Raw genomic sequence first — 144,179 nt, forward strand, 5'->3', positions numbered from 1 at the left:
AACAAGTAATATGTCCCTTGGAGGAGTAAATGGAAAATAAAACTTAATTATGTTTCTTAATTTAAAAGAAAGGACACTAATCTGCACTTACAGCCAAACATTGTTTTTTCTCTTTAACATTTTGGGGTTTATGTTTTACCCAAGAAGAGTAATCAGCTGAAGGTCAGGTGGATTGCATAGTTATCACATGGGAGAGAGGGAATGTGAGTTACCAGCGTGCTGAGATGTAAAGCAGCTCATACAAGTGCAGACAGAGTTTAGCACGTGACTGAACAGACTTTTTCCAGTGACCTCCTGGATACCAGTCAACACCAGGCTCTTCCCTGCAAGTGCAGTCGTATACTCTTACCAACAGTGCCACCTATGGGTCATCACCGTAAAGACATCTTGATGATATCCGATTCCTGGCCAGATTTCTAGAACTAGGGAATTACCAGGCTGAAGAGATTCAGCCAGCAAATGGCTGGGTAGGTGTAGTATCCGTGTTTCTATTTTCAAACCTAATATGCCTTGGGAAAGTAAATGGCCTCTTACACAGAAAGAGAGGGAAATCCCATGTCATTACCAAAAATCATAAAATACATAGAAATAAACGTGAAAGTTAAGACACTACAGGAAATAAACTACAGAATTTTGCAAGAAATTATAAATATGTGAACAAATGAACAAACATACCATATAACTAGATTAAAAAAAATCTTAGTATTATAAATTAGTTCTTTCCTTCCTTATTTATAAATTTAAGGTGATTCCAATAAAAAGTCCAAAGAATTTTCCTTTGCAAAAACCTGAAAAATGCTTCTAAATTTCATTTAATATGAAAAACACCCTAAAATGATGAGTCAGTACTAACTGAGCCCTTACCATGTGCTAAGCTCTGTTACTTTAATAATTTTTTTCTGTAATCTTTATAATTGTGTGGAAGAAATATTATTACCATCCCATAGAGTGGCCATGCACGGTTGTAGCTGACCAGCATCTATATTTCTTTCCTATGTCTCTCGGATTTCCCAATCAGGGGAGTTCTCCTCCCTTGATTTCAGCATCTGGACTATTAATCCAGCTGTCCTACTCTCCCCAGCCAAGGGACAGGTAAATAACCTCACAAGTAAATGACCCACCCATCCTAGGCCAAATGCCTGCTGTTTCAAAATTGTATTTTTGAGTAAAGAAACAAAAAGCCTAAAAATGGTGGAAGTTCACTCATTCCATCAGTGGTTACTGACAAGGTAGTTGATAACTACCTCGTATCTGGTTAGACTCCTGGAGGTACGGAATCCAGGCGGGAAGGTGATGAACCCAGGAGGACCAACAGAATGCCATTTGCACCTGCTGGCTGAAGGACAGGAAAAGGGAATGGTGTTGGCAGAATCCTGTCGCCACAGCAGAGGAGACACCTGGCAAGGTCTGTCATGGTAGAAAAGAAAGAAAACCTTTGACAATAACTACGTAGGGCTGGCAGGGAGGGGATGGGGAAATGAATATCCTGACCTTTGTCTACTCTGATTTTCTACCACTGGTCAAACAATTGAAAGCCAGAACCCGGAGAAAGCCCAGGTGAAGTGGTCCATAGAGGTCAGCCCCAAAGGACACAGCAAGGGAGCATGTTAGAGAACAGATGCGGAGGTGAGAAATGAGTCTGACCAGCATGCTTTCCAATGTTTGCTGAAGGCAGCTTACAACAAGGCCATCAAACTGACTTACCCCCACATTACAGAGAGAAAATGAAGTTCAAAGAAGTTAGGTTACCTCCTGAAGGTCACATAGGTAATATATGTCGTACTCTAAAATAACTCAACTTTAATAAAGGAAATGTAAAAGGTAACAAGAGTGGGAGCAGGGAGGAGGGGGGCCAATGGGGGGGAAGGGAGGGACATCTGTAAAACTTTCAACAATAAAGATTTTTTAAAAATAATTTTAAAAATAGGCCACAAGAATTGAATCAATCCAATATGTGTCTGTATGTATACATACACACACACAGAATACACAACCCCCAAATAGATCCTGGTATCCATTAAGTATGCAGTGTGTTGTAAGAGGCATCAGTAGGGAAAGGAAAAGTCCCTTGTCAAATTTGGAATGGGGAGAATTATTAAATATTTGAAGGGGAAATTAATTTAGATCAAATCATAACATATGCCCAAATTCCAATGGATTAAAGACCAAATGTTCCTACCACAAAACATTTATGGGCCCTTCCAATGCATATAAAACAACAAAACATGATATATTTTAAATGCGGATCTTATAGCCAATCTTCCAGTCAATGTGGGGATAAAGTACTTTCCTTTAGAAGACTTTTCAAAGATTAGCTACAAAATAACCATTCTCAGAAAGCTTCTGTAGGATATGCTCCAACCAAATAAGAGTGTAAGGAGTAAAGAGGAAAGCACAGGATCCAGGAAACATGAGACTAACACAGAAAGCCAGCAAAGAGAAGTCTATGATGATACTTGTGCAATAGCCCTTGATAGCAGTCAGTCTAATTGAAGCAAATAAGACAAAGGGCACTTGATTCCAGGAAAAAGAAAATAAAAACCAAAACTGATACAAGTAATTGGAAAATATTAATAGGCATGTTACTGAGATGATTTAGGGACTTGGAAATTAGTAATATTCAATTTATATAAAATATCCAGAATAGGTAAATCCATAGTGACAGAAAGCAGACTGGTGGTTGCCAGGGACAGAGGGGTTAAGAAGAATGGGGAATGACTGCTTAATGGGGATGCGGTTTCCTTTTGAGATGATAAAAATCGAGAACTAAATAGTGGTGATGGTTGCAAAATTTGTGAATGTATTAAATGACACTAAACTTCACACTTTATTTTTTAAATATGTTTTTATTAAATTTTTTAGAGAGATCGGCCCCTCCTGCATACCCACCACTGGGGATTGAGCCAGAAACCTGGGTATGTGCCTAAAAGGTCTGAGCCGGCGGGAGATCACATCCACAACACAAGGCCAATGTAGAGCAAAACGGCTTTATTGCACGCACCTGGGTGCAGGCGGGCTGAGCCGAGATGCGTTCAGCATTGAAAAACTGTTGGGGTGTAGGTCATATACTCCACTTTCAGCTTCCGGCAGTTCCTGCTGATGTACTCTGCCTGGCCCAATGTCCATTTTACACTAGGACCGGTCTGGTATTTTATTTGGGCATCTGCTGGGTTATCCATTGCCTTGTGGCCAATCCAGATAATCCTTATCCGTACTCAACAAAAGGCTGAGCAAAGGTCATGCAAGCAACACAATTTCCAGTTTCCACCTTTTGCAAACTTCTACCTTTACCTTTTAAAACATTACTCACCTTTACTGTGCCCTGACCGGGAATCGAACCAGGACCTCTGAATCCATGAGACTAACGTTCAGTCCACTGAGTCATACCAGCCAGGCTAAACTTCACACTTTAAAATGATAAACCTTGCCCTCGCCGGTTTGACTCAGCAGTTGGAGCATTGGCCTGTGGTCTGGAAGAGACCCGGGTTCGGTTCCCGCTAAGGGCATGTACCTAGGTTGCAATTTGTCCCTGGCCCTGGTTGAGTCATGTGGGTGGCAACCACTTGATGTGTCCCTTTCATATCGACATGGATATTTCTCTCTCTCTCTCTCTCCCTCCAACTCTATCTGAACAAAATATCAAAAAATGTCCTTGGGTGAGGATAAAAATAAATAAATAAATAAAATGATAAAACTTGCTTGGCCAATGTGGCTCAGTGGTTGAGCATCGACCCATGCACCAAGAGGTCTCTGGTTTTATTCCTGGTCAGGGCACATGCCCAGGTTGAGGGTCCAGTTCCCAGTGGGAGTCCTGCAGGAGGCGGTCAATCAATGTTCTCTCATTGATGTTTCTCTCCCTCTCTCTCTAAAACCAATAAAGAAAAAAATATTTTAAAAAGTTAAAAAGAATAAAATAAAATGATAAACTTTATGTTCTATTTTACTACAATAAAAAGATACAGAGCAGCCCTGGCCAGTTTTGCTCAGCGGTTAGAGCGTTGGCCTGCGGTCCGGAGAGACCCGGGTTCGGTTCCCGCTAAGGGCACGTACTTCGGTTGCAGTTTGTCCCCAGCCCTGGTCAGTCGTGCGGGTGGCAGCCACTCGATGTGTCCCTTCACATCGATGTTTCTCTCTCTCTCTCCCTTCCTCTCTCTCCCTCCCACTCTATCTGTACAAAAAATGGAAAAATATTCTCGGGTGAGGATAAAAAAAAAAGATACAGAGCAAATGAAGCAATAAGGGCAATTACTAATTTTGGGAAAAGTAAAAGATTAGACACGAAAGTAGCTGTGATTTTAAGACATGACAAGGCATGGTTCTTTTTGCATATTTACAAAAACTAAATTAGTATAGATTTAACCAAAAGCTGAGATATTAAGAGAGTAGAGGACAGAGGTTTCTTTGGGGAGTTGTAATAAGAACATTCTTCCTCACCTACCACAAGCCAACAGACAATATCTAAACTGACAAACAGAAAAATAGAAATATAAGCTTATTATTTAGAAATATGGAGATTAGTAACAGGATGGTTTCTCTGGTGAGGGGAACTGTGGGAGGGACAGAACGGGGGGAACAGGAATTGCGAGTGTTTGTTAAACGCATTCCGGCCCCATTTGAATTTTTAACTGCATATGTACAAGTATTTCTCTAAAAATATACTTAGACAAAAATGGAAGCAGAGGGAAATGTTTGTAACTTAGCCTTTTAACTGAAATTGGAAAAACAATCCAAGGTCAATAGATTTCATTATATGAAAAGTCCAAAAACTGGGTACATCAAAATATATCTTCAGTTTCTGGAACTGAAAATAATGGCTTGTCACCTGCTAATGTCCACACATCTCTTAAAAAACTTTAAGACCAACAAACGGGGATGTGGAAAGGGTGCTAGGTATGAAAGGGTAGAAACTGCAGAAATGGTTACTGGTGCAAGTGTCTACAGCAATCGGGAGATCAAATAAATCAGGGAAACAGGATAAACAAGTGACCACGCCAGGTGTAAGACCATGGGGTATTGGCGACCACAGGAAGTGAGATGTACATGTCCCTGTCTGGCAATATTGAAATAGGAAACAATTTAAAACATTCCAAACCAGCTTCCCCGTTGGCAACCTTGAGTGAAGGCAACAGAAAAAGGTTTGAAAGTGGCCGGGTTAGAGAAGAGCAAGGTCACTGACTCCTCGGGTCCCTTCAGCGTTCCCAGGGACAGAGAACGCCACCGAGGATGTTCTGTGGTTGCAGGAGTGCAAGATGCCACAGCATCCCACCCTGGCCGGTTTGGCTCAGGGTTAGAGCGTCAGCCCATGGATCAATGAGTCACAGGTTCGATTCCGGTCAAGGGCATGTACCTGGGTTGCGGTTTGTTCTTGGTTCTGGTCTGGGTCATGCGGGAGGCAGCCATTTGATGTGTCCCTCTCACATCGCTGTTTTTCTCTCTCCCTCCCACTCTATCTGAAGAAAAATGGAAAAATATCCTTGGATGAGGATAAAAAAAAGACACAAGATGTGACAGCATCCCGGTTTGCTTTCAGAAAACTGCCTTATTCCCACTGTGTGACGTCTTCATCAGGAGTATCTTCCTCCCAAAAACGAAGCCAAAATGACCAAGTCTTCCAGCCCCTTCCTGTGGAACCACGAGTCAGGATCCTAGGATCCGCTGACTGGATGCTCTCTCCAGGGGCTGGAACCCTACAGCAAGATCCTAAGAAACACAGGTCCTCATGTACAGTGCGCTGTACCAGTGACAGACGCTGGCATGCTAACCACAAGGTCCTCATGTACAGTGCGCTGTACCAGTGACAGACGCTGGCATGCTAACCACAAGGTCCTCATGTACAGTGCGCTGTACCAGTGACAGACGCTGGCACGCTAACTACAAGGTCCTCATGTACAGTGCTCTGGGAACTGGCAGTAGGGCTGGGACACGATGCGGGCGGGGCGGGGCGGGGCAGCACAGCCAGCAGGGGCTCCCTATAACTAGTAACCAGCACAGGACTCCACACCTCAAAACACATGGCCGGGAATCACACACCCGACTGCACATTTTGACGTTTGTGGTTGAAGATACTAATGAACAACTTTCATTTGTTAGGTCAAAGAACAAAGAGAACCAATTTAGAAGTAAAAATTTTTAATAAATATTATGACAAGAAATGTCCTTGTTGCTAGAAATATGTAGAAAAATTATGAATTAGGTTCAAAGAAAGCTTCCAGAATCAGTTTAACTCAACTTCCACACCCAAGATTAGAGCTGCCAGTCACCCCTCTAACCAGTGCCCTGGAAACCCACCCACATTGGCCACGGTGCCATGGCCACGGTGCCATGGCCACGGGAGGAAGGAGAGCCTCCCTAAATACCTAATTGCAGAGAAATTATAAATGTAATAAATTTTAATTAAAACTAACACTGATAACAGCTTGTTGTTTGGAATGCTTGTTTAAAAATAATATGCTGGGGGGGAAACAAAATATAAAAAGTATTTTAATTCAAAATAATTTCTCACTTTTACAAAACAAAAATGGTCTATTATTATGTGGTTCCTAAAAATGTTTTAAACAGTTCTTTACTTTCTCAAACAGTATTATAGTCAGTAAATAAGACAGAGCTAGACTACTTAACACTGTGACACAAAGAAAAACCGTACAAGATTTAAGGCCCAAATTGCATAATCTTCATAAGCAACCACTTATATTAAAAAATATATGTGTATCAATGCAGAATAATCTAGTCTATTTTAAACTTTTTTAAAAAATGGAAGAAAATTGGGCTTTTGGTAGGATCATTTTATGAGACATTTCAAACAGCGCCCAGTTCAGTACCGGAGCGGACGAGGGTGCAGGTGTGCGTGCCGGGGAGCGGGGTGGGGAGCGGGGGGCTGCAGATGCAGGATTCCAACGACCCGATTCTCCAACATCGCTTTGTTGTTGTTGCTGGTTTTAATTTTTATTTAAAGCTATACACTGTCTTGATTTAAGAGTGAAGTAGCGCCCTGGCTGGTTTGGCTCAGTGGTTGGAGCGCCGGCCTATGGACCAGAGTCCCGGGTTCAGTTCCCGCCAGGGGCACGTACCAGAGAAAAAAAACAACAACAACAAAAAAAAAAACAGTGAAGTAGCTCTACAAGACTAGTTTTGAAAAATAGCGATCCATCCTGTCCCCATTTTCCCAGGTGCCCTCCCCACAGCAATGACTCTTTCGGAATTCACCTCTGTATCTTTATAAGCCCTTGTTGCCATTTCTTTCTTTTGTAATTTTAGGCATGATTGATTTTCCACTACAGAGCACAGAACTGTCCACCTTTCTAACCTTCTCACCCCTAACTTCTTCCTGCCAACATGTTCTCAAAAGGCCTATCACCCATGTTTGGCTTGATCATATAGTCAAGGCCAACAACCTACCTACGTGAACACTGGTCACAGACCGTTCCTTCCCAAGGACATTTAAAATCGCTTTGTTTTTCCATTTGCTTGCTTCTTTGTCACAACCACCTCAAACTCTTTGCCAGCTGTGAAAATCTCTCCATACATCCTGATGCATCAGGTGATCTACAAAGGTCATCGTCAAAGGCTTCTGCCCCAGCCAGTCTGGGCTCCGCAGGAAGCCAGGAGAGTGTAGCCACCAGGAGAGAACGCAGCTCGCACTCCGCGGGGGCCCTGGGCTGACCCCTCCCTGGGCTCCGGGGCAGCTTCTCCGGAAAAGGAAGCCCACTCGAGACAAAGAGCAAGTGCACTGTGCTGGGTTCACGCTACTCTCACTGCCACACAAGGTCGTTCTCTGAAAACAAGCCCAAGGGCAACTGCAGAAGTCTAACAACTAAAGAAGACGGCCCAAAGCTGCAGGAGAAACCCAGACAAGCTTCCCACAGGTTTCTGCACAGGCAGAGTCCACGTCCTCCTCACAAATGTCCCCTGCGCTGACACAAGCGACTGTGAGCAAGAGCAGTCACAATGGTGATGAACACCTTAGTCATTTTTAACAGAGCAAGTCATTCCCCTGTACATAAGGGATACGCTCCCTTTGCAGCACCCCCTTCCCAGTGCAGGCTGGAAGGGTAATGTGAGTTGACACCATAGAGCTCTCTACTTGCTCAGATGTTCCTGCCTCTACTGAGAAGCTTTCTGTTTTCTTCTCTGTTACGGTCTGCGATTCCCCAAATTGCAATACTACTATTGTTTCTAAATTATAATCATAAACTTTTAAAAAACTAGTAACTACTAGTAACATAAAAATCCATTTTTCTATCTTATATTTAACATGGCTATGACATGACAATTTTAATTTTTTTTTTAAATGAGTCTTTTGCCCTGGCCAGTGTGGCTCAGTTGGTTGAGCATCATCCCGTGCACCGAAAGGTTACCAGTTCAATTCCCATTCAGGGCACATGTCCAGGAGGTGGGTTCGGTCCTTGGTTGGGATGCATATGGGAGGCAACTGATCGATATTTCTCTCTCACATCAATGTTTCCCCCACCCAACCCTTCCTCTCTCATAAATCATTTTCTTTTAAAAATGAGTCTCTTGATTTAGTCAGGACCTCAAGGGCATAAAGGATTAGCCACTGTCATACTCAAAATGATGCATTTATTCAAGGCAAATCTTAATTTCCTTTGTCTTCTTCAGAAGAAAGAGCTGCAAGAATACCAAGATGACGAAGTAATGTCGATCTAAAGCACCTTTACTGGAACTTGATTCCTTGGGCCAGAGGAAGGTCCTTACTGTAGTTGATGGTACTAAGGAGGAAAAAAAAGCAAACACAATTAAATGAAAGATAGTATATACATAATATAGACTATTTCTGTCTTTAAAAATGTAGCAGATCTGTATATGTTAACAATGTGAAATGTCCAAGTTACAAGTTGGTGAAGAAAAAAACCAGGATACAAAACAATACTAGGCACGGATCCAGTTTCATAAAGAAAGAAAAGGAGAAACAGAAAAGTCTGGAAAGACACACAACATACATGCTATTCCTAGTTTTCAGGGCACAGGAATATGGGGACTGTAACAATCTTCTTCATCTCTCTTAATAACTTGTACTGAATTAGCAGATATTCCCATTATGATTTTAAAAAATAAGAACTATAACACTGGAGAAAAGAAAAGCTTCCCCGTTAGTCAGTGGTGATCATCTCATTTCTCCTGAGAGGAAAAGTGTCCCATGAAATGGCCATATTAAAAGTGTCCCAAAAGGCCACAGCTAAATGTTTTCCACTCTAGGTCTCCAGTGCACAAGGGAAGTAAAAGGAACACAGTGACTTCAAAGAACGGGAATCAGGTGAACAGTGCGTGTGTCTGAGACTTAGCGAGCCACAGCCAAAAACACCTCCGAAATCCCTGACGGGTGTAAGTCTCTAAGGCTGCAAAGAGCTGAGGCTGAGAAACCCAGCTAAGGTCGCAGAACTAGTGAGCAGCACAGAATGGGACGAGGATGGGTGTCCGGGGTCCCTCCCTCACCTTGGGTTCTTTCTACAATGTAATACACGAGCCTGACCCCACATACTTTGTATGGCACTTGGGTAAAGCTAGTTCTACCCAAGAGGGAGGAAAAACAGAATACATTTAAAAGAAAAAACTAGCCAAAATCTCCCAGAAGCCAGCGCCCTCGCCAGCTCCCGACGCCGGGTGAATGAACGAATCCCACTCTCAAGGGCCACGCTCACTACTCTGAGAGCTGGGATCTCCCAGCTTGCTGGCCTGGCCCCGGCCCCTGCCCGCCTCCTCTCCTCTGCTTCTCCAGTCCCCCAGGACGGTAACTACGCCCCAGGAGGAAACCCGAAAAGGACAGCTTCTTCCACTTTCCCCTGGTGGCAGACACCTCCCCCAGGTGTCCTGTTCCGCCGCTGTCTCCAGACAGAAACCACCACGGAGATGGTTTCAGTCGGGTGCTGGGCACTAGCTGAAGCTGGACAAGAAGGGTAGAAAAACAATAGTGCAAAGTGGATGCTCTGGGAGCGGAGAGCTCGGAACATCAGGAAAACAAGACGAAAGAGAAATGCATAAAGACAGAGCAGAGAGCGGGAGGGTGTACCAGCACGCCGCCACGGCGTCCAGCCCGAGCCCGCCTCCCCAAGCCCTTCTCACCAAGTGGACCTCCTCATGTACTGCTTCCAGGCATCGCTGCCGGACTCCCGGCCGCCGCCAGTGTGCTTTTCTCCCCCTGGAAGAGAACACAGGCGGCTCACCCGTCGGGGCCGGGCTGCTCCCTCGGTGTGCGCCTCTCGGCATCACCGAGGGAAGAGACCGAAAGGACACCAGAGCCACCTGAGCGGTCCCGTACACTTACCCACCGCTTCCTCCGCACACAACTAAATAAGAGAGACCAAATAACCATGAAAATCAGAGGGAAAGTAAAAGGAATTAAGAGGAAACAAAAATGTGTCCGGCAGCCCAATAAAACCTTAAAAAAAAAAAATTAAAAAAAAACCTTACAATTAGACTAAGGTGTTAAGAATAGAACTTCTGGACAGTGAAAATGTTTTTATTTTCTCATTTATGCTTGTCTGTATGTAATTTTCTATAATGCACACGAACTGCTTTTAAAATAAAACATTTTAAATGTTAAATTAACATCCTTAGAGAGGTTATAAGGAGATAATATTCCATGGAAACAAGAAAAGGATACTATTTAAAAGTGTGCCATCAAAGCACAAGAAATGTCTTGGTGTTGCTTTTAATATTTGCAGAGAAGAAAAAACTTAATAGAAGGATTAGAAGCAAAACGTAAGGAAATTTCCCATATAAACAACAAAAAGACTGCCTTGGACGGTTTGGCTCAGCAGTTAGAGCATCGGCTGCCGACCAGAGAGTCCCAAGCTCGGTTCCTACTAAGGGCATGTACCTGGGTTGCAGTTTGTTCTTGGCCCCGGTTGGGGCACATGCCTGGGTTATGGTCTCGATCCCCAGCAGGCAAAGGCAGCTGCTTAGTGTTTCTCATGAGATTAGTATTTCGTTTCTTGGTCAAACTTTTCTAAAAGCTGCTATTGCTTTTCCTTTACTGCCTGTTATGAACAGAATTGTCTCCCCCTCCGGGCGCCCCCACCCCAAGAATATGTTGAAGCCCTAACCTCCAATAACTCTGAATGTGTCTGTATTTGGCAATAGGGTCCTTAAGTAGGTAATTAAGGTTAAGTGAAGTCATAAAGTTAGGGCCCTAAGCCAGGAGGACTGGTGACTTTATAAGGAAGAGATGCCAGGGATGAGCATACAGAATAAAAGGCCCCTTGAGGACACAGGAGAGAGGTGGCTGACCACAAGCCAGGAAGAGAGGCCGCAGGAGAAATGCAACCTGCCAACACCTTGATCTTAGACCTCCAGCCTCCAGAACTGTGAGAAAATTGATGTCTGTTGTTGAAGCCACCCGATCTGTGGTATTCCGTTACGACCGCAGACTAACACACTGGGCCAACATGGGAGAGGAGAAACAATCCTCTACGTACCAAAGGCACCTCCAATCTCAGCACCGCTTGTTGGAATATTGACGTTTACAATGCCGCAGTCTGATCCTTTTGGTCTGTGTGCAAAAAGGGAGGCATGGTGAGAGCAATGTATAGGGAAGTACAAAACCAAACCAACAAAAAGTCCAAACAAAACTCTAAGCCCCAGTGCCAAAAAGTGGATTTTCAGCTATGATGGTTTTGTTTTCTTTTTTTAAAGTCCATCACCACACAAATCAGAGTTACAGAGGTTTTTTAAATAAACAAAGTTATACCCAAGCCAGCGGAAGATTCTGCCCAAATCCTTGGTAAAGATGCTACTTGAAAGTCCCTGTTTTACTTCATTATTCCACGTAAAGACTTCGTCTTCATTCTAAAAGGATAGATGTGAGCTGTTAGATGATACAGGATTCAGGTCAAAGTTACTAATGTTAAACTCATTTCATGAGATATGCCAGAATAATTTTAGTGCAAAAAAAGGAAACAACAAGTCAACATCAGACTCATTCTGTTTCTCTTGCACAGCCTTTGTGGGGTTTTCTCCCGAACTACTTTAAGAAACAAAGATCTTTCTACCATTCTTCCACTTAAGCTATTCCATATAATAGCTAATATTTATTGAGCTCTTTATGTGCAACATACTGACCTAAGCACTTAGCACATATTTAGTTAGGCAATCCTCACCCTATGACATAGGTTTTCTATTAACCCAATTTACAGATTAGGCGGAGAAGGCCCAGAGAGGCTAAGTTATTTGCTCAAAAGCTCACAGTCACACACATACACACACGACAAAACATGAAATTATACCCTCTAGTCACCACAGGTGGGACAATAATAGACAATTTAAAGCAAGATTTTAAAGAATGCAATCAGGTAGCCCTGCTGGTGTGGCTCAGTGGATTGAGCATCATTCCATGGACTGAGGGGTCCCGGGTCAGGGCACATGCCCAGGTTTTGGGCTCAATCCCCAGTAGGGGGTGTGCAGGAGGCAGCCAATCAATGTTTTTCTCTCCCACAGATGTTGCTATCTCTCTCTCCCTTCCTCTTTATCTAAAAAATCAATATAAACATTTTTTTAAATAAAATCATGTAATTGCAGCAAGGTGCAATTCTCATTATTCTTCAACTGTTAATCATGGCACATTCAAACCTTGATTCAATCTCTAAGTATTTGCTGGCATGGGTAGGCCCTGTCCCATGCTGGGGAAGGAGAACTTCTAGTTTTCTTTATCTGTTAAAACCTCTACAGCCTATCCTCGGGTACAGATTGTAACTGTACATCTTTAGGTTGTCCTATATATTCTCACTTTGTCTGCTGACACTTATTTCTCAGACTATCAAACTATCTAGTCCTTCTGCATAGAAGCCAAATGTTTGGCCCACGTGGCTCAGAATCAGTTGATACAGGAAGTGGGAGCCACAGTCTCCATAAAATGCAGGCTAGGTTCTCTGCTGGTATTGGTTTCCCTGGCAGCCTGACATGCTCTATAGCTTGAAGTGTTCATCCCATCATATTTTATCCATAATCGTCAAATTTATACCAATCAGAATGATTTTCTAACACCTCCCTAAAGGCAAATGAAATGAAATTTAGCACGTCTTCATTTTCTCCTAGTCTTCTCCTGATGTTTGTTTCAACATTAGACGAGAGAAAAGGGACAGAACCCATTGTTACCTTGAATTTAAAGACATAAAGAATCGGAGCAAAAGTCTCTGTGTGTGCAATGGACGCGTTGTGGGCAAGACCTGTCACAATCGTTGGTTCCACGTAATTCCCAGGGCGGTCCATGACCTTCAGCAGAGAAATGAAAGAAAACAATGAAAGCACTTTGTTTTCTAGTCCTGGTGGTCAGAGGACACGATCTTTGCTTATACTTATGAGGGGGAAAAAAACCCACCATTTTAGATGAATTATTTCAACTCCCCATCATGAATGAAAATTTTCTCCGTCTCCTATTGGCTTTAACTTGGTCAGAGAAAAATAGGGAAAAAAGAACCATGGATAGAGAGCTGTGTCATGTCACAAAGTTGTATTAAAAAACAAAAAAAACAACAACAAAAAAACCCCAGCCCTGGCCAGTTTGGCTCAGCAGTTGCAGCAGTTCTCAACCTGTGGGTCGCGACCCTTTGGGGGTTGAACAACCCTTTCACAGGGGTTGCCTAAGACCATCGGAAAACACATATTTCCGATGCTGATTCATAACAATAGCAAAATTACAGTTATGAAGTAGCAACAAAAATAACTTTATGGTTGGGGGTCATCACAACATGAGGAACTATATTAAAGGGTTGTGGCACTAGGAAGGCTGAGAATCACTGGGAGCATCAGCCCGCGGATCAGAGAGACCCGGCTTCAGTTCCTGCTAAGGGCATGTACCTCGGTTGCAGTTTGTCCCCAGCCCTGGTTGGGGTCGTGTGGGTGGCAACGGGCAGGTGGCTGTGAAATCCGCCCCCAGACTCAGGGCTGCCTGTTTACTAAGAGTCAACTGGATTCGCTCCCAACCCGGGGCAGGGCAGCTGTCTCTGTTCCTCTAGTGCTATATTGCGTAACTTAAATAAATATTACACAAAGGGAAAAACAGCTATTTCTATAAAAATTAACTTGAATGTTTCAGGAAAAAAACTCAACAAAAGTAACAAAAAAATACATAATTTCATACACTGCTGTCCGATGAGATACGGGTGTGTCAGGGGTAAGATGACTAGGGAGGAGCCTCCTCTCAGGCAGCTTTGCAAGAGACTCAGTTCTCAGTGAATTTTAAAGACAATGAAACTAAATTGTAGATAATAAATTATTGGTATAGCTTATGCAAGGATGAAGACAAATTCCTCTCACACATGAAGAAAATGCTTTGACTGTATCTAAAGACTCAATCAAATATAGTTATATGTGTTAAATCAAAATGTTTTTGTTGTGTAGCCCTGGCTGGTTTGGCTCAGTGGTTAGAGGGTCAGCCTGAGAACCAAAGGGTTGCACATTCGATCCCCCACCCTAGTCGGGGCTGTGCAGGAGGCGACTAATTGATGTGTCTTTCTCACATCAATGTTTCTTTCTCTCTCTCTCTCTCCTCTCTCCCTGCCTCCCTTCAACTCTATCTTAAAAAAAAAAAAAAATTCGCCCTCGCTGGTTTGGCTCAGCGGTTAGAGTGTTGGTCTGTGGTCCAGAGAGACCTGGGTTCGGTTCCCACTAAGAGTATGTACCTCAGTTGCAGCTTGTCCCCGGCCCTGGTTGGGTCGTGCGGGTGGCAACCACTTGATGTGTCCCTTTCACATCGATGTTTCTCTCTCTCTCTCTCTCCCTTCCACTCTATCTGAACAAAAAATGGAAAAATATCCTCAAGTGAGGATAAAAAAAAAAATTCAATGGAAAAATATCCTCAAGTGAGGACTAAACAAATAATAAAAAGGAAATGTTTTTGGTGGTGTTTTTTTTTATTCCCTGTCTTACTTGACCTTTTACAATCACCATTAAGCCCTGGCTGGTGCAGCTCAGCTGGTTGAGCACTGTCCCATGCACTGGGAGGTCACCAGTTGATTACCAGTGAGGGCACGTGCCAGGGTTGTGGGCTCCATCCCCAGTAGGGGGCGTGCAGGATGCAGCAGGTTGATGTTTCTCTCTTTCCCTCTCCTTTCCTCTCTCTCTAAAAAATCAATAAAAACACATTATTTTTTTAAAAATAGGATAACCTCTTCAAAAAGTAATAAAATAGTCAATAAATACGAATTCTAATTACTCTGAAAAAGTCTCCCTCCGTACAAATGCCTAGAGACTCAATTCAAAGGCAACCATGGCTCTGAGATTCTTGTGTGTCCTTCCAGAAACGTTCCATTCAGTTTATGTTGTCGTTCTTTAAAACACCTACTCTGCCCCCTACAAAAGGGAGAAGATAAACAGCAGTTGGGGACCCTTCACCAGCGTGCCCAGAGCCTTGCCTTACCCAGGGGAAAGGAAGTGAAATCTGTCACCACGGAGCTCCGGGCTCTCCTTACCTTGCCGCCATAGACCACGGTGCCTCCTTCTTTCTTCGCTGCCTCCACCGCTCCGAGAAACATGCTCACTGCCTGTTTGGTGTGCAGTGGCCCGTACAGAACATTAGCTGGCGAGAAAAAGAAATGTTCTTCAGTTTACCCTAAATGGCATTGTTTTATTATTTTAACAGCTTTCCCAAGGAACAGACCAATCCCTTTGTATAGCCTCTCAGTTTAGAACAGCGTTTTCAACCTTTCTCTGTAAAGGCCAGACAGGAAATATTTAATGTTTTGCATGACATCCGCAGTCTCCACGTGTGAAAGCAGCCACAAAAGACACATACGCGAGTGGGTGGGGCCGTGCCCTGAGAAGCTTTCTTTACAGAAACAAGTGTCAGGCCAGCTCTGTTTGTCAACCCCTGGTTCAGATCAGTTCATCAGAGAGCATCTGTTTATTCACTGCAGCGGGACCGCTCTCCAAGAACTTCACGGGCTCAGGAGCTCACACGCAACTCCGGGGGGTTGACGCCGCCCTACGTGTGGCTGCGGGAGAGCGGAGCACGAGAGGTGGCCCTGGGCAGCAGGAAGAAGACTTAGCCAGGCCTCAGGGAGGAGGGGGCCCGGTAGCAGAAGGCCAGCTGTGGGAAGAGCTGGGCGAAGAGCATTTCCTGCAGGGAGAGCAGCAGGATGGAGCCTGGACCCCTGCCGCTGAAAGGAGGTTGGAGAAGCCGGAGCTCTGGGGGCACAGGGTACAGAGGGCAGGTGGCAGAGGTCAGATCACACAGACTGTGAGCCTGCTAAAGAGGGAGAAGGGCTCGGCCGGTGTAGCTCAGTGGACTGAGTGCCATCCCATGGACTGAGAAGTCCTGGTTCGATTCTCGGTCGGGGCACATGCCGGGGTTGCGAGTTTGATCCCCAGCAGAGGGCGTGCAGGAGGCAGCCAACTGATGCTTCTCACACTGATGCTTCTCTCTCCCTTCCTCTCTCTGAAAAATCAATAAAAACATATTAAAAAAAAAAAAGGGAGTAGGAAAAAAATATCTAGGTTTTAGTCAAAGAGCAAAGAAAAGTTACTGGAATATTTAAAGTAGGAGAGTGAATTATCTAATCTAATCTAATCACATTTAAAAAAATCACTCTGGTCACTGTGAAGGCAGAAGTAAAAGCAATAAAGTAAGTCTAGTGACTCTTGCCGCCTCCCATGAGAGAGGGGGTGGCTTAGATGAGGGTAGTAGCAGTGAAGAGAAAAGTTCATCAAACTCATCCCATTGGAACACCATCCCCCAGGCCACCCCACCCCACATCAAACACTCAGAATCCTAACGTAGGAGCAGACGCATCAGGCTAAATGCCCCACAACCTGCTGTATATGCTCTTAGTCCTCTCAGGAAGGGGCGGGGGTGGGGGGGGCATCAGTAACACTTGTAACACTAGCTGTCCAAAGGAACACCTCTGAAACCAACCAGATACTCACAGTCCCATGGGTTCCCGACCCGGATCTGTGCATAGGCCTTTTTAAGCCTATTTACAACTTCATCATGGACGCTTTCATGCAAAAACTAAGTAATAAAAGAAATATGCAAGGGAATCGTCAAATAACTGTACAAATTTGTTAACAATGCACAACTTTTCTTAATATCGCTGATTTATAGTTCCTAATAAATTTTGAAAATCTGTGATCTCTAAAAGCATATGCAAATAGAAGTATGTTTATTTTTGTAATTATATAATTTCTAATTTTAATGTTAACTACATGAAGATACTAATTTCCTCTAGGTGGCTGTTAGAATGAAATCATAAGACAAATCTTTGTCAAGTCTCTAAGGACCTATCTGACGAAGCTTTACAAATCAGTTAGACCTGTTTCTGTTCTAGAGCATCAGACATCTTAAGAAGCAGAAAACCTCCAGTAGCCCTGCCTGCACTCTGCCTGTGAGTCACGGTGAATACACACCACAGCCATCTGCCAGCCAACCTCTGCCGTGTAGCCACATGCTCTGAAGCTCAGGCCGAGAACGCCAAGGAGGCCCCACAGGTGAGGACATGCCCTGGACTCACTCTGGGTAGGATGTGAGCTCCATGCTATGATCCCAGCGGTGCAGGTGAACTTGTCAAGCCACCATCCCCTGTGGTCTCCATGTGGCAAATGCACTGACATTAGAGAACTAGTTTTGGAGAGGTCTATAGTACTGCGATGGATTTTTCTACATATCACTTAACTGTTTCCATGCAAATCGATTTGGGCGATAACTAATAATATCCTCTGATTTTTAACACTAAACATAAAGCATGGATATGGATATTTGCTCTAAGACACAAAGAAAAAGTAAAAATTGGCTGAATAGATAAATCTTCTTTAATGTCATTTCCTACTTTGCTATGTAATTAACATTATAATCTTTTTAAAGAACCCATTTTCTTACTGGTATCCATGAAATAAATGTTTAAGGTGAATAAATTTAATAAATTATAAGTACTTTATGAATATTGTATGTTGGCTTTGTTTTTGTTTTTTGAGAACTTCAACTGAGTAATGTAAAAACAAAGGAAAGATATTCTTTTGTTGTAAAATACAGGAAAAAATAAATATAAAGTGTTATGGGGAAAGTAAAGACTTAATCTTCATAAATCTTTCATATTTTTATTCATTTAGACTGTCAACCTCATGAAGTATTTGTTCATACTCACTGTGGGTGAAAGTAAAAACCCAAAGCCAATTCCTTTGTAATTCAACTATAAACTGTTTTGTTGTTTTTATTCCAGAAGGAGACTCAACAGTATTCATTTAAAAATGGTCGATATAGTAGTTCAGCCGGTGTGGCTCAGTGGTTGAGCATCGACCCATGCACCAAGAGGTCACCGGTTCGTGACCTGGTCAGGGCACATGCCCAGATTGTGGATCCGATCCCCAGTGGGGAGCATGCAGGAGGTGGCTGGTTGATGTTCTCTCTCATCAGTATTTCTCTCTCTCCTTCTCCCTTCCTCTCTCTCTAAAATCAATAAAAAAATAAATAAAACATTCTAAAAAAAAGGATCCAGAGATAGTAAAAAGATTAGTTTAAATAGGTAAATAAAAAAAATTTTTTTTTAAATTAAAAAAGAATAAAGAAATAAATTAAAATGGTAGATGTAGCCAAATGTTGTGCCTAAGCAAACTTGTCTGGCCATAGTACACACAGGTTTTGACCATGAGAGTCATGAAAACCAAGATTGTATCTGACATAAAACTGAAAACCAGCCCAAATCTAAGTACAGAGATTAACATCCCAAACTCTATCCGTGCTGAAGCTAGACCACATCTCCTTATATGCACTCTATATTGATGTCTTATTTATGTATTTATAAACAGAGAAAACAGAGTCATTTGCTTTTCAATAAACCACATCACATCAAGTCCAATCTGAGACTTTATTCATAGGCCAAAAATTAAAATCTTTAATGTTCTTATAAATAAGAGCCAAGGCTGTCTATATCTCAGCTAACAGTTTTAGAATTTTTCAAATATTTAGCTTTTTTGTTGTAAGTCTCTAAGTGACACTGAACTTTGTCCATATTGTTCTGGGCGTGGGACTGAAAACAGTCTCATCTCCCAGTCCACGTCCAGCTAATTAGAGTGAGGCCACTGTTAACTTGGGGTGGAGGGTAAGAGTCCTTGGCTGACTGGCAACATCTGCCATGAGCTGAGAAGACAGAATAAGGCCACGTATTAGCTAACCCCATCTAGGAAGTACATGTTTCTAACAGTGCTTCTACACCTAACAGCACAATTCGTTAAAAAGTGGTATTTGAAGAGCAGGACAAACTCCCGTGTCCACACAGACACACTCACCAGGCGCCTCGCAGTGGTACACCTCTGGCCGGCTGTCCCCACGGCGGCAAAGAGAGCTGATGGAACGACTAAGCTGAGGTCCGCATCCTCAAACGCTTAGAGAAGCACACACACGCGTCAGTGTCGTGAGCAGGCAGACAAGGTACTTGCTAACTGGTATAAAGTGATCCTTGATTACTTGCACTAAAAGATCAGAACGATCCCCGGGAAATAAGTGGGTTCACATGGCAGAGGCCACTTTTCTTCCAGAGAAGATTATATGAGAATAGTGTGATGAGCCCTATGGTCTTTTTTAAAATATTTTATTTATTTATTTATTTATTTATTTATTATTCTGCTGTTTTGAAAATTTATTTTTGTTACAGATGTTTTTCCTCTCGAGCCCTGTGGTCTTTACCAACCAAGTACAGATGTGCACGGAGGCTCTCACCCTCTGACCGCTTCATCTTTCATTTCTCCAAGTTTCTGATACTAAGCCTGCTCTGTAGCCCCTGTGGTCTCTTCTCTGAGACCACCATCCTTTCTGTCACTTTACTAGCCTCCAATCTCAACCCCACAGCCCACTGTGAGGCCAGCTCCCCTGGGCCCACGGAGCGAGCGACGGGAAGGTCCTGGTTAGCACCGCCACCCGACGGCTCTGTGACGTCTACACCCTCACCTGCACGGTCCGCGCCCTCGAATACCTCTTCTTGCTCCTCTACGGAAGCATTTCCAAATCTCTGAAACCTCTCAAGCCCTTGACTCCTTCACCAGATTACCTTACCCCACTTAGTAAAAAAAATTCAAAGTGATCACACACAGAAGGCCCTTTCCTGCTTCCCTGGCTGCTCTGGAGATCAATGCAAAGTCATTCGCGTTCCTCTACTTCTGTCCCTTCCCCTCTGTCGCCCTCAGAAGGAAAGACGAGCATAGTCTTTAGAGTTAGCCCTTCCACGTATATTACTTGTGACTCCTTCCTTCTCATCCCTTAGAGAAACTTACAGACACGACTCCCTCTTCCACCCTCAGCTGTCCCTTTCCAGACCCACAGACCACTGTGTCCTGTCTCAGACGAGCTTGATGGTGGAGGGGGCGGTTTGTGCGGCCAAACCGACCAGGGTTCCTGTCCATTTCCACCACTTTTTAGTTGTGTTACTTTACCTTTGTAAGCCTCAACTTCCTCATCCACAAAATGGAATAACAATGTCTGAGGTACTAATGGGTGACAGGAAGGAGTTAAGGAAAGAGCGTTGCTCTGGGGTCTGGTTCTGTCACCTGCTGGCCTGTCACTATGGCACATGATCACTTGAAGTCTCCGAGTGTAACCTTCAGATGAGCTTGATGGGGGTATCTGCCTTGTGGGGTTACGGTGGGGATTAAATGAAACAGCTGAGCCGAGTACCCAGCACATATCCAGTGCTCACTAAGTGCTCACTATATTTTACATGAACTCTGTCTTTAACTCCATTAGAAGTTCATCTCGAACAAACCCTTCACCATTGACTTTTTAAACTTCTGGTGTATACCACAAATATACAGGCATTTAAACATGATGATGATGATGGCAAAATACAAATTAGCAAGTTTTGCTTTTTATCACAAAATCCATGCTCTTATTGTCTTAACCTATTGATATTCATTATATGATCCAGTTACACTGGTAGACTATTTCCTTCTGTGCCAAATAACTGAGAAACAGAATTAAGCGATGCCGAAGTCTAGAGGTCAGTGATTAAAATGCTTTAAGGAAGCATTTCTTCTCAGTTATAAAAGCACTAAATATTCCACAAAAGACGAACTTAGGTCTTTTTAAAATCTAATGTAATCAACAATTCACCTAAGAGTTACTTCTTCTGCAGACATGCGTGGCCAGTTTTCAGAAAAGAGAAGGAAAAAGAACAAACAATGTAGCACTGGGAACTCTCATACACAGGTTCTAAGGCCAGGTTACATTTTCCAAACATGAACACCCTCCATTCCTCGTTATTTCTGCCTGCAGACCACTGTGTCCTGTCTCATAAGTAAAATCCACACACATGTGAAGTAGGCCTTAGGCACGTCCGGCACAGAACAGACAAGTTCCTACACAAGTTCTATATATTCAGGACAGCTACTGAAGATATTCTAAATGGAAAACAAAACAAAAACAAAGGGCATTCTTACCAATAATGGCATTATTTCCTCCAAGTTCTAACAAACTTCTCCCTTTAAAAACATATAAACACACATTAATGTCTATTTTAGTATTTAATGAACACAGATGGCCTCGAATCATAACTCATCCCAATTAGATTTTAATTTATTTTCTAATGTGAAACAGAGCAGGAGCATTGAATCAATGTCAAATTTCCTGGTTTTAATAACTGTACTGTGATTGTGACAGAACGTACTTGCTCTTAGGCAGTACACCGAAATATCTAATGGTAAAGGAACACAAGGTCTTCATCTTTCTGCAAGTGGTTCAAAAATAACATGCAACCACAATATACGTGAGTGTGTGTGTGTGACTGAGAGAGAGAAAATGATAAAGCAAATGGGGCAAAATGTAAGCGATTGGTGAATCTGGTTAAGGGTACACAGAAATTACTTGTGTCTCTTATAACTTTTTCTCTAAGTCTGACGTTATGTCCAAAAAAAAAACTCCCAGTTATGTAAATGGTACAGCCACTATGGAAAACTATCGGGCAATTTCCCAAGAAATTAAACACAGAATTGCCATATGATTGACCTAGCAATTCAGCTTCTGGGTACACAGCCAAAGCAATGAAAGCAGGGACTCGAACAGAGGTCTGTGCACCCATGTTCACGGCAGCATTTTCACGGAAGCTACACGGTAGAGGCAACCAAGTGTCCACTGAAGTGTGGATCAAAATGTATTTCATAGTATGTATATATAAAATGAAATAGCCTGGCCAGAGTGGCTCAGTGGTTGAGCATCAACCCATGCACCAAAAAGGATCCCAGTTCAATTCCCAGTCAGGGCACACGCCCCGGTGGTCTCGATTCCCAGCAGGGGGCACACAAGAGCCGGCGATTGATGTTGATGTCTCTCTCCCATCAGTGTTTCTCTCTCTCCCCCTTACTCTCGCTCTAAAATCAATTAAAAATGCTTAAAATTTTTAAAAAATAAAATGCTATTTAACCTTAAAAAGAATTGAAATTCTGACACATGCCACAACATGGATGAACCTTGAAGACATGATGTTAAGTAACATGAACCAGTCACAAAAGGACAAATATTGTGTGATTCCAGTCATACGAGCTTCCTAGAACAGTCAAATCCATAGAGACCGAAAGCAGAATAGTAATCGCCAAGGGGCTAGTAAAAGGCAGAAATGGAGAGTTTTAATGGGGACAGAGTTTCAGTTGGGAAGACAAAAAAAAATTCTGGAGTTGGATGGTGGTGATGGTTGCACAACAGTGTGATGTACTTAATGCCAGAGAACTGCACATCTAAAAATGGTTAAAATGGTTAATTTTTATATATTTTATCATGATAAAAAAACATTTTAAAGTTATGTGCTCGTTATAGAAAATTATTTTTCAAAAACAGTAAAATGTATCAAGCAAAAAGCTATGGCCCATAGGTCACCATGAACTCTATCCTTATACTTAGGTATAATGCCTTCCAATGTGTTTCCTATGCATGTATATTTAGTTGAGATCATACTAGCTAATTATCTTTGCTTTATTTTCTGATTAATCTTATACCTTCTCCTGAAGTTATTAGCAGCTGTTAAAATACACACACACACACACACATATATATATATATATATACACACATGTATATATATCACTGCATACTATCCATCATGCTAATGTACCAAATTTTGTCTACTGAGGTCAGGGCCAAGGGTATGAATGTTAGGGGCAACTATATATAGTATCAAGTTATAGTCCAGGTAATCACACAGCAGGGTATGAAGGCCATTCTGACCTTACACTCCCCAGCATAAAGATCTAAAAAGTATTTGCTTCAATTTTAGAGCTGTGTTTACCACATCTTTTGAACATACGTTTATTTTTCCATACATGTAAAATCAGCTTCTATGCAAACCACGTTTATTTGTGATATTGGAAGCATGTGTGACAGCAGGAGAGGAGATTCTCCCTTCCATGCTCTGAAACAGTCACACACGCAGCAATTGGATGTCAACCGTAAGGGGGAGGGCTGTTACTGCCAAGTCACTGAGCACTACGTCAGCTCTAGTGTCTGCTGCAGCAGTTGATTTAGAACATTTCTTTTTCTCTACTGGCTACAGCAGAGCACTACACTAGATAGCAAGAAAGGTGGAGGAAACAGGAGATTCTACACCTCACATCAGCAACTCCTGTCTGGCTTCACGTTCTGTGCAGAGAAGAGAAGGGACCTACACTGCCTACATCCTTCCAGTTCTCTATCTGCTCCCTAACCACAGTGCTAGAGCCAACCCCTTCCAAGAAAAGCACCTGTAACTTAAGATGACAGGCAGATACATTTATTATAATCCTATTAATAGTGCTACTGAAGAGAGAACAGCAAACTACTGCTTTGAATAAAAAGGGACGGGAGAAGAATAGGAAGTTTGCTAGTGGGAAGAGTGGAATTAATGACCTTGAGCACTTCTGCACATGCTTGATGCCCAGTTGCATATCTTCTTAGAAGTAGTATCTATTCAACCCCTGTGCCCATTTTTAATTGGGTTGTCTTTTACATTGTTGACTTGCTAAGAGTTCTTCATAATTTCTACATATAAATCCCTTATCGTAAGATTTGCAAATGTTTTCTTCCATCCTATAGTTGTCCTTTGAAACAAAAAACGTTTTCATTTTGATGAGCTCTAACTTATCATTTTTTTCTTTTGTTGCTTGTGCTTTAGGTGTCACAGCTAAGAAACCACCGCCTAGTCCAAGGTCACAAAAACGTATTCCCATGTTTTCTTCTAAGAGTTTTATAGTTCTAGCTTTTACATTTAGGTCTTTGATACATTTTGAGTTCGTTTCTGCATACTGGGTGAGGTAGGGGTCCAACTTCACACATATTTATGTGGATGTCTAGTTGTCCTAGCACCATTAATTGAAAAGACCATTCTTTTCCCATTGGAATATCTTGGCACCCTTGTCAAAATCAACTGGCCATAAAGGTAAGGGCTTATTTCTGAACTCTCAATCCTACCCCACTGATCTTTCTGTGTCCTTATGGCAGTACCACGTAGTCCTGATCACTGTAGTTTTGTAGTAAGTTTTGAAATCAGGAAGTACGAGTCCTGCAACTTCAGTTTTCTTTCCCTATTCAGGGTTCTTTGCATTTCCATACGATTTTAGAAAGTTAATTTCTACGGAAGCCAGCTGACATTCTGAAAGGGATTGCATTCTACCTGAAGGTCATTTGGGTAGCATTGATCTTGGGCAGTCACAATATTAAGTTTTCCAAAAAGTGAAAATGGAATGACTTTACTTTTATTTAGGTCTTTAATTTCTTTCAACGATGCTTTATAGCACTCTGTGTGAAAGACTTACACATCTTTTGTTGAACTTACTCCTAAGTATTTTATTCTTTTTGATGCTACACTATTAAATGGAGTTATTTTGTGGGTTTCATTTTTAGGTTGTTCATTGTTAATGTATAGACATGTAATTGATTTTTGTTTATGGATCTTATATCCTTGCTGACCTTGTTTATTAGCTCTAATAGTTTTTTATAAACTTGCTTTTTAAAAGCAATGCCCAAAATGCAAAAGGGCTGGCAAATTACCTAGTCAAGCCTTACCTTGCTAGTCTAAATTCACAATAAACATAAATGACAGTCAATATTATCCTTAAAAACCTCCTTAATCAAAGCTATGTTTATGTAAATGAAGGAACAGATTTAAATCTCCTCGTCCACATTCGCTGCGGTTCTGTATTCAGTGATCCTGTTTAAATTGTCTTCTTTTTTTAATTTGCCAAATAGATGTGACAGAATTTGATAAATATATTTAATATGACTTTATTATAGTCATTTAGAGAGAAAATGACATCCTTTTCCAAATTATGCTACTTAAATTTGTGACTGCCCTAATATTAACCCATTAATGTCTGTACCCTTTTCTTTTACTTGGACATTCAAATAAACATGGTTGGTCTCTCTATGGAAAGGACCAAGAATAAAAAAAAACTTTTAGATTTCACATCCGTACCTCTGAGGGAATTAAAATCCTCATTAGAAAGCCAGTACTTACCAAACCTCTCCTGTACCATAAGGGCCACCTGTTTCCCCACCTGAGTGCTCCCAGTGAAGGACAGCAGGTTCACTCGCTCATCTTTGGCCATTGCAGTGCTGCAGGGGAACAGAAAAGTCACTCAGAGAAACCCAGCAAGGGCGCCACCTAATGGTACTGGCCAGAAAATCCTGACATGGGCTCTTGGAAAGGTACAAGAGAGCCAGGGAAGGTCTTCATGAAAATGAACTAGGTTTTCACAAGTAGAACCATACAACTAAATAGGCTAACCTATTCTGTGAGCTCTCTATAAACAGAAATCACCCTGAAGACATTGTTAAGGAAGAAAGTCCTTCCTGTACTGAGTAGGTGACTGGACAATGTGACCTTAGCATCTCCTTGATGAGCATCCCACTTACTTTGCAGACTCTTAAACTACTAATTCCTTTAAGAATTAAAAATCTGGCCCGGCTGGTTGAGCATCGACCTATGCACCAAGAGGTCGCCGGTTCAATTCCCAGTCAGGGCACATGCCCAAGTTATGGGCCAAATCCCCAGTGGGGGACATGCAAGAGATGGCCAATCGATGTTCTCTTTCATTGATATTTCTCTCTCTCTCTCCCTAAAAGTCAATAAAGAAAAAAAAAAAAGAACTGAAAATCTAGACTGTAGGGAAACGTCCTAAGTATCTCTCATGAAGATGATTTATAAAGGCTTTGCTAGAATTCCCAGTTGCTTCTAAGCAATGTACACCAGACACTATTGATTTGAACCTTTCTGCTCAGTTTGGTGCTTCAAAGGGCTCAGTGTGAGCCAAGCAGGCAGCCACAGCATCAGTCTAATATAGAGCATGAACAGCTTGGTGAATTTACCCATGTAGGCCTCCCCAGGTTCAGCCCAGCAAACACAAGCACTGATACCCAAGACACTGTTCTGTAATGCAGACCTACACACTAATGCAATATCTTCAGCTACTCTAATGCCAAAGCCAAGGAATGGATGCCCAGAGGGCAAGAACAGAGTTGATCAGAGGATAGAATACTCATGTTTTAAATGACATTTAGATAATACACTATGCATATTTTTCACTTACTAAAAAAAAAAAAAAGGAGTAACCTATTGTTCATTTTTTAGATTGCCCAGTAAGTAGAATAGCAGGGTAAAAGTGATAGAGGGAGACTAACATTTTAACCACACCGTAAGGGTTATAAGACCCCTATGAAACCTCTCCTAATCAAAGGCTAAGCTGATAATAACACCTTTCATCACGGTTCTGAGCAATTATAGAGTCATTTCCAGCTTAAAGAGGCTGTGACATTACACTAAGTGAAAGAAGCCAGAAATGAAGGCCACATGCTGCATGATTCAATTTTATGAAATGTCCCAAATAGACAAATTCATGGAAACAGAAGTAGTTTAGTGATTGCTAGGGGAAGGTGGAATGGAAAGTGACTGCTAATAGTCACAAAGTTTCTTTTGAAACCCTCCCCCCCAAATGTTTTGGAATAAGATAATGGTGATGGTTGTACAACACTGTAAATATTCTAAAAACCACTGAATTGTACATTTTTACAGAAAGAATTATATGTGAATTATATGGCAATTTTTAACAAACGATACATTTAAATAAAGAAGCTGTACTTGCAGGGTTCCCCGTTTTGGTCAGCTGAAGAACCCAGACAACAGGCTAGGTTCTCGGGGCCAAGGAGAGTTGAGACACCAGACTACAATTCCACAGCTCTGCATTTTAAGTAAGCACCTTTATAAATCAAGTGTCAACAAGTAATGGACTGCCCACCATGACAGCAGTTTGTTATTTTAGACTATAAACATCTTTCAGTAGTAGCTCTGGGCAATTAAAAAGACAGTTTCTCGCCCTGGCTGGTTTGGCTCAGCGGCTAGAGCATCCATCCGCCTGCGGTCCAGAGAGACCCGGGTTCAGCTCCCGCTAAGGGTGCATACCTCGGTTGCAGTTTGTCCCCGGCCCTGGTTGGATCATGCAGGGGGCAGCCATTCGATGTGTCCCTTTCACATCTATGTTTCTCTCTCTCTCTTCCTCTCTCTCCCTCCCACTCTATCTGAACAAAAAATGGAAAAACGTCCTCGGGTGAGGATCAAAATAATAATAATAAAAAGACAGTTTCTCACTCATCCTCCAACAGAGGCAGAGCCCAGTGGGGTTAATAATAATAATGATTCAAAAACACCACTGTCACTTCAGCTGCACTGGGTTCAGTTATTCTGGGAAAGATGATTCTAGTCAACCAAACTGGGATCTTCCAACAGAAAGATGTTCTCCATCTATCGACCTACCCGATGTCTGCTCCACCACAAGTCAAGGAACAAATTGCACCAGGCAGCTTGTTGTCCTCCAGAACCTTGGCGATTATCCTAGAAAGGAAAAACAATTACTACTCAGGGAGCGATATAATTTCCTAGGGTTTTTGAGAAACTAGGAATAAATTCCAACCACCTAACTTTCCTGTTTTAACTCTCTCCCTCCCCTCAAACATCCAGGCCTGGATTTCTCTTCACATAACAGAAATGAGGTTTTCAAACACTTAAAAGCAGAACTCTTTTTCACCTAAGAGAATCTTAAAAAGATTTTTTTTAAAAAAACATGCAAAATAAATAAAAGACATAAAGCATTGGTCAGGTAGTTCCAGGGATCATTATTTTCAAGTATTTTCTGCCAAACTATGAGGACATATCTGATTCAAGATGGTTGACTGATCACACGACATTTTAAAATTTTTGGTCTCTCACTACCTAGCACTAAAATGATGGTAAAGAAATTTTAAGAAGAAATAATAAGGAATAAAACCTAGAAAGATGAAGAAATGAAAGGGTATCCCCATCAGTAAATGAGAGGTTTCAACACCTCCCTGCAAAGTGGAGCCAGCCAGAGAAGTAATTCAGGATGAAAAGATAAAGGGGTCCCCCAAACTTAGAGCAGGTGGTGAGGAGATACAGCATAGGGAGCTGGATCCGCCTGCAAAACCCTAACGTTTAGGCTGCGCGTCCCCGGGCTCCCCATCACACCTGTCGTGGTCGGGAGGTGCGAGCGCCTCCTGGTGAGCACTGTGGGCAAGCGCGGCTTTTCCTTAATTCATCTCCCACAACTTAACACTGTTAGAGCGAAAATGGTCTAAGTATAGGTTGATGTTGATTTACCCTTATTTTGAGTTATAAAAATGGCTCCAGTGATTCTCTTTTCTCTGAAACAGGGTTCTTCATTTTGAGCTTCCTGAGGGGCATGGGCCTTGATAGAGCAAAAGTTCTTCTCATCAATCATCCCAACTTGCTGGCTACTTTCTAATTGGTTTAATTTAAATTTAATACAAGATTCAAATCCTAAATCCACTTCCATAACAAACATACAAATGTAAGTAAATACTCCATTGCGCCCCCCCCCCCCCCCGTGCAAATGTCCTTTATAGACAAGAACCATGATTTTACTCACATGGGTGATATAAAACAGAAAGCAACAAAACAAACTTACAGACACAGACAACAGAGGGTGGGTACCAGAGGGGAAGGAGGTATGGGGAGGATGAAGACAGTAAAGAGGGTCAAATGTACAGTAATGTAAGGGAGGCTAGACTTTAGGTGGTGAACACACAATGCAATATACAGATAACATATTATAGAATTGTACACTTGAAACTTATATAATTATTAACCAATGTCACCTCAATAAACTTAAAATGTCCTTTACAATCATTTCCTTTTTTCCATCCAACCAAGGATCACACACTACAACTGTCATGTCTGAAACCAGGTGTCTGGTTGTATAATTCTTTCCAGAGTCTTAGGGTGTATGTATATCCTGTCTGCACAGCAAACTGGTTGCCCTTGAAGGGTAAGGATTTTGCTCTGTGCCCATGGGTAAAGGTTAACGAAATCCTTTAACCTAATGAATGAGAATCTAATCTTAGGTTAACTTTAGTTTTGTTCCCAGGTTACCTGATAAATGTCAACAACACTACCCACACAGACATGGCTTATGGTAAAAATGACCCGACTGGACAACTGCATCTGTACTAGAAGAACTACCTGAGAACGATAAATCGGAACCTCATACTTTTTGACCTTCCCTGCGTGCAGTGACTCTTGGGAATAAGTCAGGGCAACCCCCACTGCTGTGCACTGTAGATCTCATCTCTTTACCGCTGTGGAAACTGCTACAAAGACACCACTGAAGAAAAACCTAATGCTATTCTATTGGCGAACTAGTATTTCCTTCTCAACAGAGAGGTACGGTATGTGGCCTATGTTCATCGGGGGAGCCTGAACTCCTGTTGGATATGACAGCACCCTTGCTTAATTATGGCAAAATTTAGCATCATTTTACTCATTGTCGTCCATTACAAAAATAAGATATTCTCAGTTACCTAAAATATCAGCCATGCTCCTATGTGAACATTTCAAACCCTTCAAAATGTTTAAAGCCAATAATAAATATAAAACAGCTCAAAGCAACAATAACTTAGAACATTTGAAGCTAATATAAAAACTGACAGTATTTTAAACCAGTTGTTAAATTGGCAAGCCAGTTCTAAGTTTTTAATTAAAAAAAACTGCCTGAGGAATCTCATCATTTTCATGTGTTTAGTATATCAGAGTTCTATGTAGTATTTCATTTGAACACCCCTACTTTGAAGGCTATATTTTCCTCAATAGCACACTTGCTGTTCAATAAATACTATTCTCTTTTTCAGCTCACTTTTCAATTCCTAAGCCAGTATTCCTACATGATCTTCTAATATTAAGGACCTTCTTACATATGGACTCCACCATGAGTACTCTACAACTCTTTAGAGAATATAAAGCATGAAAATGATACCATTGTAATAATTAACCTAGTTATTAATCATAGAAGGAGCAATGGGAAGACCAATAGGCACGTCATTCACCAGGAAGCTAAAGTTTTGCACTGCCCAGGGAGTCAGTGGTCCATTCCCACAGATCCATGGGGCAAGAGGCTAGACAGGGAGGAACAGACGCATGCCCAGTAAAGTTGCAGTGAGAAACTGGGGTGACATCTACTGGGAGAACACTTGCCTGTCAGTCACACCTGGGAACAGGTAATTGGCCAGGATGGGTGTGGCCGCTGCAAGTTAGCAAAGATTTGAGATATTTAATCCCCTAAGGGTCTAAACAAAGGAGTTGGCTCTGGTTTGACTCCAGCTTGCGGAGCTCTCTCCTGCTTCCCGGCATTCTCCCGTGTGGCCCACGGCCATGTGGACCCCACACCCAATGGACTAATGGACTGTAACTAGCCTGACGCTGAACTGGACCTGGCTGCAACATGGAACCGAAACTCTGGACATGGCTTTGCTTTAGCTTTACTGAAATCCCAGCAACACATCTCCTATGACTGGAACAGGACTTGGGAAACACAGGGATATAATTCCATGCAAATAAAATCACTCATCCTCCCATGTGAATCTCAGAACAAAATTTTTTTTCAAATTTTTCAATTTACCCAACAACAAAATCAATCAAGTATGAAAGATGCATCATCCCCCTACATGGGAAGGCACTCTCTTGTATACGATCTCTAAATTCCAGAATGATAAATTAGTAACACTGATTTTATGATGTAATCAGAGTTGTCAAAGTTTTTAAACATGAGTAAATAAAACAATTTTTTAATCAAAAGATAAAATACATTTTAGATAGCGTGAGAAGAATTCATGGAATAAGAGAGTAACCATTTCTTTCTGCTTTACTAACAGTCTATTAAACAAAAGCAATAAAAGAATTAGCTGGGTAGTAATCAAAACCATTAACAGGATGAATAGTTAAAAAAATATAGCCCCTTGCCCAGCTGGTGTGGCTCAGTGGACTGAGTGTCATCCCATGGACTTGAGGTTCCCGGGCAGGGCACATGCCCAGGTTGCAGACTTGATCCCCAGTAGGGGGTGGGCGGGAGGCAGCTAATCAATGTTTCTCTCTCACATCGATGTTTCTATCTCTCTCTCTCTAAAAGTCAATAAAAACATATTTTTTAAAAATAGCCCCTAAATTGCAAAAAAGTTGCCCCTCCAATGGATTTGCCTTTATTTTGCAAGTGACAATAATGTTTATAAGGGATAAATTTTGTCCTGGCCAGTCTGGCTTAGCGGTTGGAGCATTGGCCTGCGGACCAGAGAGTCCCGGGTTTGGTTCCCACTAGGGGCACATACCAAAAAAAAAAAGTTAAATTTTCAACACTTAAATCAATATCTGGTGTGTTTCTAAACAGTTAAATGATGTGGCTATGAAAGAGCTCTATAAACTATAAAACAATATAAAACGTTACTACAATCAAAAGAGAAAGAGGTTATCCAAATCCCACACTTAAATATAACACTTTTACATTGCATTAAAAATTCAGTGCCATGGCCGGCCAGTGTGCTCAGTTGGTTGGGCATCATCCCCTGCACCAGGAGGTTACCAGTTCAATTCCTGGTCAGGGCACATGCCCAGGTTGAGGGCTTGATCCCCAGTAGGGGGTGTGCAGGAGGCAGCCAATCTGTCTTTCTCATTAATGTTTCTATCTCTCTCCCTCTCCCTTCCTCTCTGAAACCAATAAAACATATCTAAAAAGAAAATAGAAGCAAGCCCCAAAGGGCACTATTTATTAAAAGAAAAAAGAAATTCAGTGCCTATCAATCGCCCTTTTGAGATTATTCCGTATCCAGGAAAAAATGCCATACATACTCACTTTGTGACAGCGACGCTAATGAGGGAAGTCGTCGGAGCTCCTTTCCTTGAGAGGGTTAAAAAAAAACAAGTTAATTTGAAAATCATAAATACCTTTATCATCAAGCAGAAGCAAAAGTCCTCTTAGACAACAGAGCCCAGTAACTGAAATAGGAATCTGTCCTTCAGCATGGAGTCTCTGGGACTCGGCAGACTACAAAACTTTCATAAATATAAAAACGGCACAAAGCCATTTTAAATCTGCTTGCAGCACTGATCAAAGGAACTGTTACATTAATCTCTGCCAGTCGTGGCAAATGAGTGAAACGGAAATCAACATGATTTTTGTTGGAAGGTTCAGAGAGCTGCACGAAAGCATGGGTCCCTTCAGCAACCTGGTGCCAAGTCATTCATCCTCCCAACTCTGCCTTGCTTTTGTAGACAGGCTTTGAGTGCATTCGACTGACTACATTCAGATCAGCATACAACTAGAGGAAAGATGCAAAACCACAAGGAAGAAAAGAGAAATCAAGACTGAGTTCAATCACATGTTCAATTATTTAATCAATAATGTCTATGGAATAAGATCCCAATAAAAACTCTGTGGGTTAATTCTAATGAATTATTGAAGCCAAGGGTTCATGGGAACGTCATATTTGTAGATGGCTGGTCAGAACTGCAGATGTTCTGGGGACCTGGGGATACTTGCAGCTTACATCTAAAGTAGAGCCAGGTGCCCGGCTGGTGTGGCTCAGTGGTTGCGTTGACCCATGCACCAAGAGGTCGCCAGTTCAATTCCCAGTCAGGGCACATGCCCAGGTTGTGGGCCAAATCCCCAGTGGGGGTTATGCAGGAGGCGCCCAATCGATGTTCTCTCTCATCGATGTTTCTATCTCTCTCTCCCTCTCCCTTCCTCGCTCTAAAAATTAATGAAGAAAAAAATTAAAGAAAGAAAAAACATGAGAAGCTTGCCCTGGCTGGTTTGGCTCGGCGGTTAGAGCATCAGCCTGCACACCAAAGGGTCACAGGTTCGATTCCTGGTCAAGGGCACATACCTGGGTTGCAGGTTTGATCCCTGGCCCAGTTGTGGTCGTGCAGAAGGCGACCAATCAATGTGTCTCTCTCACATCGATGTTTCTTTCTCTCTTTTTCCCTCCCTCCCTCTTTCTAAAAAAGCAAAGGAAAAATATCCTCGGGTGATGATTACCTCCCCCCCCCACCACCAAAAAAAACATGAGGAGCTTGACAGTGAATTGAGGAAGTCCATGTCAGAATTTGAGTACAGTACACTCGCTTGGGGTGGAACAACTGGAAGGACAGGGCTGTGTCAAAAAAATAACCAAGTCAAAAAGTAAACTTTACCCATGGTAAAATATGTAATAATTCAAAGACGGAGTTTCACAACTAGCAGATATAACTTAAGATGTTCATAGAAAGAGTAGAGGCCTGGCCAGTGTGGCTCCATTGGTTGGGTGTCATCCCAGGCACCAAAAGGTGCCGGTTCGCCCTGGCCGGTTTGGCTCAGCGGTTAGAGCGTCGGCCTGCAGTCCAGAGAGACCCGGGTTCGGTTCCCGCTAAGGGCACGTACTCGGTTGCAGTTTGTCCCCGGCCCTGGTTGGTCGTGCGGGTGGCAGCCACTCGATGTGTCCCTTTCACATCGATGTTTCTCTCTCTCTCTGTTCTTCTCCCTCCCTCCCACTCTACCTGAACAAAAAATGGAAAAATGTCCTCAGGTGAGGATAAAAAAAAAAAAAAAAAAAAAAAGGTGCCGGTTCAATTCCAGGTCAGGACACAAGCCTGGGTTGCAGGCTCAATCCCTGGTAGAGGGCGTGCAGGAGGCAGCCGACTGACGTTTCCCTCTCTCTCTAAAAATCAATTAAAAATCTTTTTTTAAAAAAGAAAAGAAAGAATAAGTAGTAAAACACATTTCGATGCATTTAAAATTCTTTTCGTATCCCTAACAATGACCACTTTCACCTCCTGACTACGATAAGAAAGGGGGCGGGGCTCACCACAGGCAGACGTTCCCGCAGATCATGGCGATGGCGTTGTTCCAGCCGTACACTGCCACCGGGAAGTTGAACGCAGTGATGATCCCAACCAGGCCTACCGGATTCCACTGCTCAACGAGCGCGTGGCCAGGTCCTGAGGACAGGGGAAGGGGAGGAGCGTGCCTAAGCATGTTCGTTTAATGCATGTCTAGTCAATAAGAGCAAAGTCTACAATAAAACCTCTCATTTGCAGAACCAAGGTGCACAGGACCGAGTGGCAATTCCGGCTGCCTCCTAGTGGATCACTTTACATAGCCGTGGGATATTGGTACATTAATCAGCATACTACAAAACCTAATAACCATAATGAGAGACACTGCCTGACCCTCATGGGAACTGATTGTTTTCATCAAGGGCCACGAGAGCCGTGAATAACCAAAGCTAGGCGTGAATAACCAAAGCTAGGCGTGAATAACCAAAGCTAGGCGTGACGGCTCACAGACCCTGGTGAAACCTGGCCAACTGGCAAGGTGGTCGGTGCTCCCCAGCCATCCTCTTCCTGGCCACGCTCCCACTGCCAGCTAGAAATAGGGGAGTCTCCAGTTGCTGCACCCCTTTGCCAGATGCCCCTTAATCCAAGCATCCTGAGCCCCCTTCGGATGACGTGCTGCCACCACATCTTCCGGGCAGGGCTCCTGCTGCCCTTCCCTCCTCCCTCCTCCTCCTCCCCGAGGAGACCAGTGCAGCTCTGCTAACATCACTTCCTTGTTTCAGACCCTCGGGGGTGTGGATCACTGCTGCTGCCGCCCTGCAGCACAATCCAAACTCCCTATCCGGAGGTCTCTCCCACTTCCTTCCCTCCCCTCATACTTTGCCCTCAGCTGTGCTAAAGCAACAGTTCCCCAAACAAGACAGTCTCCCATCCTAAGCTTTCCCTTTTCTCCCTCCCTGTTTAAGACACCGCCTGCCCCAGCACTCCACCCCTCTCTTCCTTGAGGCCTCAACTTGAATTGCTTTCCCTGGGAGGACTGGGATCCCCTTCCCAGCCTAGCTTAGGGGCTCACTGTCCTACCTGCCACCCCAACACAGTACTTACCATGTCCTGTGATAATTATCCACTTACTTATCTCCCACTTGCTTCTCACTCTTAAATGTAAGGAATCTATAGGCTTATAAATTCCTTGAGGACAAGGACTCTGCCTTATTGATCAAGTATCACCTATTAGATCACCTAGTACCTGGGAAACACTCAATAAGCATTAATCATGTTAATAAGCTTGAAGTTACCCCCAAAGCCTCTGCATAGATGAATAATCTACTCTAAACAATATTTTTTTCACCTGGCCGGTGTGGCTCAGTGGTTGAGCGTCGACCCATGTACCAAGAGGTCGCTGGTTCAATTCCCAGTCAGGGCACATGCCCAAGTTGTGGGCCCGATCCCCAGTGAGGGGCATGCAGGAGGCAGCCAATTGATGTTCTCTCTCATCCATGTCTCTATCTATCTCTCCCTCTCCCTTCCTCTCTCTCTTAAAAATTATAAAGAAAAAAAAATTAAAAGAAAACAAACAAACAAAAAAAAACTGCAAACGTTACAAATCAAATAAGCCCTTGTGGTCATCACTGAAACCTCCCAGAGCACAGGGTTGGTCCTCGCAGCATGGTGTAACAGCAGGAGACTGAAAACAGCCATCGCTTGCGAGCTGGTTAAATAAATCATGCATAGTATCTTTACAGCAAATAGACAACCATAAAAAAAGATGAAGGAAGCACGTTAATGAAAGAATATGAAACAATTTCCAAGACCCATTAAGTAGGAAAAGGTATAGAACAGAATGTATAGTTTGCTAATGTCTGTGCTTCCAAAAGCCACATATTTGCCTGTAAGTGAACAAAAGCTCTAGAAAGATATACAAGAAACCAGAAACATTGACTACTTCCATGGGAATACTTTTCATCCATTACTCTTTTATCCCTTTTTAATTTTGTGATATGAGTATATCATCTCTTTAAAAAAAACCATTAAAATAATTAAAAGTAAGTAAATACAACCTTCCCATAAAAGTGTGAGGTTGGAGGAAGGCAATATCCATAACAGGGCTTTCTATTACCTGATAACAGACTGCCAAAATTAGCTCAACCTTGGCCTTATTACATTTAGGTCGTTCTTAATGTTTCCTATTGATACCACAATGAACATTTTTGCACAGAAACTTTTGTCACATTTCAGACTATTACTTAGATTATTGAAACTGATATTAAATGTAAGCCTCTTTGGGTTATTTCCAAATTGTTGTCCAGTTGGATTGGCAATTCATGTTACCACAAGTCCCTATAAAAGAATGTCTATTTCACTCACGAACTTGCCAACACTGAGTTTTATCTTTTTTTTTTTATCCTCATTCGAGGACATTTTTCCATTTTTTTGCTCAGATAGAGTGGGAGGAAAAGAGAGAGAGAGAAACATCGACATGAAAGGTACACATCGAGTGGCTGCCACCCGCACGACCAACCAGGGCCGGGGACAAACTGCAACCAAGGTACGTGCCCTTAGCGGGAACCAAACCCAGGTCTCCCTGGACCGCAGGCCGACGCTCTAACCGCTGAGCCAAATCAGCGAGGGCTGAGTTTTATTTTTAAAAGTAAAAATATTTGCCCGGCTGGTGTGGCTCAGTGCTTGAGCACTGACCCATGCACCAAGAGGTCACTTGTTTGATTCTTAGTCAGGACACATGCCCAGGTTGTGGGACCGATCCCCATTGAGGGGCATGCAGGAGACGACCAATGGATGTTCTCTCTCATCGATGTTTCTATCTCTCTCTCCCTTCCTCTCTCTCTAAAATCAATAAAGAAAAAAATTAAAATAAATAAAAAATAAAAGTAAAAAAATTTTTCAAATGTCTTAATCTGATGTTTTCATCAGTTTCAATTGACATTTCTGAGGAGAAAGATTAAAGATATTTTCATTCCTTTATATGTAGCTCACAAGTCCTCGTCTGTAAACTGTTCGCAGTCGGCATTTTTCAGAGCTCCCTGTATCAGAGTGCAGCACTCTTAGCCTAGGTGACTTCGTTGCTTACTCTCAGACGGCAGGATGGGTCCCCCGATCATCCGTGATAAGCCAACAGCATAATCACAAATATCCACGTATTCTTGAACTTCTCCCACACCTTCTACTAAGATTTTCCCCATCTCCAAAGACACCTAAAAATACAAAAAGCCAAGCTACATTTTCTCCAACAGAACTCATATTTTACACATTAAAATGACAAAGGGTGGGGGGGACGCAAAACATAGTTTGTGTCTCTTTTGTGAAGGTAATAACGTCAGAAAAATCTGTTCTTATTTTTCTGAAGAATTTTAAAATGCAGTAACAGTCGTCACCTTCTCCTGTCCATCTTGTTCATCTTTCCTCTAGAGAAAAGACTTTTGAAATGTATAAATTGCTTTTCCTAAAAATCACAGTCTTGCCTGGCCAGTGTGGCTCAGTTGGTTGGGCGTAGTCCCATGCACCGAAAGGTTACCAGTTTAATTCCCAGTCAGGACACATACCTGGGTTTCAGGCTCTGTCCCCAGTAGGAGGCATGCAGGAGACAACCAATCGATGTCTTACTCTCACACTGATGTTTCTCTCTCTCTTTCCCCCTCCCCTTTCCTCTGTCTCTAAATAGCAATAAAAGAAAAAAAAATATTTAAAAGAAAATCATAATCTTGGCCTGGCTGGGTGGCTCAGTTGGTGGGAGCATCGCCCCATACACCAAAAGGTTTCAGGTTTAAATCCCAGTCAGGGCACACACCTAGATTGTGGGTTCGATCCCCAGTTGAGGCATGTACAAGATGCAACCAATGTTTCTCACATTGATGTTTCTTTCTCTCTATCTCTAAAATCAATACAAACATATCCTTGGGTAAGGATAAAAAAATAAAAACAAAAATCACAGTCTTATATACAGAAATGTGTGATGGTCTTACTCCTTTTTAAAGGATTATATTTTTATTACATAAATACTTTACCAAGCTTCCTAATACTTGAATCTTCTCCCGCAAGGCATCACCAATTTGTCTCACAACTTCTCCTCGCTTTGGAGCCGGAACCTAAGGAAGGAATGGAATTTTAGTGTCTGATTCGAAGTATAAATTCTAAGGTTTGGCGGGTGGGCTCAGTTGAGTGTCTTGCCATGCATGGATAGGTCACCGGTTCAGTTCCAGGTCAGGGCATGTACCTGGTTTTTGAGCTCAATGCCCTGTAGGGGGCATGCAGGAGGCAACCAGTCAATGTTTTTCTTTCACTGATGTTTCTCTCTGTGTAAAATCAATGAAAACAGATTTTTAAAAAAAGAAAGTAGCCCTGGCCAGTTTGGCTCAGTGGTAGAGCATCGGCCCGCAGACCAGAGTCCTGGGTTCGGTTCCTGCTAAGGGCACGCGCATCAGTTGCACTTTTCCCCGGCCCCGGTTGGGGTCGTGTGGGTGGCAAGCAGTCAATGTGTCTCTCACATCGATGTTTCTCTCACTTTCTTCCTCCCTCTCTCACTCCTGCTCTATCTGAAGATAAATGCAAAAATGTCCTCGGGTGAGGATGAATTAAAAAAAAAGAAAGTAGAAGAAAATTATGGGCGACGGAATAGAGCACTTGAAAGGCCAAAAGGCAAGAAAAAATGTGGTAGTTTTGGGAAAGTGTAGGGAGTTCAAAGAGGCAGGAGAGGACTGCAGGGGTCACACAGCAAAGGGCCATTTTAAGACCAAAAACAGTGAGGCAATTACCAGAGGGTTTTAAATGGTGTGTGTGTGAAGGGGAGGTTGGGGGGTGGGAGTGGATCACAGCGCATTTTAAAATATCACTCTAGTTGTACTATAGAAAATGAACCAGCCCTGGCCGGTTTGGCTCAGCGGTTAGAGTGTCGGCCTGCGGTCCTGAGAGACCCGGGTTCGGTTCCCGCTAAGGGCGCGTACCTCGGTTGCAGTTTGTCCCCGGCCCTGGTCGGTTGTGCGGGTGGCAGCCACTCGATGTGTCCCTTCACATCGATGTTTCTCTCTCTCTCTCTCTGTTCCTCTCTCTCCCTCCCACTCTACCTGAACAAAAAATGGAAAAATGTCCTCGGGTGAGGATAAAAAAAAAAAAAAAGAAAGAAAATGAACCAGAGGAAAATAAGAATTGGGCAAGGAGACCATTAGGCCAAACCAGACATGGTGGCTGTCTAGACGGACTACAAAAATGGCAACAGTGCCCCGCCAGCGTGGCTCAGTGGACTGTCATCCCATGGACCAGGAGGTTACCAGTTCAATGTCTGGTCAGGGCACATGCCTGGGTTTCAGCCTCCATTCTCAGTGGGGGGCATGCAGGAGGCAGACAATCGATGTTCTCTCTCATTGATGTTTCTAGCTCTCTCTCCCTTTCCCTTCCTCTCTCTCTCTCGAAAATCAATAAAGAAAAAAAAATATTTTTTAAATAAATAAAAGCAAAACATTATTAAAAAATGGCAACAGAGAGAAATATAATTTAAGATGTTCAAGACGTGATCATTGAAAACTGGTCATCAGCCCTGGCTGCTTTGGCTCAACGGTTAGATCGCTGGCCTGCCAACCGAGGGGTCTCAGGTTCGACTCCTGGTCAGGGCACATGCCGGATTGTCCGCTGGATCCCTGGTAGGGGGCATGCAAGAGGGAGCTGATCTATATTTCTCTCTCTTTCTCTCTCTCTCTCTCTCTCTCTTTCCCTCCCTTCCACTCTAGGTAAAAAATCAAAAGAAAAATATCCTCAGGTAAGGATTAACTAAAAAAAAAAAGAAAACTGGTCATTGATTCTCAAGCCTGACTATACATTAGAATCACTAGCGATGTAACTTTTATTTTTAAATTTTTTTTATTTTTATTTTTTTAGAGAGAAAAGGAGGGAAAGAGAGAGAAACATCAATGTGAGAGCAAAACATAGATTGGCTGCCTCCTGCACACCCTCTGCCAGGGAGCCAGCTGGCAACCCAGGCACGTGCCCTGACTGGGAATCAAACTGGCAACTTTTCAGTGCACAGGATGACACCCCACCCACGTAACTTGTGAACTAGATTACAGTTTAGACCGCTCAATCTTGCATCCTTTTCCACCCCGATTTCCAGATGATCTGCACGAACGGCAAGAGTAGAGAGCGACAGGATTAGGTTTGGGGAAAGGGAATCGCCGGGGGAGAAGGAAACAAGGAAGAAAGTCACATCTTCCATGCGAGCTTGATCAGTCTGCGCATAATAGGGCATCAATAATCTCAGAACCTCCTGAGGTGGCCAACAAGGGTCCTTGTCCCTGCACACTTCACTCATGAAGTCACACTTAGAATTAGCATCAACGACGGCCACGTGGAGGGGACTGTGAGCCGTTGGGGAATTAATACAATGACACCCATGTTAGAGAGCTACCAGGTATCTGGTATTCCTTTATTCAGTTAAAGATGGCCCAGGGACAGTTCCTATCCTCAAGGGAGGAAAGAGACTCTGGCTCTTCCTGCCCAGAGATGGAGAAAAAGAATGAGGATGCGGAGGGCAGAGAGGTGGCCTTCGGAGCTGGAACTGTTTCATGAAAGAAGGCAGCGCTCAGTATTCCCAACTAGGTTCTCTGTGGTTCCTTCCAGTTAAGAGGAAGAAATCAGTTTTTATAAACTAGTCTTCTGTATTTTTATACTTTGTTCCTTTTCCCTTCAAGAAAAATGCTCCCTTTGAAAAAGTCCTGGCTCAACTAAAAGGAACTAAATGAAACCCTGCTTTGTCCTCGCACAGGCGAGGCCAGCCAAAAGGATCGTGGTTGGCGAGGGGCTCCACACAAGTGAGGACCAAGAGGGAAGGGGCATAGACCAGGAGGGAACCGAGCTCTGGTCTGTTCCTCTTTAGACCCCACCATCCTCCAAGTCACCGCCCCCATTGGCAGAAGCCCCAGGGGCATTTAGGAAAGTCTCTTCTTTAAACTTTGAACTCAATCGCTTCACTCAAATTCTAACAAGTGGATCCCCAACTGACTCTCCCACCACCCAGAAAAGCACCTGTTCCCACTTAGCAGCCCCCACTCCCACCCTACCAGGAGGTCTAGAGAGTATGAGAAAGGATGTACGGCACAGAGTCCGGCACTGTCGAGCAAGAGCAGACTGCCAAAGAGATCCTGAATGCAAACAGCAACCAAGCCCGGCTGGTGTGGCCTGGTGGTTGAGCACCGATCCATGCATAAAGAGGTTGCTGGTTTGATTCCCGGTCAGGGCACATGCTTAGGTTGTGGGCCAAATCCCCAGGGGGGAGCGTGCAGGAGGCGGCCAATCCACGTTCTCTCCCATCGATGCTTCTATCTCTCCCTCCCTCTCCCTTCCTTTCTCTCTAAAAAAAGAAAAACCACCACCAGTACAGCCCAGTATTAAAGATAGAAGTCACAAAGTCAGCCGTCACCCCCTAGAGCAAAGACAGGTTCAGAAGACGACCCTGAATTCACACTGACTCCCTTCTCATGTACGACTATAGTCACCCTGGGTAAATACACACACACAATAGATGTTTCTAGTCAGATGTTTCACTAGCATTCAAAACAGTGTATACAGCCCTGGTCGGTTTGGCTCAGCACTTAGTGCGTCTCGGTCCGCAGACCGAAGAGTCTTGGGTTTGATTCCGGTCAAAGGGCATGTACCTTGGCTGCGGTTTGTCCCCGGCCCTGGTTGGGGTCGTGTGGGAGGCAACCAGTCAATGTTTCTTTCTTTCTCCCTCCCTCCCAGTCTATCTAAAGATCACTGGAAAAATATCCTTGGGTGAAGATTTTTAAAAAACACAGTGTATACAAAAAGTGAAATCCTAATATAAATGACAGACTTTGTATTTTTAATGATAACATATCAATATTGATTGACTAATTTCAAGAAATGTACCACATAAATGCAACATGTTAATAAACTTCCTAAGAGTGATGGGGGAACAAGGAGAGAAAGAACCCTGTACTTTCTGCTCATCTTTCTGTTAAGAAGGCTCAGAACAAGTCAACAGAATGGACCACACTAACATGTGGATTACTCTTTTTTTTTCTTTATTGATTTTTAGAGAGAAAGGAAGGGAGAGAGAGAAATACTGATGAGAGAGAACATCGACCGGCCTTCTCCTATATGCTCCCCACTGGGGATTGGACACCCAACCTGGGCATGTGCCCTGACCAGGAATCGAACCAGTGACCTCTTGACGCATGCATGGGTCGACGCTCAACCACTGAGCCACACCGGCCAGGCCATGTGGATTACTTTGTGCTGAAGGCACTCAAGACCCAGCAGACTCTGGAAAAGCATCTCACCTCCCCCTTAACTTCCTAGAAGAACTTAGAAAGGGGGGCCTGTGTCAGGAAGAGGGCCATTACCAGATATAACTTTCTGTATGTGAGAGATTTATCTTCATAGCAGGGCGAACATTTGTTTAAAGCCCCAGATCCCTATTCATTCCCTTCCCTCAGGAGGCTATAAGTTACCTGGCTGCCTCCACGTTTCACATCTTCGAGGGGCCCTGTATATACAGAACTAAAATCTGTTATTCTGTTAATCTGTCTTTTGACAATTTAATTATTAGACCAGACACAGTACCTAGAATTGAAGAAGGGAAATTTTTTTCCTCCCCTACACTATAAACCTAAAACTGCTCTAAAAAATAAGTCTATTGATTGTTTTGAATTTTTTTATTTATTGATTTCAGAGAGAGGAGAAAGGAGAGAGAAACGTCAATGTGTCGTTCTACTTATTTATGCATTCATTGGTTGTTTTTCTTCTATGTGCCCCGACCCTAGATCGAACACGAAACCTTGGCATGTCCAGACGACGCTCTAACCAACTGAGCTACCCAAGAGGGCTAAGTCTATTAATAAAGCAAAACAAAACAAAAAGGCCTGGCCAGTGAGACTCAGTGGTTGAGCATAGTCCAGACACCAGGAGGTCACTGCTTTGATTCCCATTCAGGGCACATGCCAAGGTTATGGGCTCGATCTCCAGCAGGGGGCGTGCAGGTTCTCCCTTCCATTCTCTGAAATCAATAAAAACATGTATTTAAAAAATAACATAAAGAGGGGGAAAAAATGGCGGCGGAGTGAATGGAGCTACACAGACCATCTCCCAGGACCAAACTAGAATTACAACGAAAATAAAGACAAATCATCAGGAAGGGGCAACCGAAAGGCAGCCTGGAGAACCACATAACCAGGGACACTGATTCAATCTTGGTAGGCTTGCGAGGATGAGAGAGGGGGCCGGGAGCCCACGGTCCGCAGCGGCCTGGGCTGGGACCAGCAGACTCAGCTGGGACCAGAAGACTCGGCTGGAAGCTGCACCCTCAGCTGGGTGCTACGCCCTCGGCTGAGTCCTGCAAACTCAGCTGGGTGCTACGCACTCGGCTGGTGCCGCTTGGCTGGGAGCAGTGCCCTCGGGTTAAAAGTCCCAGGGGGGCCCTGGCCAGTTTGGCTCAGCGGTAGAGCATCAACCTGTGGTCCACAGAGACCGGGTTCGGTTCCTGCTGAGGGCATGTACCTTGGCTGCAGTTTGTCCCTGGTCTTGGTTGGGTCGTGTGGGTGGCGGCCACTCAATGTGTCCCTTTCACATCGATGTTTCTCTCTCTTCCTCTCTCTCCTTCCCACTCTATCTGGATAAAAAATGGAAGAGTGTCCTCAGGTGAGGATAAAAAAAAAAAAAAAAAGTCCCAGGCGGCTCCAAGACGCAGAGTCCGGACAGAGGCTAAATTGGCAGCAGCCACTCACTTTGGGCTCCAGCAGAGGGAGGACAGACTGGACTGGAACTGTGTGGGGACACTCGGGATTTGGAGGGCGCTCAGACCTTTTGCTGAGTGCAGCCACTCAGGACAGTGTTCATCTTATGCCTTCCCAGCTCCCCTGGGGACAGGCGGTGGCCCCTCCCTAGGAGATTCATCCCCACCTGGTGGCCACTGAAATCCTAATTGAGGCCCATTAACAACCAGCATCTGCCCCACCCTTGGGAAATCCTCTTACACTGAGCACCTAAGGGAGTTTTTCAGTCAACTCAGAAACCAAGGTTCTTCAGGTGACTAATAGCCTCCAGGCAAAAAAGCTAGAGGATAACTACCATTCCCTGGGCTAGCAACTCTAACCAGGAAAGTTAAGACTTGACAGTGCTGTTTAAAGTGGGTCCTCCCTGCCTCATCCAAACCCAGGAGAGGAAGCCACAAACAGCAGAACACCAACACCCATTGGGAAAATTTGGCAAACTCCAAAGCCCACTGTGATAGCCAAAATGGTGAAAAACAGAAACAAATGCCAAATGAAAGAACAAGAGACCTCAACCAAAGATGAGATAAATGAGGTGCAGTTAAGCAAGTTAACAGAACTAGAACTCAGAGCCATGATCTTGAGGAAGCTCAACAGCATGTGTAAGGACATAGAGATGCTGAAAACAAGCCAATTGGAAATTAAAAACCACCAAGAAGAGATAAAAAATGACATATCAGAAATGAAAAACACATTGGAAGGTCTAAAAAGCAGAGTAGAGGAAGCTGAGGACTGGATCAGTGAATTTTCAGGAGACAGGGTAGAAAAAAAATCAACCAATCAGAAAACCAAAAGGAAAAAACGATTAAAAAACAGGAAGACAGCTAAGGAGAACTGTGGGACAACTGGAAACGTAATAATATTCTCATCATAGGAGTCCCCGAAGAAGAAAATGAGCAAGGGTTAGAGAATATATTCAAAGAAATAGTGACAGAAAACTTTCCTAATTTGGTGAAGGAAGAAGGCATTCAAGTTCAAGAAGCACAGAGAGCCCCAAGTAAGAAGAACACAAACAGGCCCACACCAAGACACATAGTAATCAAACTGCCAAAAATTAAAGACAAAGAATCTTAAAGCAGCAAGATAAGCAGTAGTTACCTACAAAGAAAACCCCATAAGGCTCTCAGCTGACTTCTCACAATAAACACTACAGGCCAGAAGGGAATGGCATGAAGTAATCAAGGTCATGAAAAACAAGGATCTGAATCCAAGACTACTCTACCCAGCAAGGCTATCAGTCAAAATAGAAGGTCAAATAAAGAGCTTCCCAGACAAAAAAAGGCTAAGGGAATACATTAGCACCAAACCAGCACTGCAAGAAATGTTAAAAGGACTGCTGTAATTAGCAGGAGAAATGGTAAGAAAAATAGAACCACACTAAACAAAAATGGCAATAAATAAGTACATATCAATAATCACCTTAAATGTAAATGGATTGAATGCTCCCATAAAAAGACACAGAGTAGCTGATTGGATAAGAAAGCATGACTCATCTATATGTTGTTTACCAGAAACCCACCTCACAACAAAAGACTCACATAGATTGAAAGTGAAGGGATGAAAAAAAATCTTCCAAGCAAACGGAAAGGGAAAAAAAGCTGGGGTAGCAATACTCATATCTGATAAAATAGATTTCAAAATGAGGGCCATGACTAGAGACAGAGAAGACCACTATATAATATTGAAAGGATCTATCCAACAGGAAGATATAACCTTGATAAACATATGTGCACCCAATATAGGAGCACCAAAATATATTAAAAATCTTCTGGAGGACTTCCAAGGAGAAATCGATAGTAATACAATCATAGCAGGGGACTTCAACACCCTGCTGACATCACTGGATAGATCCTCTAGACAAAAAATTAGCAAGGAAACAGAGGCTCTAGACCAAATGGATTTAATAGATATTTACAGAGAATTACACCCCAAAACTACAGAATTCACATTCTTCTCAAGTGCACATGGGACATTCTCAAAGACAGACCACAAGTTAGGGCACAAACTAAGTCTCTACAAGTTCAAGAAGACTGAAATCATATCAAGCATCTTCTCAGATCACAATGGCATGAAACTAGAAATCAATTGCAAGAAGAACATACAAAGACATTTGAACACATGGAAGCTAAATAGCATGTTATTAAACAATGAATGGGTCACCAAGGAGATCAAGGAAGAAATCAAAAACTTCCTGGAAACCAATGAAAATGAAGACACAACAATACAAAATCTATGGGATGCAGCAAAAGCAGTTCTGAGAGGGAAGTTCATAGCACTACAGGCCTACCTCAAAAAACAAGAAAAATCTCTAATAGACTATCTAACCTCACAACATAAAGAACTACAGAGCAAACAAAAAGAAAACCCCAGAGCAAGTAGAAGGAAGGAAATAGTAAAGATCAGAGCAGAAATAAACGACATAGAGTCCAAAAAAATAATTCCAAGGATCAATGAAACAAAGAGCTGGTTTTTTAAAAGATAAACAAGATTGATGGACCCTTAGCTAGACTCACCAAGAAACAAAGAGAGAGAACCCAAATACACAAAATCAGAAATGAAAGAGGAGAAGTAACAACTGACACCACAGAAATACAAAAGATTGTTAACAACTACTATGAACAATTATATGGCAACAAATTCAACAATCTAAGCGAAATGGACAAATTTCTAGAAACACATAGTCTCCCAAAACTGGACCAGGAAGAGATAGAAACCTTGAACAGACCAATAACAACAGAAGAAATTGAAGATGCAATCAAGACTCTCCCAGCAAACAAAAGCCCAGTCCCGGATGGCTTCAGGGGGAGTTTTACTGAACATTCAAAGAAGAACTAATACCCATTCTCCTCAAACTATTTCAAAAAATTCAAGAAGGAGGAAGACTTCCAAACTCGTTTTATGAAGCCAGTATAATTCTAATTCCAAAACCAGAAAAAAACACTACAAAGAAAGAAAACTACAGGCCAATATCCCTGATGAACATAGATGCCAAAATCCTGAACAAAATACTAGCAAATCGGATCCAGCAATACACCAAAAAAAAAATGATCCACCATGACCAAGTGGGATTCATCCCAGGAATGCAAGGCTGGTACAATATTCACAAATCAATAAACGTGATACACCACATAAATAAAATGAAGAATAAAAAACACACGATCATATCAATAGATGCCAAAAAAGCCTTCGACAAAGGAAGATATAAAAAAGTGAAAGCACATACCCTGTTCATGGATTGGAAGAATTAACATCATTAAAATGTCCATATTACCCAAAGCAATCTATAGATTGAATGCAATCTCCATCAAAATACCAACGGCATACTTCACAGAATTAGAACAAGTACTTCAAAAGTTCATACGGAACCAAAAAAGACCTCGAAAAGCCACAGCAATCTTGAAAAAGAAGAACAAAGTTGAAGGGATCAAATTTCCAGATTTCAGGTTATACTACAAAGCCACTGTAATCAAAACAGCCTGGTACTGGCACAAGAACAGGCATATAAACCAGTGGAACAGAACAGAGAACCCAGAAATGGATCCAAGACAATATGCTCAATTAATATTTGACAAAGGTGGCAAGAGCATACAGTGGAGTAAGGACAGCCTCTTTAATAAATGGTATTGGGAAAATTGGACAGCTACATGCAGAAAAATGAAACTAGACCATCAACTTACACTATACACAAAAATAAACTCAAAATGGATAAAAGACTTAAATGTGACTCATGAATCCATAAAAATCCTAGAAGAAAATGTAGGCAACAAAATTTCAGACATCATACGCAGCAGAATGTTTACTGATACATCACCTAAGACAACAGAAACAAAGGAAAAAATGAACACATGGGACTACATCAAACTCAAAAGCTTCTGCATAGCGAAAGATACAATCATCAAAACAGAAAGGTTACCCACTGTATGGGAGAGCATAATTGCCAATGATATATCAGATAAGGGGTTAATTTCCAATATATATAGAGTGCTCATACAACTCCACAAAAGGAAGACAAAGAACCCAATTAAAAAATGGGCAGAGGAACTAAATAGACACCTCTCCAAACAGGACATACAAATGGCCAAGAGACATATGAAGAAATGTTCATCATCACTAATCATCAGAGAGATGCAAATTAAAACAACAATGAGGTATCACTTCACACCTGTCAGAATGGCCGCCATCAACAAATCATCAAACAAGTGTTGGCGAGGGTGTGGAGAAAAGGGGACTCTAATACACTGCTGGTGGGAATGCAGACTGGTGCAGCCGCTATGGAAAACAATATGGTGTCACCTCAGAAAATTATAAATTGAACTTTCATTTGACCCAGTGATCCCACTTCTAGGAATATACCCTAAGAAGCCTGAAACACCAATCACAAAGAATATATGTACCCCCATGTTTGTAGCAGTGCTATTTACAATAGCTAAGATCTGGAAACAGTCCAAGTGTCCATCAGTAGACGAATGGACAAAAAAGCAGTGGTACATATACACAATGGAGTACTACGCAGCTGTAAGAAAGAAAGATCTCTTATCCTTTGAGACCACATGGAGGGACCTGGAAAGTATCATCCTAAGTGAAACAAGCCAAACAGAGAAAGACAAGTATCATATGATCTCACTTATTTGTGGAATATAATGAACATAACAGTTTGAGGAATGGGGTACTCCCAGAGACGTGGAAGTGGGGTACAGACTGACAATCCCCAGAAGAGGGCGTGGTGGGGGAGAGATAAACCACAGAACTTATATGCATGTATGCATGAACAGTGGACATGGACAACGAAGCTGGGGACAGGGCGGGGAGGGAGGGGGAGGGGGGAATCAGTGGGGGGAAAAGGAGAAACATCTGTAACAAAAATTAATCAAGAGAAAAAGAAAAAAAAAAGAAAAGAAAAATAACAAAAAATATAGTATACATACAAGAAAATAATAATGTTTAAAAATTATGCAGCAATTAAAAAAAAAAAAGCCCTGGCCAGTTTGGCTCAGAGGTTGAGCATTGGCCTGCAGAGCAGAGAGTCCTGGGTTCGGTTCCTGCTAGGAGCATGTATCACCAAAAAAAAAAAAAAAAAAATTATGCAGTGATTTTAGGCTGGTATACACTGCAATCACAGGCCACAAAATTTTAAACACCATATATATATGCATGTATGTATAATAATCACAACTATGAAACAAACACATAAAAGACTGGAAGGAAATGCACCAAAACATAACTCAATATGCATTCTATATTGAGAAAGGAAGGGGATTAAATTTGATTATCCTGTTTACTGCATCATCCAAATTTTTTTTTTTTTTTTTTTTTATCCTCACCAGAGGACATTTTTCCATTTTTTGTTCAGGTAGAGTGGGAGGGAGAGAGAAGAACAGAGAGAGAGGAGAGAAACATCGATGTGAAGGGACACATCGAGTGGCTGCCACCCGCACGACCAACCAGGGCCGGGGACAAACTGCAACTGAGGTACGTGCCCTTAGCGGGAACCGAACCCGGGTCTCTCCAGACCGCAGGCCGACGCTCTAACCGCTGAGCCAAACCGGCCAGGGCCCAAATTTTTTTTAAAGTAGGGAATATGCATTAATTTTATGACCAGAAAGAAAAATGGTAAGTTATTTTTAAAACGTTACAGTAAGTGACAGGGCTCTGGACTCTACTCTCCACCCAGGTGGGGTGAACTTTACTTAGCGCACTACTCACTTTTGGAAGTGGTGTTTTCCTGCATAGGCACATTCTTGATTGTGTACAATGGCGCCCTCAGCCTAATTTACGGCCACAGTTAAAGTAGAGGAAAAATGTTCCTTGTGTTTTGCACAGACAGTCTCTTAGCAAACAACAATGCTGCATCCAACCCAGGGCTCTCCCAGAGCGTCTGCCCCTCCCCAAGACCCCCTAGCAATCATTGGCTCAGCGAAAATGCTTGGCTCAGCAGTCCCAAAACTAGAGGCACGTGGTTTTATCACTGGCAGGTACTGAGATTTGCATGTGCCAAGCTCTCCAGTAAGCATTTTACATGATTAACTCATTTTACCCTCGTGATAACCCAGGAAGTGCGCACACACAGTCTCCCCTTTTAACATGACAAAACACACTGAGGTGAAGTAATATCCCCAGGGGTAGAGCTGGGTTAACCCCAGGTGAGCCCTACAGCCTCAGGCCTAGAATTTTTGGTGGCAGACCAAAAGGGATATTCAGGGTGAGGTGAGGGAGGATTGGGAAATCCAGGCTAACCCTGCCCTTTACTCTCCCCTCCTCCAGAGCCTGACCCTCATCTAGTGACAGCTAAGTGGGGCAAACTCCAATCACAATCCCTACACTTGCTCACATGACCCGATGGAGGCGGAGCCAGAGGAAGCAGAACCCGCCTGGAAGTCTGATGAGATGGTTGAAGAGCCCAGCCCTGCCCTTTGAAAGAGCTGCCAGCACTGCCCTGTGAACCAGAACCGTGGACGTATTTCTGAGATACCCCCCCTCACCCCCATAAAGCTGGTGGGGAGGGAGAAGCAGCAAATGGGTATTTTTAATATAGATATTCCTTGCCCTTCAATACAGTGAATTTATGCTACATCAGTAAGGGTTCTATTTTTTTTATTGATTTTTACAGAGAGAGGAAGGGAGAGGAAGAGAGAGAAACATAGATGTCAGAGCAAGACATCGATCAGCTGCCTCCTGCATGCCCACTACTGGGGATCGCAACCCGGGCACGTGCCCTCACTGGAAATCAAACCTGCAACCTTTCAGTGCATGGGACCAGGCCCACCCAACTGAGTCACACCAGCCAGGGAGGACTATCGGTAAGAGTTTTAATCCATTTAAAAGTACCCATTGGTGCCTTGGCCTGTGTGGCTCAGTTGGTTGGAGCATCATCCCATGCACCAGAAGGTGGCGGGTCCTTGATTCCTGGTCAGGGCACATACCCTGAAGGTTTCGGGTTCGATCCTCAGTGGGGTGTGTGCAGGAGGTAACCGATAGATGTTTCTCTTTCTCTCTTTCTTTGTCTCTCTTTGTCTCTCTCTCCCTTCCTCTAAAAATCAATACAAATATTTTTTTAAATTATCCATTAATACTGAAAGCCTAATATGTAAAAAGCATTATTCTAAAACTATAGCAGAGATTATCACAGCCCACAAAGAGCTCCCGTTTCAGCAAGAAGGCACTGACCTGCTCATCAAATGTTTCCTTCTTTCATTGCAATTACAGTAAATAGCCATGGCCTCCATACTTACATCTGCCCAGATTCTCCATGCTTCTCTTGCTTTCTTTACAGTTTCTTCATAGTCAGCCACACTAGCCTAAATTAAGAATTAAGGGGGGTGTAAATAACAAAAAAAGAATTAGGGTTAGACAAAGGGGAAAGGAAAGGGAAATGCTGATCTCCTAAGAACACACAGATTATTTTGGAAAAGAATTAGAAATCTCTGAGTGACCCTAAGATGGGTGGTTTGGAATGCTTTTCAAAGTCCATGCTTCCAAGAACTCACTGCAGCCCAGTAAGACAGGTAGAATCTAACTGTGCTTTTTAAAATCTTGCTTCTCAAAGCAAGGTCCGTTAGCCTCATCTGGAAACAACACCTGAGGTGTATTAGAATATCAGAGCCTTGGGATCCAACCCCAACTTAAGAGGTGAGTACCTTCATTTTAGAAGTCCCCAGGTGATTCAGAAGTAAGGCCTTAAAGGGATCCCCCTTCTCTTTATAATTCACCTTTTCTAGGGCACACAAACTTCCACTCAAAGAGTGGACAGTCTCTCCCAGAAGTCCTGAAATGTCAATGAAAGAGAAACATTGTTCTTTGACTTTGTAATTTTGTATTGCTCTTGATCACGCCCACTCTTTGTAGGCTGTTTGAATGAAAAAATAAAAGTACTGCCCTGGCAGGTGTGGCTCCACCTTTAGAGCATAGGCCTTCGGACCCAAGGGTCCCAATCAAGGGCACACACCTGGGTTGCATGTTTGATCCCTGACCCTGGTCAGGGTCATGCAGGAGGCAACAAATCAATGTGTCTCTCCCATGTGGATTTTTCTCTCTCTCTTTCTCCCTCTCTGCCTTCCACGCTCTCTAAAAATCAATGGAAAGATATCCTCGGGTGAGGATTTTTTTTTTTTTTTTTAATACTTACCGCCCTGGACAGTTTGGCTCAGCAGTTGAGTGTCAACCTGCAGACCAGAAAGTCCCGGGTTCGGTTCCCGATCCAGTCATGTACCACAAACAAACAAACAAACAAAAAAAGTACTTACCTGTCGGACTCTTGCTATTGGCTCATTGTTAGCAGGACAATAGGTCGTGATAACCTAAAAACAAAAAGATAACCACTGACTACCATATATAGAAAATGTAATCCCATCCAAACTGGGGGAACAGACCAAATTGGAGATGGAGGGTGGGGAAGGCTAAGATACAATATCCAAACTCGGAACCTTAACTTCTGTTACAAATTAGCCACTCTACAGAGCTTTTCATTTTGACCTAAACATTCAGAACCTCCTTTCTGCAAAACCCACCCTTGTCATCTAAGTACAGTATGAGGTACATTAACAAAAGTCTAAATGTAACTGGGCATTTTGTCTCTTTTTCCATTAACAACCGATCCTTGCCCTGCCCACCCTCTGGTCATAAAACTGCCAAGGACAAACAACTGTGTCCACACAAACTGAAAAGGTCAACTAGAAAGAAAAAAAATCAAGGCATTGCCATTTTAAAGGGGGGGGGGGGTCTTCAGGAAAAAATATTTTATCCAAGAACTTAATGATTAGATGTCAGAGGGGAAACAGCAAAACAAAACAGGAAATTACCAATTAAGGGGGACCTTGGGTATTAAAACCACCTGCGTCTCCTACAGTCACCAAAAGAAAGGAGTTTCCTCTGTACAACATGCTGTTTTGTTGCATGTTATGTAACATTTTCTTTCGAAAGCTTTCTCCTGTATGCGACTCTCAAAAAATCTAGGCGATAATTACTTTAGCTTTCCAAAACGTTTTATTGAGCTCTAACTGGGCGCCAGGCATGGTGTTAGGCTCTGGAAACGAAGAAATGCGGAAAGGCGGGTCCTCAAGGAAGCTCAGAGCCCAATGAAAACAGGGCAGGATTTCAGGAAATCCGAGCTTGCAGATTCCACAGGATATGGGAAAAGAAGACAAAGTAAAACTATACACTAGAACATTACCTGTGGCGCATGTTACATCTGAGGAACCACAGTCAGGCACAAAATTAAGGTAATTTCCACCGTTAAGCGGGTTGCATTTCTCACTACAGACTGCAGAACTCTGCCCTAAGGTTTAAAGTATGCATGAAAAGTTTAACTCCAGCCAGCTCCAAAACGACATCGAACCGACTCTCCACAGCACACAAGGACCTAAAATCTAGGGGTATGTTTTAAGGCACCCTACACGAGAAAACTTATACTGCGGAGCGCCGAAACTTCCCACCCGGTAAAACCGCCTACGGCAGCAGCGGGGAGTCGGATGGAGCCGAGCCCGCCGGGCCGCCGGAGGGAACTGAAGCCGCAGAGATTTCCCGGGACGCCCGCATACCTCTCCCCGGCCTCCCCAACTTCCATTATACACGCCCTCGTTTTCCTCACGGAGCCCCAGCTCCTTCAGCCAAGCATACTGGGGCTGATTGATGAGCAGAGTGGACATGAAGGCGGCAGGCCTGTTCCAAGGTCCTAAGAGCTTGCTCCCCCTTGCAGCGCGCACACAAAGGTGGCAAGGTACTCGCCACATACTGAGCCCAGGGCGCGCAGCGCGCCTGCGGCCTGAGGAGTGCCTGAAATACAGCCCCGCCCCGCGCCCGGGAGAGCCCATTGGGCAGACCCGGCCCCGCCCCGGGACACGCCCCCACCCCTCAAGGCCGGCCCCGGTCTTCACCCTGAGCTTAATTTAGGGCTGGAACAAAGGGGTTGCCACAAGGAGGAACCCAAAAGGATGCTGGAGGAAGCCGAAAGGATATTGCCATCTAGTGAAAGACCTCCGGAATCGCGACACCCTAGCTAGAAATTCTTCCCAGCAAAATATTGTCCCTATAAAGTACAGTAGGTTAGAGCAGGCTTCTCAGACTGTAATGTGTATGTAGTCACCTGGGCATCATGTTAAATGCACATTCTGAATCTGTGGTTCTGGCTCGGGGTCTGAGAATCGGCATTTCTAACTAGGTCCCAAGTGATGGCGCTGCTGCTATTCCATGGAATAGCCAAAGGAGGAGTTGTTTTTTGTGGGTTTTTTTTTTGTTGTTGTTGTTGTTGTTGTTTTGTTTTGTTTTGTTTTGGTGGAGGGAGGTAGAGGGTTGTTTGTTTTCACTGCTTTGTCATATTACAAATTAGAGTTTTCTAATTAACAAAAAAAAATGTTAAATTATGGTACTTCCTTCTAAATATCCTGAGAATATTCTTGCTTTTGAAGAACAAAGAGAGTTTTGATCAATTTCTTTCATTCTCAATTTCTTCTATCTTCTTGCATCATCCTTTCCATTCATTCCCTCCTTACCATCCCATTTCCCATTTAATTCCACAATAACTGGGCCTACCCTATATAAGGGAAATACTAATTTCTCAGTCACGGTGATCTGAACATGAGTTAATATACACACTCTCAAATCAATTGAATTAATAAGTGTTTCAGTGAGTCCCAACCTATTTTTCAAAGTATTACTCTTGCTACTTGCCTGTGGACTTTCACATTACAGCCAGATGAAATAAATCATTTTATGTTTCTATATAAAGCCTGTGTAGACCTCCCACAGTGTCTTTGCCCTTACTGTTCTCTCCACTGGTCAAACCCTTCGTCCATTCAAACTTGAGCTTTATCTGTTCCACCCTTATGGCACAAATAATATCAGCAAATATTTGGTATGTATCAAGCACCCACCAAGAAACTGTAGTAAGTACTGAATGATACTTCCATTTATAAATGTTACATTTTTCCCTATTAAGGCAAGTACCATCTTCTGACTTATCTTTGCTCAGCTCCACAATTCCCATCATTGTATTAGGGTAATGTCTACCTATATGAATGAATGAACAAATGAACCTTTGAATACACCTTAGGAGTAATAACTATGGATACCCTGTCCAGCATTGGTTCTCTCTATCAACAACTCACCTATTGTCTTCCATCTTTCCCTAGGATTGAAGCACTCATTTCCTTCATTTTATTTCTCAGACATTTTATTTTATTAATTTTTTTTCAATCCTCACCTGAGGAGGATTGAAAATTTTTTTTTCATTGATTTTTATTTTTTAAGGTCGAGTAGGAGGGAGGGAGGGAGGTAGAGAGAAACATCGATGTGAGAAAAATACATTGATTGGTTGCCTCCTGCACCACCCCAACAGGGTTGGGTATCGAACCCACAACCAAAGTAACTTATGTGCGCTTAACTGGGGATTGAACCTATGACTCTTTGGTCTGTGTGTTGACACTCTAACTGCTGAACCAAACCGGTCAGGGTTATTTCTCTGACATTCTTTTTGCTTTTCTTTTTTTAATCCTCACCCGAGGATATTTTTCCATTGTTTGTGTTCAGATAGAGTGGGAGGGAGAGAAACATTGATGTGAAAGAGACACATCGACTGGTTGTCTCCTGCATGACCCCAACCAGGGCCGGAGATGAACTGCAACCGAGGTACATGCCCTTAACCAAAATCAAACCTGAGACTCTTTGGTTCTCCCGCCGATGCTCTAACTGCTGAACCAAATTGGCCAATTTCAAAGGTATTTTAACTGAGAATTTAATTCTCACTTTCTGGCTGCCAGCAAGATTCTTTGTACAGGTACCTCAACACCACACCCTTCCTTCTCTTGTCTTCATTTGATTAAAAAATGAAAAGACATTTACAAATGTACTAACTTTTAGGAGCAATGCATAACATCCTTAAAAAATGTTAGCTTCTCTTTACTAAGTCAAGAAGAGAGGTTCATGGCTGATAGCCAGATCTGGGAAGATACACACCAGCAAATGCCATCATTGAAAATTAGGATCACGTCTCTCTTCCACCTCCTTTTTTCAAAACTCACTTAGTTCTGCCCAGCAGGAGGTAAGGAAAATATGAATTTTGATGGGGCAGAGCAGAAAGAGATAAAATTAAATGAATCATACAAAAGCACATTTCATATCTGAAAGGGAATTAAATGAATCATATATAAAAGCATATATAAAAACTCCAAAGCACTATAGAAATTTAAATGTAGTGACTGACCTCAGGACACCAATTCTGAATTTAACCAATTCTGTATTAAAATAGGCAGAGTTGCCCTGGCTGATTTTGCTCAGTGGTTAGAGCATCAGCCTGCTGACCAAAGGGTCTCAGGTTCAATTGTGATCAAGGGCACATAGCTGGGTTACAGGTTCGATCCCTGGCCCCTGTCGAAGTTGTGCAGAAGTCAACCAATTGATGTGTCTCTCTCACATCGATATTTCTCTCTCTCACTCTTCCTCCCCTCCCTCCCTCCCTCCTTCCCTCCCTCCCTCCTACTCCCTATAATGAAAAAATATCTTCAGTGAAGATTAACAAAAAATTAAAATAAAAGAGGCAGAGTTTGCAAATGGCCAATTCTGATTTTCAACTGACTTATCAAAGGCATCATAGGTGGTGATTAAAGCAAGGATTCTGGAGTTACAGCACAGGCACAAATGACCTGTGCTTAGGCTATTGTCAGTGAATGTAGTCGGTCTTCATTCCTCAAAGATAGCTGGCCAGGAGGCAGGGGGATGTAACCTGAACATGTGTGCTTTCCCCAAGGCAGCAAAGTTGGAGAAATCATCACAACTCAGGATGCAATTTCATGATTGCAAACTGAGACCCTGATTTATCAGAGCATGGGTGAGTAACACTATTGTTCTAGGCAGACTGATATTAATCCAGTTAACAAAAAATAATGCTATGAGTAGAATTCTGGCTTATTATTTTATAGGAAAATTTATCTTCAGAAAACCAACCACTCAATCTTCTGATCAATGCATTCTCTTCCAGGATACAAACTACCTCTCTGGTTGTATAATGAGCCCAGAATCAGAAGAGTTGTTGATTAATAATAAATGATTCAGCCCTGGCTGGTTTGGCTCAGTGGTTAGAGTGTTGGCCTGCAGTCCAGAGAGACCCGGGTTCGGTGTCCACTAAGGGCATGTACCTCGGTTGCAGTTTGTCTCAGGCCCTGGTTGGGTCAAGCGGGTGGCAACCACTCGATGTGTCCCTTTCATGTCGATGTTTCTCTCTCTTTCCCTCCCACTCAAAAAATGGAAAAATGTTCTTGGGTGAGGATAAATAATAATAATAAATGATTCTGCCCGGCCAGTGTGGCTCAATGGTCGAACATCAACCCATGTACCAAGAGGTCTCCAGTTTGATTCCCAGTCAGAGCACATGCCCAGGTTGTGGGCCCGATCCCCAGCGGGGGGCATGCAGGAGGCGGCCAATCAATGTTCTCTCTCATCGATGTTTCTATTTCTCTCTCCTTCTCCCTTCCTCTCTCTCTAAAAATCAATAAAGAAAAAGAAATAAATAAATAATAAAATAAAATAAATGATTCTAGCAAGGGTAATGGTGTCAGGCTAAGACAGGCTCTCTAATGTGTGAATTAATTTATATATTCAAAGAAATCGCAATCAAAACACCAGAATTGGTAAACAGATTATAACATTTAAATGGAAATGCAAAGGATCTAGAAGAGCACAACAATTTGGGGGGAAAAAAACAAATTTACCTAATTTTAACAATTTTACAATTATTATAAAACTACAGTAATTGAGAAGGTTTCACATTGGTGTCAAGATAGACATAACGATCAATGGAACAGAATAGAGAACCCTGATATAGACCTTTGTATATCTAGTCAATTTTCAGTGAAAGTACAGAATCAAGAAAATTTATTGGGGGAAAAGAGAGTCTTTTCAACAAATGGTGCTATTAATTGGATATTCACATGAAAAAAGGACCTTGACACACACACCCCCACCCCACCCCGTATGTACCACTAGCAGGAACCGAACCTGGGACTCTCTGGTCCGCAGGTCGATGCTCCAACTGCTGAGTCAAACCGGCCAGGGAAAGAGCCTTGACTTTTACTTCACACTATACAATTAACTCAAATGGACCACAGACCTAAAGGTAAGAACTAAAACTCTAAAACTTCTAGAGGAAAACATTGGGCGACATGTTGGGGGTGGGGGGCTATCCCATGCATTACTTGATATTTACTTGTATCCCATACCACAGAGTAAAATAATTATAGCATGAAATTTGACTCCTACCTTACACTACACATAAATCAATTCCAGGGTGACTGCAATTGTATGTAGAAAAAGTAAAACAATAAATTGTCGCCCTAGCTGGTTTGGCTCAGCGGTTGAAGCATTGGTTTGCAGACCAGAGAGTCTTGGATTCGGTTCCCGCTAGGGGCACATACCAAAAATAAATAAATAAACTTGTCTAGGAGTTAGGAGACCTGAAGTCAAGATTCAGCTCTTCAATAGCTGTGTTATCTCACTTCATTTCTCAAAATAAGGAATTAAACTAAGTGATTTCTAAACTTCCTTTATATGTCTTAAATTCACATCTCAAAAATCTATATTCATCTTTTCCATACAATCTAGAAACATATCCTAAGGAAATAATAAAAGAAGTTTGCAAAAATGCATATTAACTGCAAAATTTGCTACAGCCTAAACATACACTATTGGAGACTAAGTAAAGAATGGTACCTATGTGCAATGGAATACTAAGGAATCATTCAAAAGGAGTTAGATCTTTGTATTTTGGTACAGAATAAATTGCTATATTGTGTATTTCTTTTTAAAATATATTTTTATTGACTTTTTAGAGACAGAGGGAGGGAGAGATAGAAACACTGATGTGAGAGAGAAATATCAATCTGCTGCTATTGGGGATCAAGCCCGAAAACCAGGCATGTGCCCTGACCAGGAATCCAACTGGGACCTGACTCAATCCACAGAGCCACACCTGAAGATATTTTTTCATTTTTGTTCAGACAGAGTGGGAGGGAGAGAGAAACATAAACGTGAGAGGGACACATTGCGTGGCTGCCTCCTCCATGATCCCAATCAGAGCCAGGGCCAGGAACCAATCACAACCGGTACTTGCCCTTAACCGTAATCGAACTCATGACTCATTGGTCCCCAGGCCTATGCTCTCTCTAATTGCTGAGCCAAACTGGCCAGGGCTGGGCAAGAGTCTTTTGTTTTGATTTGTTAATCCTCACCTGAGGATTTGGGGGATAGGGAGATGGGTGAATGGGAGGAAGGAAGAGAAAGTGCACTCGAGAGAAACATGGATGTGAAAGAGACAATATCAATTGGTTGCCTCCCACATGACTCCATCTGGGTCAGGAATTGAACCTGCAACCTAGCTACATGCCCTTGGCTGGGAATCTAACCTCAGACCCTTTGGTCTGCAGGCCCATACTCTAACTGCTGAGTCAAACTGGCCAGTGTATTTCTTTTTATAATTTTTTATTAATTATTTTTGTTACAGATGTTTCTCTTTTTTTTTCCCATTGACACCCTCCTCCCCATCTCCCCCACCCCATACCCGGCTTTGTTGTCCATGTCCATTGGTTACGGGTACATGCATATAAGTTCTGTGGTTTATCTCTTCTCTTCCCTCACCATCCCCTCTTCTGAGTGTATTTAAAAAAAATAGATATATATATATTTATTTTATCCTCACCCGAGGACATTTTTCCCGTTTTTGTTCAGATAGAGTGGGAGGAAGAGAGAGAGAAACATCGACATGAAAGGGACACATCAAGTGGCTGCCACCCAAATGACCAACCAGGGCCGGGGACAAACTGCAACTAAGGTACGCGTCCTTAGTGGTAACTGAACCCGGGTCTCTCTGGACCGCAGGCTGATGCTCTAACTGCTGAGCCAAACCGGCCAGGTCCTGAGTGTATTTCTTTAAAGCAGATTACACGATAGTGAAAGGTACAAATCATAAAATCCTCTTGTCCAGCTGGTGTGGCTGAATGGTTTAGCATCGACCCATGCACGAGAGGTCTTCAGTTCTATTCCTAGTCAGGACACATGCCCAGGTTGTGGGCCAAATCCCCAGTGGGGGGCATGCAGGAGGTGGCCAATCAATGTTCTCTCTCATCAATGTTTCTGTCTCTCTCTCCTTCTCACTTCCTCTCTCTCTCTAAAATCAATTAAGGAAAAAAAAAGTTTTAATCCTCTTTATGTAGCCCTGGTCTTTATTGGTTGGGCATGTGGTGGTCCAGTGCACCAGGAGGCTGCAGGATGATCCCTGGTAGGGGGCATGCAGGAGGCAGCTCACAGTTGTGCTCTCACATGAATGTTTCTCTCTCCCTCCCTTCCTCTCTCTAGGATCAATACCCTATTCTTTTTTTAAAAATCTTATTCAATATATATTTCTCGGTCATCTATTATATACAAAAGTCACTGGGTGGGACACTGGGGAAACAACACTGAAAATAAGACATTTTAGCCCAGCTGGTGTGGCTCAGTGATTGCGCTTCATCCGGTGGACTGAGAAGTCCGGGTGATTCTGATCAGGGTACATGCCCAGGTTGGGGCTTGACCCCCAGTAGGGGGCGTGCAGAGGGCAGCCTATCAGTGTTTCTCTGTCGCATGGATGTTTCTATCCCTCCTCTTTCTCTCTCTAAAAAAAATCAATAAAATATATTTTTAAAAGAAATTTTAGTGAGAAATTCAAACAAAAAAAAATAAAACAAATACACATTGTTTTTGTGCCGTGAAAAAGACAAAAAAGGGTTGAAAGTGACATTAGAGATTCCTATTTTGGGGTGGTCGAAGACTTAATTCTGAGAAGACTGAGTTCGATCCGAGACTTGCATCATGCCAGAGAACAACCTGTGCAAAGAACAGGGCGTTGGGGGTGTTGGAGGAGTCCGCCGGGCAGCGGGAACCGCAACTGCAAAGGCCTGAGCCTGCAAGAACAAAGGGTGCGGGAGGAACAACGCGGCAGCCCACCGCGGCTCGCAGCGGACCGCCGGAGGGGCACCGGCGCGGGCCAGCGGCCCTGGCGGCGTGCAGCGCGCGCGGGCCTTGCTGTGGGCGGGCCCCCGGGCGGTCTGCGCCGGGCAGGGACCCCGGCATGGCTTCCCAGGAAGCTCCCCGAAGATCGCGTAGGAGCAAGAACGGACGCCAGACGTCCGGCCGGGACGTCCAGGTGAGGGGAGGCCAAGGAGGAATCCCCGATGGCCGCCGTCCGTGCACAAACAGGTTTGCACGAACACCCGGTCGGGAGGAGAGCGCCACGGTGGGGGGGAGCAGCGGGCACACGTTCCCGGCGCAGTGCGCGGGAGCGGTCCGCAGCCAGCGGGCCGACCGGTCGCGGAGGACCCGCCCCCACGCCGCCCGGCGCGAGCAGCCCCTCGCGGGGGCGCCCGAGACGCTGCCGCCGCCGGACTTTCCCGCCGCCGCGCCGGAAGTGCTCTCCTGACTCGCCGCGCCCCGGGAACATGGCGCAGGAGGCCGGCGACATGGAAGATGGACAGCTTTCCGACTCGGATTCCGACATGGTGGTCGCACCGAGCGACAGGCCGCTGCAGGTGCCGGTGAGCGTTGAGGGCTGACGGTTGGTGCGGGGCCCGGGCTGCGGGGCGGCGCTGGCGGGGCGGCGGGGTGCGGGCCCCGCGCTCCCTAACCCGGCATCTCGCAGCGCGGGGGCCCGCGGGGCTAGCGGCCTCCCGGGGGCCGTTTGATACCCGCCGTTCTTCCCTTGTCAATATACCGAGCTCCCCACTGCGGCGCCGCGGGGACGTCCCGGAGGGGACACCGGCCGAAGGAGCGTCTGGAGTTCGCGGCTGCCTGAGACTGAGGGTTGGGCTTGAAGTTCATCACCTGCTCAGGGGCCTGGCTGGTCTTACACGTTCCCATCCGACCCAGATTTGTGGCGCTGTTTTTTGTTTTTTTCGTTTAATTTTTTTCTTTATTGATTTTTTTAAATTTTATTTTTAAGTTTTTTTTCTTTTAGAGAGAGAGAGGGGAAGAGAGATGGAAACATCAGTGAGCGAGATCATTGGTGGGCCGCCTCCTGCACGCCCCCGACTGGGGACCGGGCCCACAACCTGGGCACGTGCCCTGGCCCGGAATGGAACCAGCAGCCTCTTGGTGCCTGGGTCCACGCTCAGCCACTGGCCCACACCGGCCTGGCGTGGCGCTCCTTTTTGTTAGTGTTTCTAAGTGGGAGTTTGTCTTCACCCGGAGGAGCAGGCCCTCGGAAAGAGCCTGGGTGCCCGCTTGGGATCTTGGTGCGATCACGGTGTGGCCCGGGGCATGTTGTTGAGCCGAACGCACCGCTCTGTGGACTAATAATGGTAGTGGGACGCCACTGATGGCGCGGTTGTAAGGATTCGGCGGAGCCTACGCCGTGAGGAGTGTTCGCTGCCGTTATTTGAAGATAAGACTGCCCTGGCCGGCGTGGCTCGGTTGGTTGAGCCTCCGCCCACACACGAGGGCCCTGGTTGGATTCCGGCCGGCACATGCCCAGGTTGTGGGCTGATCCCCGGTAGGCAGCTGATGGCTGTTTCTCCCTCTCCCTTCCTGTCTCTAAAAAATTCAGTAGAAAGGATAGGAAGACTACCTAATTGACTTAATCACCCCCACCCGCATTTTTAGCACGTAATAGCTCAACAAATAACTCTTCAGGACAAAAAGCAAAGGTGGTTCTTTTGCATATAAATGACACCAAGTTATTTTGTTTCGCAGTCTCTTTCTGGTTGTTTCACATATATTGACCCCTGACTTGGTAAACTTTATGCCATGGGCTCTGTATTTTTAAAAGTAATGTGTCAGGGATTCCTACCCATAGTTTATTATGTAATCTGAAAGCAGACTAGGCACAAAACCCTGGAAAGGAAGTTAATATGTTTAAATGACTGAAAGGCATTTTTGTAAAGAAAGAAAACAAATTCTGTTTAAACTATCAGTAATGGTTAGTGTGTATGTCATTTTTAAACTTCTGACAATAACTGAAAAGACTGAAAATCTTCTAAAGGTGAGAATGAAAGGCTGGTAATTAAACCTCGCTCCCCCCTCCCCTTTATTGATTTCAGAGAGAGAGAAAAGGAGAAGGAGAGAGAGATAGAGACATTGATAAGAGAGACCATTCATGCCACCCACTGGGGATTTGGCCCACAACCTGGGCATGTGCCCTGACCTGGAATAGAACTGGCAACCTTGGTGCATGGGTCGATGCTCAACCACTGAGCCACACTGGCTGGGCAAGGCTTGTAATTTTGTAGAAGGAGGCCTTGAAACTAAGTTCTGCATTAGCTCTAGAAATGAAAATGTGTGCCTTTAAAATTGGAAATTCCATGTGGACCTTGAGAAAAGTAGGGACTGAACTGGTTTCAGAGATATTTTTGAAGATCAGTTCTGCTTCAAAATGATACAGCTGAGTCCCTAAATAATTTTTTTCTTGGCACATGGTGGGTGGAGTTGATGTGTTTTGTGGAATTGATTTATTTCCTTTCTCTTGCAGAAAGCACTAGGAGGGGACAGTGCAGTGAGGCCCTTCCAGGGCACTGCAGCAGCCTGTGCACCAGTGTCACATTATCGGACTGTTAAAGGTGTGGACTCAAGTGAAGAGAGTTTTTCTGATTCAGATGATGATAGCTCTCTTTGGAAACGCAAGCGACAGAAATGTTTCAACCCCCCTCCCAAACCAGAGCCTTTTCAGTTTGGCCAGAGCAGCCAGAAACTGCCTTTTGCTGGAGGGAAGAAGGTTAACAACATCTGGGGTGCTGTGCTGCAGGAGCAGACTCAAGATGCAGTGGCTGATGATCTTGGTATATTGGAAATGGAAGGCACTATTGACAAAAGCAGACAATGCGAGGCCTACAATTATTTGCTTGCAAAGAAACTTAAGAAGGCGGCTCAAGAACAGACAGCAGAATTAGACAAAGAGTTAGATGAATACATGCAAGGTGGCAAGAAAATAGGCTCAAAAGAAGAGGAAAACGGGCAAGGTCATCTCAAACGGAAACGACCTGTCAAAGACAGACTAGGGGACAGACTAGAAATGAACTATAAAGGCCGGTATGAGATCACAGAGGATGATTCTCAGGAGAAGGTGGCTGATGAAATTACTTTCAGGTGAGCATTTAAATTTTTCCTACAAACGAGATCTTGACCAACTATCAATTATCTTCCATTTGTAGGAAGTAAAATAGATTCCAAACACATTAATGATAGTGTTCCTTTATACTATTTTTTTACATTTAAGGAACGAATTCTATGACTATATTTGGATTTTATTAAATTTGGAAAGGTTAATAGAATAATTCTGTAAACATTTATGAACTTTTTTTTTTTTTTATCCTCACCCGAGGACATTTTTCCATTTTTTGTTCAGGTAGAGTGGGAGAGAGAGAGCAGAACAGAGAGAGAGAAACATCGATGTGAAAGGAACACATCGAGCGGCTGCCACCCGCACAACCAACCAGGGCCGGGGACAAACTGCAACCGAGGTACGTGCCCTTAGCAGGAACCAAACCCGGGTCTCTCAGGACCGCAGGCCGACGCTCTAACCGCTGAGCCAAACCGGCCAGGGCTGAACTTTTCTTTATTAATTTTGAGAGAGAGGAAGGGAGAGGAAGAGAGAGATAGAAACGTCAATGAGAGAGAACATAGACTGTCCACCTCCTGCATGCCCCCCACTGGGGATTTGGCCCACAACCTAGGCATGTGCCCTGACCAGGAATTGAACCAATGACCTCTTGGTGCATGAGTCGATGCTTAACCACTGAGCCACACTGGCTGGACAACATTTATGAACTTTTAAGCAACTCTTTCCATTTACTGCTCTACGGCTCTTTAGATAAAAACATATCTTTTTAAATTATGTGGGGTGTTTTTGAGTGTTTTCAAGCATTTACGATTTTTTGTTACTTGATTGAGGCATATTATACATATGGTAAAATTTATCCATTTCAAATGTTGATATTTCTATAAATTTATCAGTTATACAGCCCTCACCATAAACCACTTTTTTAAAAAAAAATGTTTTTACTGATTTTTTACAGAGAGAGGAAGGAAGAGAGAGAGAGAACCATCGATGTGAGAGAAAAACATTGATCAGCTGCCTCCTGCACACCCCTTACTAGGGATGGAGCCCATGACCTGGGCATGCCCTGACCGGGAATCGCATGGGGATTCACAGTCCATGGGAGAACACTCAAACCACTGAGCCACACCGGCTGGGCTATAAACCATTTATTTTTTTTCATCCTCACCTGAGGACATTTTTCCATTTTTTGTTAGAGTGGGAGGGAGAGAGAGGAAGAGAGAGAGAGAGAGAGAGAAACATCGACGTGAAATGGACACATCGAGTGGCTGCTACCCACACAACTCAACCAGGGCCGGGGACGAACTGCAACCAAAGTACATACCCTTAGTGGGAACCGAACCCGGGTCCTCTGGACCGCAGGCCGACACTCTAACCGCTGAGCCAAACTGACCAGGGCCCATAAACCAGTTTTAAAATGTTTCTATTACCCCATAAGATTCCTTGTACCGATATGCCCATTTTAAGGTAACTCCTGTTCCCATCTCCAGATAACTGCTAATCTACTTTCTGTAGTTACAAATACCTCAGAGTAGAATTGCTTGATGTAAATTAACATTTCATGTATTTTTAATTTTATAATGTTTTTTCTTCATTGATTTTTACAGAGAAAGAGAGAGAGAGAAACATTGATGAGAAAGAACATTGATTGGCCGCCTCCTGCATACCCCCCACTGGGGATTTGGCCCACAATCTGGGCATGTGTCCTGACCGGGAATAAAACTGGCGACCTCTTGGTGCATGGGTGGACACTCAACCACTGAGCCACACCAGCTGGGCCACATTTCATTAGTTCTGAATCACTAATGAACAATGTCACAGATTTGAAAACAAATATGGATCAAGAGTAATATAGCTAGTAGGAACACAAGTATTTACTTTCCAGGCAAGCCTGTTAACACTAGTACTGGATTTTTAAACTACTGAGGTAGTTTGGAAGTTCAGTGCTGGAAAGAAGCTGAGATTGTGTAAACCAAAGCCTTCACTTTATAGAATATGGAAACTGAGGCCCAGTAGTTTTGTGGCTTGCCCAAAGTCACAAATTTTGTAAGTGTCAGACCTGGAATTAAACTCTGGTCCCTTTGTGCCTAATCTAGTGCTCTTTGCACTGCCATCTTTTGAGAAGAAACAAAAGAAGCCAGGTCTAGTTAGGGAACTGGTAAGACTTCTGTAAGTATCAATCCTCCTACTCTGGAGTGTGGGCTCTTTCCTTACAAGTGTTCCTTAGGCTCCTGGTGTTTTTACTTCTGGGTGACAGTGAAAGTAGTAATGCCTATTTCATAAGGTTGTTAAGAGAATTAACTGAGATAAAGCATATAAAGTACTTAGGATTGTGTTTATCCTATAATAAGCCATTAGTGAATATTAGCTATATCCTTTGTTCTGAAGTGGGGAGCCTTTGAGGGAAAATCCTATCCACTTTAAAGCTCCCAGATATCTCCTACTTAAGGGAGCTAACTTCCAGGCTTAATAATGGAAAGCCAGTACGTGTTACTTGTTTTGATGGAGTGGACTGGTTCTGTTTTTTGCTTTAGGCTTGCGTTCCCCTCAGTGTATGTGCACATTTACTTTGAAATCCGCCATAATCCAATAAAGCAAAGTGAAGAGGCCAGTATGGAGACTTGAACGGGAACCTTGAGGTTACCACTCCTTGGGTGACCCAAGATAGGAATGTTTCCATGTCACTGATTTAAGGTTAAATATTGAAGAATTGGAAAAGCAATTAATTCTGGTTGAAGACTAAACTGGAGACTAAGGAAGATTTCTTCAATTTTATACAACAAATAAAGAGGTTAATATTACTTTTTTTGATCCTTATCAGGTTGCAGGAACCAAAGAAAGATCTGATAGCCCGAATAGTGAGTATAATCGGGAACAAAAAGGCAATTGAACTTCTGATGGAAACTGCTGAAGTTGAACAAAATGGTGGCCTTTTTATAATGGTAAGACTATTGTTTCCCTTTTAAATTGTGCTTCATGTGATTTTTTTTTTTTTTTTTTTTTACAAAATAAACTTGTCTCTGATTGTTGGATCATAAATTTGCCATAAATTATTAGTTTGATATTTTTTAAATCTTTATTAACAATGGAGACTGAATGAAAAAGTAAGTATTGTCTATTTTAATGCTTTGTGTAGAAAAAAACATGTAAATTGTAGCCTGATAGTGTGCATACCACACACTCACCTGGAAGCTCAGATTTAAGAATATGGGTTTTGGAGTTAGGGGATCCTTGTTTTGAGTTCTGGGTCTGCAACGTATTAGGTGTGAGATTTAGCTAAATTATTTGATTTCTCAGAGCCTCGGTCTCCTCAGCTGTAAAATGGCAGTTAATCTCGTGTTGTGAGGACTAGATGAGATGATGCATGGAAAGCGCTTATCATAATGCCCAGTACTTAGTTAGCAGTGGTGAACAGAAGTGTTACTTTTCGTTTAACTCATTCATCCTTAAAAATTGGTTCTTGGGGGGAAAAAAATTGGTTCTTGGGGAAAAATACTCTTCTGTAAAAAGCACAATAGATATATAGTATATCTGTAAGTATTAAAATTTCATGGATGGTGGGGGTGAATAGGAAAAAAAATGTCTAAAGGCTCCTGCGGTGGGGGAAACAATGGAAAACTAGGTTGAGAAACATGTAACGTTTTCAGAATGGCAGCAAGAGCTCGCCTGTGGTGGGGGCCAGATCCCAGACAGCAGCAGTTTATCCCATAGAATGATTCTGCAGATCTCATTTAATTCAGCTTTCATCTCCTGGTGAGGATGAAATGTGAATAGCTTCCTTTTTTTTTTTTTTTTAATTTTTTTTTTCCTTCATTGATTTAGAGAGGAAGGGAGATGGGGAGAGAGACAGAAATATGGATGAGAGAGAACACCAATTGGCCGCCTCCTGCATGCCCCCTACTGGGGATCAGGCCCAAACCTGGCATGTGTCCTGACCAGGAATCAAACCAGTGACCTCTTGGTGCACTGGTCAACGCTCAACCGCTGAGCCACACCGGCCTGGCAATAAAAACATATTTTTTTAAAAAGTTGAATAAAGTACTTTGATTTTCAGTTAGTTGAGCACAAAGTTATATGTTCATCAATGTTTAATTCTATAGTAATGTAATAAAACTATATTCCAGTGAGCTAATGCAAGTGTACTGAATGTTGGTATGGTGGAAGTCCAAATTCACTTTCTTTGATGCATTTTTTCCTTTTTATCCCTGTTTGCCAGGCACTGTTTTAGACACAGGAAGATTATGTTGTAGTGGGGGTGGGAGGGAGACAGTCTGTAAAGAAACAGTAGAATATCTTCAAAGTGATAAGTGCTATGGGAAAAGAAATAGGTCAAATAGAAGAGGAGGGCATTGCCGTTAACCTGGAGTGATCAGGGGAGACCTTATTACCTTAGGCACATCTCTGTATAAAAGCTACTTTGGCCATTTGTGGGAAGAATCGTCCAGTGTAATTTTTCTGTTTCTTTTTGTAGAATGGTAGTCGAAGAAGAACACCAGGTGGAGTTTTTCTAAATCTCCTGAAAAACACTCCTAGTATCAGTGAGGAACAAATTAAGGTAAATCAGATAATGTTCTTAATTTTTAAGATCAATACTAATTTGACTTCCACTCAGCATCTAGCTTCATCTTCTACTAATTTTTATCACCTGCTCTGCCTTAAATTGGCCAGTGTTGTCAGAGTCTCATCGCAGGTGAGACCCGTCCTCTGTAGAGCTCTGCCCCTTTTCCTCCCTGCAGAGCCACAGCGAGGTTTCTCTCATGGCAGCTTTTCCTGGTTTCTTAGCACTAATTATTTCTCTACCCTCCTGCAACTTTTATTATTGAAAACTTTAAACATGCAGAATAAGTGAAAGAATAGGATGAGTACCCATATATCCTGCACCGAGATTCAGGGGTTATTGATACTTTAACATTCTTACTTGACTGTACTTTTTTTATTTTTATTTTTGGTACCGTTTGGAAATAAGTAACATCATGACACTCATCCCTAATTATTTCAACAAACCTCTCTGAGTAATAAGGACAATACCCTACATAGCCATACCTAAGAGAAATAAAAACAAAATCATCCAGTTTCTAGACTTTACTCCAGGATCCTGAATTGTCCCAAGAATCTATTTTCAACCCTTTTCTCCTCTCAAACAGGATCCTGTCCAGATTTCCATGTTCCATTTGTTATCTCTCTTTTGATCTTACTAGTCCCACATTTTCCTCCATGATTTACACCTTTTGAAGAGTCCTAAGTGATTGTCTTAAAGAATGGACTACATTCTGGTGATTGTTTCTTCGTGGGTTTCTTTTGTTCATCCCTCTACCTCCAGTATTTCTTATCAGCTAGAAGCTAAGCACTTCAGTATTCTTCATCATTTTTGTGTTACTAGAATATCTTATATGAGAATTCTATAATGTGGGTGTTTCCTCACTCAGAATTTGACCTCTTTTAATTTGTTAATGAAGGAACATGATTTTCATTTAGCAGATATAATCAAGAATCTAACTTCTTACAGCTGCTATATTTGAAAAGTGTTGCGCCCTGGCCGGTTTGGCTCAGCGGTTAGAGTGTTGGCCCACAGATCAGAGAGTCCCAGGTTCGGTTCCCACTAAGAGCACGTACCTCGGTTGCAGTTTGACCGCAGCCCTGGTTGGGGTAGTGTGGGTGGTAACCACTCGATGTGTCTCTCTCACGTCGACGTTTCTCTCTCTCTCTCTCCCTCCCACTTTATCTGAAGATAAATGCAAAAATGTCCTCGGGTGAGGATACAAAAAAAAAGAAGTGTATTCTCTTTGTTATTACGGTGGGTGATAAAAGTAATAGGAATATGTTTTAACCATACTAATTATAATACTAATGATGTAACAAAAGCCATTTTTCTTGAGCTGATGTGAACGGACATATTTTGCATCTGTTACATGTTATGGTTTTTCTCCTTATGTTTTCTGTTCACTTCAGAGTCACATTTTAAAGATCTGTTACTGGCCCTGGCCAGTTTGGCTCAGCGGTTGGAGCGTCAGCCTGTGGTCCAGAGAGACCCGGGTTCGGTTCCCGCTAAGGGCACGTATCTCTGTTGCATTTTGTCCCCGGCCCTGGTTGGGTTGTGTGGGTGGCAGCCACTTGATGTGTCCCTTTCACGTCGATGTTTCTCTCTCTCTCTCTCTCTCCCCCCCTCCCACTCTATCTGAACAAAAAAATAAATAAATAAAGATCTGTTATTGAAATTGCTACAGGAAATGTTACTGTTGTTGCACATTTGAAATCTCTACTCAGTAACTGCTTTTTGGCCTTATTGGAACAATTATTTTGACAACATAAATTTGTAATGTGAATTTTCTTAGGAGCACAGCTGTTGAGTGGTAGAACAGTTTATACCTTAATGTTCTCCCACTTCTCCCAGTATAGCCCCTGATAAATAGTGTGTACTTAGAAGGAACATTTTTGGGCTTTCATTAGATAGCAAAATGTTAGTGTATTTAGAGAAATAGCATGATGTGATGAATAGAATTCTCTTAAGATTCAAAATCTGTGTTTTAATCTTAAATTTGCCATTTATGGTTATATGGACCATGAGAAGATCACCTCCTCTCCCTTGGCCTCTGTTTTCTCATCTATGAAGTGGGAACTTTAATATGTGCTCTGCCTATTTAACTGCTATAAAAGCTTTTTGTAAGTAACTAAACCTTGGGCAAACAATTTCCAGAAGCAAGAGAAGAAAATAGCATTTATTGACCCTTAACCTGGCATTGGGCCAAATATTTATATAACTTTATCTTTACCACAGGCAATCAAAGTGGGTGTTACCCTGTTGTGCAAATGAAGAGGAATAAAAATTATGTGCCTGGGATCACACCGAACACTGGTTTCAAACCTGTGTTGTTTTCACTGACTCATATGCCTTTGAAATTCAATTCTAACTCACTGTGGAGAAGGGGATATTTTTTTAAAATATTTTTTTATTGATTTTTAGAGAGGGGGGGAAGGGAGGAGAAAGAGAGAGAAACATCAGTCAGCTGCCTCCTGTACGCCCCTGTACTGGGGATCAAGCCCAATACCCCGGCATGTGCCTTCACCGGAATCAAACCAGCGACCTCTTGGTGCATGGGTCGACGCTCAACCACTGAGCCACACTGGGTGGGCAAGAAGGGGATTTTAATGTTAGGTTTTTATGTTAAACTACCAGAAACAATGCATTGTAATAACAAACACTAGAAATATTTGGAATATCTAATAGTGGAATGTTGACTTATAGGGACATTGTTATTTTTGTGAAGCAATTGTAAGGAAATGAAAAAATGCACAGTAATACTGAGTTTTTGTAAGAGGCAAAATACAAATTTATAAAGAAAAAGAGGCATAGGACAATAGATTGATATGTAAACATCAAAATGATACCAATGATTTGGTCTGTTGTGAGGGATTATAAATGTTTGGCTTTTAAGATTTTCTGGTGTTGCCCTGGCCAGTTTGGCTCAGCGGTTAGAGCGTCGGCCTGCGGTCTGGAGAGACCCGGGTTCGGTTCCCGCTAAGGGCACGTACTTCGGTTGCAGTTTGACCCCAGCCCTGGTTGGTCGTGCGGGTGGCAGCCACTCGATGTGTCCCTTCACGTCGATGTTTCTGTCTGTCTCTCCCTTCCTCTCTCTCCCTCCCACTCTATCTGTACAAAAAATGGAAAAATATCCTCGGGTGAGGATAAAAAAAAAAAAAAAAAAAAAGATTTTCTGGTGTTGTGTTGTGGTTTTTTTTTACCATATTTTCTGTATGTTCATGGATTGAGTATCTTTGTTATTAGAGGGAAAAACCTGAAGGCAAATAGAATTTTACTGTGGGTAATTTCATATGCCATCAAGATGATACAATAATTATTCTTTTAATCGGTATGTTGCTAACAATCAGTCTGCAAACTTTGGGAGCCAGAACTAAACTGAGTGGGCTTGGTTTCCTTTCTTCCATTTGATTTTGTTTTGTATGTGACCTAGTACTTTAAGGGTTTGTTTTAGAAAACACGTCAGCTCTGGCCAATGTGGCCCAGTTGGTTCGGCATCTTCCATGCACTGAAAGGTTGTTGGTTTGATCCTGGTCAGGGGACATGTCTGGATTTTGGGCTCAGTCCCCCATGGAGTTAGTTCTCACATCAATGTTTTTCTCTTCTCCCATCCTCTCTAAAAAAAAAATCAATAAACTATTCTTTAAGAAAGAAAGAAAATACAAAGTTGGGTGTGCTGCTAAACATTCTATAATACACACAGCAGACTGCCACAGCAAAGGATTATCCAGCTCAAAATTTCAGTAGTGCCAATGTTGAGAAACCCTATACTAAAAGAATCTCATATTTTTATGCTATAAAATCCTTTTTCTGGCATCCTGGAATGTATTCCAGGGCTGACTGTTATCTTTATGCCTTGTGATAAAAGTTTTTGACAAAGACTTACATTGTCTCATGTGAATTACAGTAGTGTTTTTTATTTTATTTATTTTATGTATTTGTATATTTATTTATTTTAATCCTCACCTGAGGATATGCGCGTTGATTTTTAGAGCGAGGAGAAGGGAGAGAGAGAAACATCAGTGTGAGAGAGAACATTGATGGGTTGCCTTCCGTATGTGCCCTGACCAGGAATCGAACCCACAATCTTTCAGTACACGGGATGACACTCTAACCAGCTGAGCCACACCGGCCAGAGCTGCAGTCATGTTTTTAAGTTATGGAACTGTTCTTGCATTGTGTAGATTACATTATCATACTTAATCGCACAATTCAAGAATAACTTTGTTTTTCAGCACATGGTTATGATGGTATTTCAAAGTAAATCTTCATTCTAAAGTCTTCTGGTAATTATACAGTATTTCATTTAAATCGAAACAACATGGTTTGCCTGCTGTATCTTTCCATTTAGAAAACTTTACCTGTAGACATAATGTGTTACAATATAATACGCATGGGCCCTAGACCTATCACTAGGTCGAGTTTGCATCATGGCTTCATCCCCTTTTGCAGTGGGGACTTATTTACTGTCTTGCACTCTGTGTCTGAGTCTAATAATAATGGTTTGTTTTTTGTGAGAAATGGAGATAATGTAAAGGGTTTGTCTTATAACAACCTTTTAATAAATGGTAGTTCTTATTTACTAAAATTGTTTCTTGATTGTAGGACATTTTCTACATTGAAAATCAAAAGGAATATGAAAATAAAAAAGCTGCTAGGAAGAGGAGAACACAACTGTTGGGGAAGAAGATGAAACAAGCTATTAAAAGTCTGAATTTTCAAGAAGATGATGATACATCACGAGAAACTTTTGCAAGTGACACAAATGAGGCCCTGGCCTCTCTCGACGAATCACAGGAGGGACATGGAGAGACCAAGCTGGATGCAGAGGAGGCCATCGAGGTTGACCACTCTCATGATTTGGACATTTTTTAGTTCATTTAGGAAGGACTGAACTCCTAAATAATTGTAATAAACCATTTCTACTGAATTGCTTTGTTTTACTTTGCACTGATAAACATGAAAATCTGGAAAGACCTGTTTTCTTGTTTTAAATAAAACTGAATATGGGGAAATGAATGCGATTGATAGAAACGGTTAGAATTTTCTCATATCTGACAAAATACTTAAAAGTATCTAGCAGAGGAGTTAATTTCTTAATCTGTTCCATGTGCTAATTATAACTAGTTGATAATCAATTTTGTCCAGGTCATTATAACATGCCATTCAAGAGTTTGTTTGTTTTTTCCTATTTATCTTTGCTGTGAATTATGACTGGTTTCAAAACATTCCATAAAAGATCCTAATGAGACACATAAATTGTTAAACTATTTATTACACATGCATCCAAATTTAGTTTGTGTTCTAAGAATTCTTAGGCTATTTTAAGAATAGTGATTAAAATTCAAATAGGTTTCTACTGATGGCTCCCAGTATTTGTCCAAAAGTAAATAAACAGCAGAAGCTTTTTAATGTATTGATTTGTAACTTGAACTTTGTTTTGTTTGTCTTTTTAACTTTGTTTTTTACTTATTAGCTTGGTCATACACTAAATACTGAATGTGATCCATACCTGTGTGATTAATTACCATGGACATTTCAAATCTGTTTCAATGGTGGCCTGCCTAAGACTGCTTTACCTTATGTGAAGGAAGTATTAAGTATGTCACATCTGCATGGATTTTCAAATTATTCATTTTTATTGAAGGAATAAGCCTTCTAAATATAGGTTACTTAAGATGTTCCAAGACATGACTATAGTTTACAAAACAGATCAAGCAAAAAATATGTAGGAAGGAATTTCGAACTGTTCTTTTCAGCAATGTACTTGAACACAGTAGTTACTGAAATACATGGTCATTGAAGTTGGATTTAAGAAGCTAAATGGGAAAGGAAGAGAAAAATGTTACTGGTTGATTTTTATTCATAAAGAATGCAAAAATAAAATTAGTTTTGGCAGTGCTTAATGAGATTCAAGTGACTTTATTTGTTTAACCTCAAATAGCCTTTCATAAAATTATAACCAAGGACAGAAAAGTATTTTATTTAATTTTTTTATTATTTTTTAATCCTCACCAGAGGATTTTTTCCATTTATCTTCAGATAGAGTGGGAGGAATGGGGGGAGGGGGGGGCGGGGAGAGAGAGAGACATTGATGTGAGAGGGACACATCTATTGGTTGCCACCAGCAAGACCACAACTGGTGCCTGGGACGAACCACAACTGAGGTATATGCCCTTGGCCCGAAATGAACCCGGGACTCCCTGGTCTGCGGGCTAATGCTCTAACTGCTGAGCCAAACCAAGCAGGGTGAAAGAAAAGTATTTTAAATAGGTAATTGGATATTAGCCCTGCGATTATTTCTGAGAGGTGATTTTAAAAGTATAGTATATTAGGAAAAATAACATTCAGAAATCTAAATGCCACATATTCATGTAAAGCTGATATTTGCAGTGAAAGTTAAGGCTTTTGATGCGCATGAAGGCCTGATAGGCTACTTTATCTTCATTAAATGGATTGTTCCTCCCCCCACCTTCCCGGTTCATTTTTTTCAACAGTTGTTTCCTTCATACTTGGAATCCACACGGATTTCTGGCTTTTATTGCATCCTACTGTTACATATAGAAACCAACACTTCAATTTTTCAGATTCCTAACGTTTTGTGTATTAAAATTACTCTTCTCTAAATCTCTCTGTGTATCCAGATCTAGGGATATGTATCTAAACTTGCCAGATACGCATTCAGTTAACACTCAGTGTACCAGTCAGTATATTTTGCTGTAATTTCTGCTCAGCCTTGACATTTTTCCTACTCGCTGCCCTAGTAGGATTGACAATAATAACCCTCCACCTCTTGTCCTAGTCATTCAGGTGCTCATTCTCACTTGTAACCTGCCTTTATTAAAATGAGTTTCTATAATCTAAAATACTCTTCCACAGCCCGGCAAGTTCGACCCATAACACTAAGAGGTCGAAGATTTGATTCCTGGTCAGGACACGAGTTCGGTCTTCAGTAGGGGGTGTGCAGGAGGCAGCAGATGGATGCTTCTCTCTTACACACGTTTCTATCTCTAACTCTCCCCCTTCCTCTCTGTCTAAATCTATAAAAACATTTTAAAAATATTTAAAACACTCTACAGTATAACAAATATTAGGGGGTAAAATGGGTTGAATTGGTTTGGGTTTACACAAATTTGATTTACATTCAAAGTATATGTCTAGCCCTGCCGGTGCGGCTCAGTGGTTGAGCGTCGACCCATGCACCAAAAGGTCACTGGTTTGATTCCTGGTCAGGGCACATGTCCAGGTTGTGGGCCCAATCCCCAGTGGGGAGCATGCAGGAGGCGGCCAATTGATGTTCTCTCTCGTCGATGTTTCTATCTCTTTCTCTCCCTTCCTCTCTCTGAAATCAAGAAAAAAAAATTTTTTTAAAGTACATGTCTAATTAATAGTTGGTTTAACATAAATTGGACACATTAACCCTGTGCAATATATAAAGGGAAAAATCAGCTAAAGACACAGAATATTAACATGAAGTGATTGTGCATAATTGTCTAGTCCAATATACATTCTAGTATGTCTGCAAGCATCCTTATTTTTTAATCATGATAAGAATTATATTTTATTCTAGAAGGGGTATAAAAGCCTGCCACCCTGGCTGGGCTCTGTCGGTCATCGGGGGGCAGGATGCAGGAGACGTGGATCCACACGGACGCGCAGAAGGGCAGCTCTCACTAGTGCCACCGCCACCTCAGTTGGGGACCCACGAGGCTGTCAGGTCCTGCCCCCAGAGCAGTGGGACTTGGCGCCAGGTGGCTGGGCTGTGTTCATCTTGGGGGTGCGCTGCTGTTGCTAGGCAGTCCACTACAGGGAAGCCGGTGGGATCTTCAAGCAGAAAGACTTCTACACTTCCTGAAAACCCCACTTTTAAACTAATAGGGAATCTCCACATGTGCCTTTCAGCCATACAACTGACCCTTCCAACAGCATTGTGAAACCACCTACAACTCCAGCTTCCTCAGTGACAGTCACCACCTTGAAACCCATAGCAACATTTAAAATGACAACACCAGGTCTCACACCCAAAATAACAAGTGTTTGACAAAACATACCCCAGATGTCAACATCCATGAGGACCACAGAAGTTCAGTGATGTGTTTCTTCATCAGTAACAATCACAGCAACTCTAAATTCTAAAGAAAATAAAGGATCAAATTTTTATATTGGCAGCTCTGTGGGTTGTAATGCATTAACACTGGGAATTTTTCTGTCTTTACATTGGATGTAAAATGTATTATTCAAAAAGAGGCAATCGGTACAGAACCACTGGTGAATATGATGCCATCATTTAAGGAAGTTCAAGGACTAGTGGAAAGAAGAAATACTGAGCCCTGGCCAGGCAGCTGAGTTGGATGGAGCATCTCCTGGTGCGCCAAGGTGGCAGGTTTGGTCTCTGGTCCCAGCATGTGCAGGAGTCAACCAATGAGTGAAGAGCAAATTGCTCGCTCTCTCTCTCTTAAAAGAAATAAAAAGAAATATTGAGGCAATGCTATTAGTTTAAGACAATATTCTCTTTTTGAAAATAGTGTAAACAGACCATGCATATAATGTACTATATATTATATAAGTATGTAAAGACTCGAGTGTCACTGGAGGGAAAAGGAGAAACATCTGTAACAAAAATAAAATAATAATAATAATAATAATAATAATAATAAAAGACTCATCAAGATCACTCAAAGTAAAAAGGGTTGATTTGGGATTTTGTTTTTGTTTTTGTGTTAATCCTCACCCGAGGATATTTTTTCATTGATTTTTAGATAGAGTGGAAGGGAGGGAGGGAGGGAGGAAGAGAAAGAAACATCAATGTGAGAGCAACACATGGATTGATTACCTCCTGCACAACCCTGCCCAGGGCTCTGGGTCAAACCTGCAACCCAGGTATGTGCCCTTGACTGGGAATTGAAGCTGAGACCCTTTAGTCCATGGGCCGATGCTCTAACCGCTGAACTACACCAGCCAGGGTTAAAACCACTTTTTAAGTATTAAATGTCATTATATGCCTTTAATGTTTCCTGTGCTTTGGGTTTAAAATAATTTTATTGTCTTTTCTCTATATAAGTTGTATAATTTGTTACTTTCCAGCTTTTTTGACTATACTTCAAAGCAGTGGGGCATTTTTGGTTATGCGCAAAAATTGAGGGAAACAGTGATTCAAACCAAAATTTTGCTTCGGAGTGCATTTCCTAAGCATAAATTTATCTTCCTAATTATGTTTACTTAAGCAAATATTCAATTTTGTTTGCATTTCTTGAGAATATATTTACTTGGAGATAAAAGCAATCCAGATGTACATCTAAGTATTAAGCAGTCCTAGCCCGTGTGGCTCAGCTGGTTGGAGCATTGTCTTTGTCACTGAAGGGTAATGGGTTCAAGTCCCACTTGGGCAGCCTACAGGAGGCAACCAATTGATGTTTTTCTCTCACATTGATGTTTCTCTCTCTCTCTCTGTCTCTCCCTCTCCCTTCTTCTTTTTCTAAAATCAAATTTTAAAAATTAATCAGCAGAATCCAATCAATTATTTAAAAATTTTCTTGAATAATCCATAAAATGAATAATTCAAATATAGATAAATGAGAGTTGGCAGTATAGTACAGTGACAATATTGTATTTTGCAGGAAAAAATTGTAAAGCAAATTTCTCTTTTTTCCTTTTTATTGTAATGACTGGTTTCTGTCATTTCATTGTTACTGAGATCTATTTTTAGAATAAAATTTTGTTCTCCAAGAAAACAAAAAAAGGGGTATTTAATAAAAAAAAAAACGAAAATAGCTCTCAGATCTGCACTTTTAATGAACTGCTAATGGGTTGCTATGACGTTAGCAGAACAACGTCATTGTTACGTCTGAGGTGGCAATGTTATCACAATTAGACTAATGGGTTAGTGAAGTCCTAGAGGAAAATTCCCATCACCACTGGCAGGGATGGCTTCAGCAAAAGACACTTCTCCTATTTTACCTAAACTGGACAGCTGTTCTGATGACGATTCATATAAGCCTGTGAATAAGTGAGTACTTCAGGGTTTGGAGGTGTGGGTTTGTTTTGCTTTTGTTTTGTTTTCAATCAGATGAGGACAATGATTCTGTGCTTTCCTCTGGCACCTACATAGGAAGTTTTATGTTCCAGAGGGAAGCAAGTGCGTGCAGGGAAAGAAAGTCTCACAGGGTCGAGCACATACTACATTCAGAAGCTAAATTAGTTACTATTTTTTTTTGTGATTGGCCAGAGATTCCTTCAGGCAATGGTAGGCCTGAGGCAGATCACGGTGCTCTGTGTTCCCCCTGAAAATCGGGTGAAAATGGACAAGGTGAGCAAGTTGTGACGGACAGCAGGCAGGTGGAGGTCCAGATATCCAGCCCTGGCTCTTGATCTTGGTGATGCTTAGGGGTTCCGTGGGTTCGTTTTCCATCAGGTGAGCCTCAAACAATGGCACAGCTCTCTGTCCTGCAGCCGCTGGGGTCCGAACAGCACGGACAGGGCACAGCTGCTCCATTCCCTCGAGTGATGCTGAAACGACGATTTAACTCACGAGGCCTCTTCTCTCCTTGCCTTCCCAACCTTCAGGTGCAGTGAGGTTCACCTGCCACGGTTTTCCTTGAAGCAAGGCATGATCCCCAGACGGTATACTATGCCTTGGAAAGAAAGCATGGAATTCAGGAATGTGAATCTGAAGGTATTTTCCTACAATTATTCATAATTTTTTTAAAAAGCTTTGCTATTTAATATAATGAAGAGACATAACAATTATACAAAAGCTACCTAAAATTTTAGTTTTTATTTTTCCACCTCTGTTGAGGAACAATGGGCAAATATAATTGTATATATGTAAGGTGTACAATGGGAACACTTGATATACATTGTGGAATGATTGCCAAGATCATGTAATTAACACATCCATCACCTCACGTAGTTAACTTTTGTTTTCTTCGGTGACAGCTGAAGGTCTGCTCTCAGCAGCTTTGGAGTACACAAGGCCATATCACTCATCGTAGTCACCACGCTGAACACTGGATCCTCAGAACGCACTCTTCTTGCAACTGAAAGTCTGTACCCTTTTACCTAGATCTCCTCTTTTCTAAGTTTTTCCTAGGCCCTGGCAAATACCATTCTATTCTCTGACAAAAATATTGTATGCACTTACACATAAACTTGCAAGCAACAGTTATATCTAGTCAAATAACCCAATTACAATCCTAAAAGTAGATACACTGAAAGATTTCAGAGCTCTGTGTCTAGCTTTTTCTCCATACAATGCCACTTACGTTTGTTAAGAAGCCCATCAGAGCCCTGGCCGGTTTGGCTCAGGGGTTAGAGTGTCGACCTGAGGTCCAGAGAGACCCAGGTTCGGTTCCTGCTAAGGGCATGTACCTCGGTTGCAGTTTGTCCCCAGCCCTGGTTGGGTTGTACGGGTGGCAGCCACTCGATGTGTCCCATTCATGTTGATGTTTCTCTCTTTCTCTTTCTTCCTCTCTCTCCCTCCCACTCTAGCTGATCAAAAATGGAAAAATGTCCTCGAGTGAGAATAAAAACAAACAAACAAAAGAAGCTCATCAGAAGTAGGGCCCATTAATATTAAAGCTATGGCTCGTCTGGTGTGGCTCAGTGGTTGAGCTTCGACCCTGCACCGAGAGGTTGCCTATTCGATTCCCAGTCAGGGCACATGCCCAGGTTTCGGGCCTGATCCCCAGTGGGGGGCATGCAGGAGGTGGCCAATTGATGCTCTCTCTCATCAGCGTTTCTGTCTCTCTCCCTCTCCCTTCCTCTCTCTCTAACATCAAAAAAGAAAAAAAAATTAAAACTCCGGTACAGGGCATGTATTTTTCAGGTTGTGCAAAGGTAAGTTGTTTCTTTAATAGAATATATTGCAATAATCGAGACTACAAAAAGAGATTTCAAGTTAGGATTCCTAGCAAGAAATGTATATCACTAATTTGTAAATTTCTAATAGGTAAGCAATTAATGTTGAAGAAGAATATGCTTTGCCTAGACAGAGATGGCATTACAAAAAAAAAAAAAAAATGACTATTATATGATATAAAAAATATATCCTAAAAATATGGCTCAATTATTTTCTTTTTAAATGCATACATGCAATGTAATAATAAAGCTACCCTTTGCCCTGAGATGATTATTTTATATGTATTTTATGTGATATTTTCATAACAAAGGTAAGTAAGAAATCAAAAATCAAATAAGAGCCCAGCTGGTGTGGTTCAGTGGATTGAGCATTGTCCCATAGACTAACAGGTCCCAGATGGATTCCCAGTCAGGGCACATGCCTAGGTTTCAGGCATAATCCCCAGTGAGGGGCATGTAGGAGGCAGCAGACCGATATCTCTCTCTCACATTGATGTTTCTATCTCCCTCTCCCTTCCTCTCTCTCTAAAAAATCAATAAAAAACATATATAAAAAATAGAAAGAAAAAAAAGAGAGAGAGAGAGGAAGGGAGAAGAAGGAAACATTCATGTGAGAGTGTAACATCAATGGGCTGCCTCCTGCATGCCCCCTTTCTGGGGATTAAGCCTGCAACCTGGGCTTGTGCCCTGACCGGGAATCAAACCTGCAATCTTTCAGTGTATGGGATGATGCTCAACCAACTAAGCCACACTGGCCAGAGATGCATCAACCATTTTTTATTCTTGAACTTACTCTTTATAATTCAGCATAATTTTTATAGCTATTTGGTTATAGCTTTTAAAATTTGGTTGACAATGTTTAAAAAATTTTTTTTTCTTTATTGATTTTGAGAGAGAGAGAAAGGGAGAGGAGAGAGATAGAAACAACGATGAGAGAACATCGATTGGCCGGCTCCTGCATGCCCCTAACGGGATCGGGCCCACAGCCTGCGCATGTGCCCTGACCAGGAATCGAACTGGTGACCTCTAGGTGCATGAGTCAAAGCTCCACCACTGAGCCACACCGGCTGGGCTAGTTGACAATGTTCCTAACAATTTAAAAAATATAATTAGTGACTGGTGTCAGAACACTCTGCCTTACAGAGTAGAAGTGAAAGTCCAGTGAGAATTGAAAGTGCGCTGGGTGAATGCTAGGTGTGCTTTCCTTCCTTCCATTTGCTTTCACCCTTCTTCCTGTGGGAGATGATTTAACGACTTAACAACATAACAATGAAAACCCAGCGTAGCAGAGACAGGCTGCGTCCCATCACCAGGCTGGAATGCATTTCAGCAGTCCTGGAGAATCAGAACTAGACATGGCCCTGGCCGGTCTGGCTCAGCGGTTAGAGCGTTGGCCTGCGGTCCGGAGAACTAGACGTGTACCTAAGACAAGAACGTGATGCAGCAGCAACACGCTTCACATCTGTTTAATATACTTAGCAGCTGGGGCTAAAGTTTTTTCACTTACATGTAATATTTTATTCAAAATGCAAAGAATCCTTTCATCGTTTCTATTTTATATTTGAAAAAACTGAGTCTCATGGGGGTCCGTGACTTATACAAGGCCACATAAGGAGTGAAGCTCAAGTTCCACAAGCTGACTCCAGGTCTCTCTTCCGTCTGCAGTGTGCACTGCTCTTCCTGGTGGGAAGACACCAGCGAGAGCGCTGCCTTTGGAAAAAGGATGCTTCTCTGTCCACCTGACCTTCCTTCTCCACAGGGACAGTTAGAAAAACTATTGGGCAACTTCCATCTTAACCAAATAAAGTGATGTTCAGGGTCGGATACAGCGAGATTTCTTTTTTTCCCTCTTAGCACGCAGAGATGTGTGGCATCTATGCTGGCCCTTTAGAAGACTCTCTGTTTTTGGATCACAGTGAAAGGCTTTGCCATGGGGAGGACCGTCACGTGGTCTTGAAGAAAGGCGCACCAGAAATAAAAGTTGCAGACATGCCCCTGCATTCACCTCTGTCTAGATTCCAAAGCACGATGATTTCCCATGGCTTCAGGAGGCGGATGGTGTGATGAAAGAAGAATAAAGTGATGAAGTGTTTCATTCTCTCTCGTAAATGTTTAAGTCCATCGTGCATTCATACTTCACCTACAGGTTCAGTTTAAAGGCTATAAGTCAAGTCCGGCCAGTGTGGCTCAGTGGTTGGGCATCGACCCAGGTACCAAGAGGTCATGGGTTCGATTCCCGGTCAGGGCACATGCCCAGGTTGTGGGCCAAATCCCCAGTGGGGAGCATGCAGGAGGCAGCCAATCGATGTTCTCTCTCATCGATGTTTCTCTCTCTCTCTCTCTCTCCCTAAAAAATCAATAAAGAGAAAAAAAAAACTTAAAAAAAAAAAAAGATTGAAGAAGCAACAGTCAGAGGAACAGTCAGAGAAAAAGGAGCCTTGGAGGCAGGCTCAGGTGTTCAGCCCAGGTGGAGCTGCGGCTGCTCCTTACTGCCCTGGTTGCAGGTTAATGGGGGTCCCTTCGGAGAAAAAGAGCAAAGATACAAGGTGGGGGCATGTTCTCCGAGAGCACACATACTGTGACTCCTTTGTCTTGAGGCTTTGTTATCACCTAGGGGAGGTCTCAGGGGAGGGTCTTAGCATATTCATTAGCCCTTCAGATGTGTCCTTCAATATGTTGATTCATCAGAATGTGTGTGTAAAGGGGCCAGGGTTATTTTCTGGTTAGTTTTATTTTTAAAGAACATTACTAAAGAGGGACTGGGACCAAGGCCGGTCTGCCCAGGACAGTCTGGAATGTGTAAGCCATTTGCTCCTAAGTGTCCTTGGTTAGGGAACATAAAATCTTGTGATTTATGAGACAGCTATAAATTGCTCAAGTTGTTTGGCCTTGTCTAGTTATTTTGTCTCAGTTTCCCTCATTTCACTTGTCAAGGTATCTCCCTAGTTTCTTATTAACCTGCCTCAACTATTATTATTGAATTGTCCATTTCTCTTTATTTCTGTTTTGTTTCATGTATTTCGGTGCTCTGGTATTAGACGCATATACATAACTATAATATCTTTCTAATGCACTGATCCTTTTAGTATTTTTAAATATCCCCCTTTGGCTCTAGTGGCATGTTTTGTTTTAAAGTGTATTTCGTCTGATATTAGTACAGCCACTCCATCTTTCTTGTGGTTGTCACTTGCATAATATATCTTTTTCCATTTTTTTACTTTCAATTTATTTGTATTTTTCTTTTCTTTCTTTCTTTCCTTTTTTTTTTTTATCCTCACCCGAGGACATTTTCCCATTTTTTGTTCAGGTAGAGTGGGAGGGAGAGAGAGGAACAGAGAGAGAGAGAGAAACATCGATGTGAAAGGAACACATCGAGTGGCTGCCACCCACACGACTGACCATGGCCGGGGACAAACTGCAACCGAGGTATGTGCCCTTAGCGGGAACCGAACCCAGGTCTCTCAGGACCGCAGGCCAACGCTCTAACCGCTGAGCAAAACCGGACAGGGCCTTCTTTCCTTCTTCCTTTTGTATGTGCCCCTAGTGGGAATCAAGCCCTGGAATCTCTCTAGAAAGCATATCACTGGTCCTTGTTTTATATCCCACCTGATAATCTCTGCCTTTTAATTGGATTGTTTAATGCATTTATGTGTAATGTTATTGTTGATATAGTTGGATTTATGTCTTCCATAATCCCTACTGATTTTTCTTTAAATTCACTTTTTTTCTGATAGTTTAAATATACTGTTGAGCCTCTCAGTGAATTTTTCATCTGTTATTGTACTTTTCAACTTCAGAATTTCCATTTTTAAAAACCATTTCTAGCCCTGGCTGGTTTGGCTCAGCGGTTAGAGCGTCGGCCTGCGGTCCAGAGAGACTCGGGTTTGGTTCCTGCTAAGGCACGTATGTCGGTTGCAGTTTGTCCCCGGCCCTGGTTGGTCGTGTGGGTGGCAGCCACTCAATGTGTCCCTTTCATGTCAATGTTTCTCTCTCTTCCTCTCTCTCTCCTCTTCTCTATCTGAACAAAAAATGGGAAAAAATATCCTTGGGTGAAGATTAAAAAAAAAAAAAAAAGATATTTACCATGAAGTTCTATCTGGTTATTTTGTTTGTTTTGAAACTATTATCCTAAATGATTAAAAGTGTTCTAGGAAGAAAAATTCACTACAGTGTTCTCAGTATGTTGACAGACACTCATTTTAAAGAAAAAAATTCAAAAGAAAGAAATCCTACACGCACACCATGGTGCTGAGCGAAGGGGACAGGGCTGGGCTGCAACATAGCCTGAACCTGCTTCCAGTCAGCGCCCTGCACAGAGCCCAGGGGGCTCTTTTCTAATCCGCACAATGTCACTAGATAGCTTAGTCTTGGCTCTGAACTGTCCTCAAACCTGAGTTCACACTGACTGCTTGTACTGCCGAGTGATCCACCAAAGGAAGCATTTCTTCTAATCACCCCAAGGACTGTCCTGCCCACCTCCTCCAGGGCAGAGAGACTGAGCCGGACCACTAGTTCTAACTTTCTGCCCACTGGGGAGACACGGCCATTTTATACGCCCTCCTCAAATTCCACTCCAGGAAGATGGGAAACTCGGGGTGTTTTCTCCACAGTTCTTTGCCTGAGAGTACCTTGCCTCTGTTAGATAACTTTCTGTCTTAGTTTTAGCTAAAGCCCCCAAAGGTCCAAAACAAAACAATATTTAGCAACTATGTCCACACTTCAGAACAGAATGTGCACTCCTTATTTCAGCTTCGTAGAAGTGAACAAACCCCCACTCTGGTAATGATATCGGAGTGAACACATCCAAGACCTAAGTGTGAAGAAGCTGACGACGTTTAGGCAGAGGTGCTACGGAATGTCCGCTCCCTGGCCCCGTCAGAAAGGGGAGCACACACTCCCCCGACCTCAGACCCAGTGGTGGCGGCTTCAGGGAGCCCCTTCAGAGAATAACCCTCTGAAACCTGAGGAGTGTGTGCATCTTTTCAGACTCTGACCTCATCTGGTGACCATCAGCTTGTTTTCTGTGTCTGTGTGTTTGTTTCTGTCTTGTGTGTTCATTTATTTTGTTTTTTAGATTCCACACATAACTGAAATCATATGGTATTTGTCTTTCTTTGTCTGACTTATTTCACTTAGCATGATGCCCTCTAGGTCCATCTATGTTGTCACAAATGGAAGATTTCATATTTTTTATGGGTAATAGTCCATTGTACATATGTACCACCTCTTCTTTATCCATTTGGCTATTGATGGACACTTGGGATGCTTCCATATTTGGATATTGTAAATAATGCTGCAATGAACACAGATAGGGGTGCATATATCTTTTCAAATTAGTGTTTTAGATTTCTTTTCTTTTTTTTTTTTATCCTCACCCGAGGACATTTTTCCATTTTTGGTACAGATAGAGTGGGAGGGAGAGAGAGGAAGAGAGAGAGAGAGAGAAACATCGACGTGAAAGGGACACATCGAGTGGCTGCCACCCGCACGACCAACCAGAGCCGGGGACAAACTGCAACCGAGGTACATGCCCTTAGCGGGAACCGAACCTGGGTCTCTCAGGACCACAGGCCGACGCTCTAACCGCTGAGCCAAACCGGCCAGGGCTGTTTTAGATTTCTTTGGATAAATACTCAGAGGTGGACTTGCTGGGTCTTAAAGGTAGTTCTATTTTTATTTTTTTGAGGTAACTCCGTACTGTTTTCTGTAGTGGCTGCACCAATTTGCAATCCCACCAACAGTGCTCAAAGGTTCCTTTTCCTCCAAGTCTTTGCCAGCCCTTGTTTGTTGATTTACTGACAGCCATTCTGGCAGGAGTGAGGTGATATCTCACTGCAGTTTTGATTTGCATTTCCCTGGTGATGAGTGACCTTGCGCATCTTTTCATGTGTTTGTTGGCTATCTGTATGTCCTCTTTGGAGAAGTTTCTGTTTATGTCCTCTGCCCACATTTTAAGGGACCAAGTTTGAACAAGTCGAAGGAAGAGGAGTGATTAGTCCTACTTAAAAGAGTCTATGAAAACTGATAAGAAGAATGAAGATTTGGTGGGATGATACAAGGTGGACCGGAGTTATGCAGCGAATGAGAAACTCTGCACAGAAGCAATAGGTGTGCTGTTTCTGACGAAAGGGAGACCACCATGCTTTGGATAACAGGAGGTTGGATGCTGCTAAAGTGTGGGGAGTGTGATCACAGGGGGACTGAAGAAGCAGACAAGACAATTTGGTAGCTTCTTCAGTCATCCAAGTGTCCCAGTGTAAAGGACAAACACATTACCTTGCCCCCTGGATTTTAAGGGAATGGCAAGAACTATCTACTAATAGATAACCACTGCATTGTATAGATAACCATTGCTTTGTGTACACAGGCATAACAGCTAACTGCAAATATCTGCTTCTGTACGTGCTTGCTTGCTCGCATACCCTTAATCCAAATTCCTTAACAGGGGCTCAGACAACTATATAAGCAACCCTCCCCCTGAGCTCGGGCTGCTCTCTCCTCTGAGTAGGATGGGACAGTCGCCGCGCGGCTAATAAAGCTCTCTTAATTTGAACCCAGTTCGGAGTCTGAGTCTGGTCTGTCTTGTTGGTCTACCACATTTGGAGGCCCCAGCGAGATAGACAAACAAGGTCCCCCACATCGGCGGGTTGAGCTCCTCAGACTCTGGGAGACAGGTCCATCCCAGGAGCGGACGGGCGGTCCAGGGGAAGGCCTCGGAGAAGACGTTCCTCCACCCCAGACGCCGTTCTGCCCTGGAATTGTCTCCACTCCAAAATTCCATCTAGAGAGCATCTGGAAACCCTGGGCCCAGGTTCAGTTTGGCAGACGGGACGTCCCTCAGGTAAGTCTGATTCTGAAAACTCTGCAGAGTGAGGGGAAGTGGATCTGCTGGACGCAGCACAGAGATCCTGCCCCAGGGCCATAGGGAGACGTTGCTTTTGGCCCCGGTTTGGTTTGTCTCGTTTTTTTGTCTGTCTTATTTGTTTGTCCTTTTGTGTTTTGTGTTTTATGTTTCTGTGCTGTGCCAGCCTGTATTCTTCAGAATGGGTCAGGGACCTTCAGGACCTAGGACCCCTCTTCAATGTCTCCTTAATAACTTCTCAGACTTTTCCAAGCGCGCCTCAGGTTACAGCATCTCAGCAGACCCTGGATTCTTGCGCACTTTGTGCGAATGGGAGTGGCCACTTTCCAGGTCAATTGGCCCTCCCAGGGCACTTTTGACTTAAGTTCTTTGTTCGCAGTTCAAGGCGTCATCTACGGGACTCCCGGACACCCAGACCAAACTCCTTACATCGATGTTTGGATTGACGTAGCTACTGACAAGCCTAATCATATTAAGAAATGTCTGCGCCCTAATAGGGAGAAGATTTTAATTACCCAGCTTCCGCGGAAGCCTCAGAAGCCCTCGGCTCCTGCTCCCTCCCAAAGGCTTTGCCCTGTTCTTTCAGGTCCCCCAGAAGACCCCCTCAATGACCCTGTGGGGCCACCCCCTTATCGGTCTCTGCCACCTGCCGCTGCTGTGGCCGGAGAGGCTGAAGCCCTTCAGCCGCTCAGTCCTCCCCATACACGTGGCGGCACCCCTGATAACCCCCCTCCACAGGCGCCAGACTCCTCGGCTGCCATCCTGCCCCTCCGTCAGGTTGCTCCACCACCGGGTGGAGACCAGACTCGGCCCTTCATGGTTTATGTCCCCTTCTCCACTAGCGATCTGTATAATTGGAAACAACAGAACCCTTTCTTCTCTGATAAACCCCAGGGTTTAATGTCTCTCCTAGAGACAGTCTTCCACACCCATCAGCCCACTTGGGATGACTGTCAGCAATTGTTGCAGGTCCTGTTCACCTCCGAGGAGAGGGAAGGACCCACAGAGAGGCAGCAAAATTCGTCCTCAGGCCAGATGGCCAACCCCTCATGGATCCGGCCCAAATAGGAGCCTACCTCCCAACTACCTGACCCAATTGGGACCCAAACACTGGTCAAGGTAAGGAGGCTTTAACCTAGTATCGCCGATCTCTACTCCAGGGCCTCCGCAGAGCTGCCAAAAAGCCAACTCATCTGTCTAAGGTAAGCGAGACTGTTCAAACTGCAGGGGACTCCCCAGCGGTCTTTCTTGAACGTCTCATGGAGGCTTATCGCCTCTTTACTCCCATAGACCCGGAGGCCCCTGAGAATAGACGGGCAATTAATATCACTTTTGTCACCCCCTCGGCCCCAGACATTAGGAAGAGACTCCAGAAATTAGGGTTTTGAATTAAAGAATCTTAGTGAGTTAGTTGAAATAGTTCAGAGAGTATTTAACAACCGACGACCCAGGAACGGCCAGTACTAAAAAAGTCACAAGAGTAATCACAGCCGCTCTTCAAGAGAATCAAAAAGGGCAACAGGGAAATAGGCCTAAAAACATAGGGCCAACCCCACGGAGACCCAGGCAACGATCTCGGCCACCTCCTGACCCTAACCAATGGGCCTACTGCAAAGAATATGGTCATTGGGAAAAGGACTGCCCTAAGAGGGGGCCCCACAGAAACCTAAGGACCTCATCCGCCATACCCGATCTCCATAAAGGCCAAACTAGGCATATTAATAGACTCAAGAAGTTGGCATTTTAAAGCTTTGCCAGTCGACCTGGAACATTCCCCTCTTGCCAGTTAAGAAGCCTGGGACTGAGGATTTTAGGCCGGTCCAAGATTTAAGGGAAGTAAACACTCGGGTGGAAACCATCCACCCCAGGGTTCCAAACCCTTACATGCTTCTGAGCCTGATCCCTCCTAACCGTGTTTACTATACTGTCCTGAACCTCAAGGACACCTACTTTTCAATTCCTTTATTGCCTCTCAGCCAACCCATCTTCGCCTTCGAATGGGTTGACCCGGAAGGGGGACTCTCAGGACAACTGACCTGGACCCGACTGCCTCAAGGATTCAAGAACTCTCCCACCATCTTCGATGAGGCCTTGAGCAAGGACCTCCCAACTGTTCCGGGAAAGGTACCAACATGTCACCCTGCTACAGTATGTAGATGATTTGCTTCTAGCAGCCGCTTCTCTTCCTGAATGTGAGGAGGCCTCGAAGGCACTCCTACTAGAGCTAGAACACTTAGGACATCGGGTCTCAGCCAAGAAAGCTCAATTATGGTACCACCACCGCGACCTACATAGGTTATGAACTCAAAGAAGGAAAACGGTCGCTCTCCAATAGCAGGATAGAGGCGGTCATGAAAATCCCTACCCCCACGACCAAGAGACAGGTTCAGGAATTTCTTGGGCTGTAGGGTACTGCCGCCTCTGGATCCCTAGCTTTGCCGAGATCCCTAAGCCTCTCTATACCAGCACAGGGGGAAAGGACAATGCCTTAATCTGGACTGAGATAGAACAACAGGTCTTTGAGAAACTAAAAATGGCCTCAATGTCTGCACAGGCCCTAGCTCTGCCTGATATCACTAAACCCTTTCAGTTAGACTCAAGGCATTGCCAAAGGGGTCCTAACCCAGTCATTAGGGCCCTGGAAGAGACCAGTTGCCTACTTATCTAAGAGATTAGACTCGGTAGCCTCCGGCTGGCCCAGCTGCCTCTGAGCCATAGCAGATACTGCTATTTTAGTTAAAGAAGCACCCAAGCTAACCCTAGGGCAAGGCCTCCAGATTATTGGGGCACACTCTGTTGAGGCTCTCCTCAGGAGCCCTCTGGACTGGTGGATGTCTAACGCCCGGATCACCCAATACCAGGTACTCATCTTAAACTCCTCCTGAATCCAGTTCCTGAAGACCTCTGTCCTCAACCCAGCCACCCTGCTGCCTGACGATGACCCTCAGGCTCCCCTTCATGACTGCTCAGACATTCTTGAGGCTCTAACTAACCTGAGCTCTGACCTAATGCGGGAGCGGCGGTAGTCACGCAAGACAAGGTCATCTGGGCCCAGGCACTGGGGCACGGGACTTCAGCTCAGAGGGCTGAACTAATTGCTCTCACTCAGGCTTTAAGATGGGAGAAAGGCAAGTCAGTAAACATCTACACTGACAGCCGCTATGCCTTCGCCACAGCCCATGTCCACGGGGCCCTCTACCAAGAAAGGGGACTCCTAACCTCAGGAGGGAAACAGATCAAAAATAAAGAAGAAATTCTTGCCCTCCTAGAGGCCATTTGGCTACCAACAAAAGTGGCCATTATCCACTGCCGGGGCCACCAGAACTCCAACACCCCTGAAGCTAAGGGGGACGCCTTCGCCGATCAGACAGCCAAGGAGGCTGCCCTAAGACCAGTGGGGCCACTAGAGATCCTTCCTGTCCTTCCAGGGGAAAGTCTCCTCAAAGAGCCCTCCTGTACCCAAGAGGAGGAAGAACTTGGATGGAGGTTCAACTACAACCAAGGGCCATGAAGCTGGAGGCTTCTTCCCCGACGGGAGGATCCTCTTGCCTGCGGCCCTAGGCCGAGAGCTGATCTCTCAGCTGCATCAGGGCACCCACCTTGGCAAGACTAAACTCTCCAGTCTCATAGCCCGAAACTTTTATGTCCCAAACCTCAACAGATGGGTAGAACCTGAAATAAGGAGATGCCCTGCCTGTGCCCAAGTCAACTCTCACCCTCGGGAAACAACAGACCTCGGGACCCGAGAACGAGGCACAGCTCCTGGTGACCACTGGGAAATTGACTTTACTGAGGTCACCCCTGGCCAATACGGCTTCTAAATATCTGCTTGTTTTCGTAGATACCTGCTCCGGCTGGACTGGGGCTTTTCCTACCAAGACCGAAACTGCAACCACGGTAGCCCGGTTACTACTCTCTGAGATAGTCCCCCGATTTGGCATCCCTCTAGCTCTGGAGTCCAACGATGGCCCTGCATTCATTGCTCAAACCACAAAACTGTTAGCTAAAGCTTTAGGGATTACTTGGAAATTGCATTGTGCCTACAGGCCTCAGAGTTCAGGACAGGTAGAGAGAATGAATAGGACATTAAAGTAAATTTTAACTAAGCTCTACCTTGAGACGGGCAATAACTGAGTAAGGCTCCTTCCTTTTGTCCCCCTTCGTGTGCGCTGTACCCCTTATCTTATGGGTTTAACCCCATTTGAAATCATGTTTGGCCGACCTCCCCGTATTCTACCCAAAATTGGGGACGAGGTCTTAGCCAACCTGGGTACCATAACCTCCTCAGCTCTTTGCAGGCAATCCAGAGGCTGAGAGAACAGACCCGACAGTCAATCAAGGACACCAGACCCCAAACGAGGACACCCCAGATACCACCGCATACTTTGCCCCTGGTGACTGGGTCTGGGTCAAGAAACATCAGCCTGCTTCCCTCGAGCCTCGCTGGACTGGCCCTTCTCCTGTTATCCTGACTACGCCCACCGCCCTTAAGGTAGCAGGATGGAAATTTTGGATTCACCACACTCAGGTAAAGAAAGCACACCCTGAGCAAATACCTGAACAATGGGCCTTACAGCGGACCGAGGATCCCCTGAAGATGAAGCTCTCCAGTGTTTCCTCCTAGTCTCTTTCCTGACTCTGATCGCTGGTAAGGCACCTACCCAATATAGACGCACTCAAGGGCGGCCACTGCTATGAAGGTACGGGCCCCCGCCTGACCCTCGGAGTCCTTCAAGGACAGGGGATACGCTTCATCATCGGCAACTACGACCTAAGCTCTTCCCCTTATGTGGACTCATGCGGGGACGCTACCACCCTAACCCATTAAGCCCCTCATCACAAGAGACTTGGGTCCCAACTGCACCCCCTGGGACTTGGTTTGCTTGCGCCTCAGGACTGACTCCCTGCATCTTTCCCCTTTGGAACCGAAGACTTATGTGTTCTTGCTAACATTATTCCACAGGTTTATTTCTTCTCTGTTTGGCCTTAGGAGAAACCTGTTGCTTTTATGCTAACCAGTCTGGTATTATTAGAGAAAGCATAAAATTAGTTAGATAGTGACTAGATGAACGGGAACAGGCTCTATCCACGTCTAAGAATTGGTATGAGAACCTCTTTAATTGGTCCCCATGGTTCACTACTCTTATTGTTGACCTTGCGAGCCCCTTACTCCTCCTCCTATTAATATTAACTTGTGGCGCCCTGGCCAGTTTGGCTCAGCGGTTAGAGGTCAGCCTGCGGTCCGGAGAGACCCGGGTTCGGTTCCCGCTAAGGGCATGTACTTCGGTTGCAGTTTGTCCCCGGCCCTGGTTGGTCGTGTGGGTGGCAGCCACTCGATGTGTCCCTTCACGTCGATGTTTCTCTCTCTCTCTCCCTTCCTCTCTCTCCCTTCCACTCCATCTGTACAAAAAATGGAAAAATATCCTCGGGTGAGGATAAAAAAAAAAAAAAAAATAAATATTAACTTGTGGCCCAATCCTAATTAATCGCTTAATGCAATTTTTTAGAGAAAAAGTACAGGCTGTTAAGCTCATGGTTCTTAGCACTCCCTATCAGGGGCTAGCCACAATGGAAAAAATTGAAGACATTTTAGAATCAAAGATTTGATTTAACCCTAGGACCAGTGGGGAATGTAAAGGACAAACACATGATCTTACCCCCTGGATTTTAAGGGAATGGCAAGAACTATCTGCAAATAGATACCCACTGCATTGTATAGATAACCATTGCTTTGTGTACACAGAAACTGATTGTTCCCTCAGGCATAACAGCTAACTGCAAATATCTGCTTCTGCACGTGCTTGCTTGCTCGCATACCCTTAACCCAAATTCCTTAACAGGGGCTAAGACAACTATATAAGCAACCCTCCCCCTGAGCTCGGGCTGCTCTCTCCTCTGCGTAGGATGGGACAGTCGCCGCGCGGCTAGTAAAGCTCTCTTAATTTGACCCCGTTCGGAGTCTGAGTCTGGTCTGTCTCGTTGGTCTACAACAAATGGACGGCCGTGGTGGGGCCACAGTCAAAGATGCGGGGAAGACGAAGCAGCACCTTCAGAGCTCCAGGGAGCCCCCCGTGGTGCGGGGCTGAGCCAGAGGCTGGGCACACACAGCGGGGGTGAGAGAGGTGCCGGAAATACAGGCCGAGCTCGGTGAGAGGACTTGGTGCGGGGACGACGGGGTGTGCACACTGCCGAGGCGTCCTCTGCACGGGGTGCACATCAGGGGGGCGCCCCGCATCTCCGTGGCCGCAGAAGCACCTCATTCAAAATACCTGCTGTGCTTGGAGAATGGCCTGGGGCCTCGGGGGTCGGGAGGAGAGGCTGCCTGGCTGTGGGGACACCCTCGTCTGAAAACTCAGAAACTGGGCTGTCTTTCCTGGACCCCCTCCTCCCCTGCTCTCCTTTGCTCCCATGTTTGTGGGCGATTTTTATTAAAGCATTTGGTTCTCTCAAATTCGGTAATAAACTTGATGCTCCAGAAAGATGAGTTGGCTACTCCGGTTTTCATCCTGCACAGAATTGGGGCTGTGCATCCTGTAGTTTGAGAGCGTGTCGTGGGCAGTGTTGGGACCTGATGACGGGGACTCCGACAGTAACAGGTGAGGTTCCGCAGGGCAAGGCCAGCGCCCGGCCTGGTGGCTGAGGCAGGCAGAGCTCATCCTCACGCAGCTGCAGGCCTGGGTGCTGTGACCTCGGCAGGAATCACCTCTCCTGACCCCTCGGCTTTGCTCCTGCCCTGGGTGCTGGTGTCCTCTCAGGGGGCCCTCCCTCCACAGAGTCAGACTTTTGAAGCACTGGAGGGAGAGTGTCCAGCACAGGGGACAGCCAAGCTCAGCGAGGAGCCCGGGGGGAGGAACTTGGCATTTTCCAAGGCGGCCAAAGCGCAGTGAGCTGGAGTGAGACCAGCAGGAGGGCGGGGCAGACGGAGGGCGGGGCTGTGGGCCACGGGGAGGGGTGTGGGTTCTACTCCGAGGACAGTGATCCCCCATGAAGGGTTGTAAGCAAGGAAGTACTGTAACTCGATTTATGTTTTTGTTTGTTTGTTTTATCCTCACCTGAGGACGTTTTTCCATTTTTTGTTCAGATAGAGTGGGATGGAGAGAGAGAGAGAAACATCTTCGTGAAAGGGACACATCGAGTGGCTGCCACCTGCACAACCCAACCAGGGCCGGGGACAAACTGCAACCGAGGTACATGCCCTTAGTGGGAACTGAACCCGGGTCTCTCCGGACCGCAGGCCAACGCTCTAACCACTGAGCCACACTGGCCAGGGCTATGTTTTAAAACTAGTAAACTGTGGAGAATATTCTTCCTCTGCAGACATTTTTATCTCTACATATTACAAGATTCACCAACCAGGGCAGGTTTTCTCATAACTACTGAAGAAGTAGAGCCAGAAAGTATATGCATTTTCCCCACATTAATTTTTACCACACCAGTTCCCTGAACATGGAGAAACACAAATTAAAACATTGTTTTAAAGGGGAAAAACCACCCTGCCTCTGTGGAGCTGATTGGTTGATCTTGTTTTTATGCTTACCTGAGGACATTTTTTTCTATGCATTTATCTTTAGATATGTGTGTGTGGGGGAGGATGACATTGATGTGTGACACATCAACTGGTTGCCACCCACACGACCCCAGCTGGGGCTGGAGACAAACCGCAACCAAGGTATGTGCCCTTAGTGGGAACCAAACCCAGGTCTCTCAGGTCCGCAGGCCAATGCTCTAACCACTGAGCCAAGCCGGCCAGGGCTGATTGGTTTTTCTTACATCATTGATCAGCTGCACTTCTTGCCCTTTTCCCCAAGAAACCTGGGGGCTCCTTTGATTCATCTGTCCTCCTTCCCAGGGATCCCAACAGCATAGGGCAGAGGCCTCTGTGTGACCCTCATCACTTTGTATTGCCAGTGGTTCCCTCCCCCCTTGCCCTGACCTTCCATTCCTCAGTTCTTGGGGGCTGGGAACTAGCTCACTCCCCTTGTGTTTCCTTCATTCTCACAGAGCCAGGTCCAGAGCAGGTGCTCAGATAGTGACAGACAGGTGAGCGATCCACCTGTTGCCTGTGTAGCGGACTGTCCCAAATCAGGACACACTGGTGAAAGGGAACGTGATTGATGTCTATGCGGGGACAACAGTGGAAAGTTGGACTTTACTGGGATGTATGGTCACCGCGGTAATCACTGCACAGGATTAGGAACAAAACTGTGAGGTCTGCGGTGGTGGAGTCTTTTAGAGGCTCTAGTACTCACTCCAGTGCCTGCGCTGGTTTAGAGCAGTAGCTCCCGAAGCTTGGGAGACATACGTAGTGAAGAAAATCTAATAGCACACGATTGAATTCTGCTAGGGGTTTATGTTCACTGAGTATAAACATTTCTGCATAACACAATATATGTGTTCCTAAAAACTCTTGTCTTCTGTGCACAATAAAAGTAACAGAACAGCCCTGGCCAATTTGGCTCAGTGGTTAGAGCATCAGTCTGAGGACCAAAGGGTCACAGGTTCGACTCCCGGTCAAAGGCACATACATGGATTGTAGGTTCCATCCCCAGCCCTGGTCGGAGTTGTGAGGGAGGCAACCAATGGATGTGTGTCTCTCACATCAATGTTTCTCTCTCTCTCCCTCTCCACTCCCTCCCTTCCATTCTATCAAAGAATTAATGGAAAAATATCCATTACAAAAAGAAAAGTAACAGAGCACATGGAAAAAGTAAGGTTGAAACAAACCACTCAAACCTGTGCAGTTTTGTGACCAGAGCAGCAGCAGTAACAGAAATAACAGTCAATACTCAGGAAATGACTGGGACAACCCATGCAGTCAGTTTGGGGCACTACAGCTGCCCCGGGAGATGCTTAGAAATGCCCCAAAGGCAGGCGTGCTGGCTGGTAGGCCTGAGACAGAAGGGACAGAAGTTGAGCTCTGGCCCTGGCCGGTTTGGCTCAGCGGTTAGAGCGTTGGCCTGCGGTCCAGAGAGACCCGGGTTCGGTTCCCGCTAAGGGCACGTACCTCGGTTGCAGTTTGTCCCCGGCCCTGGTCGGTTGTGCGGGTGGCAGCCACTCGATGTGTTCCTTTCACATCGATGTTTCTCTCTCTCTCTCTCTCTCTCTGTTCCTCTCTCTCCCTCCCACTCTACCTGAACAAAAAGTGGAAAAATGTCCTCGGGTGAGGTTAAAAAAAAATAAAAGAAAAAAAAAGAAGTTGAGCTCTGAACACAAGTTGGGTTGTGAGACAAAGTGAGGGTACCCCGAGAGGGAGGACGCTCTGGGTGACAGCACTCACTTTTAATTTTCTTAAAACAGTTGAAAGCGAAGCTGAGAGCTTACTTTCCCTGAACACCCTATCTTGCTATTCCGGCTCGCCTTGACTTTTCGCAGGTAAATCAATACAGCCTCCAATTATAGTATCACTTCTGTATTTACCAGTCACACATGAGCTGGTGTTATAGAAGCATTTGTAGCAGAACGCACCGAATTAATAAGTAGCAAAAACTGATCTAACCTACAATGTAATGTGTGACTGTTGGACAAGGGGAAGAAAAATGTGGTACAGAGAACAGAATGAAAGACTCAGTTCCTCATCTTCCACATCACAAAGTCAGTAACGTCCCATGTCATTCAGACACCAACACCAAGGGTCAGCTTTGACGGGAGCTCTGTCCCTGAGAAGCCTTGGAGAGCGGAGTCCTTCCACTGGGGACATACACACGTTGCTGAACACTCACAGGTTGATTTCTCAAGGCTCATATTAGAAGAATCTGATAGTTGGAGAAACTTTTCTAAAACAATGAAGATCTGAGGGATGAGGAAGGAGCTAGCCCAACGATGAGAGGACAAAGGAAACTCCGGGTGCAAAGGCCCTATGTTGAGGCAGGAGAGGGGTGGGTGGAGGTGGGAGAGAGCAGGGGTTCTCAACCTTCCTAATGCCATGACCCTTTAACACAGTTCCTCATGTTGTGGTGACCCCCAACCATAACATTATTTTTGTTGCTACTTCATAACTGTAATTTTGCTACTGTTATGAATCTCCATCAGAAATATGTGTTTTCTGATGGTCTTAGGCGACCCTGTGAAAGGGTTGTTCGAACCCCAAAGGGGTCGCGACCCACAGGTTGAGAACCGCTGCTTTAGAGTAAATGGTTTGCACTTCTCCTTCCCAACCAGAGGGTAAGTAGGTTAAGTCACCTTACTCAGGGAGACAGATTAAGAGCATGAATCTTTCCCTGGCCAGTTTGGCTTAGCGGTTAGAGTGTCCGCCCATGGATCAGGGAGTCTTGGGTTCAGTTCCCGCTAAGGGCATGTTCCTCGGTTGTGGTTTGTCTCCAACCCCTCGATGTGTCTCTCTCACATCGATGTTTTTCTCTCCTTCCTCCCTCTCTCTTTCCCGCTCTATCTGAAGATAAATGCAAAAGTGTCCTTGCATGAGGATAAAAAAAAAAAAGAGCATGAATCTCATTTTGGTGCATCAGCATGAAGCTGATGAATATTCTATTGATTCACCCCTAAGACCTCTCCTAAACTCCTAGCCTTTAAAACCCCTCAAAATGAAGGTCCCAGTGTGTTCTCCCTCCAGGGAGCACCCCCGGGGTCATTCCCTTCCCCCTCTCCTCTCTCCTTCCCCCCAGGCATGCATCTCCTAAACTCCCAGGGACTGCAGGACAGGAAACTTGCAACCAGGGGAGCACTGGGCAGTGGCAGCCTGTCCGAGCCCTGAACCTGTCTCCAAGGCCCCCTTTCCTCCTGTCTCTCCTTCTGGCCCTTCCTCGTTTCACTGTCCTAAGTGTGTTTTGGCTGCAGTCAATATATACTCGCTCGCTTTTCTACACTTTGTCTCTTGAGTGAATTTTTTCCTTCGAGAATACAAGAACTGAGGTCTTGTCATCTTGCCATAACACATGTACTTAATTTTCCCTAAGTTTCTGTAACCCTCAACTGACTTCCGAATAAGTAACCCTCTTTCAGATAGTTCCTCGTCTAGTTTCAGTCTCCTAAATGTAAACTCTTTTTGGCCTCTTCCTTTCAAAGTCCACCCCCTCCATCCACCATGGGTTATTTATTTATTTATTCATTTATTTTGGGGGCGGGGTACATGCCTCTAGCCGGAACCGAACCTGGGACTCTCTGGTCCACAGGCCGACGCTCAACCGCTGAGCCAAACTGGCCAGGGCTCACCATGGGTTATTTTGAGACTAAATTTCCTCACAAAGAGTAGACTATTGTGCTGCATTCTAACCCAGGTGGATTAGTCCCAGTGATTGTGAAATCTTGGGGTTTCCAAGGTCAAAAATGTCAATGGATATATTTTTTATACCTGTGGAAGGGGCAGGAGAGAATAGTAGAATACTAGGTAATTAATTGTAATGCAGTGCTAGCCATAGTTATAAGAAATGTCGCACACCCTTACTCTGTTAATCGTGACTACTTTGTTCTGATTAAAGAAAGTCCATTCTGGCCCTGGCTGGTTTGGCTCAGCGGTTAGAGCGTCGGCCTGCAGACCAATGAGTTGCGGGTTCGATTCTGGTCAAGGGCACGTACCTTGGTTGCAATTCGTCTCAGGCCCTGATTGGGGTCCTGCGGGAGGCAACCACTTCATATGTCCCTCTCACTTGGATGTTTCTCTCTCTCTCTCTCTTCATCTCTCTCCCTCCCACTCTATCTGAACAAAAATGGTAAAGTATCCTCGAGTGAGGGTTAAAAGAAAAAAAGAAAGTCCATTCTGACCTGGCTGGGAGCTGTACGCCCTGGGTGTTTACCCCTGGAATGCTGTCCGTTCTCCTTACCTGAGAATTACCGCCCCCTCCCCCACTGTGGAAAGATACAGCCTTGGAGCCCTGGAGGCAGTGCCCTGGAGACGCCCCACATTCCCGCTCCCAGTACCTCCCCAGCCATTTTAGCCATTGACATCCCCTCTGCCTGCTCCCCCTGCAACAATACCCAGTATAAGTGACCGGATATGGAGAGAGGGCAGAGCGGTTTTTGCGGATGACCTGGCTGCTCTCCTATACTGCCGGCAATATTGGAATAAATGCTCACATATGATTCAGTCTGGTCTATGCTTAACTGGCTCAAGTAGTGGCAGGTGGCCTGGACCCATTTGTTGTCCAGTTTCCTATGGAGAATGTTGGCTCTTAACTCCCATATTACTGCCCTAAGCCTCTCATTCCGGAAAACCAAAACCCATCACTCTTATCGTTGAACCTTTCCCTAAGCCTCTCATTCCAAGGAACCAAAACCCATCACTCCAGTCAGGCGGAAGGAATGATGGAACCACCCTAACCCACCCAAAACAGCAAACGGTCACTGGACAAGAAAAGCAAGTTTCAGGAGACCCCAAGCCCCCGACCAATCAAAAACGACCACGTCTCCTTGGCTGAACGACACCCCCCCCCCCCCCCCCCAGCCCTGAGGTTTAAAGTCTCTAGTCTGTACAAGCCGGTTGCTACTCTCTCCTTAGAGGTAGTCCGGCAGGCTGATTCCCAATAAACCTGCTCTTCTGGAGACCCTGCACCGCTTCGTTCTTACAGAGAATGTTGGTGATCATGTTTGACTGTTGTTAATTAGCTTCCTAGCAGGCTGAAGGGGCCGGTGAGAGCAGGCACGTGGGTGGACCCCACGCCGGGAGTCTGGCAGAGAACCGAAGCCTCGGCTGGAGTGCAGCGAGCAGGGCACTCACCCCGCTGGGGTCTCAGTGCATCAGGGGCCCTACAATGTGGGGGCCAGTATAAGGTATCCATTGAAATTTCTCTGGCTTGTAAATGATTTACCCTTAGAAGCCCACTATCAGAAAACAGCTTTTAGTTCTTTTAAAATTAAAAGGTCAGGATTTACCTGGTTTTATGAAAGAAAAAGAATGCATACAACCAGGAAACAATGCTAAGAAGCCAGCTCATTAAAATGCATACATTAAGCCCTGGCGGGTTTGCTTCGGTGGTTAGAGCGTCGGCCCTTGGACCAAAGAGTCGCAGATTCTATTCAATCGTAGTTCGGTCCCTGGCCTTGGTTGGGTCGTGCAGGAGGCAGCCAGCCCATGTGTCTCTCTCATGTTGATGTTTCTCACCCTCCCACTTTATCTGAAGATAAAAGGAAAAAATATCCTTGGGTGAGGATTAAAACAAAACAAAACAAACAAAAAAAACCCAAAACAAAGTGCATGTATATGAACAGTTCCTCTTTGCACCCTTGTACTTTTATAAATTATCTACATATTTTATGAATAGAAAAGAAGGCACGCTTTTGCTCTTGCACACGCTGCTCCCACGTGTGAACCTCACTCCTCTCTGTTCTCTGGTCAGAGTTCCAGAGCCAGCGCAAATGCCACCCTTGGAACCTGATTTCGCATTCTCTTTCCTGCTTCCCCAGTTCCCTCCGCCCTCACTTTTCCAAGTGGGTTCTCTGCCGAAGACTTCTGCTTCTTGACCACAAGAGGGCTCTGTTGCATCGCTCAAGGAAAAGAAAAGCTTTTTTTTCTTTCTTAAAAAAAAATTTTTTTTTTATTGAGGCTAGAGAGAGAGAAAAGAAGAGGGAGAGATAGAAACATCAATGAGAGAGAACATCATTGGCTGCCTCCTGCATGCCCCCCGCTGGGGATTTGGCTCACAACCTGGGCACGTGCCAGGACTAGGAATCGAACAGATGACCTCTTGGTGCATGGGTCGATGCTCAACCACTGAGCCACACCCGCCAGGGCAGCCTTTTTTTGCTTGCTTGCTTGCTTTTTTAAAAAAAGTAAAATGTTTTCATTGTCTCCTTTTTGTTAAATAAGGGAAAACTTTGTCTTTACCTGTTAGAGATATTGTGAAAGTATAGAAGTTAAAGGTAAACATTTTTCAGTGCCTCTGTAACTAATACATTTTCAAGTAGGGTATTTTATCAATGAAGGAGAAGTTAAACCCTTTTTGACTACCCTCCTTAGTACCTCGCACTTTACTGAGCCACAGAGGAATCTTATCTGAGATGTAAACATTTGGAAGTGAAAACAAGGGGGAACACATTTGGGACAAATTAAAACCCATCAGTGAAGTGCTTCAGAGAGCAGAAACCTAGGTTCACACAGACTCCACTGCTTAGTGTGTGGCTTCAAGGAGCTCCACATACCATATGCCTCTCCCTCAGTTTCTCATCTGGAAAATGGGGCTACTGATAGCAAATTCACGTTGCTGGTGTGCCGCAGAGTTGTGTTAGATAACGTATAAAGTGCTCAGCATGACACTAAATACAATGTACATGTTAGTAGGCCTGTGGATAGGCATATGGATTGGGTTGCCATTTAAATTTTAGCGATGCCATGGCTTAGTTACAAAGTAGCTTTTTTCCAAGAGGAAGAATACAGTGGATGTGGGAAATAGGAAGTCCCCCCAAATGGGAAGAGGAACCTTTTCACGCATCATTTTGGCTTCAATTATCACTGCTAAGAGAAAACTGAAAATTCCCATCTCTAATCTCTTTTATAGGCTAGGCTAGAATTTCTACTCCAAGCTTAGATGTTTCAAATAATTGTCCACCCAGAATCTCAAATTCATCAGATGATCCCCTCAGCTTCCCCACCCTTTTCTTCTGTTCAGATCAACTCTTTTCTTCTGATTTACCTATTCCTAAACTTCATCTGATATTGATAAATACCATCAACTAATAAGGTTCCTGTGTTCTCAGTTCTCTGGGTCTCAAAAACCCCTTTCCTCCATGTTCATCCCTCACCCCCAGAGCCATCGGATCACCTCTGTTTCTCATAGGTAGACGGTGGTACTTTTAACAGTTGTCCTCTCTTTCATTCTACACCAAGAGCAACTCTCCTTGCACCAAAGTTCTTGCAGTAGCCTCCTAATCTGTCCTCTGCCCCCTCTTTTACCTTTCCCTGAGATACGTGGACACAGCTCAATCGGCCTCCCTGTACTAGAGGAATCCTGCTAAATCCCCTGTGAGCCCTTCATCCTCCTGCTCACAAATTATTCATCAAGGTTCTGGAGATGGATGGTGGTGATGGCTTCGCAACAGTGTCAATGTGCTTAATGCCCCCGAACTTAAAAGGGGTTAAAATGGTAAGTTTTATGCTGTGTATATTTTATTTTATTATTTTTTTATAAAATTTTTTTATTGATTTTTATAGAGAGAGGAAAAGAAAGATAGAAATATCGATGAGAGAGAACATTGATTGGTCTCCTACTGCATGCCCCCCATTGGGCGACCTCTTGGTGCATGGGTCAACGTTCAACCACTGAGCCACACCGGCCGGGCAAGTTTTTTTTTTAATCCTCACCCAAGGATATTTTTCTGTTTATCTTCAGATAGAGCAGGAGGGAGAGAGGGGGGAAGAGAGAGAGAAACATCGCAGTAAGACGGACATATCAATTGGTTGCCTCCTGCACGACTCCAACTGGGGCCGGGGACAAACCGCAACCGAGGTACGTGCCCTTGGCCCAAATTGAACCCGGGACTCTTTGGTCAGCAGGCTGACGCTCTAACCGCTGAGCCAAACCAGCCAGGGCTGTTATGTATATTTTAACACACACACACACACACACACACGCACGAACACACCCCTCTTTAATGATCCAAACACCCAGAGCACAAGGTTACATAGGGACAGCCGCCAACCCAGTCCAATCCGTTTTCATCAGTTCAGCGTCTGGCACACTGGACAGTGAAAGGATGGACAAACGGCTGTCTGACTGCCCGTGACATGCCTGCCACCATCCCACACACCACTCACACGACCCTTCTGCGGTTGCTTCCCTCCAAAGCTATTGGACACAGGCCTTGGGTTTTGTCCCGGATTTATCTTTCACTGCCCCAACCTGTGTAAATCGCCATAGGCTGTCGCAGCCTTTCAAAGCCCAGCTCAACTGTCTGTTGTGTGTGAAGCCTTCACTCTTACATCTGTCACGTTGGAAACAACGCTTTCTCTGGGCTTCGACCGCACTTTCTATGGCTGTTGTCCCTGAACGGATCTCCTGGGGCCTCAGACCGTGCCCTCATCTTCCTCGGTTTCCCCTAGATTCTGCCTCCGTGCTGGGCGCAGAGCAGACCTGCAGTCAGTGTTCACTGATGGTGAAGCGCAGGACATGGAGGAGATGGGAAGCGTGACTGGCCTCCTCGGAGAGCTTGGACAACCCCCGACTCCACCCTCCACCCCACCTGCCCACACGAGTATTCGGAGGGTTTCATGGGCTTGAGCGCAACACATTTTATTTTGCTGAGTTTTAGAAATATTGGCTTTCCTGCTCTCTTCATTTTACCACTACATTTCAAATTATGGAGTTTTATGTTAATTATGGGACCTAAATGAAATGGATTCACAGTCAATCTGTTCCCTTAGATTCCCATAACAACCTGCAGGAAAGGAATATTCTGTATCTCTGATTCCACTTACGTATTGGGTGTCCTGGCAGCTTTTTGCTACTGAGTGATCTAAGGACATAATTTATTTATTTATTTAATTAATTAATTTATTTATTTTTATCCTCACCCGAGGACATTTTTCCATTTTTTGTTCAGGTAGAGTGGGAGGGAGAGAGAGGAACAGAGAGAGAGAGAGAAACATCGACGTGAAAGGAACACATCGAGTGGCTGCCACCCGCACGACCGACCAGGGCCGGGGACAAACTGCAACCGAGGTACATGCCCTCAGCAGGAACCAAACCCGGGTCTCTCAGGACTGCAGGCCGACACTCTAACCGCTGAGCCAAACCGGCCAGGGCTAAGGACATAATTTAGAAATGAATGAATTCATCTTGATAAATCTGTCCATGATCATGCACCATTATTTTCTGAAAGAACTACTGCTGAACGATATTTCACCTTCCAGGAGAGTAACCTTCAATGAATGTGTGGCTGCCCATGATATAACTTTGCCTCTAGCATTGCCAAGAGTTAATATTATATCAACATTTTCATTATAAAGATGTAACTTCATTGTAAATTATTTGTCTGGATTAACAGTGAACTGTGGACTTAGCCAGAGGGGAAAAGAAGGCCATATTTTACTCTGGAGAAAGTAACCCTTCAAAGAGAAGACAGAATCACACGCGCCCACACACAGAGGGCTTTGACTGCATCTGGAGGACTGGGCCCTCGTCTAATATAAATGTAAATTCTTTATTTCAGGAAACAGTCTTCTCACAAAGACCTTAAAATATTCCAATCAATTATCATACTTTATTTTTTATTTATTTATTTGTTTATTTATTTGGTTAATCCTAACCTGAGGATGTTTTCCCATTGATTTTTTTGATAGAGGTAAAAGGAGGGAGGGAGAGAAAGAGAGAGAAAGAAACATCTATGTGAGAGAGACACATCGACTGGCTGCCTCTCGCACAACCCTGACCGGGCCGGGGACTGAACCTGGATAGTAACTTTGTTCTTTGATCAAAGCTTTGGTCTTTCTGAGCAGTTAAGAGAATTCTTGGCAACTGCAGCAAGGTGCATGGCCACCAGGTGTTGGAAGACAACGGTCAGGTTCCATTACCGTTTCCTCAAGCAATCGCCGTGCACATTATCCTAGGTGATGACTGAGGCTACCTTTCAGAAGAGACACACGCTTGAGAGGGTCAAAGGAGCCGGGCGAATCCCAGGACGGGCTGGACGGTGGCGGTGTGAGCAGATGAGAATGGAGAGGAAAGCATGACGAGGGGCACGGAGGAAGGACTAGGCTGCTGAGTCTACAGGATGGTGTGACTCTCCTGAGGAGAACAGAAGTTTTCTGTTGGGGAATAGAAGAAGGTAATAGAAAAGGGACCCAGTTTATAAAGAACTTTAAATCCCCAAACAAGAGTTTGCAATAAATTTTTACTATGGAGAGTTATGTTAATGATCAGAATAGAATTTGAGAAAAATTGATCTGGTAACAGTTCAAAGGATGGGTTAGCGTTTAAGAGATAGACACAATTGTTTGGAATTAAATCCAGGTGAGAAGCCACAGATTAGGATCCAAGCTCTGTGAATGGAGACCAGGGGCTCCCTCCCCACGGTTTATATTGGTGTGAACGAGGTACACAAGACAGGATTGAACACATGGAGATGGGATCGACCTACACGGGAGAGCTCAGTTGCACCTGGTAGTTACTTTTATTTTATTTTCTTTATTGATTTTTAGAGAGAGAGACAGAGATAGAAACATCGATGAGAGAGAACATCGATTGGCCGCCTCCTGCACGCCCCCCACTGGGGATTGGGCCCACAACCTGGGCATGTGCCCTGACCGGGAATTGAACCGGCGACCTCTTGGTGCATGGGTCCACGCTCAACCACTGAGCCACTCCGGCCAGGCTGGTAGTTACTTTTATAAATGAGGTCAGTAAGGCACCATTAGAGGAAGCCATTCTAACCTCCAAGAGAAGTTATATAACACTTTCTACTAGAAAGATGATACTACAAGGGAGAAAAAAAAAACAATGTGTAGTGTAGAAAGTTGCAAGAGGTGAAGTGTTTATTTTTTTGTAATGAAGTATTTTCAAAAAGCCATTTAGTGTAGCTAATCAGCTTTTGCTTTCCAAGATGCTTCATTAAGTATTACCTAATTGTCCTGGCTGGTGTTCTCAGTGGTTAGAGCATCAGCCCACGCACTGAAGGGTCTCAGGTTCGATTCCTGGTCAAGGGCACGCGCCTGGATTGCAGGTTCAATCCCCATCCCTGGTCAAGGCATCTGTGGGAGGTAACCAATTGCTGTGTCTCTCTCACACTGATCTTTCTCTCTCTCTCTCTCTCTCCTTCCCACCTCTTCCCTCCCTCCCTCCCTCCCTTCTACTCTCTTTAAAAATCAATGGAAAAAATATGGCCTAATTAAGAAGGCCTAGATAAGGCACCCAAGGTCAAACTTGGACCTGCTTAGTTACCTTGCAAAATTCACGAAAGCAGTGATATCTAAGATCCAGTATATTTATATCTAAGATCAGATACGTTTGGAACTATGAGCTGAGGTGTGGTGTATGTTTAATGAAAGCAGGAATAACATCTCTAATCGTGTCGCTAAGTCGATTTTTCTCAGTACGAATCAAATGAACACTATAGTCTCATTTCCGTAGTTATTAAAAGAAGCAATTTATTTATTTAAACACAAGTAACTTACCACCTTTCAGGTAGAATGTGCCGGGAGGAAGTGAGAGCCAGGAAAGCCAGCAGTCGCAACGTCACGCTGCTTGGTCGCCCCGCTCACACTGGCCTTTTTTCTGTCCTTCCAACATGCTAAGTAGTCCACCTTTCAGAACTGCCTGGAATGCTCTACCCAAGAGTGTCACATGGCCACCTCCACTTGTAGATGAAAAAAGTGTTCTAGGGAAAGTAACCTCACAGCTTGATCTGATCCTAAAATCCTAACTGGGCAGGTCATGGTGGGTAGTCACACCCCAGGCATACACCTTCTTTATCTAGAGGCTAATCTTTGCCCTAAGCCAGCCCTGTCCATTGTCTCTGTGCATCTAGGTTAACGCACCTTTGAGATGCCCCCTTTCAGACCCCTCCTTCTAATACCATCCTGAGCAGAGCACCTGTAATCCAGTCCCTTGTGACCACCCTCGAGTTTACCTGTCCTGTAATCCAATCCCAGAATTGCTTTCTCACACCTCCATGTAATCATCTCAAATGCATAAAATAAATTGCAAACTGTTGTTCTCAGAAGTATTTATCTCAGTCTGTTGAGATCTTACTTTCAGGTGTATCCTCTCTTGGGCTCAAATACATTTTTATAAAAATTCTTTACCAGTTTGGATGTTCTTACGTCAACATTCTCATTATTCCGTTTTTTAAAAATTTTTTGTTTGTTTTCATTTTATTTATTAATTTTATTTTTGTTACAGATGTTTCTCCTTTTTTACCCCATTGACACCCTCCTCCCCATCCCTCCCACCCCATCCCCGGCTTTGTTGTTCATGTCCATTGGTTATGCGTTCATGCATGTAAGTTCTGTGGTTTATCTCTTCCCTCCCCCCACCACTCCTTCTGAGGGTTGTCAGTCTGTAACCTACTTCCACATCTCTGGGTCTACCCTGTTCCTCAGACTGTTATGTTCATTATATTCCACATATAAATAAGATCATGTGGTATTTGTCTTTTTCTGCTTGGCTTGTTTTGCTTAGGATAATACTTTCCAGGTCCCTCCATGTCATCTCAAGGATAAGAGACCTTCCTTTCTTATAGCAGCATAGTATTCCACTGTGCATATGTACCACTGCTTTATTATCCATTAGTCTACTGATGGACACTTGGGTTATTTCCAGATCTTAGCTATTGTAAATAGTGCTGCTATGAACATGGGGGTACATATATTCTTTCTGATGAGTGTTTCAGGATTCTAAGGTATATTCTTAGAAGTGGGATCACTGAGTCAAATGGCAGTTCAATTTTTAATTTTTTGAGGTAACACCATATTGTTTTCCATAGTGGCTGCACCAGTCTGCATTCCCACCAGCAGTGTATGAGAGTCCCCTTTTCTCCACATCCTCATGAGCACTTGTTGTTTGATGATTCGTTGATGGCGGCCATTCTGACAGGTGTGAGGTGATACCTCATTGTTGTTTTAATTTGCATCTCTCTGATGATTCGTGATGCTGAGCATTTCTTCATATGTCTCTTGGCCATTTGTATGTCCTGTTTGGAGAGGTGTCTATTCAGCTCCTCTGCCCATTTTTTAATTGGGTTCTTTGTCTTCCTTTTGTTGAGTTGTATGAGTACTCTCTATATTTTGGAAATTAACTCCTTATCTGATGTATCATTGGCAATGATGCTCTCCCATACAGTGGTTGCCTTTCCATTTTGATGGTTGTATCTTTTGCTGTGCAGAAGCTTTTGAGTTTGATGTAGTCCCATGTGTTCATTTTTTCCTTTGATTCTGTTGCCTTAGGTGATGTATCAGTGAAAATTCTGCTGTGCATGATGTCCGAAATTTTGTTGCCTACATTTTCTTCTAGGATTTTTATGGATTCATGGGTCACATTTAAGTCTTTCATCCATTTTGAGTTTATTTTTGTGTATAGTGTAAGTTGATGGTCTAGTTTCATTTTTTTTGCATGTAGCTGTCCAATTTTCCCAACACCATTTATTAAAGAGGCTGTCTTTACTCCACTGTATGCTCTTGCCTCCTTTGTCAAATATTAATTGAGCATAATGTCTTGGGTCTATTTCTGGGTTCTCTATTCTGTTCCACTGGTCTATATGCCTGTTCTTGTGCCAGTACCAGGCTGTTTTGATTACAGTCGCTTTGTAGTATAACCTGATATCTGGTATTATGATCCCACCTACTTTGTCTTTTTTTTTCAAGATTGCTGTGGGTATTCGGGGTCTTTTTTGGTTCTATATGAACTTTTGAAGTATTTGTTCTAGTTCTGTGAAATATGTCATTGGTATTTTGATGGGGATTGCATTGAATCTATAGATTGCTTTGGGTAGTATGGGCATTTTAATGATGTTAATTCTTCCAATCCATGAACAGGGTATGTGCGTCCACTTTTTTATATCTTCCTCTATTTCTTTTTTCAAAGTCCTGTAGTTTTCTGCAAATAGGTCCTTTACTTCTTTGGTTAAGTGTATTCCTATGTATCTTAATTTTTTTGCCGTGATGGTAAATGAGATTATTTTTTCAGTTTCTCTTTCTGTGAGTTCATCATTGGTGTATAAAAATACCGTCGATTTCTTGACGTTAATTTTGTATCCTTCTACTTTGCCAAATTCATTTATTAAGTCTAGTAGATTTTTGATGGACTCTCTAGGGTTTTCTATGTATAATATCATGTCATCTGCAAATAATGACAGTTTCACTTCCTCCTTTCCAATTTGGATCCCTTTTATTTTTATTTCATGTCTGATTGCTGTGACTAAGACTTCCAGTACTATGTTAAATAAGAGTGGCGAAAGTGGGCATCCCTGTCTTGTTCCCTTTCTCAAGGGAAATACTTTTAGTTTCTACCCATTGAGTATGATGTTGGCTATAGGTCTTTCATATATGGCCTTTATTATGTCAAGATATGATCCCTCTATTCCCAGATTGCTGAGCGTTTTTATCAGAAATGGATGCCGGATTTTGTCAAATGCCTTTTCAGCATCTATTGATATGATCATGTGGTTTTTATTCTTTATTTTGTTTATGTGGTGTATCACATTTATTGATTTGCAAATATTGTACCAGCCTTGCATCCCTGGGATGAATCCCACTCAGTCATGGTGAATAATTTTTTTGATGTATTGCTGTATCCAATTTGCTAGTATTTTGTTCAGGATTTTGGCATCTATGTTCATCAGGGATATTGGCTTGTAGTTTTTTTTTCTTTGTAGTGTCTTTATCTGGTTTTGGAATTAGAATTATGCTAGCCTCATAAAACGAGTTTGGAAGTCTTCCTTCTTCTTGAAGTTTTGAAATAGTTTAAGGAGAATGGGTGTTAGTTCTTTTTTGAACGTTCGGTAAAACTTTCCCATGAAGCCATCAGGGCCTGGGCTTTTGTTTGCTGGGAGAATCTTGATTACCTCTTCAATTTCCTTAGTGTTTAATGGTCTGTTCCAGTTTTCTATCTCTTCCCTGCCCAGTTTTGGGAGACTATGTGTTTCTAGAAATCTGTCCATTTTGCTTAAATTGTCGAAATTGTTGCCATATAATTGTTCATAGTAGTTGTTAACAATCTTTTGTAATTCTGTGGTGTCAGTTGTTACTGCTCTTTCATTTCTGATTTTGTGTATTTGGGTTCTGTCTGTTTCTTGGTGAGTCTAGCTAAGGGCCTTGTTTATCTTTTTTTAAAAAACCAGCTCTTTGTTTCATTGATCTTTTGAATTGTTTTTTTTTTTTTTGGTTTCTATGTCATTTATTTCTGCTCTGATCTTTACCATTTCCTTCCTTCTACTTGCACTGGGGTTTTCTTTTTGTTTGCTTTCTAGTTCTTTAAGTTCTGAGGTTAGATAGTGTATTAGAAATTTTTCTTGTTTCTTGAGGTAGGCCTGTAGTGCTAGGAACTTCCCTCTCAGAACTGATTTTGCTGCATCCCATAGATTTTGTGTTGTGTGTGTTCATTTTCATTGGTTTCCAGGAAGTTTTAAATTTCTTCCTTGATCTTCTCGGTAACCTATTCATTGTTTAATAACATGCTATTTAGCCTCCATGTGTTCAAATATCTTTGCATGTTCTTGATGCAATTGATTTCTAGTTTTGTGCCATTGTGATCTGAGAAGATGCTTGATATGATTTCGATCTTCTTGAACTTGTAGAGATTTAGTTTGTGTCCTAACATGTGATCTATCTTTGAGAATGTCCCATGTGCACTTGAGAAGAATGTGAATTCTGTAGTTTTAGGGTGTAATTCTCTGTAGATATCTATTAAATCCATTTGGTCTAGTGCTTCATTTAGAGTCTCTGTTTCCTTGCTAATTTTTTGTTTAGAGGATCTATCCAGTGGTGTCAGCAGGGTGTTGAAGTCCCCTGCTATGACTGTATTGCTTTCAATTTCTTCTTTGAAGTCCTCCAGAAGATTTTAAATATATTTTGGTGCTCCTATATTGGGTGCATATATGTTTATCAAGGTTATATTTTCCTGTTGGATAGATCCTTTCAATATTATGTACTGGCCTTCTCTGTATCTAGTTATGGCCCTCATTTTGAAATCTATTTTATCAGATATGAATATTGCTACCCCAGCTTCTTTTTTCTTTTCGTGTGCTTGGAAGATTTTTTTTCCATCCCTTCACTTTCAACCTATGTGAGTCTTTTGTTGTGAGGTGGGTCTCTTGTAAACAACATATAGATGAGTCATGCTTTCTTATCCAATCAGCTACTCTGTGTCTTTTTATGTGAGCATTCAATCCATTCACATTTAAGGTGATTATTGATATGTACTTATTCATTGCCATTTTTGTTTACTGGGGTTATATATTTTTTTCCTATTTCTTCTACTAATTACAGTAGTTCTTTTAACATTTCTTGCAGTGCTGGTTTGGTGCTAATATATTCCCTTAGCTTTTTTGTGTGTGTGTGAGGAAAACTTTTTATTTGACCTTCTATTTTGAATGATAGCCTTGCTGGGTAGAGTAGTCTTGGATTCAGATCCTTGTTTTTCATGACCTTGATTACTTTATGCCACTCCCTTCTGGCCTTTAGTGTTTCTGTTGAGATGTCAGCTGAGCGCTTTATGTGGGTTTCTTTGCAGATAACCTGATGCTTCTCTCTTGCTACTTTTGGGATTATCTCTTTATCTTTAATTTTTGGTATTTTAATTACTATGTGTCTCAGTGTGGGCCTGTTTGGGTTCTTCTTACTTGGGACTCTCTGTGCTTCTTTTTTTTTTTTTTTATCCTCACCCGAGGATATTTTTCCATTTTTTGTACAGATAGAGTGGGAGGGAGAGAGAGGAAGGGAGAGAGAGACAGAAACATCGAAGTGAAGGGACACATCGAGTGGCTGCCACCCGCACGACCAACCAAGGCCGGGGACAAACTGCAACCAAAGTACATGCCCTTAGCGGGAACCGAACCCGGGTCTCTCGGGACCGCAGGCGGATGCTCTAACCGCTGAGCCAAACCGGCCAGGGCTCTCTGTGCTTCTTGAACTTGAATGCCTTCTTCCTTCACCAAATTAGGGAAGTTTTCTGTCACTATTTCTTCAAATATATTCTCTAACCCTTGCTCATTTTCTTCTTCTTCGGGGACTCCTATGATGCGAATATTATTACGTTTCCAGTTGTCTCCCAGTTCTCTTAAGCTGTCTTCCTGTTTTTTAATTGTTTTTTCTTTTGGTTTTCTGATTGGTTGATTTTTTCTACCCTGTCTTTTAATTTACTGATCCGGTCCTCAGCTTCTTCTACTCTGCTATTTAGATCTTCCAGTGTGTTCTTTATTTCTGATATGTCATTCTTTATTTCTTCTTGGTGGTTTTTAATTTCCAATTGGTTGATTTTGAACATTTCTATGACTTTACTCATGGTGTTGATGTCCTTACTCATGCTGTTGAGCTTCCTCAAGATCATGGCTCTGAACTCTAGCTCTGTTAACTTGCTTAACTGCTCTTCATTTATCTCTTCTTCAGTAGAGGTCTCTTATTCTTTCATTTGGCACTTTTTTTTTTTTTTTTTCACCATTTTGGCTATCACAGTGGGCTTTGGAGCCTGCCAAATTTTCCCTATGGGTGTTGGTGTTCTGCTGTTTGTGGCTCCCTCTCCTGGGTTTGGGTGAGCTGGGGAGGACCCACATTAAACACCACTGTCAAGTCTTACTTTCCTGGTTAGAGTTGCTAGCCCAGGAATGGTTCAGTTACCCTCCAGCTTTTTCCCTGGAGGCTATCAGTAGCGATTACTTGAAGACCCTTGGGTTCTCAGTTGAATGAAAAACTCCATCAGGTGTTCAGAGTAAGGGGATTTCCCCAGGGTGGGGCAGATGCTGGTTGTTAATGAGCCTCAATTTGCATTTCAATGGCCCACAGGGTGGGGTTGAATCTCCGAGGGTGTGTCCTCGGCCTCTCCTCAGAGCCCTGGGAAGGAGCAATGTGGCCACCATCCCTCGTGGCTGCCACTCAGCAAAAGCTCCGAGCGCCCTCCAAATCCCAAGTGTCCCCACACAGTTCCAGTCCAGTCGCCCTCCCTCTGCCGGAGCCCAAGGTGAGTGGCTGTGGCTGTTTCAGCCTCTGTCCCGGCTGCGCTGTGGAGCCGCCTGGGAGTGTGACCCGAGGGCGCCGCTTATAGCTAAGGCCGCTGCTGAGCTGCCGACCGTGGGCTCCCAGCCCCCGTCTCGCGCCTTCGCAAGCCTACCGGGATGGAGTCAGTGTCCCTAGTTGTATGGTCCTCTAAGCTGCTTTTCTGTTGCTTTTCCCGTCGATTTGTCTGTGTTATAGTTGTAATTCCAGGTTGGTCCTGGGAGACGGTCTGTGCAGCTCCGTTCACTCCGCCGCCATTTTGGAACCATTATTCCGTTTTTTAAACTGCGTATCGTCTCAGGGAGGGATGGCCCCCTTAACAGGCTGTGAATTCATCTCTCAGATGCTGTCGGTGTTGGCTGCCCGTGGCCCAGGCCTTTGCTCTTTCATGGAGGAATGCCCTCGGCTGCCTGGAGCCCTCACCTGGCGGTGGTCCTGGGGACGATATGGCTGAAGTCTGTCCTCCCGGGGGGGTAGGCAAAGACTAAGTGACGAAGGCACACAGCGTCTCTTCATCTCTGGGTGGGACAACCTCTGAGGTGCAATTCAGGATTTGGGGCTTCCCACGGGGTAAGGCGGAGACTAGACTTCTCCTAAAGTGATGACTCTGCTTCCTAGGTTTTCACCCCTAATAGGTTTCTCCTTGAGACCACCCAAGCAGCTCTTTCCACCTCAGACTCCGCTCTTAGGGAGCATGATCTAAGAAAACTGATGACAAAAGCCTTCCTAGGAAGCCGACTGGATCTGGATTTTGGCCCTGGGTAGCTCGTCCACTAGATGGCAATGAGAACCCTGCTGTTGGTGGTGAGTAGACCGTTTAGTCCTTGACTTGCCCTACATAGAGGCACCATTGCTAAGATTCCCACCTGTGGTGAGCCGGGCAGAACACAGGCAGGAGACACTGCGTCACACTGTTCTGTGGCTCTGACAGTTAGCGTGTGTGGGGAAACAGTCCACAGGACCGCTGGGGCCATGTGACCAAAAGGTTCTAGGGTGTTCGACGTATTTGTGGTAAAGATGCCGTGTGAGTCAAATCACTGTGTTGTGCACCTGAAGCTATATAATATTGTATGTCAACTCTGCTTTAAGTTAAACAAGATTTACATTCCAGAATGGGGGGCGAGGAAGATGCTGTGAAAAGGCTTGGGAAGCCCTGGCCGGTTTGGCTCAGTGGTTAGAGCATCGGCCTGCGGTCCGGAAAGACCCGGGTTCGGTTCCCGCTAAGGGCACGTACCTCGGTTGCAGTTTGTCCCCTGCCCTGGTTGGTTGTGCGGGTGGCGACCACTCGATGTGTCCCTTTCACATCGATGTTTCTCTCTCTCTGTTCCTCTCTCTCCCTCCCACTCTATCTGAACAAAGAATGGAAAAATGTCCTCGGGTGAGGATGATAAAAAAAAAAAAAAAAAAAGGCTTGGGAAGCCCAAATATGAGGGTTTCAGGGCAGACTCCTGGGGTTCTCGGGCAAGGCCATGCCACCTGCATTAAAGAACTACACACCACTCAAAAACCAGCTTCTGACACGCTGCTGTGACCTGGAAGAGATGATCTAATTGTGAGACATCAAGTGATTATCAAACCAGAGCTGCCCAGGGTTTGGTCAGACCTGGCAAGTCACAGAACTGGGTACACCAGCAGCGTCCCATCATAAGATAGAAACAGTGCCTCTGAAACTGGGCCCAGCACGTGCCCACGCATAAGTAAGCTGTAGAAGGAAAGTAATTCAGAATGACCTATCTCTCACTACTCTTTTTTTTTTTATCCTCACTTGACACTTTTGCATTTATCTTCAGACAGAGCAGGGAGGGAGAGAGGGAAGAGAGAGAAAGAAACATTGATGTGAGAGAGACACATTGAGTGGTGGCCACCCACACAACCCCAACCGGGGCTGGGGGCAAACTGCAACCAAGGTACGTGCCCTTAGTGGGAACTGAACCTGGAACTCTCTGGTCTGTGGGCCGACGCTCTACCCACTAGCCAAACCTGCCAGGGTTCTCTCACTCCTCTTACATATATGCTTCTCCTCTGGCTCAGGTCCACAGGTCCCTGAAGTCTCCCTGAGACCAGCTGCCAGAGGGGGCAGGCTACCATGGGCTGAGAGTAGGCTGCAGCCATCAGGCAGCTCACTTGGGTGGAAGCAAATGCTCCATGTGGGTAGAGCTTCGGAGGGTGCTCCTGGCTATCTACTCTGTGTGAGGAGAAAATGGCCCCCCAAAAGTCTAGACACGAGTGTACGGGCAGTCAGTGGCCTGGACAGAGCAAGACTGGGAAATCATAAAGAAGTGAGTCTGTAGCAGTAACATGTGAGTAGTGGGTCAATGGGAGTGGGCAAGAAGCACGGTAATGTCCGCCTGAGAGCATCTACTGCAGTGGAGGCACCAACAAACCACGGGACAGGAAGAGTCACCAGCAGGTGCCAGCTAGCTTCTCTCCTCAGCCACGCCAGCCCTTGTACAACCGACTTGTGGGCAGAGTAGCTGTGGCGGCAGCGACGGAGTGACGCATGGGTTGGGCAGCATGGGTTCCCTCTCCTCCAGGCCGATCTTACTATTGCTGCTGCCACATATGAGCCACCAGAAACAAAGAGCAACACAGAGAACCAGCCAGCTCCTTGGTGGGAAAATGGTCGTATCAGAGCCCTGTTCATGCTACGAAGGGCAACATTCCACAGGGCATGACTATACTGATCATAACCGTAGACCGCCTGCAGCAGACAGGGCTGTCATTTGTTCTGTGCCCTCCTGTCTATAGTACCCAGAAATCTCACCAGCTGGAATCCTGGAGGACCTGCAACCGGACAGAGTGACATGAGCATGAGAAACAATGGGCTCTTCGTGGTACAAAGGGTGGACGGTGGCAGATGCTTTTGGTGTCTTCCTAAATTCCCTTTCCAGGCTGCTAATGGCTCACACCTGTGCTCTTCCCCAGAGGCATGCATTTGGCTCAAGGGATGTGCCCAAGCCAGAGACTAGGAGGCTAACACACTGCCACTCCAAGGATGGCCGGGGGTCAGTGGCTGACTATACAGGAGCATAGGCCCAGCCCCTTGCTGGGAGGGTCACTAAGCCCCGGTACTCCTCCCACCTCAGTATACAGAGATAGCCATCTAGCCACAACTACATTGCCCAGCTCCTCTTGCAGCTGGATGGGGCCAAGTGAACAGTTTTCACCAGTGGAATGTATCCTCCCAAGACCAAGGTTAAGAAGCCTTCTGGGGGAAACACTTTGTAAAGTATGCTGTACACCTGAAACTAATGTAAAGTAATGTTGAATGTCAACTGTAACTGAAAAATAAAATGTGGGCCTGGCTGGTTCAGCTCAGCAGTTAGAGCGTCAGCCCGCGGACGAAATTGTCGCGGGTTCAACTCCAGTCAAGGGCACATACCTGGGTTGCGGTTCATCCCCAGCCCTGGTCAGGGTTATGCAGGAGGCAACCTGTCGATGTGTCTCCCTCACATTGATGTTTCTTGTTCTCTCTCCTTTCCACTCTGAAGATAAACAGAAAAATATCCTCAAGTGAGGATTAAAAAAAGAAAGAAAGAAAAAGAAAATGTAAATTAAAAACAAGAAGAAGCCTTCTCTACTTGTTCTTCCCATCCTCCTCCTGCCTGTAGAGGACATGCACGCCCTCGGAGGGGAGGCCACCAGCTAAGAGGAGCCTGGTTCCAGAGTCACCCTGTGGAAGACAGCCACCACCAGGGACACTTGTATTGCTAAATAGGTGAGAAATGAACTTTGATTGTGTTTAGTCACAAAAGTTGAGGAGTTGTTTTGTTCCAGCAGTTGGCATTACTCAAATATACTCTCTGCTTATGAACTCTACTGGGATTCCTGGAAAGCAAACTGAATGCTTTCAAAGGGTCCTTCGGATACAGATTCTCTGGTATGTTTCCAGTTCAAATGCTTGAATTGCTAATGAGTCATTGCACAAAATGTTATATTGTTAAATACTATCACTTACTTATGCCATAGTAAACATGGTAGAGTTCAAATCCACTGGCCGGGAGAACTGGATTCTAGTTCTGGCTCCTCAGCCAGCTGTTACAGAGTATGGGCAAGTATAACTTTACCTCTCTTAGCCTCAGTCTCACCAACTGTAAAATGCAAATAAAGGCAATGTGAGAGAGGACAACATGCCCTGAAAGGTGCTTTCTAGCTCTTGTATTTAGTGATTCTCTGTATTATGTTAAAATCAAATCTCTTACAGCAACAGCTCTCTATAGGCTGGGCGGAGCGGGAGCACAGAACTTCAGTGCCTTAAACGTTGCACTAAACTTAACCTGTAATGAATCCTTTCATCACAGAGTGTCTTTTATTACTGAGCTTCAAATTTGGAAGCTCAGTAATAAAAGACACTAGGTTCTTTGCTTTCAGCTCTAAATAGAGTGAAGTTGTGTCAAACAGTTCAAACACCCCATTCAGTCAAGGCAGTGACTGGTGATTTGCTTCAGAGGAGCGGGACCTGGGGCCAAGTGCGTCCAGTGGGAAATGGCTGTTGGCAAGGCCAAGAAACACTGCAGGGCGACTGGCCACGACCCTGTCAGTCCATCCTCAGCCCAGGCGGAGAACGAATCTAACATTAGCTACAGGCTGATGGAAGTTTTGTTTATTTTTTAAAAAATATTTTTAAAATATGTTTTCATTGAATTTTTTTTTTTCAAAGTAGCCTGCCACACCCCCAACACCACTCTTTCTTTTTTAATCCTCACCCGAGGATTTTTTTTTATTTATTTATTTATTTTAAAATATCTTCAGTTAGAGTGTGTGTGGGGGGGGGGGACAGAAAGAGAGACACATGGATTGGTTGCTTTCGGCACCACCCCAATCAGGGCTGGGGACAAACTAAAACCGAGGTACGTGCCTTGACCGGAATCAAACCCACAACTCATTGGTCCACGGGCCACCACTCTAACCACTAAGCAAAACTGGCCAGGGCTTTATTGATTTTATTTTTTTATTTTATTTTAAATCTTTATTGTTGAATGTATTACAGGTGTTCCCATTGACCCCCTCTTCCCCACTCTCCCCCCACTCTCCCCCCCCTCCCGCCTCCCTCCGGCCTCCCTCCCGCCTTTTCCCACACTGTTGTCTCTGTCCATTGGTTATGCATATAAGTTCTTTGGTTTATTTCTTCCCACACCCCAACCCCTTTCCCTTTGAGGTTTGTCAGTCTAGCAATGAATTTGTACTTCATTTTTTTTTTTTTTTTTTTTGTGGTACGTGCTCCTAGCGGAAACCGAACCCAGAACTCTCTGGTCCACAGACCGACGCTCAACCGCTGAGCCAAACTGGCCAGGGCGAATTTGTACTTCTTAATCCCTTCACTTTTTTCACCCATTCCCCCAATCCCCCTCACATCTAGCAACCAACAAAATGTTCTCTTTATCTATGAGAATGTTTCTGTTCCACCTGTTCATTTTGTTTGTAGATTCCATTGTCGATAGATATGTATTTATTGCCATTTTGTTTGTTCATATATTTTATCTTTTTCTTCAAAAAGACCCTTCATCATTTCATATAATAACGGTTTGGTGGTGATGAACTCTTTTAACTTTTTCTTGTCTGAGAAAATCTTTATATGGCCATCAATTCTAAATGACAGCTTTGCAGGATAGAGTAATATTGGTTGTAGGTTCTTGCTTTTCATCACTCTGAATATTTCCTGCCACTCCCTTCTGGCCTGCAAAGTTTCTTTTGAGAAATCAGCTGACAGCCTTATGGGAACTCCCTTGTAGGTAACTAACTGCTTTTCTCTTGCTGCTTTTAAGATTCTCTCTTTGTCTTGAACCATTTGCATTTTGATGATGATGTGTCTTGGTGTGGGCCTCTTGGGGTTTATCTTGTTTGGGACTCTCTGTGCTTCCTGAACTTGTATGTCTGTTTCCTTCACCAAGTTAGGAAAGTTTTCTGCCATTATTGTTTCAAAAGTTTTTCAGTTTCTTGTTCTCTCTCTTCTCCTTCTGGCACCCCCAAGATGCGAATGTTGGCATGCTTGAAGTTGTCCCAGAGGCTCCTTATACTATCCTCATTTTTTTGGATTCTTTTTTCTTTTTGCTGTTCTGATTGGGTGCTTTTTGCTTCCTTATATTCCAAATCAATGGTTTGCTTCTTGGATTGACGTACTCTACTATTGAATCTGTGTAAATTATTCTTTATTTCAGTTAAAGCCTCTTTCATTTCTGACTGTGCATCTATCATTCCTGACTGGTCCTTTTTTATGCTCTTGAGGCCCTCACTAAGTTCATTGAGCATCCTTATAAGCATTATTTTGAACTCGGCATCTGTTAGGTTGCTTATCTCCATTTCGCTTAGTTCTTTTCTTGGGGTTTTGTTCTGTTATTTCATTTGGGACCTGTTTCTTTGTCTCCTCATTTTGGCTGCCTCTCTCTGTTTGTTTCAGTGTATTACTTAATGAGAGGTATGGGGCTAGCTGAGACCAGATGCTGCTTGTTTGAAAGAATTTAGGAAAAACCTGAAACAGGATCCAAGACAGGCCAATCCTATGGTTAAGCAAGTGGCAACAGCTTGAGTGGGCCTGAAAGTTGGGTGGGGCGGGGCCTCAGGGAGTCACCAGGGCGGGGCCACCAGTGTGAGCCAGGTTGCTGGAGTCCCAGATATGGCTTCTGTCTGCCGCCCCCAGGAAGGGCTCACCAAAGGAACAAAGGCCTCTGACAGCACGTTTGTCCCAAAGAAAGCCCCCTCTCCAGCCCTCACTCCAGTGCCAAGTAGCTCAGTTCTTCCCTGTATGTCTCTGGCGCCCCTCGAGCTGCCTCCCCTCCAAGCATAGAGGGAGAGAGTCCGATAAGTCCGTGCGCGGGCCCTTTAAGGAGCTGCCTGGGGCTCCAGCCGCTTCAGCTTCCCTAAGCCTCAGTTTCTGCTGGTTTTTCCAGCCAGAAGTTATGGGGATTCTCTTCCTGGCACTGGAACCCTGAGCGGGGCACCTGATGTGGGACGGGGACCCCTCAGTCCTCAGGAAGGACCTTCCCAGCTGAGGTGTCCTCCTGATTTTTATCCGCCACACGTGGGTGTGGGACCAGCCCATCCGCCTCCGCCTCCTACCACTCTGGATGTAGCTGCTTTTTTAATTCCGTAGTTGTAGGACTTCCATTCAGCTTGAGTTCAGGCGGTTTTGAATGATGGTTGTTCTGTAGTTTAGTTGTAACTTTGATGTGGTTGTGGGAGGACATGATACCGCGTTTACCTACGCCGCCATCTTGACCGGAAGTCTTTATTGATTTTTTTTAGAGAGGATGGGAGAGAGAGATAGAAATATCCATGTGATAAAGAAACATCAATTGGCTGCCTCCTGCACACCCCCTACTGGAGATCGAGCTCACAACCCAGACACGTGCCCTGACCAGGAATCAAAGTGGCGACCTCTTGGTGCATGGGTGATGCTCAACCACTGAGCCATACCAGCCAGGCAGTTTTGTTTTCTTTAAAAACAAAGGCATGGTTATGTTCTAAAATACTGCTTATTGGTTTCAGTAATCATTTTTTAAAATTAACAAAGCTAAAGAACGTCATCCAGAAGGCACAAAATTATGAAAGAAAAATTGCCACAAGCTACTACATATCAATCTATTTCTCAGGTAAATAGAAAGTGTCCTGACATTCTGTGTCTGAATCACATTGATCTTTTTATTTTATGTTTTTATTTATTTGTTAGAAATAGGAGAAGGAAGAGAGAGACAGAAACATTGATGTGAGAGAGAAACATCAATCGGCTGCCTCCTGCACGCCCCCTTTGGGGAACAAGCCCACAACCCAGGCACGTGCCCTGACTGGGAATTGAACCGCGCCCTCCCAGTCCATGGGACGATGCTCAATCCACTGAGCCACACCGGCTGGGATCGATTTTATTTTTTTGTACTGAGCAGAGCATTTAACTAATCTCTTGGTGTTTGTGTAAGAAACCCAGGCCGAGTATAGATAAGGAAAGTCTTGCAATGTATCTGGGCTCTCTCTGACCTGCTGGGCTGCCTTTGTCTTACCCATTGTAGAACATGCACATTTTCACTGGGCTGATGTGTCCTCAGTGAGGATGAAGAGCGGTCCCCAGCGGCTGGAGGGGCTGCTGCAGCAATCCCGGCTGTTGGAGCGTGCCTTCCTGAACCGCCATGCAAGTTTTGGTCAAACGCTGTCAGTCAGCTACAAAGCCCTTCAGAGGACAATGAGGGCAGCTGATCTCTTCAGCCTCTTTCCCAAGCTTTTGGCTCTCTGGTGTTGGGCTGTTTATTCCTTGCACTCCTATTACTATTATACATGTAAAATTGATGTAATTTTTTTTTTTTTTATATCCTCACCCGAGGACATTTTTCCACTTTTTGTTCAGATAGAGTGGGAGGGAGAGAGAGCAACAGAGAGAGAGAGAGAAACATCGACGTGAAGGGACACATCGAGTGGCTGCCACCCGCACGATCAACCAGGGCCGGGGACAAACTGCAACCAAGGTACATGCCCTTAGCGGGAACCGAACCCGGGTCTCTCTGGACTGCAGGCCAACGCTCTAACCGCTGAGCCAAACTGGCCAGGGCAAATTTATGTAATTATTAAAGTATAGTTGGCATAGCAATATTATAATGGCTGGCGTTCTCTGCCGAGGATCTATGGAGCACTCTCAAGTGTCCGTCCACGCAGTACATCAAACCACCAGAGGACACGTGGAAGGGTCCAGGGCCTGGCCCACAGGCGGCTAGGACATACTCTAAGGTCACCTGGAGTTAAAATCTCAGCACTACCTGCAGCCCCCTGCCTTCTGTAGCCCACCATTTGCAAATTTATGTTTATTCATCGTACACGGGGGTTTTCATACCATCCCTTCCCGAGGCCACCGTCACTTCCTAGCCCTCTTGCTGACACTGTAGCGTTACACGCTAACCCGCCTTTCCGGCCTCAGTGCCCCTTAGACAGGCTAGAGGACCAAGCGTTCAAGACTCTTTTCCCATCATATTAATGTCTGCTCAGTCTTCTCAGTGGTTTCCTGTTGCATATACAATTAAGTGTAACCTAACTCTGGCCTCTCTGGAAACCACGCTCAGATCTGCATTCTTCCAGCCTTAATTTCCCAGTGTGGATTTTATTCATCCAGCTCCGATAGAACTGCCTGGAAAAGCTTAAGCTGTCTTACATGTGTGCCTTTTCCATGCTATGCCTGATTCTCTTTGGAAACTTTTTCACTAGGAATCGGGTCTGGTTTTGTTTTACTTCACGAGCTCCTCTGCAAAACCATTCACACAGCTAGTTTTCAGTGCACTTTTGTGGAACTGGATTAGAAAGTGAAGCCCCTGTGGTGTAACCCAGGCCCCGTCCCGACACAGTTATATGACAGGCAGTGTTCTGGGGTGAGGGACCCACCAGTGAACACAAGAGCAGTAACTCCTCGCCCCCGTGGAACAGAAATGGGTCCCGCTGAGAAAGGCACATTTGAGCAAAATACTTAAAGAGGTGAGGGGATGAACGTGTGGCTACTGAGGAAAGGGTCTATAGACCGTCTCTAAACAATTATAACTGAATTAAAAGAGGTTTCGAAGCCCTGGCTGGGTGCTCAGTTGATTGGAGCATTGTCTCCACCAACAGGTTGCAGATTCCATCCCTGGCCCAGGGCTGTTACAGGAGGCAACCAACATCTCTCTCTCTCCCTCTTTCTTTCTTCTCTCTTACTCCCCCTCCCTCCCTCCCTTCCTCTCTCTAAACATATCCTCAGGTAAGGATTAAAAACGTTTGAAGCAAGATAAAGTGCTTTCATGACACAAAGTCTTTTGAAAGAAAAAGAAATTAGCTTTAAATTTAACTTGTCAAGTTTTGCTGCTAGACTTCATTATGACTTTTATTGCCAAATATTTTATTTGTCAAACATCTAAAACTGTGATGTTCCCAGGTAATGTTTGTGGTTTTAACGTCCCCCCCCCCACCCCATTTTCTCCACACTTCTTGTTACGGAGTGACATTTATTTCCATTTGGTGAGACACGTTTAAACAACAAGGTCTGATCAACAAAGCTAGTAATTATATACATTGTATTTTTAAAAATAAATTTTATTTATTTCTGATTATAAAAGTAAAACATACACATTGGAAAAAATTTTAGAATAAAAACAACAAAAAACAGAAAAACATCCAGAAAAATATAAAGAACAAAATAAAGAGTGTGTGGCGTGAGAGTCCCGAGAGGCCACCAGAGCCAAATTAAAGCCAAAAGAGCAAAGCCGGCCGGCGACTGATCTCGAGTTCTCGGAGACCAGCCCTGGGGCCTCCGAATGTTGGGGCGCGACAGTCACAGAAAGACCACTAGAGAATTGAAGTCCAAATAAGAGTCGTTTATTAGCCGGCCGGCGTCTGATTCTGAACATCCCTGTGACAGAGTCTTTGCAATCAGCCCCAATATGCTTTATTACACGCCTTTTATACCTTATAGAAAATAGGGTCTTCTTGACATAATGCCCAGGGCCACAGCAATGCTGTATAGAATTAGTTTGCCTTGCGGATAACAGGCACACCCAGGTACACCCAGGAACACGCAGGTACACTCAGGAACACCCAGGAACACTCAGGAACACCCAGGAACACTCAGGAACACTCAGAAACACCCAGGAATATGCAGGTACACCCAGAAACACTCAGGAACACCCAGGAACACCCAGGTATTTCAAGGTACACTGGGTCACACTTAGCCCCGAGCTGCACAAGCACGATGCAAGCCTGATTCCTTGAGATTGTGAGGGAGGTCGAGTCTCTCACTCAAGACCTCCAGGCTCCGTGGACTCTGTCAGACATGTAACCGGCTCCCAACAATTTTTTGGTTCAGGGGTCTTTACAAAACAGGTTCAGCTAGAGGGCACGCAGTTGACTTTCCCAATCATCAATTATGGAGCTATAAACAAGTCAGCACAATAATTACCAATCATCAATTATGGGTTATAAACAAGTCAGCACAATAATTTACCAATCATCAATTATGGGTTATAAACACGCCAGCACAAGAGTACATGTAATCTCAGCTTCCGAGACAACCTCTGTCATATGTTGTTTTCTATTCCTCCAGATTTTATCTCACACATTACAGAGAGCAAATGTAATAGTCTTAAATCAGGTGTATCAAACCATTAAAGTGTGACCCTTTTGCTGTAATGTTTGGAGTAAAGTGAAGCATGATGGGGGCAGTGCAAAAATATGTGGAATATATGGCTTTAGTTTACATTAAAGAAGATCGTGTGCCCTGGCTGTTTGGCTCAGCGGTTAAAGCGTCAGCTCTCAGATGGAAGGGTCTCGGATTTGATTCCGGTCAAGGGCATGTGCCTGGGTTGTAGGTTCGATCCCCGGCCCCAGTCGGGGTAGTGCAGGAGGCAGCCAATCCATGTGTCTTTCTCACTTCGATGTTTTTCTCTCTCTCTCTCTCTTCCTCCCTCCCTTCCACTCTAAGAAATCAGTGGGAAATATCTTTGGGTGATAATGAACCTAAATAAATAAAAAAGAACGTCTTGCGAATCTAAGAACTTACTGTCAAAATTTTTTTTCATAATTTACTAAGGTTATGAAGAGTTCATTTATTGATGCTACTAATCCACCTAGATTTGCTCTCTAGGTCAAATTTGTTGTCATGGATGAATAAACAGAAGCTTACCAATTTGTGGACAAGACTATAGCTTGGCAAATTTGGGGGCCTGATACACACATCACATAATTTTACACAGATACTGTGGTGGAAGTGTCTGATGATACCTTCCAAATCAAACAAATGTGTTCTTGTAGAGCTCATTGTTCAGCTTACCACATTAGCTACCCTTTTCATATATTTCTCTTCTCTGAACAGATGGGCCCCCGAAGTTATCTCATTCAGGACAGGGTGATTAAGCACGAAGATTATAATATGAAACATGATCCTGTCTTCCACAGGAAATGCTACAAAGTCCTGTAGACAGGATGGATATAAACAGAGTGTCCTCAGGTATATTGTGCTTGGAACAGAGAATGAAAGAGGCCCATGCTTGAGTAAACGAGGTTACAAGAAAAACAGAAGCTGTTGTTCCTGTATTTCCAGTTGGTCAGGGAAGAACTTTCCGAGCTCGCTGGCTATCCAGCTACCTGAGTCTTTGTGTGTGCCACATCCCAAGTGATTTCTCTAGAGCCTGATCTTTCTGCATGAAACTTTTGGATTATAAGACAGCTGTGAAGCATTTATTGGTATATTGAATGCCTGGTTTTAATGCAGACATTTGGAAGTTGCATTAAATCTTAAAGAGGTAAAGTTTAATGTAATCTAGTTGATCTATACGGTGATGGTCAACAGGGATAAAGTCCCATGCTAAAGTGTGTTTTGGAAGTTTGTGGGGATCTTTTTATCCCTCACAATGATTGGAGGATGTGACTAGCATTTACTAACCGGGGCCAGGAATGCTGCACCACCTGTAGTGTGTAGAAATCTCTGACACAACAAAGAATTAGCCTTGGTTTGCACGACTTTCCAGTGTTTCACCAGAATAAACCCACTCCAAATGTAAATCAATGGTAATTTGGTAGATTTTAATTATGAAGCCTTTGTGGTTGTTACTGATTTTATAAGAAGTTACAACCCCTCCTTGTAATTTAGGAGAAGGTGGTGTAGAGAGTAGAAAACACAAATGGAGAAAAGATAGTCTTTGGATGATTTATTAAAATCTCCTAATATAAGTGTATCTACTATCTCTTGTAACTCCTGTAACTTCTGCTCTTTGAATATTGCTACCATACTTTAGATGAATATATATATACACACACACACACACACACAAAACTGTTATATCATCATTATAAATTGTATCATTTAGTATCATAAGTAGCCCTCTATGGTCTCATTTTATGTTGTTGTTGGTTTTTTTGTATGAATTCCTATTGCCTGATATTAAGATGGCAACTCCTGCTTTCCTTTTATTTGCATTTGCCTAGTTTACTTTTTTCTTAATTGATTTTAGAGAGAGAGGGAGGGATAGGGAGAGAGAGATAGAAACGTCAATGAGAGAGAACATCGATTGGCCATCTCCTGCATGCCCCCCACTGGGGATTGGGCTCACAATCTGGGCCTGTGCCCTGACCAGAATTGAACTGACGACCTCGGTGCATGGGTCGACGCCCAACTACTGAGTCACACTGGTCGGGCAGTTTACCTTTTATCCTCACTCAAGAATATGTTTCTATTGATTTTATTAATTTTTAAATTGATTTTTTTTTTTAGAAAGAGGAAGACAGAGAGAGAGACAGAAATATCGATGTGAGAAAGAAACACTGATTGGCTGCTCCCCACCCCTCTGCATGCTCCCCAACTGGGTAATGAACCCACAACCCAGGTATGTACCCTGATTGAGAATCGAACCTGAAACGCTTTGGTGCACAGGACAATGCTCCAACCAACTGAGCCACCTGGCCAGGGCTGACTAGTTAACTTTTTGCCCACCCTTTTATTTCAACCTTTGTGAATCACTTTGTTCTAGGTATGTTTCTTTGAAATACTCTAAAGTTTGGGTTTTTGTTTGTAATGTAATCTGAAAATCTGTTTACTTCTAAAAGGTAAGTAAGTACATTTTCATTTTGATTAGACAGGCATATTTTACCTTTTTTTGTGCCATTTTCTTTTTTATTTTTGTTTTTATAACTTTTAAAATTCTTTTATTATATACTTTACTATATATATATGTGTATATATATATATATATATACTATCTGTTGTATCTCCTGTAACTTCTGCTCTTTGAATATTGCTACCATACTTTAGATGAATATATATACATATATATATATACACACACAAAACTGTTATATCATCATTATAAATTGTATCATTTAATATCAATATATATGTATATGTATATATATGTATTGTAAAGTGTATAATATATGTATATATATGTATAATATATATTATATATATATATATTTCTGATATTTGGAGAAGTTTGTGTGTTTTTTGTGACCTTTATAATTTAATTTTGTTGTTGTTGTTGTTAATCCTCACCTGAGGATATTTTTCCACTGTTTTTTTAGATAGAGTGGAAGGGAGGGAGAGAAGGATGGGGGTTAGGAACATCAATTGGTTGCCACTCTTAGGCAAGACCCCAAGCAGGGGAGGGGCAGTGGGGGAGGCAGTGGGGTGGGGGCTTGGGGATCGAACCTGCAACCTAGATATGTGCCCCTGACCATGAATCCAACCTGCAACCTTTTAGTCTGCAGGCCTGCGCGCTAACTTCTGAGCCAAACCATCCAGGGCTGTGACCTTCATAATTTAAAATGGTTACTTTAGAAAAGATATGCTTTTGCAAATCATCTATTTGAGAAAGAAATTGTATCCAGAATATATAAAAGACTATTACAATCCAATAATAAAAAAGAGACAAAAATTCAATTTTAAAATGGACAAAGGATTTAAATAGACATTTCCTCAAAGAAGATACATGAATGGCTAATAAACATATGAAAAGATGCTCAACATCATCAGAATTAAGGAAAAGCAGATAAAGTCCACAATGAAATGCTACTTTATGTTCCCTATGCTATACTGAATGTTTGTATCTTTGCTAATTTATATGCTGAAGCCCCAAACCCTTACATGACTGTCATTGCAGATTGAGACATTATGGAAGTAACTGAGGTTAAAGGAGGTCATAGGGCCCTGGCCAGTTTGGCTCAGCGGTTAGAGTGTTGGCCTGTGGTCCAGAGAGACCCGGGTTCGGTTCCCACTAAAGGCACGTACCTTGGTTGCGATTTGTCCCCGGCCCTGGTTGGGTCGTGCGGGAGGCAGCCACTTGATGTGTCCCTTTCATGTCAATGTTTCTCTCTCTCTTTCTTCCTCTCTATCCCTCTCACTCTATCTGAAAAATTGGGAAAAAATGTCCTCAAGTGAGGATATAAAAAAAGGAGGTCATAAGGGCAGGGCCCTAATTTGATAGGATCAGTATTTACAAGAAGAGGAAGAGAGACCAGAGCTCTCTCTCCACACACACAGAGGTCACAGAGGTCATGTGAGCACATGGCAAGATGGTGCCCACATACAAACCAGGGACCAGATTGACCGACTCCTTGATCTTGGACTTCTAGCCTCTAGAACTATGAGAAATCCTTCTGTTACTTAAGCCATATGATATTTTGTTGTGGCAACCCAAACCAATACACCCTTGAAGAGCTGTAATAAAAAATACACATTATAAAAGGTATTGAAGATTTGGAAAAATTGAAACCCTCACATATTGCTGGTGGGCCAGAACAGTAATGCAAACTATTTATAAAACAGTTTGTCAGTTCCTTGAAATGTTAAACATTGACTTCCTGTAAGACCCAGAAATTCCAATCCTAGGTATCTGCTCAGAAGAAAGGGAAAAGTGTATGTACACACAAAACTTGTACATGAGTCCAGCCGGTATGGCTTGGTGGTTGAGTGTCGACCCATGCACCAAGAAGTCGCCGGTTTGATTCCCGGTCAGGACACATGCCCAGGCTGTGGACCTGATCCCCAGTGGGGGGCATATAGGAGGTGGCCAATCGATGTTTTCGCTCATCAATGTTTCTCTCTCTCTCTCTCTCTTGTTCCCTTCCTCTCTCTCTCTCAAAAAAAAAAAAAAAAAAATTTAAACTTCCATCCATTTCAAGCATGGAAAAATATATGCAAGTAATAAATAAAACTGAAGGGGCCACAATAATATCAGATAGAATAGACTATAAGGAAAAGATCATTACTAAAATTAATTAAAGGCTCAATTCAGGTATAAGATATACAAATTCTAAACTTTTATGCATTCATTAACATTGAACCAAATATGTAAAGCAAAATTTATTAGCACTATGAAGGGAAATAGGATAATCTACTATCCAAGAAGGATTAATATCTCTCTCTCAGTAAATGACCCTTCAAGCAGGAAAATCAGCAGGGGTATAAAAGATTTAAACAACACTATTAATAAATGCAATCCAGTGGGAATATAATCAGACACATTCTTCTCAAGCACATGTGAAACATTTTCAGGATTTAAAATATGAGCTAGGCCACAAAATAAAACATAAAACTGTCTCAAAAAAGGGCACAATCTCTCTCTGCAGTACATATGTTATAACTTCATACTTAAAAAAAAATAATACATTTCTGAATAAGAAGATATAACTTACCTCACTCATTAACATAAGACAATAAAAATCCCAAGGAAACTATTTACAAATTGAATTTAGTAATATACGAATAAGATAATATCTCATAATCAGTTTGAGTTTACTCCGAACCGCAAGGTTGAGCCAGCATGAGACGATGTATCGGATTACTTCACTTTATTGAAACGTTCCAATAGATGCAGAAAATGTTTTCCAGATGCAATTCCAGATGAAAGGTAAAATAATAAAACTTGCAGAGAAAGGCGGGACAAGATCGTCTCAATCTTGGCAGAAGAAAAGATAGCTTCAACGGGACATAAAAGGCACTAACCATACAATAAAAATTATAAAGTGGACTGTATTAATATTTAAAACGTCTATTCATCGAAAGATATCATTAAAAGATGATGAAAGCAATTTAGAGAGTGAGAGGAGATGTTCATTGTACACCCATCTTATAAGGAACTGGTGCCTCACTTGTGTTCTCCCTCCCAGGAGCAGGCTCATGTCTTTCCCTGCCTCTCCCCCTCCCCCCATGGGCACACATCCCCTAAACCCTGAGGGACCCCATGAGACTTGTAACCACAGCTGCAGTGGGCGGCAGCAGCTGGTCCTGGGTTAAGGCCTGAACCTGTCTCCAAGGCCCCCCCACCCCGACTTCCAGAGACCCTCGGTTCTCTCCTGCTGCTGCTTCTATCCTAAGCCCTTCCTTGTTTCACTGTTCCTAGCTTTAATAAGTGTGCTCTCAAAAAATAATGGTAAAAATAAAATAAACGAACTTGTAGCTAGAACAGCAGTTTTCAACCTGCAATACTGACTATTGAGTCAGGAGCTCTGACCTCTCTTCCCTGATGGTCAAATTAAAAAAGGACAGCACAACAATAGCCGTCTGGTGTTAACGACTCAAAATGATATCTATTTTTTGGTCAGATTGGCAGAATTTTAGTAATTAGTTTATGTGTGCCATGAGATGAACAAGGGTGAAAATCCCTGATCTAAGATATGTAATAACTCTTACAAATCAGTAAGAAAAGGACAGACGATCCTCATAGAAAAGGAGGGACATGATTTAAACAGATCCACAAAAGGTTATCCAGACAGCCGATAGGCTATGAAAAGATGTGTGACTTTATTAGTCGTCAGGGAAGTGCAGATGAAAGCCAGAGTCAGATATCAGAAATGGCTAATACTAACAAGGCGGGAAACCAAGGATTGGCAAAGCTATAGAGGGACTGGGATTCACAGACATTCCTGGTGGGAGTGTAACTTAGCCCAACAATTTTGGGAAACTATTTCACAATACCTATTAAATCTGAACAGATGCATCTCCTATACTAGGAGTTTCACTCATAAGTATATACCCATCAAACATTCTCAGATAAGTTACCAAAAGGCATGCACTAGAATTTCCATAGCATCAGCACTATCTGTAATAGTTCCAAACTGGAAAGAATCCAAAAGCCTATCAACAATAAAATGATAAAAACAACTGTGATCTATCTACACAATGAACTATCAGACAGCAGTTAAAAAAAAAAAAGGGACTACTCACGTACCCTTTCTCAGGAGCCTATCAGAGGATGTGGATTTAATGAAGGGACTAAACCAAGAGGAAGGAAGATATAGGTCCTGAGAAAACAAAGATCCAACCCAATAGAGAGACAAAAGGACTGCCCAGCCGGTGTGGCTCGGTGGTTGAGCACTGACCCATGCACCAAGAGGTCATCAGTTCTATTCCCGGTCAGCGCACATGCCCAGCCTGTGGGCCAAATCCCCAGTGGGGGACATGCAGGAGGCAGCCAATCGATGTTCTCTCTCATCGATGTTTCTCTCTCTCTCTTTAAAATCAATAAAGAAAAGAAGACGAAGAAAAAAAAAGAGAGAGACAAAAGGATTCTCCAGAAAAACGATGAAGGGAGATCCCAGAGCAAGAGCCACTCAGCACACCCGGAGAACCACCTGTCCTGACGGGCCCGTGGGCAGCTCTAGGATGGACTTCTGAATACTTAGTATCGGACTTTATTGAGAAGAAAATTTCAAAACTGGGGTAAAGTTTAGGGTTTGCTATGGTCTGAATGTTTGTATCCTTCCAAAATGCCTGTGTTGATTCCTAACCCCCAACAGGTGATGGTATTAGTAGGCAGGGCCTTTGGAAGGTGCTTGGGTTATGAAAGTGCAGCCCTTATAAATGAGATTAATGCCATTATTAAAAGATTCTGGGCCTGGGCAGTGTGGCTCAGTGGTTTGGCATTGACCCATGCACCAAGAGGTTGCTGGTTCGATTCCTAGTCAGGGCACATGCCCAGGATATGGGCCAAATCCCCAGTGGGGGGCATGCAGCAAGCAGCCAATCGATGTTCTCTCTCATTGATGTTTCTATTGCAATCTCCCTCTCCCTTCCTCTCTCTCTAAAAAATCCATAAAGAAAACATTATCCTCAAAAAAAAAAAAAAAAAAAGATTCTATAGCCCTGCCAGTGTGGCTTAGTTGGCTGAGTGTCATTTCGTGCACCAACAGGTCACCATTTGGATTTCTGGTCAGGGCACATGCCCAGGTTTCGGGTTTGGTCCCCGGTTGGGGTATGTATAGAAAGCAACTGATCAATGTGGTTACGTTTCTCTCACACTGATCTCTCTCTCTCTCCCTTCCTCTCTATCAAATCAATAAAAATATATTTTAAAAATAAAACAAGACTCCACAGAGCTTTCCAGTTCCTTCCATCACGTGAGGACATAGTGAGAAGTCTGCCCTCACCTAACCATGCTGGCACCCTCATCTCGGATTTCCAGCCTCCAAACTGTGAGAAGTTTATGTTGTTTATAAGCTACCCAGTCTGTAATATTTTGTTATAGTAACCTAAATGGACTAAGATAGGGTTGAACTAGTAAGAAATATTATTTCGAGAACATTAAGCAAATGGGGGGAAAGGAAATGATGAAACCTAGGGTAGGGAAGTGGAGGTAGGGCAGGGATAAATGCTACTCGGGAAGGGAGCACATTCATAGTAGAGCACCTGGCTCAGCAGTGAACGGTTTTACGTAGTCACAGTAACGAAATAAGAACATCCACTGGAGTACTCTTACAATGGAACTCTATTTGGAGACAAGAGATGAGAAATATGCCTCTGTGTGCGTGTGTGTGCGTGTGTGCGTGTGTGTGCGTGTGAAAGAGAGAGAACTCATGTTAATTCCTCCTCTCCCATAGTGTGAAATCAATACATAATGCCTGTTAGAAAGTCAAGAAGTAATATTATAAGCATATTATTTAGAGACATGGAGGTATGTCTCAAAAGAACGAGCAAAACTAGTTAAAAGCATTGCTCTGGAAAGTGGGAAGTGGAAGTGGGATATGGGAGGGGTGATAGGTTGGGGGTGGGGAATAGCTGGGTTATAACCCTTGTAGAATACTTTGACTCTTCACACTGTGTGCATACAATTTTTGTAAAAATAAAATAAGAATGTATGGTCAACTGTGTTGAATGTCACCGAGAAAGACAGGATAGAAGTGAGTGTTACATTTGGCAACATAGGCCCACTGATGACCCTTGAGAAGAACAGTTTTATTCTACTAATAGGAATTTCAATTAGATAGTGATAAGCATTAATGACCCTTAGCCAACATTAATTTTCCTGAGAATTGGCACATATTTTATCTTTTTTTTTCTTTATTGATTTTGGAGAGAGAGGAAAGGAGAGGAAGAGAGAGATAGAAACATCAATAAGAGAGAACATTGATCGGCTGCCTCCTGCATGCCCCCCACTGGGGATGGGCCCACAACCTGGGCATGTGCCCTGACCGGGAATTGAACCGACGACCTCTTAGTTCATGGGTCAATGCTCAACCACCGAGCCACACTGGCTGAGTTAATCCTAATTTTTATGGTGTTCTCTCATATTCCTTATGTATAGAATTTAGAGGAACTACCCATATAAATATTTTTAGTTCTTATGAATTACAGGTTATCCATTGCCATTCTCTCTAAAGTCACTTGGTTGTAGCCAACTCCAAAGGATGCATAACGTGTAATCTCCATCCCTCCCCCCACCCTGCACTCACTGCAATTCTTCACTTGTGTCTTGAGGGCCTCTCCCAGTGAGCTAGATATGAGTCATGCTTTGCTTTCAGGGATGGGTTCCATTTTTGGCACGTTGAAGTTATAAAACCACTGGTCTAGGTGAAGACTAAAAAATTCAGGTACACGTTTACAGTTTCCTGGCCCCCTCTTCCCACCCACCCCATCTGACCTTCTGACCAAATTAAGATCCCACTGGAGGAAAGGACGGAGTGAGGGGAGAGACCTCACAGGAAGAAGTGGGCGGAGACAGGCGTCAGTGTTCAGCTAGAACAAGGAGGCCCAGTGTCACCGGCAGGTCAGCTCCCAGAGGCCATCCAGGCTCCAGGCAAGTGAGGATGGTTCTCTGTTCTGCTGTGTTACTGCATTACTCATCCTTGGCTGGTCCCTCTCCTTGCCCTCTGTGACACCCAGAGCAGTCAGCACACCACACACTGCTTGTCCGTCCGTCAGGAATGACAAGCCTCTTCCCCGCAGAGGCTTTGCCACCTCCCAACACACCAGCTCTATGTGCTCAGCTGGCATGTCTGTGGCTTTGGTAGCTTTCATCTGAGCAAGGCTGGACCAGCCTGAAGCAGGAGCCGTCCCCACTGAGGGGACTGGAGGAGAAACACAGCGTCTGTTGTGTCACAGCGGGGGCTGGGCCATCAGGAGGAGGCAGAACTTAAGGAGAGGGAAGGATGGAGGGGTCTCCATTTACTTCCTGGCTCACGTTTCAGAGAACATAACCTAACTCTGTAATCTCCACCTCAGAAGCTCCACCCAGGAGCCCTGGACTCGGGGGGAGGTGGAGAGGAAGGGCCAGTCCTGGTTATACCCTGTCCATCTGCACGCCGGTGAGTAAAACATTTGGCTTTTTGCAGGGTGACTACATTAATGGCAACAGCTTGGGTATTTTTTCTGCTCCGTATTTTTTCAGTGAGTTTTCAAATGAAACCTGTTACCTTTTTTTTTTACTTTTAGATAAATGAAATATTTCAAGTATATAAACACCAAAGTTGGCCAAAAATATTCCGTACTCTTCCCTTTAAAGCACTGCTTGTTGGATAAGGTTACCCTCCGCTCAAGGCCAAATGAGATTTAAAATACATACGAGTCCAAAGAATGATGAAGGATGAAGTAATTTGTTTTGAACTAATAAACTAGCGTCAGCTGAATTATTTGTAAGATTTTTTAAAGTGGCCTAAATAGGTTTTTTAAAAACCTAGAAACTCACAAAGCTGTAAGAACTCGACACATTCCGCTTCCTGTGCCAGACAGACACGTGAGCGCCTCAGTTCTGAACCCTGAGACCTCAGCACTGACCCTGCTGTGCACCACTGCTCAGTCTGGGGTTTGAAATACTCTCCTAAGCTCCACATATACACAAGGGCAACTGTTTGGCGCTTGGAAAAATCCTGTAAGGTTTCCTAAACATTGCTAACACCTAATTAAATTGTTAAAAATTTGATGTTAGAGAGAGAGGAAGGGAGAGGGACAGAGAGATAGAAATATTGATGAGAGAGAACATCGACTGGCCGCCTCCTGCATGCCCCCCACTGGGGATCGGGCCCACAACCTGGGCATGTGCCCTGACCAGGAATCGAACCGGTCACCTCTTGGTGCGTGGGTCGATGCTCAACCACTGAGCCACACTGGCTGGGCTTACTTCAATTTTTAATCTTTTTTTCCAAACCCTTAAAGACTACAAAGTGAATCATACTTGTTCTATTACAAAAACATACACCTTGTGACTGAAACTATTAGAGTGCCGCGAATCTGGAGACAGAGATTTAACCGTGCTGGACGGATCATTCCTTCTGTTGCCAGAACTCATTCCTGTGTGCATTCGAGTCTCTCAAGAGCACAGCACTGCCTTTGGCAAAGGCAGGGTGTAGCGATAGCTCATGTGAAAATGATGTAGGGAACACAGCCAGGAGTTCTATCAGTATACACCCATTTGGGGTTTCCACCAAAAAGGCCGCTATGATCTTGGTCTACGTTAATAGAAAAGCATCGAAGACGATTCCTCTCTCTCTGCTCTGGAAGGATGGCATTCACTTCTGGATGTCATGTTTAAAAAGAAGAGACAACTGCAAAGAAGTCCTGGGGAGAACGTGGGAGCATGAAGGGCCTGGAGACGTGTCACATGGGGAGGAGCCGGACAAGCTAACCTGAGCTGCTCAGCTTTGAAAACACGTCTCAGTTTGGCTGCCTTCCTTGACATTTTGAAGGGTCTTTTGTGCATTAGATTTAGCCCGTGTTGCCTCAGGGCATAGAGCCCAGACCAAAAAGTCAACAGTACACGGGGCACACTGAGGCTTCACTTTGCATTTACTTATTTATTTTCATCCTCACCCAAGGACACTTTTCCATTTATTGTTCAGATAGAGCAGGGAGGAGGGGAGAGAGAGAGAGAGAGAAACTTCAACATGAAAGGGACACATTGAGTGGCTGCCACCCGCACGACCAACCAGGGCCGGGGACAAACTGCAATGGAGGTACGTGCCCTTAGCGGGAACCGAACCCAGGTCTCTATGAACTGCAGGCCGACGCTCTAACCGCTGAGCCAAACTGGCCAGGGCTGAGGCTTCACTTTCGAAAGGCCGTTTTACTAACGCTTCCAAACGTAGAATGACGTGCTTCGGAAAAGAGTGGATCCTGCTGAGATCTGTGGGAATAGTGTGGACAACTCTCGGCAAAGAGATGTAAAAGTTGGGTGTGTGGTTAATGAGATGATCTTTGAATCGTCTCCAACGTCCAAAGTGGAGATTCCAGGACTTCAGAGCAGTGGCATTACTGTTCTGCTCTCTTCAACATGTAGCTGAGGTACCCGTATGATATTTGGGTGAGGCGCAGGCAATGCCTCAGTTTTGATCCCCTGCCCACCCGCTCCCCTGCCCCTCTGCCCAGTTCTGTTTAGGAATCTCCCAATCTGCCAAGGGGCAGTCTCCTTGCTAGCGTCCCCCTGCTGGAGCCCAAACTCGGATGCCTACCCTCCACCCCCTCACTTGCGCAGTGGGGAAGGTCACACCTAAAGAGAGTTGCTCTAGCGGAGGAGAGCTTGCTGCTCTGGCTGTGGCCAGGGGGACAGGGCAGAAACCTCGAGGCTGAAACCTGGATGCTCAGAGATGTTCTACTCACGTGTTGCCATCACAGGCCATTGTGCATCGTGTCCAAAGCAACGTGGCTAAAACTATGTCTCACTAACACAGACCCTCCTCACTGTTCTGCAAGGTGTTTCAGAGAGAAGGAGAAACGATACCCACTCTGGTTAGGCACAGGGCTGGGCTCCCAGTCGGACAGCCTTTGTAGATTCCGTCACACGGCCAGTCCCAGGGTACCAGCTAGAATCTGGTCTAAATGTCCATGCGCTCACTCTCTTTCCACTATGCCTGGCCACCAGGAGAGAGGTATACTCAGAACATGAGGAAGGACTTGATGCATCCCCACGGTTTTACAGGAAAAAAGACAAGGATTCCCATATCCCATTACCAAACCAACATGGGAGAATGGGAGCCACTTTGGCCCAAAGGACTCGTTTTTAAGTTTATTCTGGATTTACTAACCAACTGGGAAATTGCTCCTTAGTGGGTAGGAGAGGGGGTTCTGGGGCTGGGCTGCCTGGGTTCCCATCCCAGTCACATTGCTCCTCAGAGCCTCTGCTTCCTCCTCTTTGTATAGAGATGATAGCATTTGCCGCATTGGGCACTTGTGAAAATTAAATGAAGTGATCCATATAGAAATGAAGTTTAGAAAATAGAATTCAGTGAATTCTGGCTATAAACCAGACACCTCTTGAAAAGGTCCATGGTGCTAGGGATCCTGAGTCCCAAGCACGACCTGGGAATGCCTAACAGAAGGCTTCATGCTAAAACATTGTGTGAGTAATTTAGGGAGTAGTCTTCTACATTACCTAATTATCTCCCTTTTCTTTCTTTTTTTTTTTTTTTGGTACGTGACCCTAGCAGGAACCGAACCCAGGACTCTCTGGTCCACAGGCCGACGCTCTAAACGCTGAGCCAAACCGGCCAGGACATATCTCCCTTTTCTTTATGAACATCTTTTGGTTTGCATTTTTTCATGCTTAGCTTCAGTATACCTGCCTCAAATATCCTTGTACCCATCATACGACTGCTGAAATTACAGGGAAACACAGCTTAAGATCATCTTTGAAAAACTCTTAGATTTATTTGAACCAGCTCTCCCCTGACAGGTCCCACGCTGTCCCAATTCTCCCTTCAAGTGTGCTCTGAAATTCTCTGTCCAAATTGCCTTGAGGAGCCCGGCTGGTGTGGCTCACTGATTGAGCGTTGATGCATGCACCAAGAGGTTGCCAGTTCGATTCCCAGTCAGGGCACATGACCAGGTTGTGGGCCAAATCCTCAATGGGGGGGCATGCAGGAGGCGGCCAGTTGATGTTCTCTCTCATTGATGTTTCTATCTCTCTCTCCCTCTCTTTCTAAAATCAATAAAGAAAAAAAAATGCCTTGAGGAGCTCATGTTCAAGACCTAGGTGGACCTCTTTCCCTGTGTATCCTCCCAAGAATGGGCTGTACGACTGGTGTGCTTGCTCCTAGCACCAAGGGGTGGGCCAGATGTGGAAGGAGTCTGGGCATGAGGACAAGATGTTCCCATGGAGGCAAGAAGCTCCCTTGTGGCCAGAATAGAACTGGGAACAGCAAGAGAAAGTGGATGGGCTGTGAGGAGCCCAGATCTGGGGCTGGACTGGCTCTTCCTGCCTCCCCAGGCTGGGGTAGACTGTAAATTAGAGAATTCTGAATTAATATATGGAGTTCCAGGTTGTTCAGAAGGTAGAGGTACCTGAGTCTGAATAATGCTGCCCTACATACTCTTGCACATATGTAATAGAATCTCTCCACATTCTCTTCCCTTTGGAGTATCCTCTTCTTTACTATACAAAGAAAATAACTCTGCCTTGTTATCATCGTAAAATGCCTACAGGATGCCCTGCACGCCGCTTCCCCTAGCAGCCGTGAGAACACCGGGGTGGAAGGTGGTGTTTACATTCTGCAGATTTCTTGTCATCTCAGTCCCCACTCCTCTCTGCTGCGTCCTCAGTCATTTCCACGCTGTCCCTCTGTGCTCCCATTTGCTCTCCATGAACACGCGCTCAAGAAACCTCCATCTTTAGGTGTCTAGATTTTATAGATCTTAACTGAAATTCTAGGGAAGCTAGAGTTTAATTACTTGCAGACAAAGAAACAAATTTGAGCAGATCAGACACCGTTGGCCCTTCAGTTCAGCAGCCATTCTCAGCTACAGAAAATTTCTTTTCATCTCTTGCCAAGGGCTCCCAGTCACTTCCAGCATTCTGGGGCCCACCTCCCTGTCCTGAGAGTTCCCCATATCTTCTCTTGATTCTCAGGTTCAAGGGCTTCCACTACTTGGCACTTCAAACTTAACATTTCCCATTTTATTTATGTTTTTAATTATTATTATTATTTTTAAAACCCTTTACACAAGGACATGCTTTTATTGATGTTAGAAAGAGAGGAAGGGACAGGGAGAGAGAGGGAGTGAAACAGCAATGTGAGGGTGAACACTGATCAGTTGCCTCCCACAGGCACCCTGACCAGGGATCGAAACTGCACGCAACCTGGGTATGTGCCCTGACTGAGAATCAAACCTGCAACCTTTTAGTGTATGGGACAACGCTCCAACCAACTGAGCCACACTGGGGCCAGGGCAGGAATTTCTATTTTATATTCAGAAGCTCTTACCTTACGTTTATTATTATTATTTTTAACCTATCCCATTCAGACTAGCCTAGGACCTTGTGTCTTATGACTAAAAGGCATAGTAAGGTATAATAAAGTGAGAGAGAGCCTGGCCAGTGTGGCTCAGTGGTTGAGCACTGACCCATGCACCATGAGGTAGCCAGTTTGATTCCCGGTCAGGGCACATGCCAAGGTTATGGGACAAATCCCCAGTGAGGGGCATGCAGGAGGCGGCCAATCGATGTTCTCTCATCGATGTTTCTATCTATTTCTCCTTCTCTCCTCCTCTCTCTCTCTCTCAAATCAATAAAGAAAAAAAAAAGCCCAGCCAGTGTGGCTCAGTGGTTGAGCATCAACTCATGCACCAAGAGGTTGCTGGTTCGATTCCCGGTCAGGACACATGCCCAGGTTGTGGGCCCAATCCCCAGTGGGGGCATGCAGGGGGCAGCCAATGGGTGTCCTCTCTCATCGATGTTTCTAGTTCTCTCTCCCTCTCCCTTTCTCTCTCTCTCAAATCGATAAAGAGAAAATATTTTTTTTAAAAGGTAAAGGGATTAAGAAGTACAAATTGGTAGTTACAGAATAGTGATGAGGATGTAAAGTTCAGCATAGGGAATATAGTCAATGATATTATAATAACTATGTATGGTGCCAAGTGAATATTAGAATTATCAGGGGATCATTTTGTAAATTATAAGTATGTGACCACTATACTGTACACCTGAAATGAACATAAAATAGTATTGAATGTCAACTGTAATTGAAAAATAAACATAATAAAACCAATAAAACCTATCAATACTAGGGGGAAAAATGGAATGTTTTTAGTGTTTCACCATTAAATATAATGTTAGCATTTGGTCTGAGATCTCCACTTTATTTATTTATTTATTTATTTATTTATTTATTTATTTATTTATTTATTTATTTTTGGTACGTGCCCCTAGCGGGAACTAAACCCAGGACTCTCTGGTCCACAGGCCGATACTCCAACCGCTGAGCCAAACCGACCAGGGCTGAGATCTCCACTTTAAATACCAGGTCAAGAAGATATTCATTTTGCAGTAGTCAAAATTCTTGGTTTCAAACATCTCAAACAGAATCTGGGTAATTTAAGGGAAGAAAGTTTTGGAAGGCTAGCTGATGGCTCATGGAATCTCTGGGCTTCCAAACTCAGCCTGTAAGAACAAGAAAGAGTGGGAATCATGAAACGGGGGGTTCCCTTGAGTTTGAGGTTTCGCTTGTTCCTTGACTGAGAAGCATCCAGTAATAAATCTCACGTTTGAAATATGAGTTCATCTGGTCCCAGTACCCATGTGATATGAATCTTCAGTGCAATACTCCTACCGAGCAGTGACCCATTTGTCTCGTCTAAATGCCAGGCATCTTTGACTTCCTGTAGCATGTACCCCTTGTTACTAGTTTTATCCCTAACTCTCTGCCTAGGATGCTTCCCCCCAACTTTATAAGATACAATGATACAGATCTTTGTATACCTCTTCTAAAATGTTACCTCTTCTAAAAGAAAAGAAAAAAGGCTGGGAAGCCGGACAGTGATGCCCCCAGGGGAATCGTGTTGCAATGTCCCTGCAGATTTTAAGGCAGAGGCCTGATTCACCCTGCTTCTTCGAATGCCCCGCCCCCGACTCAGGGTCCCAGACCAGGGTCTCTGGCTGACCAGGTTTGTGCTGGTGCATGCAGTGTGGCTTCCAAGGGCCTAGCTTTGACTGTGAGACCCCCATGTCCCACCAAGATTCACACAAACTCCACACCACAGAATAGGCTGCTGCTGCTGGATGGCCCAAAATAGAAATGACAAATGTCCACTACCCATCCACTCTGACTTGACTAAAAAACTTCACCAGGAGTGAAATTGATGACCACTTCAGCATTTGAAATGACCATAGGATTTTTTTGCTTCAGATGTATTACTATAGTGACTGTATTTGTAGGTTTAGTTGGACCATCTTTCCATTTTGGGAATAAAACCTACTTGGTTGTGATATTATATCTTTTACCATATAGCTGTATTCTATTTGCTAAATATTTATGATTTTTATGGTTAATTTATAGGTAAGGTGGGTGTGCATCATCCTTTTCAGGATTTGATAATGATATTTTTATTTCATTAAAGAATACTTTGGGTGCCCTGGCCAGAATTGCTCAGTGGTTAGAGCGTCAGCCCATAGACCAAAGAGTCACGGGTTCAGTTCCGGTCAAGGGCACGTACCTTGGTTGCGGTTTGGTCCTTGGCTTTGGTCTGGGTCGTGCGGGAGGCAACCAATCGATGTGTCTCTCTCACACCGATGTTTCTTTCTCTCTCTTCCCCACTCTATCTGAAGATAAATGTAAAAAAATAATATCCTCGGGTGAGGATTTAAAAAAAAAAAGAATACTTTGGGTGATTAATTTCCCTCTATTCTCTGGAGAAATTTAAATACTTGTACACACTTATATATTACATAACATACTTACAAGTGTGTTACATATATGAAATCCTTCATTTTCTGTAACAACAATATGAAATAAGTACCATTATTTCCATTTTATACAAGAAAAAAGTGACAAAGTGGTTAAGTAACTTGCCCAAGGCCACAATGTTTAATCAGCATCAAAAGGATAGATTTCTTGAAGATTAGATTTTATCTATGAAATATATCCAGGAATGTTATTTATTTGGATAAGAAGCTCTTTATCAATCAAAAAAGTCCTAGAATAGTGGGTCTTGAAGTGTGGTCCTCAGCCCAGCAGGTGTGGCTCAGTGGCCTGAGTGTTGACCCTTGCACCAAGAGGTTACTGGTTTAATTCCCAGACAGGGCACATGCTCAGGTCTCGGGCTTCATCCCCAGAAGGGTTTGCAGGACGCAGCTGATCAGTGTTTTTTTCTTTTTAAAAAGTTTTCATTGTTTTTTTTTTTTAGAGAGAGAGGAAGGGAGAGAATGATAGAAACATCAATGTGAGAGAGAAACATCAATTGGCTGCCTCCTGCACGCCCTACTGGGGATCAAGCCTGCAACCTGGACATATGCCCTGACCGGGATCAGACTGGCGACCTGGGTCAGCGCTCAGTCACTGAGCCACACGGGCCAGGCGGTAAAGGCAGATGTAAAGTTTAGGGTGGACGTCTTCAGGAATGTCTCCTGGCTTTGTTTGCATAGCCCTTCTTCCTTTGGGGAATTAGTTCTCTCCCACAGCAATGCAACTGTGTGATTTTGGTGGGGCTGCTAGACCATGACCCTGCTCTACAGTGGGCACAGAACATTCCAGACATTCCTCATATCCTGTTTAACTGGCTTTAGTAGGCTAGGGCACACAACCCACGTTTTAACCCGGGGCCTTTACATTTAGAGTTGGAGGAGAAAGGGCTTTGCTTTCTGCATTGCGGAGGAGGGGGCAGCTGTTACCTGGGGGATGCTGTCTGACAATTTCCCTGCCCTGTGGATAAAGCCCCCCTGCGCAGGAGAGAACAGTTCCAGGACAGTGAGAAAGAAAAGCTGAGGGTTCTGGCCAGGTAGCTCAGTTGGTTGGAGCATCGTCCTGATATGCCAAGGTTGTGGGTTCCATCCCTGGTCAAGGCACACACAGGAATCAACAAACGAATGCATAAAAAAGCAGAACAACAAACCAATGTCTCTGTGCCTCTCTGTCTCTCTCCTCCCCTCCTCCTCCTCCTCCTCCTCCTTCTTCTTCTTCTTCTTCTTCTTCTTCTTCTTCTTCTTCTTCTTCTTCTTCTTCTTCTTCTTCTTCTCTCTCTCTCTCTCTCTCTCTCTCTCTCTCTCTCAAATCAATTAAAAAAAAAATGTTGAGAGAGAGACCTGATAATCAGCACACCTGAGCCCCTGGTCTGTCATCCTGAAACCAGCCCTACCCTGAATTCACCAGTTACACAAGCCAGTAAACTCTCAGACTGTTACACAAGCCAGTAAACTCTCAGACTGTTCTGGATTGGGGTTCCACCTGAAACAGAAAAGCAAGCTGGCTATGACGCTGGAGGAAGGGAGTACACAGAGGGTTTTAAAACTGTTTCATCATCACCATCTTGCAATTTCCAAACCCGCTAGTATTTTGGCAACACCAAAGGGCTTATCTAAACTACACTTTTACACTTCATACCATAAACATATGTAACTAGTTCAAGTTATCTGGCTTTTTATGTTGGTCCATAAACTAGCTTTTTTTTTTTAACCCAAGCCATTGCTTCCATCTGTCACCATAAGCTATGACACTTTTGTGTCCCCACAGCTGGCAGCTGCCGCAGACAGCATCTGTTCCACACCGCCGGCTCCTGTGGGAGTTTGCTCACTTGGACGGAAACCGAACGGGGCAGACCTTGGCATCTCTCTGCCCCCTGTTTGGCTCAAGCATAAGGAAAACACACAGCAAGTGCTCAACAAATATTTATTGCATGAATAAAATCAAACCCAGGAGAAACTTGCAGTTATACTCTAAAAAACACCGAGGATTTTATTTCTGCAGTTAAATCCAGAACCCCTGCACGCATTTACTCACCTTGGCAGATGTTCCGTATCGGGGCGGGTGCAGTAACAGTGCCGGGTTGGAGTGTGGAATCTTCAAGCCTTAGGCAGGCACAACCACACACCTGTGCCACGCAACCCTGTGCTGGCCTTGGCAGGCGGTAGGTGTGCCAGGAGCATTCAGGATGGCACTGCTTATCTCTGACCCAACTTTACCCTCTCAGCTGTCCCAGTGGATTACTGTATTGAGTTGGCTCCTAGCCAAGGCTGGCTTAGATGTGTAATTCTGAAAGGTTTAAGGCCGATGAGATTCAACGGTGCTGAGCACATGACTCTGCTGAGATATCATCCCCAAGGGAACAGACATGCCAATGAAAAGTTGGCTCAGAGAGACAGACCTATTCATTCTGGATGGAGGCCAGGACCGGAAAAATTCCCTTCACAAGTTGTGGTTTTTCTGTGTTTCTGATATTTGTTTTCCTTATATTTTGGAATATTGGCCTTATTAAGAAGAAAATAATTATTTTCTTTTTTTTTTCCCCCTAAAAACAAATTTAAATGTAAGTATCCTTACAGCATTTGGGTCTAAAAGTGCGTAGGCCCTGGCTGGGTATCTGAGTTAGAGTATTGTCCGAATATGCCAAGATTTTGGGTTAGATTCCTGGTCAGGGCACATACTAGAAGCAACCAAAGAATGCATAACTGAGTGGAACAGAAAACTGATGTTTCTCTCTCTCTTTCAAATCAATTAAAAAAAACTTTTTAGGGAATTGATCCTTTGGAAAAAAAATCCGTAAAAGTGCAACTTTTGTGCATTCCAGCTGTTGTTTGCTCATCCTTTCTGGGCATTCTGGAAATTCATGGGACAGGAAAGAATATGTCTCATGTTTTGAATCAATTTTTGAAGAATTCTGATGGATTGATACTGTCACTAAATTAATACCTTAAATAATCTGCTTTTGTTGTTCTGTTCTCTTTAGGCAATTCCATTAAATATCTCAAAGTTTTGGTGCTAAGTGGATTTGATTAACTAGAAGGATTCCAAATGCTT

The 144,179-nt window shown here is 43.7% G+C and overlaps 3 protein-coding genes across 3 annotated transcripts; 2 read left to right on the plus strand and 1 right to left on the minus strand.

Annotated features, from left to right (window-relative positions):
• Positions 1 to 8,501: 8,501 nt before the first annotated feature.
• ALDH7A1 (aldehyde dehydrogenase 7 family member A1) lies at positions 8,502 to 53,591 on the minus strand. Its single transcript, XM_036279405.1, has 18 exons — positions 53,389 to 53,591; positions 52,096 to 52,149; positions 51,085 to 51,150; positions 38,084 to 38,164; positions 37,150 to 37,273; positions 34,094 to 34,226; positions 32,104 to 32,148; positions 27,705 to 27,782; positions 25,413 to 25,510; positions 21,373 to 21,414; positions 19,231 to 19,325; positions 16,876 to 16,960; positions 15,423 to 15,529; positions 13,108 to 13,224; positions 11,705 to 11,802; positions 11,433 to 11,506; positions 10,078 to 10,153; positions 8,502 to 8,726 (listed from the first exon to the last, which is right to left on the minus strand). Exons 1-18 carry the CDS (start codon positions 53,578 to 53,580, stop codon positions 8,672 to 8,674), a joined length of 1,620 nt encoding a protein of 539 aa, XP_036135298.1. The 5' UTR covers positions 53,581 to 53,591; the 3' UTR covers positions 8,502 to 8,671.
• A 7,709-nt stretch (positions 53,592 to 61,300) lies between these two features.
• PHAX (phosphorylated adaptor for RNA export) lies at positions 61,301 to 73,428 on the plus strand. Its single transcript, XM_036279422.1, has 5 exons — positions 61,301 to 61,404; positions 63,333 to 63,946; positions 66,739 to 66,859; positions 68,389 to 68,472; positions 73,060 to 73,428. The coding sequence occupies exons 1-5, from the start codon at positions 61,309 to 61,311 to the stop codon at positions 73,327 to 73,329; spliced, it is 1,185 nt and encodes a 394-aa protein (XP_036135315.1). The 5' UTR covers positions 61,301 to 61,308; the 3' UTR covers positions 73,330 to 73,428.
• A 4,949-nt stretch (positions 73,429 to 78,377) lies between these two features.
• TEX43 (testis expressed 43) lies at positions 78,378 to 82,411 on the plus strand. Its single transcript, XM_036280923.1, has 3 exons — positions 78,378 to 78,460; positions 79,018 to 79,126; positions 82,165 to 82,411. The coding sequence occupies exons 1-3, from the start codon at positions 78,378 to 78,380 to the stop codon at positions 82,372 to 82,374; spliced, it is 402 nt and encodes a 133-aa protein (XP_036136816.1). The 3' UTR covers positions 82,375 to 82,411.
• The last annotated feature ends 61,768 nt before the right edge of the window (positions 82,412 to 144,179 follow it).

The sequence above is a fragment of the Molossus molossus genome, unplaced genomic scaffold, assembly GCF_014108415.1.
Source record: "Molossus molossus isolate mMolMol1 unplaced genomic scaffold, mMolMol1.p scaffold_m16_p_3, whole genome shotgun sequence".
Taxonomy (NCBI): domain Eukaryota; kingdom Metazoa; phylum Chordata; class Mammalia; order Chiroptera; family Molossidae; genus Molossus; species Molossus molossus.

Coding starts and splice junctions, on each gene's coding strand:
- ALDH7A1 (XM_036279405.1), bottom strand. CDS start 53,580: ATGTGGCGAGTACCTTGCCACCTTTGTGTGCGCGCTGCAAGGGGGAGC. Junction 27,783..32,103: donor ATTAGCGTCGCTGTCACAAA/GTGAGTATGTAT, acceptor TTTCCTTTCTAG/GATAATCGCCAAGGTTCTGG. Junction 19,326..21,372: donor AGGAAATAATGCCATTATTG/GTAAGAATGCCC, acceptor TGCTTCTCTAAG/CGTTTGAGGATGCGGACCTC.
- TEX43 (XM_036280923.1), top strand. CDS start 78,378: ATGGCTTCAGCAAAAGACACTTCTCCTATTTTACCTAAACTGGACAGC. Junction 78,461..79,017: donor TCATATAAGCCTGTGAATAA/GTGAGTACTTCA, acceptor CCCAACCTTCAG/GTGCAGTGAGGTTCACCTGC. Junction 79,127..82,164: donor TCAGGAATGTGAATCTGAAG/GTATTTTCCTAC, acceptor TTTCCCTCTTAG/CACGCAGAGATGTGTGGCAT.
- PHAX (XM_036279422.1), top strand. CDS start 61,309: ATGGCGCAGGAGGCCGGCGACATGGAAGATGGACAGCTTTCCGACTCG. Junction 63,947..66,738: donor GCTGATGAAATTACTTTCAG/GTGAGCATTTAA, acceptor GATCCTTATCAG/GTTGCAGGAACCAAAGAAAG. Junction 68,473..73,059: donor TCAGTGAGGAACAAATTAAG/GTAAATCAGATA, acceptor TCTTGATTGTAG/GACATTTTCTACATTGAAAA.